General features: G+C 37.6%; 8 protein-coding genes and 1 long non-coding RNA gene across 12 annotated transcripts; 5 read left to right on the top strand and 4 right to left on the bottom strand.

Annotated features, from left to right (window-relative positions):
• The first annotated feature begins 51,844 nt into the window (after window positions 1-51,844).
• slc16a1a (solute carrier family 16 member 1a) lies at window positions 51,845-59,928 on the top strand. The gene is made up of 5 exons (XM_026307346.1): window positions 51,845-52,013; window positions 55,755-56,024; window positions 58,347-58,490; window positions 58,677-59,450; window positions 59,542-59,928. Exons 2-5 carry the CDS (start codon window positions 55,808-55,810, stop codon window positions 59,775-59,777), a joined length of 1,371 nt encoding a protein of 456 aa, XP_026163131.1. The 5' UTR covers window positions 51,845-52,013; window positions 55,755-55,807; the 3' UTR covers window positions 59,778-59,928.
• A 2,891-nt stretch (window positions 59,929-62,819) lies between these two features.
• Window positions 62,820-69,999, top strand: sycp1 (synaptonemal complex protein 1). Its single transcript, XM_026307175.2, has 33 exons — window positions 62,820-62,948; window positions 63,137-63,224; window positions 63,322-63,365; window positions 63,465-63,629; window positions 63,782-63,849; window positions 63,979-64,052; window positions 64,156-64,214; window positions 64,328-64,394; window positions 64,585-64,658; window positions 64,737-64,845; window positions 65,085-65,179; window positions 65,265-65,449; window positions 65,531-65,598; window positions 65,675-65,736; window positions 65,847-65,963; window positions 66,057-66,156; window positions 66,249-66,357; window positions 66,459-66,576; window positions 66,696-66,766; window positions 66,852-66,933; window positions 67,035-67,097; window positions 67,178-67,240; window positions 67,331-67,393; window positions 67,491-67,607; window positions 67,685-67,795; window positions 67,900-67,992; window positions 68,095-68,169; window positions 68,280-68,366; window positions 68,453-68,596; window positions 69,303-69,374; window positions 69,459-69,566; window positions 69,682-69,738; window positions 69,859-69,999. Exons 1-33 carry the CDS (start codon window positions 62,820-62,822, stop codon window positions 69,997-69,999), a joined length of 3,078 nt encoding a protein of 1,025 aa, XP_026162960.1.
• LOC113130488 (cell wall integrity and stress response component 4) lies at window positions 68,760-72,576 on the bottom strand. 3 transcript variants are annotated; one of them, XM_026307176.1, is made up of 5 exons: window positions 72,446-72,576; window positions 71,640-72,096; window positions 70,722-70,874; window positions 70,515-70,641; window positions 68,760-69,255 (listed from the first exon to the last, which is right to left on the bottom strand). In XM_026307176.1, exons 2-5 carry the CDS (start codon window positions 72,073-72,075, stop codon window positions 69,162-69,164), a joined length of 810 nt encoding a protein of 269 aa, XP_026162961.1. In that variant the 5' UTR covers window positions 72,076-72,096; window positions 72,446-72,576; the 3' UTR covers window positions 68,760-69,161. The 3 variants fall into 3 exon arrangements, with proteins under 3 accessions (XP_026162961.1, XP_026162962.1, XP_026162963.1); XM_026307177.1 differs by having other exon boundaries at window positions 71,640-72,081; window positions 72,446-72,562; XM_026307178.2 differs by lacking the exon at window positions 68,760-69,255 and having other exon boundaries at window positions 69,304-70,641.
• A 247-nt stretch (window positions 72,577-72,823) lies between these two features.
• Window positions 72,824-79,906, bottom strand: slc5a8l (solute carrier family 5 member 8, like). Its single transcript, XM_026307935.1, has 15 exons — window positions 79,181-79,906; window positions 78,724-78,789; window positions 78,422-78,473; window positions 78,042-78,109; window positions 77,017-77,171; window positions 76,609-76,749; window positions 76,391-76,520; window positions 76,219-76,307; window positions 75,874-75,986; window positions 74,594-74,661; window positions 74,393-74,479; window positions 74,072-74,262; window positions 73,578-73,687; window positions 73,352-73,437; window positions 72,824-73,221 (listed from the first exon to the last, which is right to left on the bottom strand). Exons 1-15 carry the CDS (start codon window positions 79,532-79,534, stop codon window positions 73,114-73,116), a joined length of 1,818 nt encoding a protein of 605 aa, XP_026163720.1. The 5' UTR covers window positions 79,535-79,906; the 3' UTR covers window positions 72,824-73,113.
• A 1,587-nt stretch (window positions 79,907-81,493) lies between these two features.
• tshba (thyroid stimulating hormone subunit beta a) lies at window positions 81,494-82,934 on the top strand. Its single transcript, XM_026307937.1, has 2 exons — window positions 81,494-81,665; window positions 82,656-82,934. The coding sequence occupies exons 1-2, from the start codon at window positions 81,504-81,506 to the stop codon at window positions 82,932-82,934; spliced, it is 441 nt and encodes a 146-aa protein (XP_026163722.1). The 5' UTR covers window positions 81,494-81,503.
• A 4,151-nt stretch (window positions 82,935-87,085) lies between these two features.
• Window positions 87,086-92,393, top strand: slc25a55a (solute carrier family 25 member 55a). Of its 2 annotated transcripts, none has more exons than XM_026307594.1 (10): window positions 87,086-87,208; window positions 88,095-88,200; window positions 88,636-88,761; window positions 89,140-89,195; window positions 90,372-90,462; window positions 90,545-90,663; window positions 90,771-90,963; window positions 91,064-91,218; window positions 91,321-91,396; window positions 91,488-92,393. In XM_026307594.1, the coding sequence occupies exons 2-10, from the start codon at window positions 88,181-88,183 to the stop codon at window positions 91,645-91,647; spliced, it is 996 nt and encodes a 331-aa protein (XP_026163379.1). In that variant the 5' UTR covers window positions 87,086-87,208; window positions 88,095-88,180; the 3' UTR covers window positions 91,648-92,393. The 2 variants fall into 2 exon arrangements, with proteins under 2 accessions (XP_026163379.1, XP_026163378.1); XM_026307593.1 differs by having other exon boundaries at window positions 90,768-90,963.
• A 1,043-nt stretch (window positions 92,394-93,436) lies between these two features.
• On the bottom strand, window positions 93,437-101,321 carry tspan2a (tetraspanin 2a). The gene is made up of 8 exons (XM_026307941.1): window positions 101,201-101,321; window positions 98,568-98,670; window positions 95,586-95,683; window positions 95,186-95,260; window positions 94,999-95,091; window positions 94,824-94,898; window positions 94,608-94,691; window positions 93,437-94,503 (listed from the first exon to the last, which is right to left on the bottom strand). The coding sequence occupies exons 1-8, from the start codon at window positions 101,267-101,269 to the stop codon at window positions 94,438-94,440; spliced, it is 663 nt and encodes a 220-aa protein (XP_026163726.1). The 5' UTR covers window positions 101,270-101,321; the 3' UTR covers window positions 93,437-94,437.
• A 31-nt stretch (window positions 101,322-101,352) lies between these two features.
• LOC113130942 (uncharacterized) lies at window positions 101,353-105,820 on the top strand. Its single transcript, XR_003295745.2, has 3 exons — window positions 101,353-102,547; window positions 103,443-103,580; window positions 105,697-105,820. It is a non-coding gene; the product is annotated as an uncharacterized LOC113130942 (long non-coding RNA).
• ngfb (nerve growth factor b (beta polypeptide)) lies at window positions 105,374-125,151 on the bottom strand. Its single transcript, XM_026307942.1, has 3 exons — window positions 125,019-125,151; window positions 108,809-108,957; window positions 105,374-105,996 (listed from the first exon to the last, which is right to left on the bottom strand). The coding sequence occupies exon 3, from the start codon at window positions 105,977-105,979 to the stop codon at window positions 105,374-105,376; it is 606 nt and encodes a 201-aa protein (XP_026163727.1). The 5' UTR covers window positions 105,980-105,996; window positions 108,809-108,957; window positions 125,019-125,151.
• Window positions 125,152-125,852: the final 701 nt, after the last annotated feature.

Raw genomic sequence — 125,852 nt, 5'->3', positions numbered from 1 at the left:
GAGCACAGTGAACTTACACATGGAAAGTGATTGACGTCCCAGTCAAGAACATGACAGCGTATGCTGGCACACGACGCCTCCTTTCTCGCTCAGGAAAACTTCAGTTTGTGAGCGACAGGAATCAACTTTAATATTCGTCTCTCTTTGACCATGCACACACTCAGCACACACACTGAAGTAGACTTCCATCAACAGACAGGCCACCAGAGAAGGAAGTGTTCAAAGTTCAAGTATAAAATATGTCGCCCCATAACTGCTGGAACATGTCCAGGTTGTAGTCACAGCCTCATTTTCTCTCCCTCCATATGTCTTTTTGCCTTGGCACTTCCTACTCTTACTCTCTTTCTCTCCCTCTCTCTTTTTTTTTAACACATACACGCACAAACAAAGCACACAAACAATGAATTATGGATGAACCTTGTGACACTGATGGTACATTTTTCACATCTATACAAAGTCATTCTTTCAGGGGTTGTCCCTCTTTATGCCGCCTAGAGTTCACATTTTGTCACTTGACATTTACGGAGAGGTTTATGACGGCCCTAAGCGCTGATGTCTCACCGCTGCTGACACTGAATCCAGATGCCATGGACACAGACAGAGACAATACCTGAGGGCCTGAACGGTGCAGAACACAAGTTCCATTTTTGGGTTGAGCTTTGAGGTCCAACTTGGCAGAACAAATTCTAGGTTTTGTTTTTGTTTTTCGCTCTTTACAAAAACAAGTCAGTACTCCTCTTTTTGAGTGAAACACATAGCCAGACCTACAAGTATGAGAATTCCAGTATAAAAGCATGAGCGTAACAATTACCATTCAAAACCAAAACAATTTGAGGTTGGAGTACCATTGAAACAAGACATTTTGGACCTAATCATCCAGATTCTGTTTTAGAAGACTACTTTTTATTTTAGTACTGTTTATTTAGTAAACAGATTTTGTGCATTTGGCAAAGGGAGTTGGAGAAAAGCATTTATCAAAAATACGTCTACTGCTAAAACCTGATTTCTTTACACTTTCCAATTGATATTCTAAATGGGTTTTTACACATTGATACCAGACAGTGTCACCGGTGGCAGGATGAAAGGAAAGTGAACTGTATTCAAAATAATTAAATCCATATTCCAATCAAAACTGAAAACAGACACCAAAATCAAAGCAGAGGGAGATGCAGATGTTTCCATGATAGAGAGGTTACATTTAAAGTAATCACATTTTCAGACATCTATACTTTGCAGCACAGACCAGCATTCAGTCTGGCACATACATTTTTCTTACTGTACTTATTTATTTATTTATTTGCTTGGCATACAATATTGAGGATTTGGATGCCTTGTTGAGCCAACAGACCTGCGGTTTACCAGCAGTAACTACAAAAGCCAGCACCCATTCAGTAGCTACTTTACCAAAAATACAGCAGATGAGCAGTTGTTTACAGTGCAGCTAAACAAACGTGTTGTTTGCCTGGTAAACATGTTTGTTTGCCAGTCAAAAATGATTGCAACAGCAATCTGCTTTTATGCTGTGCACAGCGTAAGTTATTGTCAATGCATTATTCACCCCTGCTATTATTTTCCTTGCTGAAGAGTTGAAGGTGTTCAGTCACCTTCACCTAACAGCTCACTGTGCCTGCTCCTTCTTGTTTCATTACTTCCTGCCCTTTTTATAACTAATCTGCTGTCAGAAATGGTCCAAAATGACCATGTATTATTTTCTTTATGCCCCAGCCAATGATCCATAGAACCAGGTACATTACTTACATAATATAGCTCTTATATGGCTGTAGGAAAGTAAATCGGCTATTATCAATGAGATAATATTACATTGTGTTGTTTTCTCGTCAAACCCTTGTGCAGATGAAGGTATTCTGAAAAATGCCAGATTCTGTCAAGTAAAACTACTGCAGTGTGTATTGTAGTGGAGAAATTGATTACCATAAATATTAAAATATAGGCTATTGTTGGCATTGGCTTTAGACTTTAGATTTAAAAAATGTCCAAAGTGTATTTCTACACATCCTTTGAATAAATTATTTATTTACTGTGATGAAATATTAGGCTGAATGTTTTTCAACACATTGACCTTTACTGCTCTATACTCTGATCAGCCTTATAACATTATGACCATGTGCTTGACCATCTGAGAGATTTACGTAAAAGAAAAGGAGTGAAAACTGTGGTCATCAGGAGAAGTTTCCTTCCACAGTCCAAAGACATGCAGATTGGGGTTAGGTTAATTGGCGACTTTAAATTGTCTGTATGTTTAAATGTGAGTGTGAGTGTTTGTCTGACAGTGTGTGTCAGCTCTGTGATATACTGGCGATCTGTCCTGGATGTACCCTGTCTCTCGCCCAATGTCAGATGGGATTGGCTCCAGCCCTCTCCAACCCTGGATGTTCCAGGATAAGCTGTAAATAATGGATGGATTGATGGAACAACCTCCCGACTCTAGTTTGTGATATCACAACTATAGTCACTGAATATTTATCTTTATAGAGACCAATGTACAGCATTTCTCATTTTCAACAATTTCAACAAAGACTCAAACAAAGTGTCCTTTGAAAAGGGTAAATGAAATTTAAAAGATGAATTCACAGTAGGCCAACATCTGTGAGCCTGGGGTGCCCATAACCCTGTTCCCTTGTTAAAGTTACTCAGATCCTTACACTTGCCTGTTTTCCTGCTTCTAACACATCAACTCTGAGGACTGAAGATTCATTTGCTGTTTAACACACGCTGACAAGTGCCAATGTAATGAGACAATCAGTGTTATTCACTTTACCTGTCAGTGGTCATAATGTTATGGCTGATCGATGTATACCGTAGCATCTCATTTCTCGTATCTCATCTTTTACTTTGAAGGCTTATTGCTGTCTGAAAAATGAAGTCTGCATTTAAAGTTTGAATTCACATTGTAAACTGTTTAGTGACACAGTGCTGTGTCTGCAGTATATTCTCTAGGGTTCTCCTCCAAACACCTTTGCTAATCTTAAACAAAGAGAGCGATGTAAGATTTGAATGTACAAGTCTCTCAAAAGCTTTCGCTCCCTAGAGGTAATGTAGCTAATATGTCATTCTGTCAACCCACTAATGCCCCGACATAAACTCTGCGTGTGTGAAGGGAAATGAACCTAAATCAGCTGACATTGTTGTGGTGTAAAATAACATTAAAACTGTAACAAATATTTGATTTGGAAAAGGGATTTGAATTGGGTTGAATTGTAGTTTTACTCAAGCTGGTCAGAAATGGGGTGAAGGAGGTCAGTGATAGGCGAGTGGTAACAGCAGGCTTTTTGTAGCGTCGATAGTTTGGGTCTGGCCACCAACCTTCGTTGCAGGTCTCTACCCTGTCTCTGCCTTTGTCTTCCCATTTCTTGTCCACCTCTCTGCAATCTACTGTCAAATAAAGGCAAAAAAAACAAAAAAGAAAAAAAAAAAAGAAATGGTGTGAAGCAAATTGCCCACAAACCTGGAAATGGGCCATGGGACCTGGTTTCTGATCTTCATGCTTGGCAAAGGTTTGCATTAAAACCGGTTTATTTCATTTTGCCAAATGGGACTGGTCTCCATGTCTCCTGGCTCACATATGGCCAGTATGGTTTCTGACTGGCTCTGCGAAGGGGCATTGATTCAAATGAATTTCCATTACAGAAAACTGGCTGGCTCGAATAAATCATAATAAAAATGGAACTAGTGGCCTGTCATCTCTCAAAGATCGGCTACCTTGGGACACTGCTGAAACCTCTCCTATCATATGCCCCAGTGAAGCAGAGACGATGGGAAAGAGCATGGAGAGGATTTCAGTGCCAGAGGGAAAGATTTTCAAAGGAGATTAAAATACAGTTCACTTTTTAAAGATTTCCTCTTCTTCCAAGTATATAGCCTTCCAGCTACAACTGTGAATGTTGCTGTTCCCCCCAAATACAAAAGTGTGTTTGCTACTTTTTTTCTTTATTGCTTTGACCATCCCATCTGAATTGGTCGGATAAATCATCTTCAGTCTTTTTTGCTGGAAAGGCTTGTTTCTTTTATAAAATGGGAAAGCATCAATTTATCGTGTAATAAATTGAGTGCACATGTAATTTACTAACTCAAAGTTCAAAGTAAATTGGATTAAGTATTTTCTCTCTTAATGAATGTTGGGTGAACTGACTACTGCGAATCAGTGAAGCATCAGTAGAGAATTGAGTGAATACTGGCAGTACATGCAAATGAGAAATTATTTAAATACTCACGTTCAGCTGTCCGTCGGGTTGAATCCTCTAGCTGTGTTCAGATAAACTGAGTATTTTGAGCTTCACAGATCTAAGTTCTCTTTGTTATAATTATCATATTTTTATTATACATTCATTAACACATATGTAAATATTGTTGCTGTGAGATCTAAAATTAATTGTGGTTAATTAATTATAGTTATGGGTGCCAAAGTATAAATGTGCCATATCATAGTTTTTATCCTGTGTCTGTGTATATATAGGCTTTTGCTCCAAAATTCTATTTTGGAAAATATTTTATCTTGACCAAACAGCTGCAACATATTTTCACTCAAGTGGTTATATCATAATATCTGGATTCTGTTTTGACGTTATGAGATTTCTTTCTGGCACACACACACAGATACTCATGGGCAAAACAAATTATTTATTTTTCTAAGAAATTTTAAGGTGCCATAAAAAGAAAATGGAGATGAAAACCAAAACAAACAAATGACATAAAGCAAATTGAACTGTATTGAAAACACACCATAACACTTTATAAAGTAAACAAACAGTACTCTTGGGCAGCATTAATCAATGAGCTGTAGCTATAATGCAACTTTTTGGCTTGAGTCAGCAAGGTATACTTTTAGTGTTACTGTCATCCACTTCAGTTAAAGTTTATGCCCCCAAAAGTGTACATTTAAACAACATCTAGCCTGAGGCTTTCAAAAAAAAAAAAAAAAAACTGATCACAGGAGATGAAGAAGCAGATGGCAGACATGGCCTATCTGAAAGTGCAGATGCTGTTAAGTCCCATGGTGCAAACGTAGGTGCACAATATTAACTGCTGTCTTAGTTTAACTTATTAGATTCCTAGGATATTTGAGAAAAGCACATAATTTACTAATGTGCAATATTATCAAGAAAAGTACATCCACTCTTCACGTTGGTAAGGTTTTATTATCTAAAGACAAAGTATTTCCTACTGCTGCTGTTACTGTTATCACCTTTTTCCTGTAGTCTAATCTGTGTAGCCACAACGCATCTTACCTCTGTGGCATTAAATTTATGTCTCTTACTTAGCTTTACTCATTTGTGCACTTTGAAATTCTTAAATACTTGCTTGCAGTGAGTGTCTCTTTTAACATCCTTCATGGATGCTACCATGATCTGTTGTATCTTCTGTCCCTATATACTCAAAACTAAGACAACTATAATGCTATACACTGAATGCCAGATGTATAGTTCATCAAAAGGTCCTGCTAATACTCTAAAATGCTCCAAACGCTAACTGAATAATTAGGGTATCTTAGCATGTACACGCAATGTCACCATATAATGTATCTTATCATTCTTTGTTTGGCACTGTTTAATAAGTAGAGTCACACCAGACCATGAAGGTTAATTTATTTGGTCTCTGTAGTGGTTCATTTAACATGAAAAGTGCACTTTAATAAACATTATTATAATTGTGCCAGGGTTAATGAAAAAGCTAGTTTTCATCTGTGGGTGCAGATGTTAAATAGGCACCCTAAAATACATACAACACAGAGTGAAAATTACCCATGGGTGAATGCAGCTTTGGGACAGCTTCTGGCAGCCTTTGGCAGAAATGATGGAGTGATGGACAGGTGCAGGTGTTACTTACAAGCTGCCACACTACTGTGGCCACTGATGCACAGGAGAGGTGAGAGGAGGACACTTCTCAGTTCCAGATTTATGCATCTTCCCCTCCCTTACTTATACCTCTCTTTCACCTCTTACACCAGACTGAATGTGAAAGATTTAAATTTATCTACATTAAATCCATGACTGATTTCAGGTTACCAACTGGTGTTAGTTTCCACCTCTTCTGGCTCTAACAGTTCATGTGTGGACTTTACCCTTAGAGCTTCCTCCTGGCTCTAATGCCTTCATGCTGTTTACAAGCACTTCTCTGCTACTGATGGAAAATAAATGGGAGGCAGATACTAAAGACTGAATGAATATATGGAAAAGGTCAACAAATAGTTCACATGCTTGCATACAAGCTAAAATGTACCATACCTCCATTGGATCTTTCAGACCTTAACATTTTGCAATATAGAGTGCAAACACCCATTAATATGTAGACCTGTGGACGCAGGTAGTGTTCAGTTTTGCAGATTACACTATGCTTGTATGCAACTTGATTTTCTTTAACTGATTATCTGAATACTGGCAAGTTACCACTGAGAAATTTGTAGAAAATGCTTAAGTGTTGATAATTTTTGTAAGCATTGTTTTTACTTCTATTTAATTTAGCTTTAATGGCAAATCATCAAACCATATGAAGAATATAATTAGGAAAGTACTTCAGGAATCATCTTTTTTAATATAACATTTAGTTGACTTTAGTTTCTGCATTACATCACTGACCCCATCTATATTGTAATTGAAAAAAGAATATAATACCACTGATTTCAGTAAAGCACTTCTGCATTTGATTCATTTTGGTTTCCACATAGAAAAGAGAGATTTTTGAGTTGATGAGTACAAGGCCAAGGCAGATCAGCCTTCTCTTATTAAACTCTACTGAGAAAACAGGAGAAAATCTATCTTTGAGAAAGACAGAGTGGTATTACTTGTAGATGGACTGATTGTGATTGTCTTACAAGTATTTTCAGCACATGTTTGATACAGTGTGGATGAGTATGCTAATCATGTTTAGAGGTGATACATTTGAAAATGAGAAAAAAGACAGTGTTTTTCTGTTACTAGTTGCTGCTGTTGCTGTTAGTGTTGCTTGTTTTGAAATGTGCATGTGTTAGCTGTAATTTTATTTCTGACAACTGCATCAGTGTTTAGCAAGATAATTCATTTTTTCTGTCTATTAACAATCTTCGTTATAAAGCCCTACCTTGAGAGTTGTCTCCTTTTGTTAGTCTAGTCAAACCCAGTACACCACCATCATATAAACAGGCATACTATCAATGCCTGGATTCATCAGTGTATATTTGTTGCCTTTCTCAAAACAGGAAATTATGCACCTTTGTGATAAATAAGGATATATGGAATTTGGAGACTTCAGGATTCATCCGTTCTTTGGGTAGCTTTGTGAAACAAAGAGAGTACTCTCAGCAATTTGAAGTTACATTTCCATAAACTTCAGGGGACTGGTGGGAGACAGATTCCGATTTGTTTGGTTAAGTTTTACTATCATCTACACTTAAATAGTTGCAATTTAGAGTGTATTTACACATGGAATAAAATGTGTTATTCCTTATTCAGCTGAGATATTAGGATACAGCTTGCAAATTAGTAAACAGTGAAAATGGAGTAGTGGTCTTGTGTGGCTTCAAGCTCTACAATAACGGGATTGTAAAGGTTTCCAAAAAATGTAATCAGTTGCATTACATCCTTCCAGGTGTCATTTAAACTCCATATCCTAAGTTCCCTCTGGAGCCACAGAAATCATTATACAATCATGTTTACAGGCTGTGATGTTCTCCCCATAATGACCAAACTGACTGTGTTCTGGGTTGCAGAGATGACTTGCTAAAACTGGGATTCAGGTTGGCGTAAGGCAGACGAATCGATTAGGAAGTGACATGCTGACTAAACACCAATTCAAAGGTGTAGCTGAACCAGTATCACAAGGTTGGTGTTTACATGCACGCTGTGTTAGGTTTGCATCACAGTTCCTCTTGAACAGAGGTGTAGCAATACAGTTGGCTAAGTACAATAACCAGAGAATTGTTATACCTGTAATGAGACATAATGGAGGTGCATTCTTTTTTTTAGAGGGGTTCTGTGTCCTCTGTAGACTATCACTGACCACTGCTATTAAAATCAAACACAGGCATAAAGTTCTCTTGTTGGTATCTGAAAGGTTAGATTTAGATCCTTAAGCACGGCAGTAGATTCTGGATAAAGTGAAGTCTGGCTGTCTACAGATATGTGTTTACCGTGTCCTTAATCTGAACTTGGTGTTCACCCTAGCCAGTTGTGTTATGATACTTAACCTGATGCCAGCCTAATTGCTCCTGCTTACTGCTGCACCATGGGATCTAATGGTTATTGTATGAAGAATCCTGCTAAACATTGATAATCAGGTCATACCCTTTTTGACATACATGGCACACAGTGAAGCAAAATTAATGATCTTATTATCTTAATGGCCATAATTTCATGCACAGCTGGTTGCTAATTCTGTTGTTTGTTGTATTGCTGAGCTGATGATTCACCCTTCATTTGGGTGTGCAGGAAAACTATTTATTGCAAGTGTTATATTACTGAAAATATACTCAGATGTGTGTTATTTACAAAGCACTTAAACTAAATTATACAATCCCCAGTAGCAGAGAAGTGAAGAAGAGGCAGCTCTCACAAGAGGCCTGCTGACCACATGGGCCTGTAGCCAAGATGTATCATTCTGTGGTATCATGGATAATTGACCAACAAAATTGTAATTTCAGGGACCAGTGCTCAATGTCCACTCTGTTCCCTTTTCAAAGAGGTTTGTGGTTTCAGACTACTCTCTGACTCTCAAAGGACTGCAGAAAATGAAAACAGATCGCTGGACAAAAATTAAAAACACTTCAGGTTAATGACGATTCCTACACTGCGTGATTTATTTTGCAGGTGACAACACTTGAAAATAATCACAAGGAGAAAGCAAAAATGAAATAGTCAAACCATCCCAAAAGTAATCCAAAACTGTTTAAAATATTTGAAAATAGTATATAAAAATATTATAGGTAGTGCTTATTTCCTATTTTATTTATATATATATATATATATATATATACACACCATATATATGTGAAATATATATATATATATATATATATATATATATATATATATTTCACATTGTTTAAATCATTATATTTAAATATTGATGACATGATATTTAATGAAACTAATACTCATTAACATATTGTAATCCTTTCATGGTTGAAGATGTGTGGCAAATGCACAAAAGGATGTTTCTAACATTCTGAAGATCAGCCTGTTTTCAATATTTAATGGCTTTTTGTGTTAAATATAATATTGTATATACTTGATTTTTGTCTCCTCAGAACCTTTTGAGAAGTTATAAATGCAACGTTATCCTTGGTTATAGTGGCAAAGATGCACTGTTGAATCGCTTGCACCGGGGCAGCTATTCACATGGCTTGCAGTCTGTTGGTTTAAAAAATATATTAGAAGACTAGGAAAAAGTGATGATTAAAAGAAACACTGTTAAAGAAAAGATTGTTGTACTCTGCGTTAGGGTTTAGGTCATAGTTAACAAGAAGGGTTTGACAGCTGTATTTCTTTGACTTTTCATACATGCAGCATATTGTTGGAGTTTTATAAGTTTGTCGCCCCGCCACTGAGTTTGCAGTGGAGAGCAGTCTTGTCTAAGTGTTACATAATGTTGCTGTTGTACTATTCAGCACCTTTAAAGACCTGTGAGAAGCCGTGCGAGTGTTCTCACTGCTGCAGCAGAAGCGATCTAGCATAAGCCACTTTAATACCAGCGTCTTCAAACACAGTGCCAGTATGAGTCAAAGGTTAATAAGAGGGCACCTGGCTGGGAGGATGAAGACATGGCAGCAGCCAGAACTAGATGGATTAGTCCTGTTCTCATATCAAAGAGATCCCCAGCCAGCAAGGCTCAATCTGGATTTTGTGTGGAAATCTGTCTCCATTGCAGAGATACTGGGCCCAAGAGCGGGCTAGCAAAACTCTTCATCCTCTCACACCCTCAACTTTCATATAGATATCATTTTTGTATAAATATTTAGTGCAATACATTTCACCTACATAGCTGCATGGTTTGATATCACTGCACATCTCTTTTATAAAACCAGTCTAAACTAGTGGCACCAAAAATGTGCTCATTGTTTGTAACCATGTTTTATGTGTGAGCACCAGATTCAGCATAGTAGATACTGCACAAATAATGTACATCAGGTTTCTTTCTTATAAGCACAAGTGTTGTTCACATGGACAAACTATTGTAAAAGTGCCTTCTCTCTGGCTTAATATACAAGTGTGTACATCAGATGAACCATACAGGAGTCATGGCTCTTCTTAATTATGCGTATTATGCCATCTGTGTCAGAAGTCTACAACCCATAAATCTCAGCCGACACCCGTATCAGCCCTGGTGGTGCTCTCTGTCAGGCATGTAGTGCAGGAATCTTGACTTCTGTGGAGTCTGGCAAGTAACATGCATGTTCATGTGGCAATCAGGTGACTGATGGTCAGTCAAGAACATTCCTCTGTCTGCCATCTACTAAAAAAAAAAAAAAAATTCTGTTGCTGGTTTCTTTGCTGCATGTTTAGCATCTAGTCAGCATTGATACGTTTGTTTGAATCTGGGCTTAAAAGATGTTGCTATCTATTTTAACACTGATCCTCCTACTGTCTGCAGTGACATCATCAATAAATACAAGAACTGACTGCCTACACTGTTAAGCCAAAACACCACAGCAAATAGATTTGACAGATAAGCTACTGTACTTGATTTTTGTTTGTGTGTGTGTGTGTTTATAATTTTCATCACTAGGGGACAGGTTGATCTTTGTGATATCCGATTAGAACATTTTTGTTCCCAGTCTCGACTTGGTCTGTCCTCTATTTCTTATTTACAGTTGTTCCAGAGGTCTGCATCTTATAGCTCGCCATCTGTAGATGTGGTCTTCTTATCTATAGTTTGGCATCTATACAACAACAGGGGAGGAGTTTTTCTTCATCACCTACTTTCAAACCCAGTGCTGGTCTTCAGTGACTTAACCAGGTCATTCACAATTGCTGAGCTCACCGGTGCATTTGTGCAATTCAACAGACTTATTGCTTTGGCTGCCTCTTATGTTGGCTTATTGTGTTTTTATAGACTCATCATACTCATCTCGCTTTACGGGCTTTGTTTTATGGTCCTCATTTTGAGAGACTGAATCGGAAGAGTTTTCAAAATACAGTTGACATCACCATCTTTTGCATGAATAGAAACTCAACATGCCTGCCCCAGGAATATCTGAACAGCTGCCCTTCTAATTAGTTTAGATGCAAAAAGCAGCATACGTGTCAGATGATCTGTGTGTGGGTGTGTGTATGTGTAAAGATTCAGTCTTTACACGTACACATACAAAAGGAATTGTTTCGTGGCAGAGGTGGATCTGCTGTTCCGTAGCCATCTTTATAAATTGGATATGGCAGCATAACACGAGGATACTTAAACACTTTGCAGTCGCTCCCTGTGGTCCCACTTTGTGACAGCTTTTCTCCAATATGCTCTTTAGAGATAGGCCTACTGGATTTTCACAAAAGAGAGCCCAGTTGTTATGAAGAGATTTTAAAAGCGAAGCAAGTCATTAACATTAGGCTTCAGTGTTTTTCAGAAATGCTGTTGTCATGGGATTTCAGCAGAATAAATAATGTTGAAAATGTTCTTATCTCTCTGTTCAGTGTCTTGTAAAATACAGAGAAATATATTTTCTTATATTTCAGAGGCATTGGCTCTTTTACAGCTGTTTAAATCAAACATATATTGGCAGGTCACTTGTGGTGCAAGACCATCTTATCAGACTAAACTCTGTTGGTTTGCAGCAACCTATACAGCTCTGATCCTCAGGCAGCAATAAAATGAGTACACAAATGAATGTTATAGTTTGTTATTGGAATAATACAGTTTTTCCAGCACATGTTGGACATGCATATTTTCCTGTTTTCATAAAAGCAAACATGAACTTAAAGTAAACTTTCCTTTTACTCTATGTTTCCATTAAGGCTTAAATGAAGGATCACTTTAGTCAAACAAACAAAAGCTACATTTCAGAATGTGATTTTTGTTACACATTTGATGTTCTTGTTTGCAGTAGCAGGACTGTCTTGGTGAGACTGACTCAAAATAAACTACAGGACCCATGTTCTTCTTAATGTGACATGTACAAAAGTGTGGCTCACTGACATGCTTCTAATGGTCTCTGGGGAAACAGTAAGAATAAGCTGCAGTTTACTGTTTATAAAATACAACAGGCCTTTGGACAGAACCATAAAGTGTTAGGTCCATATATTTAAACAGTATGTTGTCGCTGGCGTTTTGATGGTAGAAAGATTCTTGGGCAGAATTTAGTTTTAAAGCCTGGTTGTCAAAGTTGAGAGGCTGGTAGGAAAAGAACATCACACAAAACCAGGTCAATAAACATGATTGTGAGAATTGCTGAATATTAAGGGGAGGTTTTTTTCCACATCAAACTGCCCACAGATTTCAGAAAGTTATATGGCAGCCGCAACAACAGAACAAGTTGTTATCGTATGAAACTATTATGTAAATGTTTCAGCCAAGTTTTCTTTTGATTTTTAACCAAGGCATTTTGTTTTGTAATTATTGCAGCTGATGTTCAGGCGTGAAGTACTGTAGGTCTGTAGGTGTGAGTAATATCTCTGGAGATGAGACAACAGGGAAGATTGCATGTGTTTCTTTTTGTTTGTTTGTTTTTTGTTTTTAAATAATTTGAGCAGCAATTTTCTGCCTTCCTGTTTAATACTGCAGTATGGCAGTGTTCAATACAGAGGATTGAAGTGATCCCTACATACAAGTATAATGAGTGGGAATGCTAATCACCTCTCACTGTAATAAGCTCTAGAAATCGTGCAGGAGAGAAAATCCCATCAGTTCTTCAAAGTGCTTCTGCTTACTACCCTCTGATGATTTTGGGGGGGGGGGGGGAGGTTATTTAGTCAAGGTGTTTTCAATTTCTATGTTGGCTCCTTTTGCACCAGTACAGCTCTTCTGGTTTACCACTTAATGTTGGTGGACCAGACTCTGGTCCTCTCTGCTGTGTTACATCTGTACTCACCAAGAGTTGGGCCTGAGTTCATAGAACTGCAGTAACATTTGTAATTCCTATTCAAAAAAAAAAACATAATTGGTCCCTGCACCATAGAACGACACATAGAAGCATTTTCTTGTCAGTGCTTTTCAAAATCCATCGCAAATCACTTTGGAAATATTAATCTGTCATGATGTGTCAGAGTGATTTGTTGATTAATCCATTAGTCTGTTCAGAGGAAATGGCTGAAAACAATGTTTTGGCAACTTTGGCGACAGTTGTTTTTTTTGTTTGTTTGCTTGTTTTTTGTGTTTTTTTTTTTAAAAGCAAAAATAATGTTTCAGTTATTTTTTGTAAATGTGAATATTTGTTGGTTTCAGAAATGTATTGTCTGTATTTATAAATACTGGTCAGACAAGAAAAGTCTTGGACCTAAGGGAAAACCTAATTTTTCATTTTTCACTATTTTAAGAGTTATCACTTGATTGTTAAAGAAAATAACATATTCTTGAATATGAGAATAATTATTGGTTCCAACCTTATTAATTACTTGAGACAACTTTAGAACTAATGAGAACAATATAAACTAAACCATTTCAGGCCTTAAAAATACATGTTGGCACAGAGTCCCTCTACAAGAGAGGGGTCAACAGAGAGCCTCTCATAGTTGATGTTTTACTTCAGTGCTGTAAACATCTGAAAAATTGGTGATTAAGCAAATAATGTTGAAATTATATGAAGTAAAACCAGGGCGTTTGTGGTCTCTGGGTAGTTGGTATTGCAGCCTTGAGCATTGTCATGTTAATTTGAGATCTCTGCTGTGTTAAAGCTCCTAATTCAGGGTTCTCCGACCCTGGTCCTCGAGCACTGCTCTCCTGTTTGTTTTCCAGATATCTCTGTCCTACCCACTGCTGATTACCTGGATCAGGTGCATTCAGCCAAGCAGAAACTGAAAGGGCAGGGATAGATGGAAAACCTGCAGGAAAGTGGTGCACGAGGACCAGGGTTGGAGACCCCTGTCCTAATCATATACAGTATGAAATGAAGCAAAAGCCAAAAAATGTAGCCCCATTAAAACCAGCTTGTAGCAATTTTGTGTAACCTTCAGAGTGTTTTATATTTTGTTGTTCAGGTTCATAGTTGCTCTCTATGTTCTCGTGAGACTCTATCATAAGAAAACAGTAAGTTATTTTGAACATGCAGACTTGATTGTACTGTAGTGTTGTTACTGGAGTTATAGGTCTGTGGGGAGAGTAGAAAATAACAGATGAAAAAGAAGGAGCCAGTCATTGGCAGAAAATGCATTTAAATCAAGTTGTATGCCAAAAGTCAATCTGTCAATCATGTCCTACCTGTTTCTCTTCGCTTATCTAATTAGTCTTGTAGAGTGAGAGAAGAGAGAGGGTTTACACTATCTGTTTGCAGTGTCACACACTGTTGAGGGTGTCTCCTTCAAAGGGTGCAACATACAAAAGCATAGCCTGGAGGACTCAAACGGATTAAACATAAAAGAAGTGTTGGAGTCAGGGTAATTGCTTATAGTATCACTGCTAAGATGTAAGTGGGCACAAATAACTGCAAATTTGCCCAAGGTGGCAAAATTTTGATGAAGATTGCAAAAATTCACATTTATCCTGAGGCTACATGACTCCACTTAATTAATTATACAGAGAAAAGCGGAGGGAAGGGGAGAAACATGAGGGAATAGAGCGAAGACTTTCAGGTGAACCCTAAAGTGAGGCAGTTTCTGAGTTACCTCAAAACACAACACTCGACACAAGTGCATACGTTAGTTGCGATAAACAGCTAACACTTCCACAATCGACACACTGGCACGTGGGACTGAGTAGAAACTTTCCACAAGAAGTACATAGTATCATTGCCCCTACTTTTGCAGAAATCAAAAACTGAACTTGTCAAATCATGAAATGAAAAGATTTTAAAGCAAACTACCAGACTATCAGAGAGTTGCTCTAAAAGAACCAAAAAAGTGACATCATGGTGGATTTGGGGATTCTTCTAGTGTCACAAATGATGCATTGGTTGAAGCCATGAAGCCACTTTGGCTTCATTTCACAACTGAATTTGCTGGAGCATTTGAAATGGGACAGCCCTGTCAACTTACTACAGCACACTCTTGTTTAGTATGTGGATTTCCAAGGTGACAGCTCTTAAATTGGAACATAGCTATCTCTCCATCTCACCTATCCTCTCTGGTACTGTATTTCTGACACTGCATACATGGCTACATTGTAGTAGTACACAGAAATGCATGGGGGCAGGTTGAAGAAGCTGCGGACAGGAGACACTTTGGATCTAGGGAGGAGGTACACCTGTTATCTCTCCCTGCAAAGTCATTCTTGAAGGGCATCTGTAAAAAGACTAAAATTCTCTTTCTAGGTTTTTGAGGCGAGTGCCAAGACTGGCTCTAATAATTGCTTGATGGTTTGAAGTATAGGCATTTTCTAACTGTCCCCCCTTACAGAACATAGAGGGGTGGATGGAGAATGGGTATTAGCCCCATAGATCATGTAAAATTAGCAGCAGGAACCACTGTCAGCCCAGACACTGGCACTTAATCTTGGACTTTCGGCAGACTGTTGCCTTAACAGGTCAAATGATATCTATAAATCAAGGATCCCCTGGCAATGAGTGAGAGGGAGCCAGGGGAAGAGGGGAAATGCATAGAGCTGGCACTGACACTCGAAGGGAATAAAATCCCAGTCATAAAGCCTAACCCAAGGAAATAATCTACTCTATTTCATAAAGGATTAAAACCTTTAAAGAAGATTGATTGCCTCTTTTTCCTCTTCTACTCGATGTAATCCTAGATTGTGGAGACCACTTGGGGTTAGATTTGAAAGAAATTTGCTCAGGATTAATGATGAATTGGGCATCCATTCTTATGATTGCCTTGCTGGGTTGTCACAGAAAAAGATGCTGTTTTAGGTTCTCATTCCCTATTCTGTTACAAGTTAATTTGGGGGGGGGGTCGGCCCTTTCTGGACTCTCACTGGCCTAATAAAGCCATTCTGGTTTAGTACGTCATGTTTTCCTTTTCACATCTTTTATTTAACCAGGTATTCTTGTTGAGATTAAGATGTCTTTTCCAGGGTAGACCTGAGAACATTTAGAAATAATCAGAAACAACCACAAAACCTTTGATACAGGAGCTATATGTCTACAGCATGATAACAAACAGTCAGATTAGTCAGTCAGTATTAATAAAAAAAAGTTTATACTAGTAGTTTAAACAACATCAGATAGTAAGACAACAAAAAAAACAGCTTAAGAGCAATTGGCAATTCATTCCATTTTAAGGTCTGTCTGGAACTAGATGAGTGCATACCTCAGCAGTGTTGCTTGACTTATTTGCTTTCTTGCCAAGAGTTAGATGAGGAGATCAAGAGCACTGTTTGTTAAATAGAAGCCTAAAATGTTCAACCTTAGTGTGATCACAAAACTTTTTCACAGTTCCATTGTTAACTATCAAGGTGCCCAGGCTCTAAAGTGCTCTCATTTTGGCATGCAGTGATGTTTTTTTTTTTTTTTTTTTTTTTTTTATTTGGAGATTTGCTGCATCTTCCATGGTTTAATCAGCACCTCTCTAAATCAGTTACTTTTGTTTTAAATGCACTGTGTAAAGCACTTTAAATGGCTTTTGAGTATGTAATGTGCTATAGAAATAAACTTGCCATGCCTTCATGAAGGTAGGATTTTATTGCAGGACTGTTAGAATTCATTTGTTTTAGCGAGGTGTAGCTAATAAACTGGCAATGGAGTGTTTTTTCTGTTCACATTATTACTATATGAATGGAATTTCTTGTAGAGAGGACTGAGAGTTAAATGAGAGTGACGTGCAATAAAATTCAGTTGTCTTTTTGATATTCAGCATAGGTGTGGATGGGAGAACTTCTAGTGTCCACAGTGAGACAGGAGAGGTACTGTGACAGACAGACTGGAACATCAAGTGAAGAGAGCCATTAATGATATGTAATCAGAGTTTGGTTGGCAGTGGCAGTCGGAGCAGATGAACAGGAGGATGGAAATAGAGGATTCTAGTTAGTGTGTGTGTGTGTGTGTGTGTGTGTGTGTGTGTGTGTGTGTGTGTGTGTGTGTGTGTGTGTGTGTGTACGTGCGTACGTGCGTGTGTGCATGCACATCGAGAGCAGACCACAAACGAAATGCTCCACCACCCATGGAACTAATTTAAAGTCCTCGTTTAGAGGCTGTCACAGGAATGGCTCTGACGACCACTGATCTCTGCACGTTTAACGGCACAGGCAGCTGTCAGGGGTTGACAGACAGGCCCCACCACTGACTGATTACATACAGGTCCAGCGTGAACTGTGATCTGGTGAACTTTATTTTCCCTGGCAGGCCCAACGTGCGGTGCATGCTTCACCTCGGTGGCCATTCACAGGCTGGCTGCGGCACAGATAGACTCCCCATCTCCTCCATTAACACCACAGAGCCACATACCGTATGAATAATCCCTGAGAGGTTCTGATTTATTAAATTTGATGATGACTTATCCTAAAGTCTGCATATTTTATTCCATGATACAAACCTCTGAGTATTAAGTAGGATTCGATTTTCACAGAAATCATGTGTCAGGAAATTGCAAATGAAAGAACTGTGCCAATCCCTTCCCCTGTTGCAATGTGGACTGTGCATCTTTCCGTCTGTGTGAGTGAGCGAGGCTGTAAGAAACCTATTTTAAGGATATTCAGGCACAGGTTTATCCACATCCACTTGGGGATAGATTAATCTGAACTAATTTCAAGATTAATCAGTAATTACCTCAAAACTGCACATTTCCCAAGTGAGTGCACATTAGCGAAAAAATGTTGAAGTGATTTCAAAGAGGCAACTGTCTGAGTCAGACATGAAAACAGCAGATGGAAATTTAAGGAATAATTGCAGGGATGCATTTTTTAAAGTTTTTATGTCATGTTTTGCAAAAATGCTCACTACCTCAAGTCATTTTTGCCTACATGTGGAAAATGTATTATTTTCAAATGTATTTGTTTTTCTATGTGGCCTGCTGTATTTTAAATTACATAGTGAAATGTGTTAAAGGTGAACAACTATGACTTAGTCAGCTCAGTAAACAATAGTCTTGTTTACTGTGTTGTAGTCACTGTAACATTGCTTACAGCACCTGAAAACATTTAAAGGTTCATTATTTCTTTATATTTTTATGTTTAAAGTTTGTAAGAAAATAGAATTTATTATGAAACTATTGTTTTCCTGCTCACAGTAAGAAGCCGGGCCTATAATATCCCTTCCCATGAGCTAGCTTTGTCGGACCCATGTTCAATTTGTGCTTCTGAAATATCTGATTAATGACTTAGGAAAGAACTATTACAAGCCTTCTTTCTTAGAGCCATTAAAACCGTCCAGTAACAAAATGCTGTGCGCCTGCCGTGTGCTGTCAAGTCACTGACAAGCTAACGTAAACATTTTTTCTGCACTAATTTGTAGTGACACAACAGCGCAACCAAACAGGAAAACAATTCCCTGCTATCACCTGTCACCTGTATAGTGTGAATGAAAATAGCAAAGGTTCCACAAACCACTGGATAAAAACACTTTTGCTGTTTGAAAATAGTTTAAGGAATAGCAGGGTCTTGATTTCTTGATAAAATGAGGGTAGAGGACTGTTGACTGCTTAGTCTGTGTTACCAGATCAGAAGTGGAGAATGTGGGTTAAATTAGTGAATTAGACATTAACCACATTCTATGGAAATGTAAATAAATACAAAAATAATAACCGAGTTATAAGTTCAATAACAGAACTTATTTGATTGCTACTTATTTTTCAAGTTACAATGTCAAACATTTGCATTTCTAGAAATCACTGCTGGTCTTTATATTATAGTATTAACTAATTATGTTGTAGATCTTGCATGCACACAAAGTGCCATATTTACTGATATTTTCTATGGCTTTTTCAATGCTTTTCTCACACAACAGGGGCTCACTGAAATTTTTGAACATGTTGAAATATAATAGCAGATCCTCTATATATTTTGTACTAACATTTGAGGTCAAAAAAAAAAAAAAAAAGCAGGTTTCTTCATCTGTCACTGTGAAAAGGAGGGTGCTGACATCTCTTTCGGCCTGGAAAAAGAGAGCCATCAAATAAAAATTCTAGCCTGTCTACCTGCAAATCTCTCTCCATCTGTGGATTAGATTTAAGTCCTCCAAAATCTTGGGCTGGTGCTACATCAGAAGCTGTGCAGTGCTAGGGAAGTTACGTAACTCATTAAGACCTCACTGCTCCCTCCTGGGTTGGCTCCTCATCCCTTTAAACTTTCAGCCTTTGAGCAAATAAAGCCATATAAGAAGGTTGAACTATAAGACACCTGCAAACTCTGTAAAACTTTCAGCTTCAATTCAACTTGAGGGCAGTCCATTTGAATTTAGTCAGGAGGCATCATTATGCCCATTGTCCTGCTTTCTAATGAACAGTGTTATTCCCGTCCTGTGCAGTAGAGGTTAGCAATCATAAAGGAAATAGTATAACAAAGGTTGGTAATGTTTTTAATTACAAACAATAAATTGCAATACTGCCCATAGATGTGAGTGTGAGTGTGTGTGGTTGTTTGTCTCTGTGTGTCTATACTATATGTGGCCCTGTGATGGACTGGTGACCTGTCCAGGGTGTACCCCTGCCTTCCACCCAAAAGAGAGCTGGGGATATTAAGGAATAAGCGGGTATAGATAATGGATGGATGGATGGAAATTGCAATACTATTCAAAAATATATTTTTTTTTATATTAGTGAAATACAATCAACTAGACAACTTCTATTCTTCAGATTGTGTTGGGAAAGCGTCATAGGTTTTGATTATTTAATGTTTTGCATATTTGCCACAATCCACCTCTGTCAGTCTTTCTCTCCTAATAACATCTTTGTCCTTCAGGAGGATTTTGGTCTGCAGCTTCTATTACCTGTCTTTCATGCAGCACATTAGAACAACATTGCTATGATTGGCATTCTGCATTAGCAATCTCCTCCCTGGCCCTTTTGCTGTTGTGATTCCAGAGCAGCTCAGGGCTGCCATGTTCTCCCTCACTTTCTCTGAACTGCCATGACAACATGCTGGAAAAGCCTGACGAAGCCCGAAGGCCTCCTCAGTCAAGAGGGCTCTGCTCGCCTCTGCAGATGACTGCACTGTTTCATTTATTTTCATGAAGGAAAACAAAAGGCAAGATTGAACAGGGGATAAGGCAGCCCAGCTAAACATGCCTGAGAGACTGACCCCACATACTGTAGTTGGCAGCACACAATTTGCCACAGAATCCGTGGTGTCTGCAGAGACCAAAAATGATAGAAATATTGTAGTGTAGGTTTAATTACAGCCTCTGCTTTGGCTACTGATATAATATTGGAGCTTTCAGCTTGATGTTTATGGGCTGAACTCGCTTATTGAGCAACTTGATCTCAAAATTGATCCTGCTGTTGGTCCTGGGTTGTATATTGTGTCACTGATATATGATTGATTGCTATAGTTTTGGTTTAGTTCAACATTTCAGGAAAACTGGATTGCTTTGTTAGTTAGTCAGCACTCTCATGCCTGTATGGAAAATATGAAACTGCAGTTGGCAGTTGCTTAGCTTAACTTAGCATAATAACTAAGAAACACCAAGCCAGGCTTTGTCCAGTGGTTTCAAAATTCACGACTGGCATCTAGCTCACTAATCAACAAATTAGATCGTAGTTACTTTAACCCTCACAATTACTGAATGATATAAACATCACATAGTGTTTTTTTACAGAGGGTTATCTATGAGACTGTGTCTTGACTGGCTCTTGTTATCCTTTACTTGTTTTTACATGTCTGTTTGTTGCAATTATTTGAATTTAGAAGTGCTGGTAGGCGGATATTATTTTTACTTTTGGCCAAAGCTGGGCTAGCTGTTTCTCCTCCATTCTAGTCTTTATGCTGCAATAATTACCTGCTGGCATAGTTAGATATAGATTTATATATATCTAATCAACTAACCATTAAGAAGAAAGCAAATGAATGTTAACTATTTCTTTAATACACTGTCTGCAAAAGCAAAGTTGACTATTGGCATCTAGCAAAATGTTCAGCTGCTTGCAAGGGGAGAATGGTTGTTTTTAGTACATCATTGGTTTCTGTGATGAAGACATTGGTAAAACATTTAATCATATATGTGAATGTTATTAACTTTCTTGTACATTACAAAGTCAGAACTTTATAGCCAAGTAGGTTGAATATAATCAGAAGTGAAACAAAGGTGTGCAAGAGCTGTACAACATATATTAAGCTACTTAATTAAGTAAAAAATGCACTATAGTAGCAGGTAATTCTTCCTGTACCAGGTACACGAGCCCATACAGACCCATGCACATCAAATCTGTCTTTCCTGTCACTTTTTGCAGAATAGAATGTATTTATACAGTTAAGAAAACATTTTTTGCAATATCAGTATACAGCTCATTTAAACAGACCACAGCAAACAAATTCATAGTATTTGTCATTGTTTAATTGCAAATCTAATTTTCAGTGAAAAACTATTTGTAAAAAAAGTTCCATTTCTGAAATATTTTCATCTTTCTATTTAATAAAGAGCAAAACAGAAAGTGAAATAGGCATCCAGGTATAAGCCTCCAACCATCATTCCTCTACGCCCACTTCTCTATACTTTAAAAATGCTCCATCTGCCAGACTTTCAGAGGAAGCGTGCCAAAGAGGCCTCACTTCTCTGATATCCCCTGCTGCTTTGATACCTCAATAGACTTGTGGCCAGTAAGACACAAAGAGGTATAGAGATTATGCAGATGATGCAACATATCTGGGTTTGTAGCTGAATTTGTTGGTTTAGGGCACACATACACAAAAAGTACACATACAACCTCAAGTATGTGATGGGGGTGAGATCACAGCTCAGGGTGGGAGGAAGGGGGGGTTGTTGGTAGCATGGTTAAAATATTTGGTTAATTAAAATGTAAAGTAAAATTGCCCTTAATGCATCTATTTATCTATTTTTGAATGCCCATAGAATGTATTGCATTTTGAAAGCACTAATGTATACGTTTTGTCTTTAATGAACAAGGTTATGAACAGCATCATTTAGAATTAGCAGATCTTCACTACATGCAGTATCTCATTCATTATGCACCTTTAATCAGCTGTTCTGCAAAGATTTCTCATATTTCACTCACTTCGGTTTTACTGTACTGAAAATGATCATTTTACTTGAATGTCAAACTAACATGAGTGACATAAAAGAAATGAGTGCAAAAAGAGATGAGAGATGAAAAGAATATCTAGGGGTTATCGTAGATAATATTGTGGGTTTGATTGTGGATGTGCTTTAAGCCAAAGTATCTTCTGCTTCAAACTTGACCGGAGCCAATGTAGAGTTGGGGCAATGTGCCTGAAGCCTGGCAAAGTCTGAGTGATTAGGCAAAGCAGGAGAGGCCAAACAGTGGGAGCTATAGCCAAGTTTATATTGCACTGACCACTCTGTGACCAGCAACACGTCAGCGAGCACAGCAGGAAGTGTCGCACCTTATTGTATATTCAAAAGAAGTAAACCCTACATGCCCCCCATGCTGATTCATGTAAACATTTTCAGTACTGATTGATTTTTGAAAATAATAAATTTTTTTTAATTTGTGTCACTTGTCATGCCTTGATTGTGAGCTATGACAGCACAGCTGGCTAGGAGAGACTGATGTATTTCATGCTGTGTAAGTGCAGCTTTTTCTCTATCCCTGCTTTATGGTAATGAGATTCGCTGAGGTGTCAAATACTGCTCTGGGCGCATTCCCATCTCCAAGTTCAGGTCAGAAGAGACCAATGCTTCCACAGTTGCAGATGGAGCCATATCATGTCAGACATGACAGCAAGATTTGGAAATGCTGGAGGAAAACACTTTGGACCTTTCCTGCACAAACAGGATGTCGTTTTAAAGACCTGGAAATGCAACATAATCTGAAATTGGCTTCTTGTTCTATTAAATCAAACCCCTAGGTGATGAAATGCATTTGGGGAAAAATGTGAAAATCTGTGAAACAACAATATGTGGTTCGGCTTTGTGCTGTTTTATTTTCCTGAGAGCTGAAATTCAAGCAGATGAATGTTTTTAATGGGATTCACACTGCATCAGACCAGCAGATATAGACCTCAAGAGTTGTCCACAGTGGAAACTCAAGGGATTCATGATAGCATGGATGAAACAGCTTCTCTCCTCCCAATCAGATATTTTCAGTTCTAATCTCTGAAGATAGCCACATGACCGATTTCACGGCAGGAATCTATAGCAACAATAAAATGTCACAGCACTGTGCATGTGCAGTGTTATATCCCAAATGCATGCAAAATCCTGCATATCATGTGTTGCAGATACAAGCAAAGAGTCAGGATCTTCGCTGGAGAAAAGCAGCTTATAGAAAGAGTAAGAATGAAGACTGTGCAGCTTTATCTATGATAGCTGTTTCCTCTTGCTTTTCCCCCCCACAAAAAATGGAAAATGACAAATGTATAAGAGAGATATCTATGGATACATATCACAGTATGTGAAAATGTGCAATATGATAGCGATTTTGAAAAATAACATTTGTTACACACATGCACAGCTCTTTCTGAGCTAATTGACAAGTTATAATGATAGAAAGTTATTTCTCTGAATTTCAGCCAAAGTGCTTCCATGCTCTGATGCCCACAGGAGAAGCACCATCTGCGCAGTGTTCCATAAACATTTTGCCATTTTCAATTTTAAACAAATGTGTTCTTGATGAGCAGGTTTTGTTTCATTGTCTGCTTTGATGAGTCAAATGTTTTGTCCCGTAGCTTTATTGACATGGTTCTAGTGGGCTGTTGGTTCTGTTTGTAGTGGTATATATACAGTATATGATTTATAACAACACTGTGAGTATGATTGATGGGTTTGTGATTGTTTTACATCATGTAGTTATAAAGTGGATGTCTCTTCATCAAGTGAAAGAAATTATGGGAATATAATTTATATCTAAACCTCACAAATCCCAGGTCTTTTATTTGGCAAAAGCTTCTTTGTAGATTATGTTTCTTTAAGATGGGTACATTCTTTTTAATCCCATTGCCATGCTCCCTGGCAGATGTTGGCTTAATTTTGGCTTGTACAGTAGTAATTTAATTCTTGTACTAGCACAGAGCAGGTAAACAACAAGTGCTTCTTTAGTGAAATGATAAACATGAGCTGATATGGGGTCTAGAGGCAGATAGGTAGACACACTGACTGGAGCACATGGTCTCAAAACTGTACTGTATGTTTGGCCATGTAGGTTTGTCACTTCATGCTGTTGTGCCCTCTCAGCCCCCCTGGGAACTTTAGCATGGACAGTACTCCCTCTACTTCACAGATGGAGTTTACACTTGGACACCTCCAGTGCATAATCTTCTCATTACTTATCATGATGAACTGTGGCATGCAAATATCAATAAGGGACTGTAGTGAAGCAATACAATTAAGACTTAAAACCATGCGTCTCATTACTGCTGAGTCTCTGATAATGCAAATGACACCTCACCAGTAATCAACCTTGAATATAAATGGCCCCAGCAAGTCCACCACTACAGGTGATCCTGTCTACATGGATGTGATTAAAGACTTGAGTCAACACTGCTCTGTTTGAGAATTTAGAATAGAAATTAACATTTCCCCTCCCTCTGTGTAGATACTGTAGCCAAAAAGCAGTGCTTTAAAGGAAAATCTCAGGTGACTGTTATGTTGCAGTTTAGAGCTTAGTATATGTTCATATATGTTTCATGAACAATTTAGTTGCAGATATTTTGCACACAAGCTAAAGTCACCCAAGTCACATGGTCTGGCAGAGTGCAACTATGTCATTTTTCAACGCTGTCAAAACAAAACATCAATATTGGACTATTCGAAAAATCATTGGCCTTTGTTCAATAACCAACACTTTTCATATTCCATCTTTCTTTATGGGAATTATAGTATAATAATTATTAGGAGTTATATGATGGAAAATTAAGGTATGCTAAAGGTGAGGTAGACATTGTATGTTTTGCAATCTAATGTACAGTTCTGCATGTCATCAGGAAACCAAAGCCGTTAGCAGAAGTGTGGCATAATGGATGCCCGACGAGGCTTTGCAGCATCCTTCGGCCTAAAATTAGTTTTCAGGGTTGTAGTGTTCTCCAAATTAAACTAAAGACTTTTTAATACTTTTTTAATGCCACACAGTATGGTGGTTTGGTAAAGATGACTTGGATAAGTAAGCCATGTGCATTGAATGAAGACAGGTTGTTTTCCAAATGTTACACAGACATTGGCTTGTTCAGGCAAATGAAAGGCTCAAGTTGCAAAGGATAGAGAACAATGCAGGGGGTTCATTGTGGCCTTACAACCCAAATGAGACTAATGTTAAGCAACTAAAACACAAAGACTAGGGTTACAGCTAATGTTAAAGGTCTCCGCACAAACTCTAGTTGCCAATGTAAAAACTGGGCTCAATATATATCCATTTATTTCAATACATACGATATAGGGCACTGTGTTGCTCTGAATTATGACATTGATCATAAATCTTGAAATGTGAAGTCATCCAATGTGGGAGTAATTCCTAGGATACTGAGATTCACCTTCGATTTACACCAAATAGCTTTCTCTCCCATCTAGTCTGACTTGTAAAAGTAAGGAGTGCAAAACTGCAACAGGGTTAGTGACAGCTGCCTTCAAGGGTTATCAGACATCTTAAGCTACCCAGCAAACACCTCAGTACTCACATTTAAGGCAGTTTTACTTTGTGAAAACAAGGGTTTTAACATTTTTTTTTTTGAGTCTTCATTGGCTTTGAAATTGTTAATGGCGTCTTTTTATTGGGTTGTATAGTAGTAGAGAGGATGGGTCAGCACAAATAGCCTAACACCACAGAGGGAAGAGAGACATGATGCAACAAAAATGCAACTTGACAGAGAAATCCCTCAGAGCTATTAAAGTCTGCCTGGTGCTCCCTGTGGCCATTTCACAGCAGATGTAGGTGTCAAGGTTGAACCTTTAGGTGCATAGACAACCATAATGCTTTGCTTCCACGTTGTTAATATTTACACAGTTGACAAGTTATATACAGTCTTTAAAGATGGTTCACAATCCAAATTATTTAAACTCACTTATTAACATGTTACAGTTTATTTCAGTTGTTTAATCCATAACCGCAAATTGTCTTTTTTATACTTATTTATTGTACATCTTAAACAAACTGTGTTAATTAGTAAACTTTAGTATTGATAAGTAGGTAGATTTTGTTTACCTCATTACGACTTCAAATACGCTGCTGGCTGTAGCTTAATATTTAGTGTACAAATTGTATAAAGTTGGTTATTAATATCCTCATTTGACTTTGGAAGAAATTTAATTACATTTTGCAACATTTTCTTTAAACTCTGCCTCTTTCTATAGAGAAGTTGTAAAGCAACCTGAAAACAGGGCATTGAATAGCAGTAAGAACGTTTCTGGTCAGCATTGGTCTCATTATCACAGCTAAGAGAAGTTTTCTTTAATCTCCCTGGATTTCTTTGTTATCCGCTGAATCCTCTTCTTTTACATCACTTCGAGACCAGATTACGTTTTTTGTCACTAGGGACTTCAGATGACTTCACATCACTCCGAGCAGAACTACAACCTTTTTTTGTTTTTTTTTGTTGTTTTTTTTTTTGTTTTTTTTTTTGTCTGGTCCAGTCCAAGATTTGGCAAGAGTGGAATCAAAGAGTCATACAACCAAGAGGCAATGGATGTTCAAGCCAAGTGGGACAAAAGGACAATGAACTCAAGGAAAAGTTGTTTTTAACAACAGACCTTCAGAACTTTCATGTCAGTAGAAACTGCCATTCTACTCCACTCCTGAATGAAACAGTTGTATTTTGAAAGAGAATCAGAAGAAGAAAACATGTTCACCCAGGGCAGAGGTATCTACATTTGGTATGTTTTTTCATTTAAATCAGGCTCCAGATGTCCTGATTTTGATTCAAATGTCTGGTTGTATATTTCTAAGACAACTAAAGTTTGAGTTTGAGAGACCACAACTCTGTGTGCAGCAATTTGCAAAGTACTTTAGATTGGTAGTACTTCAGATTACAGCTAGCTTCTTCCATAACGGCAGCGCTACCATCTGCCTAGACATCATCAACATCTATCATTGCTATAATGCAGCTCATAATCCTCTTCTTCTTTCAAAAGCACATGGACATCCATCATACCTTTAGAAAATTATTAAAGATGCAACTGGCTAACAGTTTGGCTAAAAATTTGCAATTGAATATAGCATAATAGGCTCCAGCAGATCCCCGTGACCCTGGCTTTCAGGAACAACCGGGTACAGAAGATGGATGGATGGATGGATATAGAATAAATTTGTTTAATTTGGTTTTGCAAAACAGATTAACTTGTAAAAATTTAAAAACATAGAATCAATATGATCTCAATAATCAGATAAAATCACTACATTTAGTTAATACACACGTGTTTCTGTTTTCGCAGGTTGGCAATAAGGTTTGATTTAATTTCACCAATTACAAACTTACAACCTCTTGTGCAGAAAATCACCAAAAAATCATTAATCTTAGGTATTGGACAAGTCTTGATTTTCACAGCAAACAGAAAATAATCTTCCATACAGAAATAAGGCACAAAAGCCCATGAATAAAATTTATACTTTAGAGGAAGACATTTATCTTAAAAACTGTGTATCATTCTTGTGTGGCCAATACGTTTTCAAGTCAGTCAGCAGCGTGATTAAAACCGCTGTCAGGGTTAGCATTTAACCAGATTACTAAATTATTTTTAGTAATGTGAAGTGCTCCTGTTGTGAGTCTTTTAAGACAGGTTACAAGTAAAGCGAGCTTTATTAGCAGAATGCATTCTGAAAAAGAGGGATCTGAAGTATCAGCATCCAATAGTAGATTCTATGGGTGTTAACTCTGCAGGATCTTTAAGTTTGGTCATCCAGGTGCTAAACTAAAAATTTCCCCAAATACAACAAAGAACAATACAGTGGCAATCAGAATCACCAAACAGCATAGACATACTGTGCAATCTTATTCAGTGTAATCTGTCATCATGTGCTTCCATAGGGCTAGTTAGATGGTGATACATCAGATTAAGTGATTCCTTACATTTGGAAACTTCCAAACCTTCCAAACTCTTTGAATCATTCCTACTGTGGTTCCTTATGCACCATTCTGGCTACTTATAGTTGTTCATTTAAAGCTGGACTGTTGCTGTCTAGTGGAAAAATTTAGCAATTGGCTTGTTGAGTGATTTACTCTAATTAAGAATAAGCCTGTTTTATCATTGATTTTTTTCACTTGGTAGTAAAATAATTTTTCTCCTCCTTCCTTTGTCTTTATCTTCTTCACATAATACTTAATGTGCACACTGTGAATCAATTTAAACTGTAAAGATTCCTGAGAGGGAGTTCTATGAAAGCGCATTTACTGCAATCTGACTTAAGTTATAGGCGGACACCTGTCGAGGCCGCCATTTTTCACCAAGCTCCCTCTCAAGCTCAGTTGCCTTAAAATTATTAATGTGATAGTAGGCTGAGACTTTGAGCAGCTTTGAAGAAAATCCAATTATGATCTTTGATTCCTCTCCAGAAAAAGATTACCTATCTCACTAATGACATTTTCCTTCCCATTCATGCCCTCTCTAAATGAGGCGACTGAGAGACTGTGTGGGTGTTCCAAATGTGCAGGGGTGATGATGACTATCTATTCCTTACAAGCCTAGCAGATGGACAGCTCGCATTATGTATAAGCACTTTTCTTGAGGTTCCCAGCTGCGATAGATGAACTTTGTACAGATTATTTGAACCTCCAAGTGATAGCAAGAGAGGAAAGATGTTTTTTAAGGCAGATATTAGACATATTTTTTTAATTTACTACTAGGTCATTCATCAGCTATAGCAGATGGATTCAAATATGCCAGTACTTGGAGGGGTCTATGTAGAGACAACTAGTTTAAAGAAAATGTAGCATCATTTATCCACCCACAAAATTTGATTGATTCTATTGTACCATTGCAACAAAGCTTAACTATTTCCCAGTGCCAGCTATTGCCATTGTATTCTTACTACTATTTTATTTTTCCCTAGAATAAAAAATGCTCACTGTCTTTAAACTAATGAATAATTCAGGACCATACAGCTTACTACAGCTATTAACAATCTGAAAACCCTGAGGGCATCACACTGATAATTAGATCTTGGAAAGCTGTCTTTACAGTAGTCATACTGGGATCAAATGCTGCAGAGTTTGCAACTAATTTAATGTGTATTTTGTTTATTAACCATGCTTTGAGTGTGAAATGGTATGTACATCTAAATCAACTTGGGTGCTACCAAGCTAGTTGCTTATCACAGGTAGGACATGACTGCACCCTCCCTCGACTTTGAAATATAGCAAAGTGTAACTACAGCATCTGCGCAGATATTTCTGCCAGTGTACTTCTGATGCTATCTCCAAAGCTCTGGCACCATTATGGGCACAGGTGGAGTCCTTGCTGCCAACCATTAGAGCTCCACACCTGAGGCTAAGTGAGCAGCAGTCACACAAGCCCCAGAAGAATCAGCTCAGTTTTGCTGTGTTGCTGCTTTTTTGCCTTCAGATCACATGGAATGAGGTTTTTGGTTTGTTTGTTTGTTTTTTCTTATTGCAGGACTTTACTTATGGGCACCACAATGTGTAAACAAAGATCTGGAGCATGTGTCTCTGCTGATTTCATACAGTAAATGTCAGTAGTAGAGGCACCTTTGATGCAGCAAACTTTCTAAGAATGAAGAGAATGTGAAGGCATGTAAGTTGAAAATTCAAGGAGAGAAGCAGACTGATGGTCAAATGGAAAGAGAGACAGATCGACAGGCATGCTCGACTCCTCTTTTCTTCCTTGTGTTGAATGATCAGAATCTTCATTGGAATTCGGCAACATACACAGCCGGGTAGTTAGCATGTCTCCAAGGTTAAAATTTTTAATGCAAGACTGAGGGATTCAGAGAAGTGCTCCTTTGAAGTTTCTTGTTGGAGTCAGAAGGGAAGCTACGAGGCTGTTGAAGACTGTCTGCGATATTGACATTAAAACTCAACACATAGAATGATGCCAATTGAAATTTCATAGTGTTCCCTTCGGGAAGCTGGGGAGTTGGGCATGCCAGTGTGAGATGAATAATGAAACTTCCCTCGCTTTGCTCATTTTTTATTTAATGTAGAGCTCTCCTTTGTTGCTCCCTGAAGCTCCACAGGAGCTGGTGGGCACGTAGTACAGGTGTAGAGTCAAAAGGAAAGAGTCAAATTCTTATTTTATGTTATGCAGGAAATTGGATATCAAGGTTAAATGATTATGAATAGTCTTTTGTTGTGAATTTATGGATTGCTTCTGGCTTTCACTATTGTTTGTCCTCACATGGTGAATGTGTAAAGCAGGCTTTTGTAATGAGTTTGGGCTGCATTTTCAACATTTTATTTCATTGGCAAAAATACCTCAGGGTGTAAATGGTTTGTACCATGGAATAGAAATACACACACATACATATACATAAGTTTTCTTCTTGCAAATTCATTATCTGTCCAGACCATGGATAATTTTTGCTTGCACTTAAAATTGATGCATGTTTACCTACTTTGGGTCAGTTTTGCCACATTGTTCACAAAATATAAAAGTGGTTTTAAAATAGGATTTAAATGAGAGATTGCACCATTAAACATCTACTAAGCAAGCATTAATGGTTAAACAGTTCAGGTTTTTAGATTCTTATACAATACAATACAATACGATTGATTCTATTGTTTCACCATGTTTTTATGAACATATGTTGGGATATATTTTGGTACCGGCTTCATTCACTGAAACATGCAACTGACATCTGAAGGTTTATAAGATGCTTGTACTTTTCAATCATAATTACTCTTTTTAAAAGAATTGACTGGTAATACTGATAATGTTAACAATAACTCACTAAAACACTAAAACCAACAATGAATTTGTCGTATTTCCTTCGTTACAATGAACACAGGCACAGCAGTTTATTTTGAAACAGCAATACATAAACCAACCTGCTAGCTTGGTGCTAGTGCACTAAACATGTCTCAGTTGAAAGTATGGACAGTTTGATCCAGTTAGAGTAACATTTGCATAAAGCTACAGTGGCAGCTGTTTTAAGAAATTGCTGAGCATTTAAATGAAATGTTTATATTTATACTTTCATCCATGTCCTCGTCAACCTGAGAGCAGAACCTGTTGCTCTTGGCCCTTGTAAGAGTTTTTGCATTAATCGCAGAGGGTATCACCTGGGACAAAGCACAGCTAAACCTACTGGTTATATTTACATGGTACTTGCCACATTAGGAGCCAGGCAGCAGCTTCAGCTACAAGACTGATCCAACCAGTGATATACAACACTAATATCTATCCAGACAAAACAGCATGTTTGTTGTTTTTCATTCCTCTGTGAGCAATAGTTGTAGGCTTTATGCATTCAGGCAGTGTGACTGGGGCTCAGCACAACAAGACTTTTTAAACATATGTTGTTTTCCATTTGTCAGAAACACCCGCCCTACCAGTTCTCCTCTCATTCTTGTTACATCTCCTCTGTTGTTACTGTCAGAGTCATCTGGTAGTGTTGCGGTGCAGTCTTTAGGGACTCTGTGCCCACCTCTGAAACATAGCTCGTCTCTCAAAAGGTTAACACCCTAATGAAAAGTCAAGGGCACCCTGTTTGAAGGGTGCCACAGCCGAGTGCTGGGGAAGCAAAAATCTGGAGAGAAACTACCAGGGCAGTGTATTGGATTTTGAAAGAGTGACAGTAAGAGCAGTGGAGCTTGCAACTTTTGTTTTTTTTTTTTTTTTTTTTTTTTTTATGAGATCAGGAGGTCAAGGGGCCAGAGGGTTATTTGTGTCTTCCTTTATGATATTTTCTCTTAAGTATTTGATTGTTGGGTGTGCACTGCCAAATATTAATAAAGGTTTCAGGTCTTACTGTGTAAAAAAAAAAAAAAAAAAAAAATCCCCTCACCTTCTGTAGTACAAATTTTACTCTTTTACTATCTTTTACTCTTTTTGGAGCAAAGCTACTCAACTTCTGTGCATAGCACTACATCATATGTTAGACCACTAGTAAATATTAGTTACTCATTTGACTGATGGGTTGAGCAAACTGCTGAGAGTTCATTTAATCAAGTTTTTAAAGAAACAAAATGAGATTATTAAAGACGTTTTTATAGTTTGAAAATAACATTCTTTTGGAAATGTGATCTTCAATAGATATCGGTTTAACGGATGGATTTCTTTTAATAATTTTGAAAACAATGCTAACCACAGTAACGGTTAGTATCAAATTCATGTTCTGATCCCATACACTTAAATTTTAGCAAAGACACCGGGACTGGTAGAAAGTGACTCCAATAGGAGCAGGTTCATCACGTTAAATGAAGAACTATGGCCCATTTGAACAAAGAAAAATGAACCCAGACAGACATTATATATCTGTCCACGTAAGTTACGCTAAAATGAATGTTTACGTTTCAAGAGCTACAATAAAAAAATGTTCAACATATAAATCAATTTAACTAGGCAGACCTTTTTAATTTAGCTTGCATAGATTTGTAAGTTCACACAACTACCGAAGTAGTGCAATAAATTAACAAATTAAAATAAACCAAACTAAAACAAGAGCTTTACCCAAGCTGTGTTGGAAGAATCAGCTTTTATTACAGCTTTTACTTGCTGTAATATTTTCACTTTCACTCATATTTCTAAGTTGACACCAGAAGTTATATTTTACAGTGTATCAATGTAAATTTTTTGTTCCCCTTAAGACCCTCTGAGAGTGAAAATGTTCCACCTATGAGACTGTAGAATCAGTGAGTCATGCTAATTAGCAATTACATCCACAATCACCCATGTTAATTCACTTAGGAGGAGGTCAGTCTAATTCATTCTCATTTTCAGAAACTAGGACTGACATTAAATTAATGCACCTAAAATAAGTGTCATTTAAGAAGCAGAGTCCCCCAGTCACAGGGTCATCCACAGGCACACTCCTTTTATCTTTGTACTATCTTTTTATTCTCTTTATTCTCTCACTCAGTCCCTCCACACACATTCACGCACTAACACACACTGTTTGAATTATTTGCCCTCTCAGGTTTTGTTGTCACTGAAATCTAATTTCCACCCAGAACAAAGTTCCTATCTCTCACCAGCACACATGTCAACACATGGGCAGTGTCTTGTGAGGGAGCTTACTTGATTTTTGATTTGTTTCTTTTCAGACTACATCAACTGACCCCGCACTTACAACCTTTGGCATTTACATCAAATGCAATCGCCAGAAAAAGACAGATTCTGAGTTATCTGAAAAAGTCAAAAGCATTTATGCCCCAACTGATGCTCAATTTTTCAGGACTATACTGTGCTATTGATATTTGAGAGTTTAAAACTTACAGGCAATATCTGCAATGGACTGGTGACCTGTCCAGGGTGTACCCTTGCCTTTCGCTCAAAGAGAGCTGGGATAGGCTCCAGCAGATCCCTGTGACTCTTTAAAAAAAAAAAAAAAAACACATACGATGGACGGATGGATAGAACTGCCAATATTCATTTTTTCACAAGTAACATAGACATTTTTCTTTATAGGGAAGACTAGAATTAGTTTCTTAAGGGAATAATTCATTCTTGTAACTACAGACTGCAGTCCTTTTTGTTTAGCATAAATATTTGGAGGCTAGTTTAAGTCACAAAATCCACCACTGGTCTCTGAAGCAAAGTTAAAGTTGCAGTGTACCAGAGAGGTGATGAGCTGGCTCATTTATAGGCTGATGTGATTTTGATTTGATTTTAAGTATTTTCCAATGGTCTGACAACTTCATTATTAAAACACGATGTTTATGTCTTAATGGTAGCTAGGCTGGCGTTGAAGGCTGTAGCCTTAAATTGAATAGGAAAACATGAAAGTGATATTAATCTTCTCATATATCTCTCAGCAAGAAAGCAAATAGGGCTGTTTCCAAAAATGTTACATTTTTTATTTGAAGAATTTCAACCAGGATTTGTACAAAAATTGACATTTTACAGTTGGTTAATTAAACATGTCCATGTTCTCTAGTAGGCAAACAGTGTTGTCCTTGATTCTTGCTTGACCTGGATATGATTCTGCTTCTCCATTTTAAACGCTTTCCCAAAGCTCTTATTAATGGGGAGCAAGGAGGGACCCAAAGAACCATGAGTGAGGATGCAGGAGGCCAATCAAACATAACTTTTTATTATTCTTTACAAAATGAACACCTATTTAATATTGGGCATGACACTTAACAGAGAAGCACACTTTAAGGACCTACCATATCTACCCATACTCCACATCTGTTATACATAAAGATCAGCACAGCTAGTACTCTTAAAAGAAATTCAAATCAAAAGCTCTTTGGGGAAACAGAACAAGTAATATATCTTTTCTGTGGCAATACCTAATTGCAATGAGCAATTAAGAATGCATTTCAGAAGAAAAACGACAACACACAATCCATCACCCCATTTAGATGCCCTATCAAGAGATTACTTGATAAGTTGTCCTGCCTAATCTAGTTAGTGTGGTAATTTTTCAGATTTTAACGATCCATTTCCTCAAAGTCCTTTCTGTGGACGCTGCTCCTTCTAAATGAGAGCCAGCCGCATCGATCGCATTAAAATCCAAATTGTCTTGTTGTGTTTGCGAGTGCATTGCTCATTAATACAAATTCTAAAACATTTTCTATCTAGTCTTAAAATAATTTTTAAGGTTTAGTGAGCACAATTGTGTCCAAAAGTGCCATGAACCTTACACTGCAGTCATTTAACCATCGCATAAACCCTATGAATTTTCCAATCTGCATTTGCAGATAATAGAAATTCAATCCAGAGGCTTTGCTGTTTAAGCCCAGAGTTGAATTCCAGTTGACAGACTCAGAGGAGATTTTCTTTATAACCTGTACTTTCACCATTAACCACAGAATGTGAACCAGCAACCCTGGACATGGAGTAAATTGCATCAGATGCTATCATCAATCTCCATCTGTTGGCAAGATGTTTTATAAACTTACCTGAGCGGAGAAGCTGTAGTCAGCTGGATTGCGCTGTATCTCGGTCACACAGGTCTGTTCGGAAAGTCTTGTGTGACACACCATGAAAGACTTCTTTGATAAGACCTCCTGTGCCCTGGGACTTTCATTTTATCCTAAATGTAAAAAAAAAAACAAAAAAAAAAAAAACAACTGTTCAAACCCTGCTCTAAAAAATACAAAATTTAGAACAAGTTGGATGTTGAGGGATGCTGACAAGATATCTGAATGATTTCTTTTTTGTGCAGCAGCTTTAGGTGATTTTTTGATTTTTACTTCTTCTCCACAGCCTGTTACAGTGCTAATTGTAGACTGCTTTTATACTTTTAATACACTTCTCTACCAGATCTTATTACTCTAACACTGCAAAAGCATGTATGAGTTCCTTTAAACCTACCATGTGTCCACTTACATTTAGTGGTTTTTGACATGTCCTTTTAACTAATGTTTTAGAAACAGTAACTTCCCTCCAGTATCTACTTTAAAGAATAACAACAGCATTATTTTCTACTTGATCCAAGTTTAATGTCCTTCACAGCACCAAAACAGTTACCCATGAACTCACTAATGATCTGCTGCTGGCTGCCAGAGTTCAGGATTGCTCTATTTTAATCCATCTTAATTTTAATTAATCTGTATCAAATGCCTTTGATACAGATGATGGCTGCATTTTACTTGAAAAAAATTGTTGACGCCAGAGACCCAGTGTTCATACATGCACCACTGGCAGGTCTGTCAGTAGCTTTTTATAAAAGAGTGTGTACAATGTCCATCAAGGTTCTTATTTACAGTCTGTCCTTGGCTGTTTTCAACAAGCAAAACACATTAAAACTGAAACGAATCAGACAAAAATCAATTATTCAATCAAAAGAAAAGGAAGCAGGAACTATTTTGGTAATCGATTGTTTAAGTCTTTCTTCAAGCATCTTGATGATGCTTTTGGTTCAGGCTGCTGATCTGTGCCAGCATGCAGTGATTTGAGTACTGAATACCAGTTTAGGCACTCAAATAGCTGTGAATTTCACCAACACTGCCCTCCTGCTTGCTCGCAATGAAATGCGGCACAGTTCAGCAGTTACTACCTTTTCCACACTTTCCCTGAGAGGATCAATATCCAATTCAGACTACATTGACTTTTGCCAATAACCACCTTACAGACCAAATCACTTGTCTTAAAAATTTGTCGCGCCTCAGCTGCCTTTGTCTGTGTCTGCTTGATGTAATGAGATGTCTTTATCACAACACCCACTCATGGCCACTGAATGATTGCCTTCATTATTGTCACAATCAACGCCCTGATATTCCTGTGGTGTAATGTAATGTAATGTAATCTGATGCAACAGCAGTCATTAATTCATTTGTTTATTTAAATAGGGACAATGTGGCCAATGACAACCCAGAATTAGCTGGCAGAATTCATCTTTTAGATCAAAATGTTCAGTTTTGTCTCACACTAGACAGCAGGCATTGATGTAAACCTGCAATAACTGATTTTTCTGGCCACTCAGGAGCAGCAGAAATTAGTTGTGACCATATTATTGACATATCATAACATTTCAAGTTTATATGACAAAAAAAAATTATCAAAGAATTGGCAAATGACCGTTCCCCTTGTCACATTATTTTAAATTGTCATTTGATTCATTGTTGTGTAATATTGGTAATAACCACTTTAGCCACTAGTTAGCAGTAGTGTTTTCCTCAACTCTGTTGAGTTTTGCCCAACTCATTAACAATGATGATGGGGGCCAGTATTAGAAACACATTGCGATACAGTGGGATTCAGTTCAAGACCACTTTGAACCACATAGGCCAGAGGGGAAGAGTACTGGTATTATTTGTCTACATTAAAATCCCATGTGTGCATTCTAGAGGATATGTCATGATTTGTTGTTCTCTCTAATGAACACTACATACATTTTCAGTATGTTCTGAGGTGGACCCATTTATTTTTCAGTTCATAAACTTTGAAATTGATTCTACTGGCAGTCAATCTTATTACATAAAGCAATAACTGTGGTACACTTGTCAACATTTGCAATTTATAGAGAAAAAAACTTCCTTGCAGCAACAAGCAGTCAAGTAATATTGTCTGCATTACACTCATGAGAATTGCAATTGCAAGACAATATGCAAGATTTGCATCAGCACAGACTTCAGCCAGCAACACATTCATTTTTAATTAAATTAATTTTTACTTCTGAGTTTCAGTTTATCCATTTTTAGAAAGAATATAAGGACTGAAATCTGCACATTCCTTCCATTTTCTTAAAAACAATATTAAGTGTAAAAGGACATTTTTAATAACAGTATCTCATATGTGACAGGGTAATGCAGCTGAGGCAAAAATACTTTATTATAATAATCCTTGTGGAGTTCTTTCTCAGATAAACTAGTGAGTTATTGGCTCATTTTGACATTTACGAGCACAGGCCACCATCACATCAGCTCCTCTTCCTGGTATAAAAAGCATGAGCCTCTTCTTGGCATGCTGTAGAATTACATTACAGAGGGGGGCTGAAAAGATATGCATATGATTCACATTATTGTTGAGATTTTTCTTTGCCCTTTCACGGCAGGTACAAAATACTCAGCCCTTTTATGTTAATTAGATGTTTTTGCATAATGGCTTACAGTGAAACTCCTGGTAGTATCTTTTTTTTCAAATCTTGCAGATTGAGACCTCTCAATATCAGTACCAATCATCAAGAAATCCAAAATGAACATGCTCTGACATACTGTATCATGACATTAGCAGTGTAAAGTAACCAGGGACAATACAAGTACAAGTTGAGTCAAGCGTGTGGTTTTGTAGAATTGTAAATGTTAGATCCTAAGCCTCAGGAGTAGGTAAAGGTATTGGATTAGGTTTAGGGTAACATTAACACTGAGATGTGTAGAACTCAACCGTCTCAGCAGAGTGCACACATCTTGACAGGAAAACTTGACTTAGTCAGTTACCAGATGCACTGATGATAGTGAGTTAAAATTTTCCACACAGTACTGAACACTAGACAGTAGTAGTCCATATATACTTCAGAGGTATATATGGATTTAAGTACAGAGTACAATTTACTTATTGCTGGACATAAAACAATCATCTGATTTATTTTCACAGTGACTTCTTGTGTTGTCCAGGTTCAGTCAAATACAGTGGCCCTGCATCTATTCCCTATACCTCCTGATCTTAGCAAACTGTGAAAAGCAGGAGTCATCACCTAACACCAGCACCAGAAAGCCAGATCCAGGCATTTAAATAAGAGATGATGCAATTCAAAAGAAATGCTAGGCTTCATAGGAAATCTGATAACACAGAATAGCTTTTACTGCAATTTCATAGAAAGGTCCTCACTTAAAGTATTATTTTTATCTTTTGTGCTGCATTGCCAGAAAATTAAATATTCATGGGCTGTTTACATATGGTGTGATTTTTTTTTTTTTTCTCTTTAGGTGAGCCTTTTTTCAAGGACAATGTTTTTATTACTATGATTCACTAACCTCTCATTTAATTGTTTTGAGTGTCTGCTTCACTTTGGCATTTGAATGAAACAAGAGCTGAATGAAACAAGAGGAATTTATGTAAGGTAAGCTCCCTTTTGGATCTGTGCACCTCAGACATTTGAAAGTGAGACTATTGTCATGTAGCTTCATTGTCAAAAGACAGCAACTGATGAATATTTCATCCCTCCCGCCTACAGAACACTTCCTGTCTGCATACAGATGTTCAATGCATTAAAACACTTTTGTGGCATGTGGTGTTCCATGTATAGAGTGGTTTGGATTGTTCACCAGTGCCTGTCACAGTGTGGCTTTTGGTCATTTGTTTGACTCATGGAATATAAATTTCAGTTTGAATTTATAGATTTTAAAAAAACAGCTTTTGATCTGACCTTGAAAAAGCTCAGATGCAGGAAAATTGAAACTATAGTTTCTGGGGAAGAAGCAACATGAAAGTTATTGATGCAGTGCTATTAGTGTTAGTGTAGGCTATTATAGAGGCTATTATATTAAAATTCTATTAAAATGTCTTGTTGGTAATAATTCTGCAGGGTTAATTATTGTGTGAAACTGAAAAAAGTGGTTATGTGCAGCCTCAGTTGAATAGAATTGCATTGAAAAAGCTGTCATAAAATGTAAAAACAGTGTTTCTGTGTTTTTCCCAAATATTTAATTTAAATAATGTGTTTATCAACCACCCAGTTTAAGAGAGAAAGGGTCTAGAGATATGTTCGTAATGTGCTTTGAATATTTCTACTTCTAAGCTAAGCGAGTGGATGTGATTCATTTGTTTGCTTATTTTACCTCAGGACAGCATCTGCATGTGTTTTATACTTGGTTTTATGCAGCAATACGCTTAATCTGAGTTTTCCCCTAAGGGAGAGTAACCTTGACCTTGATTTAAACAATTGTAAAATGAGGAAAATATCAGCTATGGTGTAACTTTGTGAGTAGCCTAAATTAGGCAGCGGGGGAGAAAACCTTTAAAGAGGTCAATATGACTGTTGATTTATTGTGTGTACTGATCTAATCCACATCATACTTGTTAAAGTGCTGGGTCTTTAGCTCAAATGATTAAGCAACTCTATTGTTTATGAATGAGGTTTCTGGTTCGATTCCTGGCTCATCCCGTCCACTATTAAGTGAGCTGGACTCCAAATTGCTCCTACTCTGAGTGAATATGTTTTATGTGTTTAGTTATCTAAAAGTGTTTGATAAAGAAATTTAGTATAATCTGCCAGTGTAATCAACTAAACCTAAGGTTTACAAAAATTCTATTTTTGTATTTTTCTTTGTTTTTTTTTTTTTTTTTTCAAGTTGGTTAGGATGCACAGGCTTTATTCATGTAAACCTGATTGTTGTCTTTGATAGAGAACCTCAAACAAAAGTTAAGTTTTCTCTGTAGCTGAAGGGTGTGTAAAAGAGTAACTGCTTGCTGACATTTGCCATATAAACATAAAAGTTGATATGTCTGTGCATATCTTGTTTTTATTGTCACCACAAGACCCAAAACAGCTGTCATTGCAGCTTTAAACACCTCGAAACTAATGTATGAATGCACGATTGTACCAATGTGGGTGGGTTTAGGTGTTGATTCCAGTGCTGCTAAATCCTGATTGGTGCTCAGAACTGTCTTTCCATCCATCCATCCATTTTCTATACCTGCTTTTTTCCTGAACCAGGGTTACGGGGATCTGCTGGAGCCCATCCCAGCTCTCCTTCGGGTGGAAGGCAGGGGTACACCCTGGACAGGTAACTGTCTTCCCATTTTTATAATTGTTTCTTTCAAACCAGGGACAAGGGATATGCAAATTGTAAATATGTAAAAATGCCCTATGTAACTTTTTGGCTCATAGAGTATGGTGGTGCCCCCCTGCTCTGCACCACTATTCTGCTGCATTATTCCCTAGAGGCCACTGTGGCATTATGAGGTATGAGAATGGCACCTCTAAAGTCATTTGAGTCCTGCAGAAAGGTTGTCACAGATATACCACACACTGACTGGAGAAGCTGTGAAACATGAAGGTGGGATTTGTTAATGTTTTTTTTTTTTTCCCCAAATACATCCCCAGGCTGTGAGCTGTTGTCCCATGCATCTTTTCTCAGATGAATATCCAGCTGGTACCAGTCTTTAATAAAATCACATGAAATAGTAAGGTAAATTATGTCCAAACTGTAGTGGCACTAATTAGTTATTCATTAGACGCTTTTCAGATAGTCCAGACCTACTTACCTTTACTGACAACGCCTCTGAAGGCATAATTAGCATTCATGGAAGGTTCTGTAAAAGATGGTATGTACCTGTCATGAAAACAGATGTGTGAAATGCAAATGAAAATGTATTACAGCTGGCTTCACTTCATCAGAACGTTGTTTACTCTGTATTTGTCTTGAAATTACCATTTTTATTCACTGAAAAATGTTAAATTATTATGGATGTATTTGTTGTATTTGCATATTACCATTTTTTTTTTTTTTTTTGCTAAAGAGGAAAACACATATACATTGGAGGAACTGGCATATTTTGATACCATAGTGTCTTACTGCTTTCAGGTTTTTAATCAAATTACTATGCTACTGAAGTGTTGGGGTAAAATGTTCACATAGTGTGGGAGCAACTTGAAAATTAGTTTTATATATTTAGATTGTTATTAAAAGTATTACATTTAAATGTACAGAAAAGGTCAGTTTTGAACAACTGTGTCATACTTTGAACAATTTGCATTTCAGAAGCAGACCAAGCCAGCAACTTCCAGCTGCATAATCCATTATTTTACTGACGCACACACAGCACATTTTTTATGTCTCTCTAAGGGACAGAAGCTGCACCCTGAATTCCTTTATTCACCTCAATACATTAATGAGAGAACAAGTGCTGATGGTTTTTATTTGCTGCATGGACATTTGGAGCCTATGAGTTGTTGAAAGCCATGTGCATGCCACACTGATGCTGTGTGTCTAACCATTTCTGTAGAAAGTGCAACTGCTTTGCATGGAGCAATTCTCAGTCAATTTTCCCAACTTCCTCAAGCGGAAAATGAGCAGAGCACAGATAAGATGCAAAAGTGCATTGTCAACTGTGTAGTATATCTGCTTTATGATAGCATACAGTGAAAATCCTGTAGCCTATCAGCAGGAAACCAACTGTAACTTGAATCTCCAGGCTCATCCAACCATTTCTGGCACAGATTCTGTTTTGTTGTGCTTCCAGTAGGTATTAGCCAGTCTATATACTTTAGTGCTCAAGCTGACAAAGCTATATAGTTATGAATTCATGGATAAATGGATTAACTAAACCTACGATAAATGCGTGTGAGCAGCCATGGCATTGCAATGACATTAATGGATGCTCTTAAAACCAACACATAACTAGAATGAATGAGTCATTGACCCAAGCAGTCACACAATGACAAGATTTGAATTATAACAAGACAGAAAAGGTTTAAAACTCCCTGGCATTTGGATAGACATTTCACTGCTAAATTAGCTAAAATATGGTGATATGTTTTAAAAAAAAATCAACTACTGTCATAATTATAGCCATGCTAGCAGCAGAGCTGTAAGGATGTCAGTGTTGGTTGATGGATTGCCCTGAAATTTAGCACAGGCTTTCATGGATCCCTGACAATAAATCCTAATGAATTTAGTGATCCCCTGACCTTTCAGTTAATGCCACCCGCAGGTTGCCATTTTTGGTTTTTAGTATCATGTCCTGTCAACTGTTGGATGGATTGCCATGAATTTGATACAAATATTTATGTCCCCCTCAGGATGAATTGTAATAACTCTGATGATTCCTTATAACTTTTCATTTAGCACCTTCATCAGGCCAGTATTAAACATTTCCAATACTTTGGTTTATGACCTCGAAGCGGCAAAACTAATTCTGTCCATCAACACTGGTTGTATTGTGTTGAGAACTACCAAGTTCTCAGTGTTTGTTTCTCAAACATGCATGGTAAAGGTTATACCCGCTTAACAGCTTATTGGCATTGCCATTCCGATCATGTTAACATGCTGAATGATGCTGTATTTGTACTGCTTGTACAAGAGTAGAAAATATATCAGCCAACATATGCATACACACAGTATATGTATAGTACATAATTGCAATTGCAAGTGAAAAAATACATATAATTGCAAAATATAAAAGTGGTTGTTACAAAGAACAGTTCCTTTAAATGGTCAAAAAAGAAATTATTAAACAAAAGTGAAATAATACAATTTGACCATACTTATTGTCAGATGATGCTTGGTACCAGAACCTATTTATATGTTCTGCAATGAATATGCAAAGACTTGAGACTCCTTATTAAGCATTTTGCTTCTGAATTTTAGTAAGGAAATGCAGGTGTAAGCTATGCCCTCAGCCCATCTTTAAACATGTAGTGCAGTGTATAATTGGAGAAGGGATGAGCTAGGAAGATAAAAATTTAAATGTAGACTTTTCTACTAATTTTTGAATCATTTTCAGGCCTCCAGTTTCACATTTGGAACACTGACATGCTGCAAAGTCAACTTTGTCCACAAGGTGTCCCCACCTATTAATATATTATTCATTTTCCGATCAAGATTTTATGTGAGGAACAATAGCCCATTCAGTTTTAGAGAATTTGCATGTGTATGCCTTATATAAACCATCCTCTATGTTATATTGCCTGGCTGCTCTGTAAAAACTGCAGAGCATCTGAACTGGGATCAGTCTGTTGGCTACACAGGAGGTGAGGATAATGAAGGCGAATTCAAATGTTGTGCTGGAGTTATGTCCTCGTTCCAGTCGCGTCTGAAGCTGGGCCCTACAGAGTCTCATGGCATAACAGTGCTCTTGTCTCTCAAATTTTATTACTCAATAGACCTGCCATCTGGCCAGTCTCAGAGGTGCAGTGAGAGACAGTGATCCAAAATAGAAGCAGTAATAGAAAAGGTCAGACACAGAGTAAAGGCATCTGTAAAATAACTCTCTCTTGGCCTTGTACCATATCACAGTGACAGATGTAGTACAGACCTTTGATATCTTTTCTCTACTGAGGAGGAATATGCTTTGGTCACAAATGAGGGTATTGAGTTTTATCGCTGGTAATAATAACATTAATGCCATTCCTTATCCTCTAGATAATAACTTGTTGCATGTCTTTGATATGTAAAATAATTGAAGGGAACATCGTAAAATTGCCTTTTAAACAAGATTTGCATCGGACCAGAGCAACAGTGGCAGGGTCACAAATAGCATCAGATAAATCTGCTGATGCTCGTTTTTCTGCATCACAAATCCACATGATTACCCCGCTCTTCTGTGTTTTGTGTGAAAGATTTGCTGGGGCTTGATCAGCAGTTCAGTCATTCAAAAATGGATCTATTCTAACCTCTTTCCATGAAGGCATGCTCAGGCTTGAAAACTCTGATCTATGGTACTGCAGCAGGAATTGACCCTCATCGGATAAACCGCTCCAAATTGCCTCCCTGATATATAGCTGGCCCTTGTTACCACACTCCCCTCTGTCAATTTTCCCCATTCCCCTCAAGGTCAGCTCTCCGTGCTGTTGGACAAACTAGCAAAACAGCTCTCCTCTTACTGCCTGCCTCAAATCCAGCTCTCCAGCCCTTGTGCTTCCACCCCACTGCCACCTGTGCTTAATCACATCTGAGATACATTAATGATGACAACCACCTTCCTGTAATGCTACAGGGATTAGAGATGAAAGAAAATATTGACAACACAAAATGGCTCAAATAAAGGCAAAGTTTAGAAACAATAAACCCTGAGAGCATCTGTGAAAAATCACAAATTCTCAGAGCTAAAAGTGAGATCTTCAAATGTCTTGTTCCAAAATCCAGGGATCTGATATATTAATTTGTCAGTACCTTCCAATACACAAACTGTATAATGCCTGCAATGCAATTTCTGGTCTGTTAAATGAGCTTGGTTCGGTTCAGACAGCTAAAACTATTTAGTTAAGGTTATGAATGCTTTTGGAAAAAAAAGAAAAAACTATGCTGACTGTCAACTGCAGCTTTGTCCATTCATTCGTCGACCATAACCACTTCCCTCCGAGATAAAATATTGTAATAATCTCAGCATGCTACCATGCTGCTCTTTTGTCTTTGAGAGAAAACAGTATTTTCTCAGGCAAATTCTTCTCAATGAAACAAGTTGTTTTCATTTCATTTTAGGCATATTTTTTTCAAAGACACTTAAACACTTCAAGAACAGGACCTCGCAGAGTTATATCCTTTGTTTTCACTCTGTGAAGTAATCAAACCATATAGGATAAGTTTATATCTAATCCACTCTTATAGGCTTCCGTTCTGGTCTAGTAAGTAAATCCGGGACCCCAATATGAAGAAACAAACACAAAAGGAGCAAGAACAAGATAAGATACAAGAGGCCAAATAAATAAATAAATAAATATTTAACATTGGTGGCATCTCATTGTCACATATTATTCTTGGCTTGAGGCAAATCTGTGATGTTGGACTGTATAAATAAAATTTGACTTGACTCTTGGTGAAAAAGTAAATTGAGATATAAATGTTAAACTTTTCTTTTAACTGTACAATTGAAATATTATTTTAAGTCTTGAACAAAGAAACAACAAGTCACTGTCCAATGCGACATTAGACACTCCGAACTATGGCCACAACTTGAAAAGTTGGAAAGTAAGTTGAACAGAAAACTCTATGCTATCTGCAGTTTATCAAATTATCATTTCATTCTTGGCCAGATACCTCTATGGGTCCAAGTGACAATTACAAGATACTGTTAAAAATTGTGTAAAATCACATGTAATGGCAGTAAAAGGTGTAAAGTCACTTACAAGGAAGTATCTGTCAAAGGCTCACCATCAGCTGCCATAAATAAGGGTGTGCTTTTGGCGTATGGGTTACACTTTTTATTTTTAAATGGGAGAATGTGTTAAATCAAATTACACTATTAAATAAAGCTGTTATCTTTTAAATTATTCATAATAAAGCTTGACTGTATTATTTATGTTCATAGACAAAAGACAATAATTTAGGTGTTGGTAAAAAGCTGCAGGAACCCAAACTCAGAAAGGGCTTTGTTGGCCTTTCCCACTTGTTGAACCTACAAAATGGGTGATCTATTGCAGGGCTCCTCACATCATTTCCTAAAATGGTTCTTCATCAAACAATAGGACCCCTGTGATGACGGAACATGCCCCGCCATACGTCCTTTATCTGTTTACCACAGATACCTACTACTGAGTGTTTGATGTGCGGCAAATCTCCACTAAGCTGTACATTCCCCACAGAAGAAAGGCATATTACTGTAGATACAATGCTTTTAATTCATCTTAACTTTTTTTTTTTTTTTTCACCAGATAAATGTGTGCTCTGTGTGCTTAGATTAGATTTTTTTAGATTAGATAAAGCCATAATGATCCCCGTAGGAAAATTGGGTTGTTGGAGCTGCAGGAAATCAGTCATAGATAAGACTGGAGAAAGAACAGAGAATGTTGAAGATAATACAGTAAATAACCACAACAAAAGAGCACAATGGAGATAAAAAAAAAAAAATGAATTCTTCCACAGGGCACCTTAAAATTTGAAGCAAACACTACAATATCTATAGAAGTCTGTGTCTACAACATGTAAAATTTTACCATCAGATAAAATTTTAAGATAGAGGTAACCTGATATACTTTACAGTCATAAAACAAACCAGCATCTGTGCAGAAAGCTACATTGGAAAACCGTGCAATCACGGCAACTATAGACTGTTCAAGAGCACATGAATAAAGGAGGAGAAAATCAGTTCAGGATTTTACACAGACACACACACACACACACGTTCAACACAAGATATAGTGGGCTAAAGTCGAAGCCTCTATGGCAGGAAGTATTGTGTTTCCAGATATCTGTCAGTACAAAGGAGTGCTTGAAGTGCGTCATACACAGGACAGCATATAACCGTGTATGTGTTCCATGGAAAGGAAGGACATTTGTAAACAAAAAGATGAAAACAAAGCTCATGTTACTGAGGTATTTAGCAGAAAACTCTTTAGAGTTTCTGAGCCTTTTACCAGCCACTTTGTACCATGTGTGTGTCAAAATCTGTGCGATAGCAATGAAGTGTGGTCTGAGATGTAACAATGCTCTGAAATACCCTACAAAAATGCTTTATAATTTAAAAATTCCTTAGTGCATGGTGCAAAGACCCTGGCACAGACCAGTGTTCTGCTTTGTTCACATTAGGATGCACAGTCATCACTGTGTTCAACCACATAACAGTACAAATTAGAATGATTACATTTTGTAATGGCATTATTGCACTCAGGTGTATCTAGAAAATAATAGTGTTGTAGTTGTAATCATTATCCAGGGTGCACCTCACTAAATGTTGTCACAGTTGGCAGGTTTTGGTTTTGACACACAATCAGGCTAATTTAAAAATTGCTACAGACACCAGGTTTTAATTCATAACACTGAATTTAAGGTTTGAAGTTTAAAATAAATAGGAATCAAGTTCTGTATTGTCAGTGTTGGTGGCAGGACCATTAGTTTTACAACATTAACAATGTCAGTGTAGCTGAATCCTTGTCAGTTCAGCTTATTATCTTTATATTTATTGAATTTGTTTTCTCAAAGAATTTATCTCTGCTGGTACATGACTCCTAAGACAAAATTATTCAACTTTCGTTCTGTTAAGTCACAGTTAACTCACGTTTTTGAGTCAAACCATTTTAAAACGATTTACACCTTTGCAGCTTACCTGACCTCTACAAAGCATTTCAGTATCTTTTATCTGACTGTTTTGGTTTTTAAGGCCCATAGTGTTTCTCTTTTTTTTGAATCCCAGCATCATTTGTGGCTACAGCAGGCAACTGAACAATGAACTCTGATATAGCCGCTCTACATGTTTGTTTATACTACATAAATCACTCAAAAATGCAGACTCCGAGCAAATACCAAGGCAGTGACTGTTCAATGAGCTGTTACTTAAAACCTACTGAAGGTTAATACATGCTCATTGTTATTTTAATGACTCTAATTTGGATCCCATGAGATACAACCGGCTCCACTTTGGGGATCCAAAAACAGCATTCTAATTTCATGTGATACACGTTTTGCCTCACGTTTCAAGGATTTAGAGCTTTACATCATTTAGTAAGTAACTGAAGACACTAATTTCCCTGAACCACTTTCCTGAGCAAATAATGCATTCCTGTCAAAGCCAGAGCTGGACAGGCCTTCAGTCACTTTAGGCTCAGTGTCTCAGTAATTCTGTTGTCTGGCCTTGTTCCACTGTAGAAACTATCTGCCAAAAACATTTTCACTGTCCTGAGAGGAACAGACATAAGCACACAAAGAGGTTATGTCTATGTGCTTTTGAGCTAGAGGGTGCAGAAGGGGACCTTTTCATACTTTCTACAAGGTGAAAGCCCTCTTGTTGTTGCAGTCGCTAAATGGAGTAGATGTTTTCCAACTTGTATGTGTGAGCTAATTGGCTTTTGCAACACTAACCTCACCCCAAACCTTATGAAGGCCCTGCTCTCCTTTGGTTCACCAAGTCAGGATTTTATCCACTTTCATCTTTACCACCTTGCCTGGGCAAAAGGTAATTGCCACTGACTTTTGACCTGTGAATGTCAATACTGTGGCCCACAGTGTAATTACATTCACTCCTGCCAAAGCTGGAAGTAGTGCAATGTTTATTTGTTTGCTGGATACACTGCTGTTATTTTTGTAAAATAAAAAAACTATATGATATATCCCATGTTCTTATCATGTGGCTGATCATATTTATTTTCTAGTATTGGAGTAAAAAGAAGAGGCACATGCTGTGCACATGAGGTGGTGTATACATTAGAGCAAAGCATTGCATTGGAAGGCAAGGGAGCTGTTTGGAAAATCAGTCACAGTAATGAACAAAGAATATCGGTGGTGCATGTTGACTGAGAATGTCCTCGTTTGATTGAGTATGTATAGCGCTCACACTGCAGCTTATTATATTGTATAAGAGCAGGGTTTCACATAGCTGAGCTAATCAATTTTAATCCCGCTGACAATGCTGTGAGGTCTTTTTTCAGCAGTGGTTCCTAAACACCAAGCTGCAGGCTACTTGGCCTTGGAACATTTGCTACCAGACAGAGAGAAAATATTATGATTCAGAAGCAAATGATAATTATATAACTTTATAAGCTTCTGTCTTTATTCATCACAACAGACAGTACACTATATCATTACATGTAGTCACTGGTTCATCATCATCCACTTCCATACTGATATTCTATAAGATAAGGATGTATACTGTAATTATGCTCCATATTGAACAACTTCTGAAGGCCCTTGCACCTACATCTTTTGTGTGACAACGGTTACTATCTGAAACCGAGAATTCAACCATCACTTCCTGTTCATGCAGTAAATGGCAAAGTGTGCAGAGGTGAATCAGCAAGTAGAGTTTTAACTTCTCTTGCATACACTGTTTTTTTTACACAACTGTTTCTGTTACTTCTGTTGTGTACAAAAGGGTGAAACACCATAAATGCCATCCAGGAAAGTTTGTCCAAACACAAATGTCACTTGGGAGTTTTTCAAGAGGCTGTGTTTCTCATGTTATCTACTGGCAGTGCCCTTTCTGTAACAACTTAGGTAATACAAAAACAATCCAAAACAGTTGGTAACCCCTGGATTATACAGTATAAACTGGAGGTTTGTGATCATTTAGAAACATAGTGCACTACAGAATATGATCTGAATCTGAATTCAGACTCACAACCTACAGTATATCTTGGCCTAGTATATTAACATGCACAAGGAATTTAACTCTATTTATCAGTAAAATAGCACTTAGTACTAATACACAGAATGATGATTACTCATGTACTGCATACATATAAATTTAAAATAGCAAGCTAAACAAACATACAGGTACATATGTTGAGATTATGGACAAGATAGAAAGATAGAAATATAACAAAAGCTAGACAACATACAGTATCTACTACTGTGTGTATACTGAACAGAATGTTACTAAATGCTGCAGATACCAAGTTGTGGTTGGCATTTTCCAGTGCAGAGGTTCTGTTTCACACTGTTGCCCTGCACTGCAACTTTAAATAATTTTTCTCATGGCTGCTGTAGCAATCTGTAGAGCTTAATTACTAAATGTAAACCCTTGACTGAGCATGCCCCTTTGCATGGTCAAAAACTTCTCTGGTTGTTGACTGCTCATACAATAGGATTACTGCAATTCATTCTCAGGGCAACAACAGGTCCAACACGTAGGCCACAAACACCCAGACATTGTGGCATGGGAAGGGAAGGAGGATAATGTCATTGTCCCTGTGTCTTTGAGTTAGGATTTGGCTCACAGAGAGTAGTTATGCAGATAAAAGCAGGCAGGTTCTGTACCTTCACTGATCAGCTGCATGACAGAAAATGTTATTATTTCTTCAGAGGGGTTGCATAGGGAGACAAAGATAGAAACAGAGTGGCTCAGATTGTACAAATCTCACAGTTCACAGTTCAGAAAAACAGGAGAATGGCATGCTGTGGTGATATGGTTTTATCTGACAGAAGCACTGGAGTCATTTTTAGACTGAAACCAGAAATGGCACCTAACATGCTAGCTGCCCTGTGAGGGAGGCACAGCAGTGCTTTCAGCTAAATGCTAATGACAGCATGGTAACATTCTCACAAAGAAATTGTTAACATGCTGATTTTTGTAGGTTTAATGCTGACCATGACATCATTGTGTTAGCATGTTAACCTCTGCTGATTAGCGCCAAGTGCAGTTGAGGCAGATGGGAATGTCATTAATCTTAGAGATATTAAGATAAAGTATTGAACAAAATGTAAATTTACCTGATAATGGTGCTACATCACAAGTCATTATAACAATTTTATTTAAAGTCATACTATGGGGATCATGAATATCAGTATTTAATTATTTTGCATCCCTAACCCTAACCCATCCATCCAGTTGTTTTTTAGATATTTTAATAAAAACCAAGATTGAGAACGTGGCACAACAGGAGATGTCAGGGAATAAATAAAGTTATATATTGTCTGGAATCCAGGTCTTAATAAATTGTTGCGGTAATCTGTCCTGTAAATGAATAAATAATTCTTTTCTTCTAGGATTTATCCTTTAGGGACCTTGACTATATGTATTAAGTTAAAATTTCCAATTCTTGGTTTCATCAAAGTAAAACATTCAGAACCACAAATGCTGCTAGAACGACAGGAAAAAGTGGAAGATTACCAAGGATTCATCCAATGGGGACCACGAATGTTCATAAAATCCTGTTAATCCAGTTGTTGATTTTTAGTCTAGACCAAAGTGTCAGACTGACATTAGCACTTCCACAGTAGTGCCGCTGGCATAGCTAAAAATTACATAAAATACAGTTAGAAGTTTAAGTATGGGCTTAGAAATTTTAAGCATGTATTCAAAGTTTGTGGGAAATTCTGGATTGCATGGATATCGGTCTACAGGTGTGTGTGTGAGCTGTTATTGATGTTTTTGAAATCAATATCCATTCTTTACACTTTTGAATAGATGTCAAACCAGGGGAGACAGGCAGTGCTCTATTGCATTCTCATAAAACAACGTAACAAAGAAATAGTTTTTCAAGAATTTGAAAGCACTTTGCAAGTACAGGCTGTTTCAATAGACTGCTGTACTCAGGTCTTTCCTTTCTCAAAGCTCTTACACAGTGTTTAATAACTCCTCAGGGAGCTTAGGAGAAAGGCTCAACCAGGGCTGACCCCTAAAGTGTTCAAAAATCTGTCTTTTCACATGGTCGAGGTAAACAATGTCTGTTGTTTAAGTAACTGGATTTCTTATAGCAGCAACCTTTATTATCCAATTCAATAGCACTGATAAATCAGCTAAAGCGGGAAGTAAGCGTCTCAGAGAGCATCTTATCTCTTAGAGTGCAGACATTATTCGATATCCTTTTAGGTCACATATGTTATAAGGCCATGCACTGAATTATTTTAACCTTGTATGTGAGCTCAGCACATGACAGAGGGGTGGAGAAAGAATTGTAGGGGCAAGGCACTAAGCCACACACAGCCAATAAGAACTTAACTGACCTCATCACTTAGCACCGTAGTGTGCAGGTCATCCAGCTGTTATATCTGGGCACTGAATGAAGTCAACTTTTCAACTTGACTTTACTCACTGGAAACAGATCAAGTCCGAGGCTGAGGTGCCACTGGCTACTTCTGGACTGTCAGAGTGGATATAGACACACAGATCACATCTGGAGTATCTGTAAAACATATTCAGTGATTTTTTTTTTTTCTATTTCATACATATTCAGAGACGCTCAGTCCTATTCAGTGATGTCTGCAGTGTGTTGACCTGTCTCAGACAGTGCTGTTTATCTGCAGAGCTCCTCTGGCCTTGTTCAAGAGCTCCTGCCAAGGTAAGAGGCTTGACAGACACTATGCACATTTAACATTTGCCAGACATCATTTCAAAAATACAGTACTTAACTGCATAAGTTATTCATAAAATGTGTATTGCTTTATGTTAGAATAATAATTGAAGTGTGTACGCGATTTCCAAAAGAAAATATTTATTAGACTATTCCCATCTTTAATTAATCTGATAAATTCACTTGATCTATTAAGTGGTAGAAACTTGGCGCAAAAATATATCTGAAGCTGTAAAATTTTATGTTCAGTTAACATGGTCCCAGCCACTTTTGTCTTGAATCTAACCAACCCTAACATTTTGAGAATTCATTTAATTTAGTGTAGCTCATTATTAATTCAAGCAATAAGAATTGGAATGTAATAAGCTAATGAAAAATTGTGTTCTGACAATCTCCAAGAAAGGATCTATGGTATTGGAGCTCTTGAATGCCACGTATGAATTAAGTTTCTGTATGAATAGGTGCATCAGGTGTCTCTGCTGATGTTAGCCATTGCGTCACAAATCAAGCCCAGGGTGATGACTTACATTATTCAAATTCACTTCAAGGAAGATTCAGCCTGGTCCTCTTTATAAAGCGACTTCAAATCCTGTCATCTGCTGAGGACACCCTGCTTTGGGCTGGTATGTTTGTTATCAAATGGCACTTTCAGACAGCCCACTTTGACAGCTTTATTTGGGCCATTACACTGTGAAGGGGGTTAGTATTGATGCCTGTGCACATTTGGCTACTTATTCATTCTCCTAGGCGACTTAAATGAATGAATTCTGCACTTCTTACTGAATTGTTTTGAGATCCAAGAAATCAATCCTTAGTATGTCCATTTTATTTATTATTTCTGCAGTTCTGCCATTTTATCTTGAGACCTGTCTGTCTTAACTCTTACCTCCATTTATCATATAATGTCAGACTCTGAATTTTTCATTCTTTCTTTTGAGGATGGGTTATTCATTTCTTTAAAAATACAGTCAATGCTATCTCTGCTGCCAGCACAGAGCATTTCTGCAGAGTACTATCCTGTTTAAGAGGCTGCTTTGTGGCTGTGAGGTGACTATTTTCAAACAGTGAAAATCTTTCCTGTTACTGTGCCGACCTTTTGTCAGAGTGGGAAAGGTGACAGGTGTGAAAGCGAAATCCAAAACATTCACTGTTCTATTTATCAAAGGTGACTACAACGTTTCCTAGCTGTTACACGGAAGCACCACAAATTCACACATGAATGTAGCCAGCGGAACATTAAACGATGATGTCAAGTAAAAGTAGGAACTGCAAAAAAAAATTCCTCCAATATTAAAGAGTGATATACTACAGTCAATAGCAGAAGAATATTTGTTGTTGCAAGAAGCCATCAGAAAGTAGAGGAACAATGCATCCTTGGTGTATGAGCCGACTGCTAAATGGGTATCAGTTAGAGTCAGTTGGAAAGAAGCTTAATAAAGCTACAGACTAAAAACAGAGGTTATTTATGAACAAAGGTATTATTGGGAATAGTTCAGCAGCTTCGGAAATATGCCTATTTGCTTTCATTGTTTTTATATATATATATATATATATATATATATATATATATATATATATATATATTATAATCAACATTTATCATTAGAGATAATATTACAAAATGACTGTTCGAATTTGGTTCAACTCCATCTGTCAACATTGCTAGACGACAGGCATGGAGGGGTGGGAACCATTAGTGACTCAGACTATAGGCTGTCTCATTTCAGTTCAGCCCATAGTTTGGCCTATGCAGTCTATAGCACCTATGAAGACTGAGCCTCTGTAGACACCATTCTTCGAAGGATATGGCCCCTGGATTGGAACACAGCTAGGATGTTTAGCCTCACTTAGCATTAGCAATGACTGTGGAGGAAAATAACTGCCAAGAAATAGTGGCAGCACTATAATCTCCACAAAGCACCCAATGTAATGTTTAGATTGGTCTGTTAATAGGATAAATAAATGATCCACCATGACTTGTTTTTTTACTTTAGACAGAGCAGTGATAGCTGTTTTCCCTCCTTCTCTCCTGTCTTTGTTTTGCTAGGCTAACCACCATCTATGCACTTAACACTCTTCAAGTTATTACGCCTTTCTTCTCTATATTGGAAAAAAAGCACAGTTAAACAGTAATTTACAAAAGCATGCAGTATGTAACATTCTCTCCTCAAATAAGTTAGTAAGTTATTTATTTGTAAATATAGCTGGTTACACCCAAGTTGTTTTTATCTAATCACTCCAAACATCCCATATTGTTTGTATGAATAAATAGGAGAGATATGTTTGTCTTTGTCTTCCATTAACTATTGTATCTGTACAATAATGCAGGAGGCACATTTACAGCTGCATAGTAGCAGATAAAATCCCAGCTCAATAACAAAAGTTCTTTAACACATTAAATATTCACTACTCGCTGAACACAACTGACTTATCCAATAAGCTTTCACAGCACTAAACTAATTCATCAACCAAATCAAGTCCTCCTTGGCTGAAAAACACTATATCATCACATATTCGGGAGCATAGCCCTGAGCTATCGAGCAGTGTAAATTCAACCTGTGTTCATGGTCTGATCGATGCTCTCTCTGGATAGTCCCCTGTGTAAACAATACTGTAAGTTGTTTGACTCTGCAGATGGACTGTTATTCATCACCTCTAAAGTGAGACTGTTGGGAGATCAGCAAGAGGGAGCTTAGTGAATACATGCAGAGAGCAATTCAAAGCCCAGCAAGGTCAGAAATGGCATTCTTAATCTTAAACTGTTATTAAGTTAATAAAATATTTTTTGACAACTTTGTTCTCTTTTCAAATACACAAGAGGTATCATCAAAGCAAAGGTATTTATAGGTCAGTAGACAGGGTTCTGTATTATATGCTGAACATCTTGGTGATGAATTTATACAATGAAACAAGCAACACAACCTTGACCATCAGAGAGAATAAAAAAGTCAATACTAAAGAAAAGAAAACAGAGGTCAGGGACATAAAAAATACAAAGATCAATACTGTTACCCGGAAATTAATATGAATATTTTCTGCATGGGATGTAAAAAAAATAATGTTGATAAGTTGTGGTAAACATTTCCTGGTTAACAGGATAAAACAACATGGATATAAATGTGCAATTGAATGGAGGAAAGGGTTATACTACTGCTGTAACTTCTTTTTTTTTTTTTTTTTTTCCATTGTTTCATATGAACACAACGTTTTGTCCTCACAGCTTTGAAACATTGGTCATCCAAACCTCAAGAGTTTTCAATCATAGTTTTTTTTAAACCTGCGGAAAATGTAAACGTAGATTCAGCTATATATTTTTTACATGTGAAAGCTCTCAGATAGATTTATGTTTCCTATGCATTTAGTCTCTATAATACCTCTTTACTGAAATGCTTTATGAGCATCTGCAAAGCTGCTAGTTTGTGAACAAGTCGGCTTGAACACCAAGCTAAGCTGTTGGTGCACACTATCCTTTCACAGAACTGATACAAAAATGTTCACAGCTGCTGTTTCAAAGCTGAAGACAAAACATCAAGTCAAAATGACCATGATAATGAACAAAGTATCACCAAGTATACCTTGTACAACATGCAACAGAAAGCTGCACAATTTTCTGTATTATTTATTTTTACTATATTTACAATTTGCCATTTACTAAGAAATTAACTTTCAATCAGTGAACTTCTTCAACAATAACAGCATGTTCAAATTGCTTTGTTCTCTCCTGTACAGGTCTTCATATCTGTTAAGCGTGTCCAGTTTGTAAAAGAGTTTTGTGATCAAATATGCCGCCCGCCATTGGTGGTCCTCAAGGCTACACACCGCCTGAAGGTGGCTGGGGATGGATGGTGGTGATTGGGGCCTTCATCTCTATTGGCTTCTCTTATGCATTCCCCAAGTCCATCACTGTCTTCTTTAAAGAGATTGAGGTCATTTTCAATGTGACAAGCAGTCAAGTGTCCTGGATCTCATCTATCATGTTAGCTGTCATGTATGGTGGAGGTGAGTTTCCTGTTACACAACACACTTTATTAACACTCAACATTTAACATATCAAGAACTTATATAGATTGAATCCATTTCTGGCTCTTATTGCAACTGTAAAAGATATATTCCTGGAGTGTTCAGTTATTAGCCAAACCCTTGCTTTGTCAACAGAGGCCCAAGAGTTTGAGCCAAAATCAAACATTTCACAAGGAGATAAAACAATACTCTATCTTCTCTATTGAAGTGCTATTTATAAAAGTGTGACATTATCTGTCTCTGGGAAACATGAATAGGTTTTATCCTTGTATAGTCCCTTATTGTTTTCCTTTGTACTTCGAGAGGGGAAGACCACCAGGGGCTCAGGTGTATTTCTGCAAACATGAGACGAATGAGACGCTGGGTGATGTCACGTAGGTCAGGTGATGATACACCGCTATTCAACTCTGTGATATTCAGCACAGAGAATGCAGAGTTCAAAGGAGCTCTCCTTGTCCCAATAGATGGTCCATCCTGAAATCAAAACACTGCTATTCTCTCTGTGTTACAAACTTGGAAAAATTATGGCACGTGCATCTTTTTCTAATCTCAGGATGTTTCTGGAATGTTGGTATAACATAGTCAAAACTATAAGAAACACTTTATATTCAATCTTCTATTCCGACTTGAGCATAAAGGTTATTTGCAATATCTGCAAGCCATCAGATAAAGTGGACATGATATTTTCTTGCTAGACTAGCGTTGTATCCATCGCATCTAACATTAAAACTTATGTTTTTAATTGCATGTTTGCATATATTCTGTAACAGCAAGTTTCTAAATGTCTGCTGTTTACTTACAGAATTACATCTTAGCATTGAGCAAAACGTCACATCCAAGTTAAACCATTGTTATTGTACAACAGAAGTATCACATTCCCCCTTAGGAGATTGCTGCTTATTGTTTAATAACACATTCCCTTAACAAGTAGCTGCAGAGTGACGTGTACACAGTAGAAGCAGTTGTTAAATCATACCAGGTTCCAGTGTGAGGGTACTGTATATTATGGTTTTTAATATGTCTTTCACTGTGTTAATATTTTATATTACAAGCAGCACATAATGGATCTCAGATTGAATGGGTTTACTATCTTTGTTGGCAATGGCTGTAAAAATGAGATCTGCCACAGGTTAGGTGCCACAGTCAACTCAATGTGCTTGTTCAGGTTTAATATTAATTAATGCAAATGTCTAGATGTAAATATGCACAGAAGAAAGCAAGCTATGCATGGTAATTGGGAGTAAGTGAAGTAATGTTTGTCATTGTTGTGAGTAGGTGAGGGCTGAGTCTGTATTCTAAGCACATGTGCAGGAGAAGTTCATTAACAACTTACTGTTGCGTACCTCTGTACTCCTTCAATTTTTGATTCATTACATTCATAATATTCTACATTGGTTTGTCTCCAACCTTTTTATCCGAAGCAACTCTCCCTGCAAGGCGGAAGGAAAGAACTCATTGTTAGTGTGGAGCCTGCCTGCATTACAATTTAAAAACCCTTTGTCTTGCACCGTGCTGGCAAATGAGTCTGGACAACCTCTAAACAAAAACTGTCAGTTTTTATTTAGGTTCATTGGGTAGTGCAGGGATTTGGCAGCCAGGCAGAAGTGTCTTCCATGTGGATCCTCATATTCATTTAGGCCAGTTGTTATAAGCTGCAAATGGAGATGGTGTTTTGTGAGCTGAGCCTTTCTTGCATTTTAGTCATTTGTTTACAAGTCATAGTGAATTTCTTGAACTGATGTTGAATCCAAGGTGCATGCATATTAATAAGTTGATCTGCTGTTGTCTCATTTAGTCACTACTGCTTTGGAACTAGTGTACCTGGTGCCCAAACAGCATAAAATGTGTGTGTTATTTAAAACATCATACACAAACCACTGTTTAAACCCCCATCACTCTTACCCCCATCCCACGTTATAGAACTGAGGTACTTTCTATACTCATTTCAAATGTGTTTGAAGTGTCAATTTGAAAAGAATTTCAATTATTCAACTGTCAATTTTTATCAACATCTGAACAAAAAAAAATTATTACAGCTTTCTTGGCTTTTCTGACAGATCATGTTTTAATGGCATGAGAACACATCTACTGCAGTGCAGCACTGACAAAAATGATTGCAGAAGTTGTTTGACTTTGCTAAACCACATCTGTGGCACCACAGCCCTCTGGTGGCAAAGTGTAGAACTACTGTGCATTAACGATTAGATAGAAATCACCTTATTTCAGCTTCTGATCTGTGTGTGGATGTGTGTGCGTGTGTGTGTGTGTGTTTTTTCTTTTGCCTTGTTTTTTGCTCTTCAGGTCCTATAAGCAGTATCCTGGTTAATAAATATGGAAGTCGTCCTGTTATGATAGTGGGAGGATGCCTATCTGGATTGGGCCTTGTTGCCGCCTCTTTCTGCAAAACTGTTGAAGCACTATACTTCTGTATTGGTGTAGTGGGAGGTAGCTAAATTTAACTTTCTATATTTTTACGTTTGGTCTTGTTTCACCTGTTTTATTGTGCACTGCTGCCACCTAGTGGTGTTAAAAAATAAAAACACCAACACATAAAAACCTCCAAACATTGCTTAATCCTTTTTTCAAGCTCATATATTTAATATGAGTGCAATTCTGCATTGATTCTTTTAGGTTTGGGATTGGCTTTCAACCTCAACCCCGCCCTCACTATGATTGGAAAGTACTTCTACAAGAAGCGGCCTATTGCTAATGGAATTGCCATGGCTGGCAGCCCAGTCTTTCTCTCCACCCTTGCACCTATAAACACCTGGCTCTTTGACCAGTTTGGCTGGAGAGGAAGTTTCATGATTCTTGGTGGCCTTCTCTTCAATTGCTGTGTTGCTGGTTCCCTCATGCGGCCTATAGGACCAAAACCCAAACCTGCAGAGAAGTCCACAGAGAGGAGGACCGTATTGCAGACCATTAACAGCTTCATTGACCTCTCATTGTTCAAGCACCGTGGCTTTTTACTTTATATTGTGGGCAATATTATCATGTTTTTTGGTCTCTTTGCACCACTTGTGTTCCTCAGTAATTATGCAAAGAGTAAAGAAATCCCTAAAGAAAAGGCAGCTTTCTTACTGTCTGTGCTGGCATTTGTTGACATGTTTGCCCGGCCCTCAATGGGCATTGTGGCTAACACCAAATGGATTCGACCCAGAATACAGTACTTCTTTGCTGTCTCTGTGCTGTACAATGGTGTGTGTCATGTTCTAGCTCCAATTTCAGTGGACTACAAAGGCTTTGTTATTTATTCTATCTTCTTTGGGTTTGCCTTTGGCTGGCTGAGCTCAGTACTGTTTGAGACCTTGATGGACCTGGTGGGAGCTCAGCGCTTTTCCAGTGCTGTTGGGCTGGTCACTATTGTGGAGTGTGGTCCTGTATTGTTAGGACCCCCTTTGCTTGGTGAGTATATTGCCCAGTATATGAATAATTATCTTCACCTAATGTTAACCACACCAGAATAACCGAAATATGACTCTTTCTGTCCTCACAGGGAAGTTCAAAGACATCTATCATGATTACAAGTATACCTACCAGGGCTGTGGGATCCTCCTCATTGTCTCCAGCTTCTTCCTGTTTGGAGGAATGGGGCTCAACTATCATCTACTGGACAAAGAGAAAAAAGAGGAGGAGAGGAGGGCCAGGGTGGGAAGTAGAGAACAGAGATCCACCAGAGATAATGCTGCCAAGGAGGTAGCAGAGGCTAAGAACACAGAAGACACTGTTTAATAATCATGTTGAATTACATCTTTCTTCAATTTAATGGTGTCGTTGATGTGAAACAGCAATGATAAACATTCTTCTCTCATTTACAATTTCTTTCACAATCATAGCCTCACTTGCAATTTTAATGTAAAATATTTACACAGCTATTAAAGCCCTTCAAACTCTAATAAGCAATCCACATAAAATACCTCTAATTTTCCTATAGGGACTGATATATGTGTTTGGTAGACTATTCTAACTCGTTTTACCTTTTATATTAATGTATATTATCAGAATATTATATTATTATAATTATATTATATTTATATTATTATTATATCACTATAATTTTTTTCTGAAACCTTACCACACCACATGAGATATAGTATTTGAACCCTCTAAAATATAATTATAATTATAATTCTACAATATAAACAATAATGCCCACACACACACACACACCACATACACCAGCATGCACGCACACACATACACACACACACAAACCCCCCAAAATAAATAATTACTTTTCTTTTCTACATACAAGTTAATTACTTTATTACTTCATTAATTACTATTAATTAATATAATAATATAAAATAATATTAAATTTAATAACTTTAAATTAGAATAACTGCTGTAATGAATTTCCCCTTGGGCATCAGATACCAGGGAGCATGTGCAGTGCAAAACTTTATTTTTAAAAGTGATAGCAAACATTCTCTGTTGAAGGGCATAATTATTCACCTCACTTTGCATGCTACACCATCTTCAGTCACACATATAGACTTTTTTCCTGTTTACAAAGATCTCATAGCACTTCGTATTCTTCGAATAGTTTTTCACTTTTACGTCCCACAAATATATTCATACAAATCCTCACTTTCTTTTTTTAAACATCTTGTCCATTTTTGTAATGGGTGATTGAAATCAGTAATTCTGAATGTATTGAACCTTTTTGCATAGGTTTGTGTATTTACATAATAGGAAATATGCAACTGACTACCAGCCGCTCTACATGAAACATATGTCAGAAAATCAAATAAACTGTCATTTGACATATTATGAAAGTCTTTGGTATGCTGTGTTTCTAATAAATCTAAGATTCAGAGTTTGGCAAATAGCATTTTTCTCAAAAACCCACCATTATTAAGAAGTTTATTCTTTATTAAGCAGGTTGGTGCATTATTAGATTTATTGTATAGTCATTTGTGAAACTCCTTGCAGACAAATGCCTTCAGTAAAATGTTACAGTAAAAAAACAAAAATAACCATACAAGTAAACTTAATAGATCTAGCCTATTAACCTTGTTGCCCTGGTTGGACATTCAGTCACAAAACTGTTATATTGTTGCTCATTTCATAGTTCTTCGTAAACAGAATGAATGAGATGGCATCTTTTCAGCACAAGTTTATCAAAATGTATTTTTCCTTTATCCTATGAGAACACATTTGAGTAATTATATTGGTAATTAATAATATTGGTAATTACAGTGGTAGTAATACACAACTGCGTACAGTGTTTCATTAAATTATTTTGAACAAAACGTGCCAGTTTTGGTTATTACTGTAAAGAGTACTCTATTAGAGGAGGGTGGTCCTCTGTATCAAAACCTTACACCTACAAAACAAGGCATGAAAATTTAGTGTTCAACATGTAGCTAGTGAATTTTTCGGGACTCAAGAGGATTGCAGGTTTTCTTTAATGAAAATAATCGACCCACGTTAACGAGCAGTCAGTCTTACCGACGGCTGTTACACGAAGTTTAAAAAAACCGTTAAACACCAGTCTTGCTCGTGCCTGACTGCTCGTCAGTTTATCGTTTAACGGTAGCGTTAACATTTTAGCCTTACCCGGCTCTTACTAACGTTGCCGACAACAGGTAGGTAACACTCGGCTATTGTTTGGTAAAATATCATTAATTCCGTGACAATTTAACGTTTATGTTTTTGCACTGATGCCAAAGTGTATTTATTGTTCCGAAGGAAATACTAACAGTCGCTAAGTAACTGCACCTAAGCTAGCTACTTTGCTAACGTCGGATAAATTGCTAGGCTAACGTTAACGTTAGGTGGCTACATGGAATTAGTTAGCAAGCAGCTAAATTAACAGCTAAAGCTAGTAACTAGCTAGTTAAACTACTTTGGTGGAAATTAACCTCGAACGTTAAGTATTAGCGTCATTTTGCTATTCTTCTTGTGTAGCTAATTTGAATACTTGAATATTTCCATTTTATGCCATATTATAGCTAGCTAACGTTACTAACGCTAATACTCCAGTATAGCTAACGTTCCCAAACTAGCTAGCCTTAACTTAAACAAATGTTAAACTTGACTAGCGACTTCAGGTGGAAATGTAAAGTAACGTTAACGTTACTTTTTACTGCATTAACGCTATGTTAACTGCTAAAGCGTTATCGTTACATTTATTAGACAACCCCTTTTTTCTAGCTAATGCTTGTTAAGTTAACTACTTTATGGACGAAGATTTTACATGAAGGTTAAAATCATGATAGGCTTTTAACTTTAGTTAACCTAACGTTGCAACACCATGCACTACAAAATATTAATAGTACAGCGGTGGCTTTTTGGTGCCCCTTCTCATTTACCAGATGTTATGAGTTCATCAAAAAGACCACCCGAGATAAAGTACTAAAAATACAAATAAAATTTGTGTAGCAGAACAGAAGTTTGTTTTTAAGTTTTTCTTCTCTGACTAATGTCACAGCCCCTCAGATTAAGCTGGTGAGCTTTTCCCGGAGCCAAACCTAGGATGATAATCACTGAATTTAACTAACCACCTCCAACAAATACAACAGTAAAATGCTGCTAACATATAAAATAAAGTCATATAACATCCATGGAAACATATTTACTAAGAAATAGTACTTTTAATACTTTAAATACAATACTCATGTATGTTTTTTTTTGTTGTTTTTGAATGAAGGACTAGTAGTCCTAGTAATTGTAAACAAGTATATTTATATTCTTGTACTAGAACTTTTACTTAAGTGAAAGTTTTTTGCACACGTTTCACCACTGCTTTACTTTCTGTTGTATTTCAGGATGGAGAGAGACCGAGCTTTTAACTTCAAACTGTTGGTACCTCCCAGGGTGAATAATGGACAGGTATCTGCTGTTAGACCTCAGGAAACTGTTGAGAACAGTGGTGATTTCATAAATACATTGCAGCAGGTAAGCACTTTGTTGCTATCTCTGAACTGATAGGTTATTTCAGTACTGTGTTTAGCCAACTTTTTATAAGCATTAAAAGTTTTAAACATAAGGTATGTATATAGTCATTATTTTCTTGTAAGCTGAAATCACTAATGAATGGAAGCAGCTGCAGTCTATGATAATGTATAGTTGCTGTTTTCTCCTAGGGTTACAGTAAATGTTTTGACAAAGAGAAAAACATGCCTTTCCCCAACACAAATGCGTTTACATCGAGTAAACCACCCAGTCAAGGTAGTTTGTATTAAACAACACTGGCTACATCACTACAACACAAAGAACTGGCAGGTATCATACACATTATAATAAATGCATTATTGTCTTTCCCCTAAAGACATTCCTAAGATGAAAGTTGTGCCACCAATGGAAAAAGAGGAGGTAATACTTTCATTGTACAAAAATGTGAAGGATGAATATAATAGACTTGGGCTTTGGAACATGTGTATTCTACTTCCTGTCATTGTGAATGTTTCCCAGAATAATTGCAATCCTGGACAGCTTTATTCCAAGTTGCTTGATGAAGTTGAGAAAATTAAGTTTTGGAAGGTCAAAGTTGACTCTGACACAATGCAAAAGGAAAGGAGACTCCAAGAAAACAAAAGAACGATTGAAACCCAGCGCAAAGCCATTCAAGAATTGCAGGTGTGTGCTTTAGTGAGAAGTTTTCTTTCTGGCTTTCTTCCCCCTAACCACATGTATACAGTTTCATTAAAGGATTGTTGATAGTAGAATAAAAGCATACTCTAATCTTGATCTCTGTGGTTGCATCTATTGTATGTATTCTGTCTTTACAGTTTGGAAATGAAAGTCTCAGCATAAAGCTAGAGGAACAGATCAGTGAAAATGCAGATTTGAGGAATAAGTATGGGTTGTGCATAAAAAATGAGACACTAGATATGCTCTTGAAAATCATGACATCAGATTTTAAAAAATAAATGCTCTGTTTATAGTATTGTTTATATATTTTTTCATATTCCAAATAAAAATACAGAAACAGTGCAACCAGGAACTTGTGTAATATACTCAAAGATACTTTCCAGAGATCAGCTGAGAAAATGCATTTATGTAAGTAAAAAGTTCTTTAAATCTTTCTGCCCATATATGTGTCAGTAGTATTATGGCGCAAAATATGTTGCTGCATAGTCTATAACAGTTTTTCATTTTGTAGTTGAATCCGAAAGAGAGGAAACACATCACCTTTATATGGAGAACAGTGAGAGTATTCAGGTAAACACTTCTAATGCTATACCAAAATAATGTAGTTTTTTTTATTAATTTGATGGACAGCTAAACAGCAGGACAGGTTTGATGGCCAGTTTACAAGAAGTTGTTTTCTGTAGAAACTGATTGCTGCATTTGAAAGCCTTCGTGTTCAGGCAGAAGCTGATCAACAAGAGATGCAGAAAGGTAATGTTTTTTCTGTCTGACTGTTAAGCTTTTCACTACAGTAACTAAATCTTAAAAGAAGTTTTAATCTGTCAGAAATAGTGAGGGATAAAGTCTCCCTTTAATTCACTTACTTTAGGATGAATTATTGACAGATTACCAAATTACAATGTACACCAAAAAGATGAATAATAATAATATCTTATTCCAGTCAAGGAGGGCTTGCTACATGTTGAAGAACTGAACAAGAAATATCATCAAGAATATACTGTGAAAGAGAAAGAGGTTAGTGTAAAACCTTATTTGGGAACTTATAACCACGTCTTTTCTAACAAAGCTAAAGGACTGATGCAACATTCACAGGTTGTAGTGCTTCAATCAAAACTTAAGGATAAGGAAAACGAGCTACAAAAATTTCTGCTTGACCTGCATGAAAGCCAAAAGCTCTGCAAACAACTTCAAGAAACAACAGGTAAGATCATGATTAGATTTCAACATAAGCTGCTCCTACCTCCATATGTTTAGATTACAAATTTTACAGAAGACATTTTGTTCTCAGGAACAACTGCTCATGATAATGACATAAATAGGTGTTACTTAAAAATCCCAACACATTTTTAGTTTGTAACTTCAGTGTTTAGGTTTAGTCAGCGGCATTATCACACTTGTAATTTGGAGAACATTAAAGATAACATATTTATTACTTTACAGATGAACAGTATGAACTTCTCAAAAGCTCAAAAACTGAACATGAAATCCTTCTACAGAAATTGCACACTGCTCAACAGTGCTGTAATGAAACTGAGGTGAGCCTTTTGAGATTCTATTAACATTCAGTCATATTGAGCTTTGTTTGTGTCTGTTGTGACAAAAATGATCTTTTCCACAAAGAAATCTCGGGAAGCTATTATTGCAGCACTGGAGCAAAGTAGGGAAGAATATGCAAAGATCATCCAAAGCAAAGACCTAAGCTTGCAGGAGCTCAACAGAATTAAAAATCAGCAAGCAGAGAAGCTGGAGCAGATTCAGACAACCATTCAGGAGCTGCAGAATTCATTAGCTTTAGAGAGGGAAAGGTATAATTTAAAAAAAAAAAATCACAGAAATTTTTATAAATAGTTTTTCATCATATCATTTTGTTCCTGTTTTGATTCAAGGATCGTGGAACTTGAGGATAAACTCAAGGCAAACAATAGTGAACTTGAAAGCAGAAAAACACTTCTAGGTAAGCCTTACTCAATCTTTATCAATAGCTTTATTTGATGCTATATCATGCTGAAAGAAAGTGTTTTAATCAACAGGAGAGGCCATGGAGCAGAGTACTAAGAAAGATGAGCAGATCAAAATCCTTGAAGATGAATTGGTTAAGTATTTTTTAAATATGTGTAGCAGTCTATTCGTTTTTTAAGCATTAATTGAAGACCAAATACCCCAGAAAATCACTTACCATCCGCTGTATGTTCTTGTTCTTAGGACAAAAATTCAAAATTCATCAAGTCCATGGAGAGTAATATTGATCTAACTAAAGTCACAATTGGGGAACTAACAGCTGAGCTTTCAAGTAAAACCGATGAAGCCCAGGCATTTAAGGTAATACAAATAGATACTTCATCTCAGAAGTAAGAAGTATATTTATGCTATATTCTAATACAGAAAACTAAAAAAAAACATTTATTCATGCAGAAGGAAGCAGAGATGGCATTTACTAAAAATGAGTTTTTGAAAAAGGCTTGTGAAGCTGCTGAAAAGGGACAAAAAGATTTTGAGGTTTCTGCTTATATTTTATTTTCTTGCTCCAGCTTATAAATATTATGATATAATGATATGGTATATTATATACATGCACACACACACATACAGTGTGTTTGTTATATCCTCAGATCAAAGTGCAGGTGCTAGAAGGACAGTTGTTTACTGAAACTAAAAAAAATCAGGAATGCGTCTTCCAGATGGAGCAACTGAGGAAAGAAATCGCACAACATAAGTGAGCTTTTAAAACCTGGTCATTCTGTAGTATTTGTACAAAAAAATATATATTAAACTGTTATAAGCCTAATGTCTAATGTGTAATTTGTCATTTTTAAGGTTAAAATATGAAGATCTGTTATCCAACTGTAACAAGCTTGAGTCTGAAAAGATGGTCATTCAGCAGCATTTTGAGAGTGGGTCCTCTTATGTGAAAACTGTTGAGGCAAACATGAAGGTCTGAATATCCAATCAAATGTGATACATATGTCCACTTTAACTCTTTATATTAAGTGTTTTAGTTTTCATTTCATCTTTACTGTGTCATATGAATGAAAATTATTTTTCATCCATTAGGTGAGTGCGGAGAAGACACTGAAACTCACAAAAGAAATTCAAAGATTGGAAGAAGAAAACCAATGTTTACAGTGAGTAGAGAGCAGTTGAGAGAAATTAAGTTTTGACATTGTGTAATTTCAAAAAATATTGTTAAAAATTATTTTCATTAAATAGAGAGGAAGTAAACTCCGTTAAGAAAAATTTCCAAGGGAAATGTCAAGAAACAGAGACTCTGCAGAAAACAATTGAGGAAAATGTAAGTATGCCAAATGAACCAATTACCACTAGAAACACAAGGCATAAGCATGTCTGTACTCTAAAGTAGTAAACTATTTTCTTTTTGTGTTTTATATGTAGTATGGACATCTGCAGGAGGAGATTACAGTAAAAGAAAAACAGATAAAAACTGTGGAAACAAAGGTGATACAAAAACTGAAAGCTGCGAATGCTGATATTTTTGATTATTTTCTGCTACTAACAAGATATGTTTTGATTTTTAGCTTTGCAAACTGAGGAAAAAAATTGAAACTAAACTCAAAGCTCAGGAGGAGTACCAGAAAGAGGTTTGTAATTGTTTTAAAACAATATATTGCACACAGTACTACAGATGCCCTTGTTATTATGTGGCTAACAATTTGGTTATGTGTTTTCAGAATAAAATGCTTAAAAAACAAATAGCAAAAGAGACTTTGAAATCCAGTCAACTTGAGAGAGTGGTATGGTGATGTTTTTCTGTCTTCTGGCTAATATTAATTGAAAATATAAAAACTAAATATTGCTCTGTTAAATATAGGCAGTTATTTCTGTCTTTAGATCAACAGTCTTCACGAGGACTCCAAGAACCTTAAAAGACTGAATGAGGAAGACTGTCAAAAATTGCTTAAAGATCTTGAGTCCACATCAACCTTTGCAGTGGAGCTTGAAAATCAGGTCACTTATAAACTATAGGATTATTTGCTACATTTTAAACTTAAAAAATAAAAAAAATAAACCATTATATTCTGCAGGTACAAAAACTTAGAGTAACAGAAGCAGAGGCCATAAAGAAGAAAGAGGATGCGGAACTCAAGTGTCAACAAAAGATAGCCGATATGGTTGCACTGATGGAAAAACATAAGGTAAGGTCGTCGTAAATTAGTTTGTGCTCTGGAAAAACTATTGCACAGTATGTCTGTCCATCCAAACACGTTGCATTGGAAAGAACTCCACTTGTTATTACTAGAGCCAGTATGATCGGATGGTCGAAGAAAAGGACGCAGAGCTTGAAGAGAACAAAAAGAAAGAGATGGAGGCTGTTGCTCACAGGAAATCACTGGTATTTGGCAAAGATATAAATGAACACTTGGCACGCTTTAACAACAATTACATAGCTAATCTGTTATATCCTAATATTTTCCCCCAAAAAATATAAAATCAGGAGTTGGAGCTCTCGAAACATAAGAAAGAAAATGATCAACTGAAGAAACAGTTGACGACAGAAATGACAGAGAAAGTATGTCCTAGTTTGTTTAATAGTTTGTTTGGCTTTTTACTGAAACATGATGTGCTTTACTTTTTGAGAGACAGTTTATTATTTGAGAAATACCTTTTTATTGCTATTAGGAAAATCTACAGAAGAAGCTAACTGATGTAAAGAATGAAATTTCATCAGTGAATGTCTGTCAGCTGTCAGACACAAAGAACAAGCAGGTACAAAAGCTGCACATGAGCAAATAGGCTACCACTGAAGATATGGTTTGCATCATTTAACCAAGAATTCTTCTTTAAATTTCTAGTCACCTGCCTTAGAATACAGACAGGGAAGATGTTCAGAGACTCCAAAGAGTTCTTCAAAGAGACATGAGTTTGACTTCTCCACAGTCAGGAAAACTCCATCCTACAGCAAAGATGATGGGAGTGCTACAGTAATGAAAAAAACCGTGAGTTTAATTTATTACAGTTTTTTTTTTGTTTTTTTTTGTTTTGTTTTTTTTAGATAGACTAAGACTCTTTTGTTACATGTTGCAGGTTCATTCTTAGTTGTGATGATTTGAAAATCAAATCATTATGTTTTGCATTGATTTGATTTTCTTACAGGCTGATATTTGAATGATTTTCACATTTTCTGTGGTTCACTGAATCCATCAGAAAATAAATTGGAACAACACCAAATACCTAGATTGTCAACAGTTTCCACAGAAAAAACAATGCAACTTAATTTATTTGTAGTGTTTTAGGTCTTGAGCCATCATGTGCTGCCAGACCATCTTAATTGTGCATTGGTATTGATTCTACAATTCGCTTAACACTACTGGTAGAGTGGTACCTGGTCTTTCTTCCAAAAGATATTCCTTCATTTGGTGGTTTAATGATGACGGTGGAGAGCGAAGTCTGTCACATAGGTCCTGAAGATATATATTTCTTTAGCTGACCTGAGGTCTGCTGTGAAGGCCATTACTTATGATTCAGATTATTTTCATACTCACCAAATCATTCTGTGGCCCTTCATGCCGGGTATGGAAGTATTCTCAGTTGTGGTTTCTCTCCTTGTTTATTCAGGTTTTCCCTTTGATATGTCACCTGTCTGTGTCTCTGTTTACTGTAGGATTCATAATAACTCAGACTGATATTGTTTTTGCATCAAAGGACAGTCACACTGAAGACCTGAAAACTCCAAGACGTACTACAGACAGGGTTGGCGGGATATATAAGATCAAAGTAATATGCAGAATCCTTCTTCTGCTTTTCCAAAATGAATAAAAATGTGAGTGTTTTGCTGACATCTGCTTTTTTCCCGTATAGTCCTATAGAATAATGACACCCCCTCCTGCTGAAAATGCAGAATGTTTGGGGAAGAGCACCATCGAGCTTGACCCCAAGTCTGACAGCTCTGATCTAAATGATCTTTGGGTGAGTAGTGTTTTTAATGGCGGAAGGTTTATTTGTCAGATGTTTTTGTGTATTTTTTTGCTCATTAGTGCAAATTTGCCAAAAGTGGTGATTTGACTTCTCCTTTTCTTGATAGTCCTTTGCAAATGCACCTACACCCAGTTTTTCTGCACCTCACTACAAAGTCAAAAAGGTAACATAGTGGTTTACTGCTATTTACAATTATGCATATGTAGGGCTGTGTGTTTTATACATGGACACAGATAAACTACTTCCTGATAGTTCATTAACAACCTGCATCAATATTTTTCAGATCCAGAGCCCTGTCACTCATAAATCACCAGGAAACTCACTGAAGCTAGCTGCAGTGAAAAGGATGAGAGATGCAGGTTGGACTGCTGTTACTGGCTGTGACAAGAAAAAGAAGAAGACTAATGAGAAGATCTTTGCATAAATTATACTGTCACAGGTCAGCAAAACAGTCTAGTGACACTAGACAGATTTTAGTGTTTATATTAATATGCTCAGGCATTTGTGTTAGGGATTAAATAGAATAATATTAACAGCCAAATTATTTATTTTTTGTATTATTATTTCTTGACATACATAGTAAATGTTGCTGTAGATTGTTAACAGAAAGGTCTTTATTTGTTTGAAGTTTGGTGTTCAATTTGAAGTGACTGCAGAGTCATCCTCTATGCTTTTATGTACTTCACATGAAGTCACATTTGTTCTGCAAGTTTATATTGTTGGCTAGCATATGGATTTAATACTAGTGTACTGTTGACAGTGGACTGAGTAAAAGTTCTCTTCAAATCTGTCAGCATTGTTCTACATTGAATGTTCTGTCCATCATCTTCTCTTCTCTGCCATTAGCCTCATGAAGAATTAAAATTTCAGAAGGAGAACTGGTTGTGTCCATGTCTGTTCTGTGTCAAATGTGACATCTCTCATTCTAGAAACACTCACTAATGAAGAAACTCAAGGCGAAATTGAGATTGCTCTGCTGGGGCTGTTGGCACATCGTCGTAGATTGGATGTCCATCATAAAGTCCTCCAGAAATTACAAGTGTGTCGTCATCTGCCACAAACATTTCTGTTGGAAATTTAATAGATATTTTAACTGCTAATAATAAACAGTTTGTCTAATTTTCTGATGAATGGAAAAGTGCTCACCTGTGTCACTAGAGTTGTTAAGAGGTTGATGCATATATTGCAGTTTCTGTTTGCATTTGTGAAGCACCAGCACAATAATTGCCACAGCAAACAGTCCCAGTATAACACTGAAGACAATAGTCAGATTCTTTTCTGAAGTGTTTAGTCCCAACCCTAGAAGCACAGGAACAAAGAGAGACATAAAAGTAACTAATACTAATTAAAAACATGCAGTGAGTAATTAAACTGTATTTGTGGTGGGATTGCCACCTGCTGAAAAAGCTTGTGCTAAACTGTTGCAGGTTGACAAACAGCTAATGCTGAGCTGTTGCAGATGAAGTTCAAAATGTTACGATGTTGCTAAATCATCTGGAGTCGTTAGAAATGTGGAAACAAGTTTAAGGATGCTAAATGTAGTTGAAAAAGGTCATCTGTGAAAGTAATTCTACTGTTGTGTCTTGCTGGAGGATTTTATTTTAAAGGCAAGACAAGTTTATTTATATAGCACAATTCATACACAGAGTAATTCAAAGTGCTTTACAGAAATAAAAATACATAAGAAAGAATAAAAATGAGAACTGAGTGCAGATAAATCCCTTTGGATAAAACACTATCAGTTGTCATATGTTATATGCCACACTAAAAAGAAAGGTTTTTAGCTTGGACTTAAACATTGTCAGAGATGAGGCTTGTCTAACATCATCAGGAAGACTATTCCAGGTTTTAGCTGAAACGCTGCTTCTCCCTGTTTAGTCCTGACTCTGGGCACGAGCAGAAGGCTTGTCCCTGATGTTCTCAGAGACTTTGTCTCCTGAACACTAAACGGCAGGTCTCTGAGCCAGATGATATCACATGCTAGTTATCAAATCATGATCAAAAAACTAAAATATATTAACACACAGCGCAGCTGCCTCAGGGGACACGGGGTCTGATGCTTACCTTGTGATTTGTTATCTGTATCAGAGGTTGTGTTGACAGTGTGAGGTGGATTTGCAGTCGTTGTTGCTGTAACATCAGGTGTGCCTGTGTAACCTGCTGCGGTTTGGGCTGTAGTAGCTGTAGGAGTGTGCGGTGCTGCCGTCATCAGGGAGGTACTTTTTGTGAGAGGAGTTGTGATGGTCGCTGACGGCTCACTTGTGCTTTCATTGAACGTTTGATTGCCCCATGTTGTGCTGCTGGGGAATGGACTTGTATCCTCGGTCGTGTTTGAGCCAGCTGTTGCATTTCTAGTGGGGCTGGATGAACTTACAGAAGTAGTCGCGTGTGTGAGGTTTGTTGTTGTTGTAGTCGTGGTCAAATTCCTCATTTGTGTGTTCAGAGCAGAAGAAATGGCCAGGAGGCAACAAGCCATAGCAAAGCTGCTTTCCATGGCCATGATGCACTGAAAAACAAACCACTGTGAAGAACATTAGTGTAAAATAAACACTGTTAATGCTGCTCTGTTACAACATGTCCTTTCCTTCACTTCCTTAACTAACATGTAGTTTAAACTGAGTCTGTGCTACATTATGACAGTGAAAACGACACTTTAAACATAGTTTTAAAGATTATTTGATCATATTTCCAACATGAAACTACTTAACCCAGCAGGAACACAGACAACAGACTGCTGACTGAGCCTTTCTTGTTACGTCAATGGAAACTTCTCTAATCTCAAAAGCTTGGCAACGTCCAAACTTTGATCAACAGGTAAATGACTTTCAGAGAATTTATTGATTAGATAAATGAAAAAAGATCCAGCTCACCTTGCTGACTGAAAACTTAGTTCACTTCCCTGCCAGTGAGTCTGTCTTCATGTCACGGCTGACTTTCCACTTCCTACCAGCTAAAGGTTTGTTTGCTGGCACAGTGGCAGGTAAAAGTGGGCAGGTCGGTGCTTTGTAAACTTCCTCTATTGTATGTTGCCAGGGAGACAAAAGGCCAAAGCTCAGTCTCCGTCTCTCTCTGTCTGTCTCTCCCTCTCTCAGTTTAAACAAAGCCAAGTTGTCAAAACATTAACTACACAGTAAATTTAGTGTATTGGCCTCTGTTCTCTCACACATACATACCAGGGTCATGCGATCACTTAAGTCCTGTGTGCTGCAATTGTTTGCTTGTGTATGTGTGTTTTTATTCAACACGGATTAACTTTGTAAAATATTTATTACACCTCACATGTGTGATTATTTCGTACAGGTACAGGTACATAAAGAGTGCTTGATTTTCATAAAACAATACAAAGGCAATACACACAAATGGTAACAACAATATTCCAGTGTTAATAGTTACATAATATAGTTACAATTAGTCAAATCAAATCTACCACATGCACATAGGACCAAGCACCTTGCGGTTTGTCATATATATGTGTTTATTTATAGGCTATATAATTTAAAAAGTAGTAAAATGTCAGATTTGCATTGATATAACAGAGTTACATTTTGGTGGTAACAGCTTTGGTTGTTGCCTCCAAGTCGATATATCCTGAGTTGTCAAGTCCCATGGGAAGATCTGTCTCAGTCTTTTCATAGATGTCTGATACCTGCAGGGGGTTAAGAACATGCAGTAGCATTTAGGTTAATAACATGACAAAATCTTGTGTAGTTTGGTGAGTGACATTGTTATATTCTTACTTAGTTAGCAATCACCTGCCTAAAGGTTCAACATATTACCTTGGATTTATTACAGCAGCTAAAGCAGATCAGGTCATTCTTCTTCACAAACAGATCAGAGCTCAGCTTCTCTTGCTTACATCCACCTAAAGAGAAATTTATACATATTCCCATTACAGCTTTATATATTGGTAGAATTCTGTAGATTATTAAACATAATTACAACATTAGCAGTGATGCGTCTCTGCAGTGGAAGAAGGGGCCAGGAAAGGCAAACATATCTCACCTGTGATCATGCTCACCAACAGTCCAAACACCATTGTGGTCAGCATGCCCAACACAGCAAAGTAGAGATAGGACAGAGAGTACCAGGAGTCTGCCAGGGCTGGTCTGCCACTGATACACAAAAGAAAAGCTATTTCTAATCAATCACCTGAACTTGTTATACCAATGTGATTCCCGTATCTTTTTGTTATAAATGCAATATGTTTACATTTTCTCTATGGGTTTGGATTTTCACTGGCTTTGTTTTGAAATACATAACATTGATGAAAATCTGTTTCTAAATTGCAGTCCAGAAATTGCTTGGTCTGGGAGCATTCCCGCTGTCGGTTGTCTCATGTCACTGACAGCTGATAGGCCAAAATGTATTTACAGACGTTTTTTGTTTTTGTGATCATTTGGCAAATGGGGAATATTTAGCCACTCTGTTCCTATTTTCTACAACCACAGTGCTTGAGTATTAGCCAATGGACCATTGTTTGATGTAATATGACTCACTCAGGCTGCACGGTCACATTCCCAGGACTGGTCCAGTGAAGTCTGGTGTAGTTTTGACCCACTGTGTTGTTGCAGCCTACAGTGCTGACTTGGAGAGGATTTGTCTTTTTAGCTGTCGCAGGGTAAATCTGGCCTCCAATCCCCACCCACAGAGTCAAAATCAGACCAATGATCATTCCTGTCAGTCCTCCCTACAAAGTAAATATCACTACAGTCAAATACTTCATGGCTGTGTCACCTGTGTTTTTGCTAACATTTCTTTATGTTGTTAGAACTGGTGCAATTGTTCTAGTGAACGTTACAGTAATAGGAAATACTCACTATTGAATTTGATGTGCGGAAAAACATTCCCAGTAAATAAAGACCAAGAAGGGGTCCGCTGATCATGCCAAATACAGACAGAGCTGCCTGAAAATATAAAACTGTCAGGAGGATTGTAGTTCTTAATAATCAGCTCATGGTGGTGCTGTGGTGCAGTAAATGGCTGCTGTGGTGTTAGTGCATGGTAGTGCAGAGGTTTACCTGCAGAACACTTCCCATCACTGATGCAACTCCAGCCATTCCAATACACAGGGCGCCAAAGAAAACACCTGGTCAAAATGATTCAGAATCTTATCACAAAACCGCAGAGTCAAATGTTCTGTGGTGTAAATGTTAAAGCTCAGCTTAGACATGAGTACAACCGGGTCATAAATAAAATGTTTCATTAAATAGAGTGAACTTTTTTACTGGGAGAATTGTTATTATTTTTGGGAGCTCAATATATTTTGAAAATATTTTCTAGATAGAATTTTAAGGGTATATGAAAGTCTTAAGCATTAAAACACAATGAATTTGTAGCTTTCAGAAAAAGCCTTAGAGGAAAACTCTTTAATTGAATTGATAAAATGCAGGATTTTCTTTTGCCTGCCTAAGCTTCTTTTTGTGTCAGAATATATCATCAATGGACAAAAATTTGATTGTTGCCACAGTGGATTTTCTCTACCGGTTTTCTGTCACATTTTAACACTTTCTACAATATTCTCAAGAAAATGGTATTAAATTACATTGTGTACTTTAAAAAGTAAAAAACAAAAAACTTTAGGAACCCTGACTACTTTTTCCCTTCCAGATATAACAGCTGTAATTAACCACCTGTCTATGTGCTCTGTAATGACTTGGAACATTGTGACAGATACAGGTCCATAACAAACAGTGTTTATGCTGAATTAGGGAAACTTTTGAATAATGACTTTTTGTCATGGGACTTTCACAGCAATGCAGAGCCACTCCCTTGATTCTGCCTTTCTCAGAGAAATTCATAGAACCTGCATGTTCTTGTTTGTACAGGTTTTTCTCAGTAAATCTACCTGGTGAAATACTGCACATTCTTGTAATGTTAACCACTGTTTGTACAATGCATTCTGCATCTGCTTTGAGAAACTCTTCACTAATAGAATTTCTAATGCTGTAATTTGGTGTTTGAGTTTGTTTACAGCTGAATAGTGGAAACTGGTAACATGATCGATTTCCTGCTAGATTAACAAGATAAGTTACTTTGATATGTACTGATGTTTAATGAGGTTCAAAGAGTATGGGTATTGGAGAGCTCACACTCTATCGTGATTACTGTGGGTTTCATGATAAGAATGCACTTTTAAAGTTATACTAGATTATAGAGTTTGAGAATTTTTACTTAGGTTTTCAGAAATATCTTTAATTATTAAAAATTGGTTTTGAAGAAAAGCACGTTTGTAAACCATTTTTCCTGTAAATCATAAAAAAACTTTTCTTTTTACTACAGTGAAAGTATTTTTACATACTCAGGCCCATGTTCATCCAGTTAATTTGTTTCTCTGTAAGGTTTTTGCACACAGGGAGAATGAAGTCTTCCATAGTGACAGCTGTCAGGGCATTAATACTGGAAGACACCGTGCTGGAAAAAACAGAAAGCTTTTAGTGAATGAACAAAGACTGATGCATTTAAATAGCAGATTGCCTTGAAGATAAGATTAGTTTCCCACATCATGCATATACTGATTTTACATTACATGCACTAATAACAGTGAGGTGGACAGCTCAGTCTTTCCTTATTGCTGTATGTTAGGAGAAAGCATTCCTGACACTGGTGTGAAATAACATTTTTTCTTGTTTTTCTCAGGCCTTACCTGAGGGTACCACTGTATGCAGCAGCTACAAACAGGCCAGGGATTCCAGGGTAGGCTGCCAGAATATCCATTACAAGGTAGGGCAGAAGCTAAACATGCAACAGTTTTACTGTTAACAGTACTCTGTTAAAACAGCATGACATAAACGAGAGACAATTGCAGCTGCAGTTACCTGGTCTGAGGTGGCTATATCACCGTTTGAAAGTGGGTCACAATACTTGTAAATGGAGTACATGGTAAGGCCAGAAAACACAGCCAGACTCACAGTTACCCACAGGCCAACCATGTTCACATACAAAGACCTGAGAGATGAAAGAAGACATGTCAGTGCATGAACCCTCACTCACAGGCAGTAAACTAGTCTTTGCTTTGCACTACAGGAATGCTTACATCTTGGCATGTGTCAAGGTTTTGCAGGAGATGTAGCGCTGCACCTGGGACTGGTTGATTGAGTAAATAGACGTCCACATTATGCTTCCACCAATTACAATGGTCCAGAAAGTATGCCGCTTCAGTGGATCTGGGTCAAAGCTGGAGAGACCAACAGTGTTTTCATGAATACTTTGTTTTCCTTGATGAACTTGCACAGAATATTTTTTTTTCTCTTCTTACAGATACATTTATAGGAAAGTTGACCTGATTTGTTTTTCTGTGGCTGAAAACTTAAAAGACACTAATCTAGTTGCTTTCTATAGAAGCCACACCCTTCTGCCATCATGATAAGTTTAAAACCAAGTCCAACAACAAAGACTGTTTTACTGTAAACACTGTATTACTGTAGTCTGCTTGAGTACGTACTCAAACGCGTTTAGTCGACCTCCTTCACGAGCATCTTCCCAGATCTTCGTCAGGCCTCCCTGCAGTATGGCTCCTCGAGCTATAACAGCTACAAAACCTGCGAGCATGACCACCATCTGCAGCACGTCTGTCCAGATTACTGCTTTCAAACCACCCTGAAACAACATCCACCCTAGGGTCACCTTAACATTTCTTAACATAACATTAGTAATGATAGTTTGTCCAACTTAGTATTTTTTGGTGATGTTAAAATATTTACTATGCAAAACAAAAACTATGCAAACCTTGCTGAGAATAGTTTCACAACCAGATCAGCCAATATTTTTTTTTCCTAAATCTTTTATAAATGACACATCTAAAATCTGAAAGTGTGATTGCTGCTACAGTGGATTTACTGGTTTCCTATCATATTTTAATACTTTGTACAGTTTGCCCAAAAATGGTACTAAATTGGAGTCTAAATTTTATGCTTTAAAAAAATGATTGAACCCTGCAAGAACACGTCCTTTTTTTTCCCCCTCTGACAATTAACGTGCTGTGAATCTGTGTCCAAATTCCGTACAAGCAGTGCCTGCACTAAATGACGACAAAGCTGAAGGCTGTTTTCTCACTGCAGCGCTCACATTGAAAAGGAGATAGCAGAGCCACTCCCTTGCTCCTGCCCTCCTCAAGGGAATTCACAGGACCTACATATTCCTGACTGTGCAGGTTCACAAGCAGGTCACTTTCATACAGCTGGTTTTTCACAAACATACTGTACCTTAACTAAATGATTTTCTACCTAAACCTTTCTATACATGATGCACATTATCATACACTTTTCAGCACTGCTGCTATACTGTTTAGTACTGAATCAGTTAAATTCAATATAAAATATTTTTTAATGCATTTTTTTTTTGTTTAACCTTCATTTAACCAGGTAGTGTACTATTCCTGTTTTTCAAGGGAGTATTACAACAATATTACAGGTTTCAAACAGGACAATACAATCAAACTAAAGCTAACAATGTATTAAAAGTACAAACCAAAGTGCAGTAGAAGATGCACACCACTCCTGTAGCCACCAGCACTCCCCATAGATCCAGTCCAGTGACTGGGAAGTCAGAAACAAATTTCATTATGACTGACATATTAGAATATGTATTTTTCCCTCTTGTCACAAAATAGTGTTTTCCCCTGTATTTAAATCAAAAACTCACGTGATACACACTGTTTTAGTTTAAACAAGAAATGCACAAACAACACTTAAAATATTTTTTGACTAGTATATAGCCTATATAACCTCTTATCTAGACAACACACACAACTGTAAAGTGACTGTATCACCAGGTTGCAGGTGACACTACTAAAATCTAGAAGTCATTGTCTACCCTAGTTTTGTGAGCTTGTTTCTGCTTTGACATACTTTGATTTAGTGCAAGAGCTGGAGCATAGATGACCAAACCAGTGTACAGCACCTGAGAAAAGATGCCACCATTAGTTGATTAGATAAAGGCACACATGCATGTGATTAATATTTAATGTATTCTTGGAAATGGTATCATGAATCAAAAACATCCAGGTGCTGTTTACCAAGATAGATTTACCATTATATTCATGTGCATTTGTTCCATTCTTCATGGTTTTCTTCTGTTTTTAATTATTTAAATACAAAAAAGCAATTCATCATTCCCCCTTTTTAAAAAAATAAAAGCATGCTGTAGTTACCGTCTGTGCGATGTACATTGATGTCCCGATTACCCGAATGGGTCGGCTAAAACGCATCTCCAGGTACTAGACATAAAAGGTAAATCTTATTCAGTCAAACATCATTAAACGGATGATTTAGTTAATATATACAGGTGTGATTTTCTAACCATATGTACAAAATGTTAAAGCAGTTTCTTTCACCCACCCTCTGCAGGAAATATTTTTATAGCATTTGGATAAAGTACAGACTCATGAATGACTGATTGTTTTAGATCCAACATGTTTTCTAACTGTAGTGGATGAATCATTGGACATGCTCACTTAGGCAACGGACACAGAATACTGGCTTTACTGATCTTTAAATTTTAAAGCTAATTTCTACCACACCTGTCCACCATCCTTTGTACCGTAAAATAATTTATAATAATAAAATAATCTAAATAATAATTTTGATATCAGCAACTCCCCTCCTTACCTCATAAGTGCTGGTAATCCCTAGTCGGTAGAAAAGTGGGACAAAGATCTCAGCAGTAATAGCAGACATGATGGCATATGAGAAGCCAAAAAGCCAGAAGGCAGCTCCAAACCGGTAGGCCTCAGCAGGTGTGCCAATGACCGTGATGCCAGACATGAAGCTGGCAGTGAGTGACATGGCAACAGGCACAGCTGTCATTTGCCGTCCACCCAACAAGAACTCATTGCTGCTGGTGTCCTTACGGCTTCGAATGGCCTGGAAAAGACCAATACCAGCTGCCCCTAAAATTGTTCCAGCGAACACCACATAATCCCACACAGAGAACGTGGCCACTGGACCACCTGTAGCAACCATCGTTAGTTCGGGAGATTCCTTTTATAACACTTCTCTTTGAGTTGCAGCTGAAATTGTTTAAAGTCAGCAGGATTTTTCTCATATGCGACTTATACTGAAGTTGTAATCAATTCTTGTTGTACATATACATATATAAAAAAAAAAGTCAAACTCCTCCAGAAAAACAGCAGCAGTGAAAAAGTTTTTCAAAATCTTCCACGTTTTCAGACAGCTTTAAATCATATTAGGTTTCCATTCGAATCTTCAACAATCCCAAGATTTCAGTCTAGAGTCTCTCCTACTGACAGTGGAACAGTGAGCTACTTCATCTATTTCTCCTGTAATGGCAGGAATCTGGTCCACTTTGATCAACACACTACAAAGATTAGTTCACTTTAGTTAATAATCCATCAAGGACACATTGTACCAAAGTCAGCCATAATTAAAATAATTGTAAAAGGTTATGAGTCAGTGGTAATTCTGAGGAGGGATTGTTCTGATAACATACAAAAATGTCAAGATATTTTTATTCCTTAGAAAAATCAAAAGGCAGTGACGAATCCAGGAAAGAGTTTTGTACAGCTCCAGGTTACTCAGTTACAAGTTGTGATAGAAAGTTTACAAGGCAGGGCAGATGAAACCTCTTCTCCTGCTATCATATCATTTTTCTTATCTATCATACAGTCACATGTTATTACAATTGCATTTCTAAACACATCTGTATACTTAGGGATTCACTCCAGTGATGCATCCAGTGAGAAGTATGTCATTTTAAACTCATCAACAGGTGTTACGAAAACTGACAATTGCACTAAAAAAAAAAACAAGACTGCACATGGAAAAGAAAAGTAGGTGTAAAACTGCTACCATGGGCCTTTGTACCAGCAGACTGGTGTGAATAGGTGTAATTGTAATGATCTAATGGACAGAGATTTAATGGTTGATTTAATTCAAGTCATTCTTGATGAGAGTGTCATCTTAGTGAATTCTGAGAAAGTTAATGTAAAATGGTCCATACTGTTAATGTTTGTGAATGTTTGTAGGAGAGACACCTAAGATGGACACTGAACTGTTTGTCTTCACGCTTTTATTGTAGTAATGTTGTGAACATTAATGGGTCTGATAGACATTGACTAGTCTCACCAATGATTGAACAAATATATAGATAAGGAAATCCCTGCAGCGTGAAAGTGTTCTACTGTGTTGTCACCTAAGTCACCTACACCGTTGCCAGATGTGTGGTCTGTATCTGAAGATTTTAGTGTGACTGTGTAGTAATTTTTAATTGATTTATGGAAAGAGCAGATTCAATTTTATTTGATTTACTGACAGACCTGATTAGACGAACCCTCCCTTTTTTACTCGTGTTCAGCACAAGCCATTTTATTGTTTGACTCGTGCACAATTCTGATTTTAGTGTTTTTTTCCTTAATGCACAAGTATCTTTTGTAAACGTGAAGAAATTCACTGAAAATCTTCACATGTAAAATAAGCTTTTGTTAATATTTATTTAAGTGAGAGGCAAATAGGTTTGTTTTAGAAAACAGAGTAAAACCAGTTAAAAATTAAATGGTACTTCAAGGAATATGCATTCTTTCAAGCCAACATGTTGTGGTGGGGTTTTGTGACAACTAGAACCAAAGCTGCAGGTTTTCTGCTGGTAATATTTATTGTATAAATTTTGAAGGAAATCATTAATTCAAGTCATTCACATAATGGCTGTCTTGTTTTGTCACAGATAGAAGATAACGGCTAGCTTGGATAAAGATGGATTATATAAAATCCTTACATAAATACTGTTCAGCAGGGATATCGAGACGCACAGCATCTTTAGGACTGCAGGTACCCATATCATTCAAGAGGAACAAACGACACTGTATTTCAGATAAGAAACACCTCATCTTCCCTCTTGTCTGGTAGCCAATTTATCTCACTATCTATCCTTTCCCTGCAGGTTCCACATCGATTGGACAAGAATACATAGATTAACATGGAGACTGCAGTGTTCACCTGTTGGCTCCTGGTTCTGCTCTCCAGCCCAGCTGTTCCCACGTGTTTACCTGCCGACTTCACCCTGTATGTGGAGAAGCCAGAGTGTGACTTCTGTGTGGCGATCAACACCACAATCTGCATGGGATTTTGCTACTCAAGGGTATGTACTGAAAGCCTTCAGTGATGATAGAATAGACTGAATGCATATCAAAAGTAATGCCATTGCAGTAATATATTACTTTTATGCTGTAACGCTGTAATATAGCTCATTACCAAGATAAACCACCAGAGGAAAAAATCACCAGAGGTAAAATAGTATGTCTGTTTCCTGCAGAGATGGATTCAACATTTGCAAAATGGCCATACTTCCATTATTTTCAGTTCATCAGAGCAAAGGACAAAAATGTGAAAGCACATATCATAGCCATACAAGAAAGAAAATATAAAAACCTTTACACCATGAGCAACTACAAATCCTGATTCCAGCTTACTTAAAGGAAACTTTAATTTTAGCATTACCTTTTGCCTGTTTTTTCAAATAACATTTTTGTGAAAATTATAACCAAGTAAGTGTGTAGTCAAGTGTTACAACAATGTGAATGAAAAATCCAGTCCAATCGTATGAAAGGAAATATATAACCGAATAAGGACAATAAAGGCAGGTTAAAGGTGCAATGTGTAAAATGTGAAAGCTTTAGTGGCATCTAGTGGTGAGATTGCAGAATGCAACCTTTTGAGCATCCCTGACATACTACCCTGCCTGTTTCTAAGCGAGAGGGAGGGTACGGAAACATGGCAGTGCAAAATGACTGTTTCTGTAAAAGGAGACCTGCTCCCTATGTAGGTTTAAAAGGTTCATTCTAATATTCAGAAAATGCAACAGTTGATATTTTCCAGTGATTACACACTAATGACAACAGGTTTATGAATACTGCGTTCATTTTCTCTTTATAGATTGTTACTTTGGACAGATTCTCTACATGTAAAATCATAAAGGAAACAAGTATATTAAATGTAATCTAGAAAAATGGAAGTTTCTAGTACAAAGAAGATTACCTCTAAAATTAAGCTGCTATGTAATGAGCCCAGTGGAAATGTACCACAATATTATTCATTGACTGTTACTCCTGTGTTTGTGTGTGGTGACCAGGACAGTAACATGAGGGATATTCTAGGCCCACGATTTCTTATCCAGAGAGGCTGTACCTATGACAAGGTGGAGTACCGTACAGCCATGCTGCCTGGCTGTCCAATCGACGCTAACCCTGTCTTCACCTATCCTGTGGCTCTCAGCTGCCACTGTGGTGCCTGCAGGACCGACAGCGATGAGTGTGCACATAGAGCCAGTGTGGACAGAGCTAAGTGTACCAAACCCGTGAGACGTGTTTACCCATACCCTGGCCAGACCAACTACATGATCCCTTTCTGATCCTTTTGTTGTGATAATCCTCAGTTTGTCTCTGACATGGCAGGATCCATAAATGTTTTCAGTAAATGTAAACACCGGCATTTAGCGCTGTTTGTTTTAGTACCAGTAGACGCCATGCAGATATCACTGTCTGTACTGGTACCTATTGTACCAGCCTGTTTTAGTGAGCCTTTGCTGGCCAAAGTATCTGTGATGCAGTTCAGCTTCTCATTTTACAATGCGTGTTGATCCTTGTGCGTATTTCTGTCAGCATCATTGTTTATCCTATAAACTTTTGTATGGCTCCCAGAATTATTGTATTTACTCTACAAGCAGTAGTGAATGCAACTCAATAAAGCTGAAGTCTCTGAATAGCTCTCTGACTAAGCTGTGCCTGACCTAATGTGTCAGATAGTAGCTGTTTACTACATAACAAGCATAAGACCATGACATTCCACAGTGTCACCTCATAGTATTTATATTTGCCTCAACAGTCATTCTGGAAGGGACATGATTGTTGGCTCACCTCTTTTATTAAATTGATTATAAATAGAGTCAGACTGTAAAGATTTGCACACTGACGAGTCACCAAAAACCAAAATTACAGTGTGAGTTTATTAACTGAAGAGCACTTGTGTCTCATCTCAAGTAGAGTTCATGTGCGTAGTTTCCCACTCATTAAGGGAGTTTGGGAGGACAGCTGGAGCTTATTTATAGCTCAGCAGTTCAGACGGGGAGAATCCATCATGTGGATCTCTGACATCTCTCTCTCATTTCTTACATGTTATATGATGTTATGATGTTATGTTCTGAGTAAGGTTGTTAGACGGTTGTAGTATATAACTGGACCTTATTTATTTTATTTGTTGGTTGCACAGCTCTGAGAGCTTCACATAAGGGAACAAATTTAAAGGGATAACATAATTGACAATCATCCTCTTTCGGGAAGAGATGGCCTCATTTTCATTTAAACAGGTCATGTCATCATGTTAGCTGTTGCTAAGTTAACATTGGTGAAAAACCAGTTTGTAAATTGTTGACTTTAGCAGACTCTTTCTCTGAGCCACTATAGCCTTGGGGAATACTGTACAAGTTCTAACACCCCTAATACTTTGTTTAACCTTGCAGTCAGCTGACAAAATAGCTGTGCTGCTTCTTTTCCTTTGACTTACTATAAAATTGCCCTAATTTTGTTGGAGACAACCTCATCCATGCCATGCCTTGGTATGAAGTTGCATCATGGTGCGTGTGGATGCAGCAGCTTTTGGCTCTCTGATATAACTGGGGCAGATGAAGCTGTGCACAAGAATGAGGTCCGAGAGCTCTCTGAGTGGTACAGTAGGAATAACCTAGTACTCCCAGGACCTTACCTGGAATGCAAACACCACAGGAGTGGTCAAGAAGTCCCAAAAGACATTGCACTTCCTTAGACTGCTCTGGAAAAACGGACTTAAGAGCAACCTGATTGAGATTTTCTATCTCTCGACCCTCAAGAGTATGCTGACGTACTGTTTGGTATGCTGGCTGCTTGGCTGTGGACAGAAAGGCCCCCTGCCCCCCTTAGAGAACATCTTTTCATCATCATCATCGTTTCAACCTGCAATAAACCTGTTTGAGTTTCTGCCCTCTGGCAGGTGGTATGGAAGTATGAAGATCAGAACAGATAGACTGAAAAACAGCTTCTTCCCTTGGGCCATTACAACAGTGAATGCTGCAAATGCTTAAAATCACCCCACCTAGTGCAATAAGTTCATAAATTAAGTATGCTCCTTCCAAGGCGTTAGAGTTTCTTTTATAGTCTCCGTAGTTTTAATAAGGTTATTTATATTATTTAAACGTGAAATCCTTATTTAACTCTGCAAAAGACTTCCACATTTACCACATTTAAAACACACACATACATCCAACCAACCATTATGCCTTCAGATCATGACTATTCAAAAATGTTTTCTGAGTACAGTATGATGCCATAATGAATAACTGAATAGAATTAATAGAATTACCTGGCTGAAATCCAGCTCATAGAGGTATTTTGAAAACCCTAATAAATGACACTGGATGAACTTGCTTGCATCAGCACAGCAAAGATCTGACTGTGTGGCGCGATCACTCTTTGTTTTAAACATCCTTTTTGTTTGTTTTGCATTTATTTGACTAGAAAGAATTTTTTTTTTAGCTATGCAACTCTCTAGGTACTGAGATTCCAATGTCAGTCTGTCAGTTGGTCTGTCCTCCACTTACCTCATGTCTACTCAGTGGATTTGCACAAAAATCTGAACAGACATTCATGGTCCAGGGACAATGGACCAAATCGTCTTTCTTTTATAATACCCTGACATTTCCTTGCCACCATGTGGAGGTCAAACTTTAAATTGGACCAATGCTTTGGCCTATGACTTATGACCTATGTGGGTGATGTGTGTATATTTGCAGTTGCAGCATTGCTGAGTGGTGATTGAGTGGTAAATGGGAGCACCTGCCCAGTGTCCTGTCGCCTCACCATGTGTAATTTTTTTTTTCTTTATTACTTAGTTGTGGATTGTACCCAACACGTGCACCTCTCAGATATTCATGCATCCATCTATTTCCTTACACTATTGACAAAGACATTCAAATTCCAACTCTGTTTTTTTATTTTTTAATTCATATTTGCATATTATTGTAAATCTGTGAAGTGTGTCTTCTCTCCTTTGTTGTAGCCTCTGAGCTGGTCAGAACACACTGCACAAGAGAAAACAGAGCTACAGCTGAAGACATACAGTATTGTAAGTACAATGTTTGCAACATCATCAACAAAATTGTTCAAAACCATTTACAAAACAATCTGCAAAAAAAAAAAAAAACTGAAAAAACTGAAAAAATGATCTGGGTTATTGTTACTCTGTTGACAGCAGCGTTTATGATTAATGCTAACATAATCCCTCATTATCTGGTTCCTGATATGGCTGCACCTTTTCTAAGAAAATCGAATGACTAGGGGACATGTTCGGCGTTTAAATAAAAGGTGCACTGAGCAAAAGAATTTGACAAGTTGTGTAAGTATAAAGTGTATCACCTACTGTTACACAACTTGTCAAGACTGGTTCTTAACACTTTGAAATGTGTCCATGCATTTAAAATCAACCAGCCATTTCTAAGCTAAGCAGAGCCACTGCATCTTGGGCAGCTGCAACTGAAGGTTATTCAGTAGGACTTACACAAGGACATGACTAAAGTCAGGAAAAATCTGTCTGAGTCATTCAAAAGACATAACCTTTGTCCCAGATGTATACTAGGTTGACAACAGGTTGACACTAGGGCATGTTTGTCTAACTCTGCCACATAAATAGAAATTGTACTCTTTGTGTATCTAAGGTGGATTCACTGAAGATGAATTCTTCTTTTCAGCAAACATCTGTTTCATATTCATACAGACATAATCACACTGATTACTTGCCCAGCATATCCTTGGTTGTAGTTCAGTAGTGGTGGATGAATTAAGTTATTTGTAGAAATACAACAATTTAAAAATAAAAAACCTGCATTTGAAAAATGACTTAGCAAAAGTATATAATTATTAGTATAAAATGTACATTTATCTGCTGGATTTTGTATTTATTTAAAAAAACTCACTATATTTTTATAATTTATATTTCTAAAGTGTTCATTAGGCTATAGATTTTATTTTGTATGCATTAACATGTAGATAATGTTTCACAGTGGAGGGGGAGCACAAAATAGCATAATGTAGGTACCCATGTGTGGTACATATAAAATGATCTATTCAGTTTCCATTGCTGGGACCAGCCCCGAGAACAGAATAGAAAAATCTAGAAAACAATAGAATGACGTCAGTCTAAAACAGTGATCTTAATGTCTTTCGCACTTGGGTCTTATTTTCTTAACCTTCAGTTCCACTGGACGCTTCATGACGCCAAATTAAAGACGCAGTTTTAAATATAATTTTCGATATTTTTGTGTACACATATATTTTTATAAACAATAACAGACAAATGCTCGTCGGACAATGATTTCTTTCACCTCATACAACAGCGATATTATTGGCCGGAAGATATGATTGATCGGTTTAACCTCCAATGAAACAAGCAGAAGATAAGACGCAGCCAATGAACTGCGATGGTATTAGCTCAGCTATGATTGGTTGTAATTCAGTGTGGAGCCAATGCGCCCCTCCCACCTCTGCTGGTTAAAAGCACAGTGGAAAATTCCAGTTTCTTCTAACTGTATTATAAGAGCGGCGGGACGCACTAAGGCAGAAATAACTGGAATTATTGAAACTACAAGATAATCTTTTGGTAAGTGACATTTTCATTCATGTTTAACGTATATGTGTTTCAAAATCATGAAGGTATTTTTTTAATCTTAGCTTGTTCCCCTTTATTACCGGTGTTGTTCTGAATGTATGAGTTAGCTAGCCGCGTGCTAACCTAAGCTAACAACCGTTATGTATGAAAGTGAAAGGCAGGGCAATGCAGCGGTGATGAAGCAACACTGCATAGACATAACTAGATCTTAGTCTTTATTTGCACTTATTTGGCTTGATATAAATTTTAAATAATAATGCACATTTCTAAGTTTCAAATTGTCGATTAGTAAACGTTAGATCCCAAAGCTCGGGAGTTTGCATGTGCATGAGGTTGATGATGAGGCATGTGGTAAATTCATCATATGACACGACTGATTGAGATTAAAGTAATTTTTGGGTTAGTTTAAGTTAAGGGGGCCTCATGTCTCACGGTATTAACCAGGAAACCGACTCCTTCTCCGTGAATGCACCCCGAGTCTTGGGATCTAATATTAGCCTTTAAACCAGCATCTGAAGCGCGCATTGCTTTAGCATTGGCGTTTTCGCGTTTAAGAAGAAGTTAATCTGTTTTAGCCGCAGCTACCTGCTATCGATAGTTCGTTGGAAGTTCAGCAGCGCCCTAGATTAGTATGAAGAAGGCGGTAGGTTAATGGCCACGTATGGGGTTCCGGTATGTGTAGCGGCTCACGCCCACGGGTTGTATTACTCCGTGCGGGTAACAGAGCTGCTGACATCACAGTCCCGTGACCGGGGAACTGGGTTAGGGCTCAGCCTGTGCAGGGGTGGGATCATCTCTGTGTGTTATATATATATATAGTCTGACAGTGCACTGAAACCTGCTCACTGAACTGACTCCTGCTGTTATCTCTGTGTAGGACGCTACTCATTGACTTGACTGAAGAACACTTGAATCTACAACACTTGACTTTTTGTGGCACAATCCCTCTTCACTTATTGAATCATGTCTCAGCAGCAGATCAGGTAAGCCTCTCTATTATTATTATTATTATTATTATTATATGCTTTAACTATTAACGCTTGATAGAATTAATAATTTATTTTTAAGTCCGAGATGACCTTGTAATTTTTTTTTTTTGTGTGTGTGTGTCTTAAAGATGTTTTGAAATTTTACTTTGGGTTTCATTAAATTGTGCTGGGCATTACTGTTTACTGTTCTTGAATAAATGTCTATATATGTCAGTAAATGGTGAAAATGCTACTGCAGTTTACCACAATTTGATGCATAATTTAAAAAAAATACGGCTAAAACGACTGTTAGAATAGTTCCCTGTGAATCTTCTGATGCGCCACTGTTCTCCCCTTATTTATATTTTATCATTTATTTTTTTATATATATACTGTTAGGTTAACTTTTTTTAATGACGTGTTGGAATTTCTTTTGTCATCTCTTTTCAGCCTCCCAGCCAAGCTGATTAATGGCGGTATTGCTGGTATTGTTGGGGTTACTTGTGTCTTCCCCATTGACTTGGCAAAGACCAGGTTGCAGAATCAGAGACAAGGTCAACAGATCTACAAGAGCATGTGAGTATTTTTAGTTGCTGTTGTCTTACACCATACACGGCTGCCCTCCAATCACACCGAATCTCTTGGCAATATACACAATACATCCATGTGTAACCCATTATTGTTCTTCTAAAGCCCCCCAGTGACATATCCAGGGCATCATGATCAATGTGTAGAATTAGTGAAATTCCTGACTTGATAGGTCATGATGTCTAATTTATCCTCATCATTCCTTTCCAGTTTAGCGGACCGATTTGCCTTAGCATTTACTTATATGGAAATGTAGTGACTCGTTCTTCTAGCATTATGATGGATAACTGTGAAGTTATTAAAAATAATGCTTTTCCTTTTAATTTGGTAATAATGGTGTCTCTTTCCTGCTCTCTTGTTCTACAGGATGGACTGCCTTGTCAAGACAGTTCGTTCAGAAGGCTACTTTGGCATGTATAGAGGTAAGATTTATTCACGTCTGAATATTAAGAACCAGTAGGCTAGAACACACGTAGAAGAGGATTAAATGTAGGAGAGGGTAAGCTCATTCTGTGGTGAGGTTGAACATTGAATTGATTATTGCTGGGTACAGTCAACCTTTGCTGAGGGTTCAGACACAGTGTACTGTCAGTGCATGTAGCTGAAATTGGAATATGTTTTAAAAGAGAAGTAGCCAAAGCTGTTCTCGTGAAAAGTTGTTTTATAGCTTTAAGTTCTGGTGTTTTTACTAGCATACATGCAAGCAGTAGGAAAATGCATGTTGTGTTTCATTATGAGCTAATTGGTTTAATGCAAAAGAGAGTAAAACTGTGGATGTAGTTTAGTGAGGAAACTAGAGACCTTTAGTCTGGGTCTCTGCTTGTGTGAGGAATGCTGTTTGTTTGCATCTGTGTTTTTCATATTACAGACTTGGGTCCCCCTGGGATATTGAAGGCTAGCCGATAAGGCGCAGCCACGCTGGAGGCAAATCATTAAATGGTTCTTACAATATTGCTCTATTTGAAACTATAGGCACAAGTTTTTGTTTTGCCATCTGTTTGTTCCATAATTCTTGTCTGTCTCGTCAATCTGTCCTTGTCCTATGAATTGTGTCCTTTCAGACTTTGGTTGCAACTGTGAAGAATAAATGAGGCATTTGAGACAATCCCACAGATCAGTTTTTAAGTTTGCCCAAAGTTGATGCACACAGTACATAGTCAAGGATTCAGTGTCTCTTTTCATTAGTATCTATCAATGTCTCTTGTCTGTCTTTTGTCATTAACATATTCACTCGTGACCTTTCTGAAGACACAAATTTCCTTTCTTAATGTGTTCTCCACACAAAGTGGGCCCTGTTATAGTAAACTGACTGTACTTAACACCCGATCTTTCCATCTTCCTGATGTTCAGTGTCTTCCTCATTTCTTGTCTTTTGTTTTTCTTTCTGGAACTAGGTTTTATGTGATTTCTCTTGGCATATTCCCTCTCCATCATTACTTACACTACTGTAAATTGCGAACTTGTCTGTGTTGCTTTGCTAAACAAATGGTTTAATTACATTCTGGTACTGTAATGATAGTTGCAGGGACTCTTGTTGTACATGTACTAAATAAAAGGTTGTGAAATCAGTCCTAATTGTATTCATTTTTTTTCCTTAGGTGCTGCTGTGAATCTGACCTTGGTTACCCCTGAGAAGGCAATCAAGCTGGCTGCTAATGACTTCTTCCGCCATCACCTTGCCAAGGATGGGTAAGTAAAACCCATCTTGCAAACTCATCTAATGGAAATAGAGTATCCTTTCACTTGTTGCTTTGTTTTTCTTATCCAACAGAAAGAGGTTGACAGTTTTCAAAGAGATGCTGGCAGGTTGTGGTGCTGGTACATGCCAGGTCGTTATTACTACCCCTATGGAAATGCTCAAGATACAACTACAGGATGCAGGCAGACTTTGTAAGAATGCAAGTTTTATTTTTAATATCATCTGTTGACTCAATTTACTGCCAGCCTTGACCCTGGTCTCACTGTGTTTCAATCTGTATTTTGTTTGCCTTCAGCAGCCCAGCAGCAAAAACCAGTCATGATGTCCCCCACAAAGCTAGTGGCCACAAACACTGTACTCAGCCGCGCTTACAACTCGGGTACAGTGGTGTCAGTGCCACGAGCGGTGTCAGCCACACAAATTGCAAAGGAACTGCTTCGAACCCAGGGCGTCCAGGGGCTCTACAAGGGTCTTGGGGCAACACTTATGAGGTAAAATCCTTCTTCACTCTTGAAAGGAAGCGGTTTTGGACTTTAGACCAGTTATTTTGTAAGAGATTTGCAATCTAAAATTTTGTTTGATTTCTTTTAGGGATGTTCCCTTTTCTGTGGTCTACTTCCCATTATTTGCAAACCTGAACCGCTTGGGCAAACCCTGTCCAGGGGAGTCATCGCCTTTCTACTGGGCTTTCCTCTCAGGCTGTGTGGCAGGATCTACTGCTGCAGTTGCTGTTAACCCCTGTGATGGTGAGTTTTCATATCCATATCATTCACATCCATGATGTGTCCTGTTTGGCTGCAGCTCTATAGTGTTTCTATGTTTTCTAATTTTTATTTATTTATTTTTAGTGGTGAAGACTAGATTGCAGTCACTGAACAAAGGCTCCAATGAGGAGACCTATAATGGTGTTGTGGATTGTGTGAGGTAAGACAGTTGACTCACTTGAATAATTACCTGTCTTTTTCTCTTTTTGTGCACATGTGTAAAACGAACCCATCTCTTTGTACCTCAACAGTAAAATAATGCGGAAGGAGGGACCCTCTGCCTTCCTGAAAGGTGCAGGCTGCCGGGCTCTTGTCATAGCTCCTCTGTTCGGTATTGCACAGGTTATGTACTTTGTTGGTGTTGGAGAATACATCCTGGACAACTCACCTCTAAGCCTCGTTTTGGCATGAGACCACATCACTTTTGCTGGCTAGCTATGCACAGGACCTTCTGAGTGCAGATGATTGAACAAGTGGCATCAGTTCAGTATCATCGGTTTACAGTAAAAACCTTTACTCAAGTCTTGTCTGCTTAGGTCAGAAAGGCTTCGTGGTGTAAAGATCTGTGGTTTCATAGTTTTTTATGGTCTGACAGCTGCATTGCACTGAATCACTTTTGTGACTTATTCAGTAGGTTGAGACCAATGTTTTCACTTGAAGCTGGTAGCCTTACTGGGTAGTGGGACTCACAGCCCTGTTCCGTTTCCCTCTGTGAGGGAGGGGAGTTCATGTCATCAAAGAGAGAGAAGTATTTTTTTCTTCCATGCTACTGCTTCCCATACTATTTTGTGTGTGGTAGTTTTTTTTTTTTTTGTTTTTGTTTTTTTTTTTCTCCAGTTGTTATATGCAATAGCTTGCTGTACTTCTGTATGTTCTGTATTTTCTTCCTTTTCTATCGTGTCTCATGTTTAAAAAATAATCTTCGAAGTGGGACAAAGGCTTCCAGTGGAAAATAGTGGGACCCAACATAGTGCAAAAGGGACCTTTTTTAAACATGCGTTTACATGTGACAGGTCACAGGCCTTCCTACTGAAATGGGACCATAAGGTTTTCAAAACCTTAAGCAGTGTTGTTACACTTTATACTAGCCCTACCAGTCTTTGTCTTGACCTCAAAAAAAAAAAAACTTGATCCATTTATGCACATATCTGTTTGGCCACACATCCCTTATTTTAAGTGCATACCTACAAGTTGACTTGAGCATTAGTTTTAGGTTTATGCCTCAACAGACCCATGCATTTCCCACTTTTTTTTTTTCTTTTTTTTTTTTTTTTTTTTTTTGTAGAAAAAAAAAAAGCATTACATTTACTGTGATAAATTTAAAAATGACTGTTACTTTTTGTTTGTGATGGCTTTTGTATGTGTGTGTGTGTGTATGTATATATATATTAAAATTTACATTGCACTTACTCTCTTCATGGGTTAAATGTGTTATCACCTTACAAGAAGAGCAGAGTAAAAATAACTAACTGTAAAGATTCAGATGGTAATGGAAGGGTGAGAGAAGGTTGCATTCTGCAATATCACCACTAGATGCTGCCAAAATCTTGCACATTTTACACATGGTACTTTTTAGGTTGTCTTTATTAAGCAACTACAATGGGCAACCATAATTTGACCTACATTATACAAGTATTCTATATAACACGTTTATGCTACTTTGTCACGGACATTTTGTTTGAATTTGTGTTCAAACAAGCCAAACCAGGTTTGTGACGGTGCCATCTCTGAAACAAACGTGAGGAAAAAATGTGCTTAGTGTGTTGTAAAGAAAAGGGCGGAATCAGTCTGAAGTGCAGTAGCACAATTGCATACTGATACTGAGACGGCAGATCTTTCAACCATATCCTGTGGCATTTCTCCTCAGATGCAGTAGCAAGTAGGTAAGCTAGCCTTGTGTAGACATGTTTCGTTTTGAGGCCAGTGTATTGAGTTACTAGACCCTTTGTCAGAATGTGTCACATAGCATTTTGCTTTGTAAACTGACAGTATTACTGAACCCTGGTTTAGCCTTATGCTGCGTTTTTATATGGCTGCCATTTCTTCTCCGCATGCCTACACGTAGTGCTGATGTGTTCAGGAACCTGAACAACCACAAAATTTACACAGATGAGACAGCAAAACTCTGCTGCCTGCTACCTCTGACACCTTGCAAGAAGCAAGTGTCTAAGGTACCAGACCTTACAGCCAAACATATTAATAAAAGCACCCAATATTTTATTTTATTATGGTTAACAATACAACATAAACTATATTATTCTATGATTCACATCTTATTGGCACACCAACAAAATTTACATCCACAATAAGTCACACAAAAATGCAAACTAGCACTGTTACACTTCACACGTGCTCCAAAAGAGCTCAGGACGTGGTGTTACTCATTACCTTTTAGAAGAATTTGGAGATTTACAGAGTGGCAGTTTATCATCAGACCTTCCTAACCCTTTGGGTTGATATCATGTCTACACTTTTTCTATTGTGCTTTAAAGTAGAAATACTTGAGAGTGGTGGCAGGGAGCAAGCACACTAGTTATATGCAAATCACAAGAAATAGGTAAATAGAACAGTAGCTGAAGGCTTGTCTGTGGGACTAAGCAGGCACATAAAGAAAATTCACTCTTCAAAGGTAGACTAGTCCTCAAAACATTTAAGCACACTAAGCTTGATTGGCATTAGGCCAAAAAATGGCAAGAAAGGTTTAGAAAGGGCACTGAATAAAGTTAACAGTAGATGCACAAAATAGGTGTTCGTATTTATGGCAAATACTCCTCAGTCATGACATTCCTGTGTCCAAAAAAAGACTACTGTAACCTACTGAGATGTAGCTACAGTGCAGCGCTGTTGCCTCTGTGTGGTGACAGTGTCAGAGAAAGATGTTAAAAGCAGGGAATGTCACAGAGTCGTGCAAAAGCAGAGCATGTGTTATGGAAAAGGACGGAGAAATAAATCAATGTTTCAGGTGGAGTTGAGGAGAAGGTGTAAAGATCCAGCGTATCGTGTTGAATGTGGCGTGTGGATAACTGGAACAACTGGGACTTACTGTACTCTATTTGTGATACTCAGTAAAACTCCCCACCACATCAGTCTGGATTATGACGAATGACATTGAATGCAACTTTGGTGTTTCCCTTCTTTAGCGGATGAGTTGATTATGAAGGGTCTGGCTGGTGGGAGTGGTGGTGGGGATCAACTCACCATCTATATAACCTCCCTGCTGTTCCTGATGGCACAACACAGAACCATACTGAAGATCATTCCTAAGATCTGAAATCAGACACAGTTTTGGAGCATGTTACAGCAATTTGAAGATAGTCAAAAACCTACCTCTCTTTAATGAAATTATAGTTGAGGATTCTGTAAAATCTCACCATTATTCCTGCAATACCAATCCCAGTAAATCCAATGATATGCAACTTTTCCTTGAAGAAGAAGGTTATAGCAGACAGACAGTCCTAGAAAACAAAAACAGCATTATAGCAGTCGCTGACATATATTACACCTCATTGCAGCATCCTGTCATTTTAAAACAATGCTATGCTGCCACCATGTGGGTATAAGGTATCATAGCAGGCACATGGGTTTACCTGGGTGTCCTGTGGATCTTCTTCCGCACACAGTGCACTAGGTGTGTCTCCAGTGAACCCTCCACAACAGTTCAGCTGTAAATGTAAAACGAAAAAAATGGTAACGCATTAAAAAAAAAAAAACACACACACACGCATAAAGGAGGTTACTGCAAACAAGCCAAGTTGTACTCACAGTTTTATGGAAAATGGTAGCTATTGCAGTACCATTGGAATTGGTGACATCAGAGGCAGCGCTACTGTAAAACTTTTGGACTTCCTCAATAATCTGTTATTAAGAGATAACAAAAGGTCAGTTACTTTTGTGATTTCTTGTAAATTATAGAAAAACATATTAAAGTCAGATTTATTAAGTGCTGGACCTGTTCCTTGTGTAAGAATCCAAATACACCCGCAGAAATCACTGCTCCAAAGATGATCAGAAGACACGCAAAGAACTGCAGAACAGAAAAGAGGCGCATAGTCGACATTTAGTGAGGGCTGTGCTTAATACAAAAAAAAAAAAAAAAAAATACGCTGGTAATTTGGCGCTACAGGAATGTCCTTAAATACACGTTTTCTCAAACGACACTTTTTTTTTTCCAGAATACATCATGGACATTCTAGGAAAGTTTTTAAAAATTTCAGATCTGCAAAAATACTGCTACAATCAAAAATTCAAGGGGGCTGTGGTGCATTTATCCTCGAAACGCCAACAGGGAAACAGTTAAACATTTCCATGAGAGGCGTCTCTATTTAATATTTTTGAAAACTTTGACTCACCGCTGCAAGAAGACACTGAGACTCACGTACGGCCCCAAAACAACCGAAGAACCCCACAATCATCATCAACCCTCCTGCACCGAGAAGGATGTACACAGCTGAGGAGAGAAAATAGATAAATTGTGTTACTTTTGGAAATAAATCAGTAAATAAACAATCCACCAATCATTTAAAGTTCCAGATATAGGGATTTATAAACTTAATAGGCTCCTGGATTGTGACCTGATCATGGTATATCCTGTCACATGACTGCAGTTCACAGCTTCACCTGAGGATGGCAGCATGATGCACTTGCTCTCATGTCTACTGAAGCTGGGTTTATAATATGCCTGTTGTGTTGGACAACAAGCAGGAACATGTAGGTGAAAACTTCTTTTGTAGCTTAAAATCTCTAGATCGTTTCCCACAATTCACTTCAGTTATCAACCTACCCCTCCAGTGCTTGTGAGTTTAAAAGCTTTAGTCTGAGATGTAAAAGGACCACACACACTGATATCTACCACAAACACTGGTTGGTCTGACCTTGTGCATTCATGGTCCTGCAGGGTAAATCACTATGCTATCTGTCTGGTAAACGCACATCAAATTTTCAGGGGTTTGATTGCTGCAGCATTAGGCTATAGGCAACACCACCATAGCCCTCTGTGAGCCTGGATGTCATCACCTCCCTGGTATAGTCCCCTGCTCCCATCCCACACTACTGAGCCCTTTACACTGTAACTATACACCCATCCAGTCCCTGAGGTCCATGTTAAGGGCCTAATCAGTGACATGGAGAGCAACCACTGCAGCAATTTAATTAATCCACATGGGGAGAATGCAAGCTGTTGTTTTGCTGCTCTTGAACAAAAGGGGAAGTAAAAACGAGGTGACTAGACAGCTGTACTGAAGGGAGCTGGATGCGAGTGATACACTGCTTCAAAGCAGAGTGTCAGTGTTAGCAATGGAAAATATAATGGGCCAAGACAGCTTTGACTGTATGCACAGTGTCTACACAGACCTGATCTTGGCTGCTGCTATTTTCCATCACTTCCATTTCAGACTCCCTCTTAGTGAATCCACAGATATCTGTCAACTGTGCTTCCTCCTTGTTAAAGCTGGTGACAGGTAGTGAATGTAAACATCTCTGTCTCTGTCTTGTATATGCACATAATGGCTGTTTACATGCTGGAAAACAGAGCAACAAAGGTGACAGAATGGAAAGTGAGTCACCCATAGGGAATGTAGCCACTTTGCCTTGTTTGTGTCTGGTTTGTATCTTCAGATGCATGTAAGTAATAGCAAACCACTCTTTTGCTCAGGAGGTTCATGATGATGAGTTATTGTGTTGTTATAGCTCTTCTGCAAAATCCTTCAAATATGTCGATATGTTGATAACTTTATAAAGTCTGCAATGTGCTGCACTACAATATAATCCATACCCGCCCATTTCTAACTAGGGTCACGTGGATCTGCTGGAGCCTCATACATAACATCTATTTAAAATGTTAATTTCCGCTATAGGATAGTGTTTTATTTTAGCGTTTTATTGGATTATTATTACTGACTACGCAGATTAATGTTGGTTAAGACTGACGTTATTTTAACAAATTTAGATAATGTTGGTGTGTTCATAACAATGCATCATCTGTTTTGTATGTGAAAAGGTTTGGAAAATATTATTTGGTTTCTTGCCAAAAAAATTGATAAGATAATACAACTCATATGTCTATATTCGAAATATAGAAAACATCACCATATTAGCCCCCACACCCCTTTACATTTGCACAGTATAGTAGTATTGTATGATATAATAGCTGCTAGTAAAGGAGCCTTTGGGAGAGACTCCTGTCACCTGCCTCACCCTACCTCCTCTCATGTCCTGAGGGAGGCAGCCAGTTCTATGAAAGCACAGCAGAGAGCTGATGAAGTGAAGTCACCATTTTAGGTCATGGTCTAAACTGGAGTAACAATAATGGGCTTCATTCTAACCATCTGCTCCTACGCACAGCGAGAGAGAGAAGGCCTATTGTATGCATTCCTGCAGCACTACTGCACACTGAAGGCCGTTTGTCTTCTCTACTGTATATTTTAATCATCTACTGTATGTTTTATTGGGAGCTTTGTAAAGGAACTCTTCATTCAGTATCAGTCAAACGGCACCTGAGTGCAAAGTGATTCAAATTTAGACGATACTTCAGTAGAGATACAGTTGTTCATTAATCAAATAGAGGCTTTGGTCATGTCTTGTTCATGTCTGATCGATCAGATCTCTATAGTCTATAAACCAGAGTGCTAACATTAATGGTGCATTTCAGGAGTCATATAACATCTCTGCTTTCACTGCCACTGTGTGGTCTGAGGATTTAGAATCGGAAAAGTTAATAACCGAGGATAGAAATGATGATCAGTCAGTAACCATTGTGCTGAGAAAGTGATGAAACATCACAGAGGAGTGAGGGTAAAATGTGCCTGTTAAGTGTTCATCACTGTTCAGTAACACCTGCAGCCTCTGAATGGTTCTTCAGTTAAAATGGCTGTGGGGAATCCCCCGGGACGTTAACAAGAGCTTGTTAAATGATTACCACGCACCATAAAACTGTCTGGTGCCGCCCTGTAGTGGGAAGCTGCTTTGTACAATTGCTTTTTACATCCAAATGTGCTATTTTTACACCTTAAAATGTGTATTCATCTTTCTTCCTGATTTAATATCATTTGTTGTTTAACACTTTATGCTTGTTAGATCAAGATCTCAAACTGATCCATCTTTCATGGCTGATGTAACTTTCCCCTTCACGAAATTGCAGATCATTTGTATGAAAAACAGGCCAATTACAGCCCATGTCCCCATCACTGAAGAGAGGTGGATTCCCATGTTAATTTATTCCAGTGGTTTCACTATATAGATACTGTTCAAATGATGAAATTAATTTTACTGTTTACATAACATTGTGTTATTTATAATGTAAGGTGTAATATGAAACTGCAGAATACACAATGTACCTATGAAGTAGGTGTCAGGAGCACCATCTCCTGTCAGTAGCTCCACTGTGTTTGGGTCAAACCTGAGCCAAAGTCCCACAGCCAGCACCAACAAGCCCGACAGCTGAGGAGTGAAAAACACTGAATCAATATTCACGTCATATTTACACCCTTTTGCAGATAAACTGTCTCAAAATATGCTCCCTGGCTAATTCAATTGACTTATTAGTGATAAGCTGTCAATACTGTGCCATGCTTGCCCAGAAATCACCTCAGATAAAAACTGAGGCCCACCACACTTCTGTTTATTAAGATTCGATAGGCGGAGCTCTTTGTCTCAGCAAAGTGGCTGTTGATGCTCTCTGACAAATTTTTCTGCTGTTTATTCTCAAGAAACTGCTGCCAGAAATGTTAACACTTCCCATCTAAAGTAACTAAAGGTTTTTTTTTTTTTTAAAATCCAAGCGTTTCACACTTGTTTATACACTCAAACAGATAACACACTGGACTGTGTAAAATTTAAGTATTTTACTTCACTTTATAAAACAATATCCTATGTAATAATCAAATTTTCTGTCATCCTATTTTAAGCTTCAAATGGGGCTGGATAACAGAACTTCAGGTGTGATGTTTCAGTTGAATTTTCCACAACACTGACAGAAGATCATGCTCCTTGGGCAATCTTGGCCAAAAATAAACCAAGGTGTCATTGTGAGAAATCTAATCCTCGTGACGTCAAGACAGACTTGAAGCTATTTCAATTATATTTAACTAAAAGACAGATGTATCATATTTGATTAATTAAGCCTTTTTAATTAGGTCTTTTTCTATATTATGCAAAACTGTTTTTAAAAGTCTTACACAACACATCCAAACAAGAGCAAATAATAGACAGGTTGAACACACTGGACCAATCCCCTACATCTTTAAACTTTGACCTGTGAGTTGAAAAGTATAATATGACACCACTCAGTGAAAAAAATAAACACTTCTCTTTAGCTTGTTTAAAAATGGTTTAAAATGAAAACTAGAGCAATTCGCAAAAGCAGATAATGTTTCAATATGGCCAATCAAAGTATCATGTCTTAACACCAGCATCACCATCAGAATCAGTGGTCCAACTCCCATGGTGCATTTCAGCCACAGGCCGTGCCAGCCTCACGGTGCCTGGGTGATGTAACTCAAACTGGCATTTGCTGCTCGTTTGGCTCTGCACCCCAAAATGACAGTGTACTGTACGCCCCTTTTGGCTCCGACCACAACAGCTCTGCTTTCAGTCCCCAAACTGTTAAACAAAGAGGCTGCTGTTCTGCCTGTTTGGGTGACACAAGTGATCGTCTTACAAAGCACAGATGAGTTAATGCAGCCGCTTAAACCCATATGTGCTGTATTATTTAGCACTAAAACATCAACATCTATAGAAGACAGTGAAAGGTTGAGAGCCAAAGCAATTAGTCAATCAACAGAAAAATATATCAATCAATTTTGAGGCAATAAACTGTCTCTGTCTTATGTGGCTGTAAACTAAAGACATCACGTTTGGATTTAGGAAATTGTGATGTGTATTTTTCACTATTTTCTGACTAACAGTAGGTGGGAACTCCTGAGATTAGGTTGTTTATGCTCCCCTGACCTACACGTTGTTGCTGTAGAGCTCCAACTAATACTGATTCATTTTCTCAGTCATTATTTCTTATTTTATCTTTAAGAAAATGTTGTGCATCCACAATACGAAGACAACCTGTGTTCCTGACACACCTCATAAATACACACACAGTAGTTTTTACCAAATGTGTCTATCCATCAGAATAATCTGACATAATGACCTATGATGATGATGATGATAAGTCACTGCAAAGCAAATCCAAAGTGAAGCAGCCTCTGCAGCCAGCTGGGGCCACATATAACCAACCCTATGTGAGCATATTTTGTGTGTATGGCAGACCCAAGCAAAACAAAACCTTCCATGATGTACTCAAAACAGATTAACCTTGTAGGTAAAAAAAAAAAAAAAAACGCACCCTACACACCCTCAGGAGAGTCACAACACACTGCCAAAAGCAGGAGACAGTGGGTGTGTTGGGAAGGTGGCAACGCACTGCACTGATATATATGTGCTGCAGTGTTATGGTACATTACATACCAGATATATATTTGGTTTTATTTACCTACTTATTATGTTTAAATATTTCATAGATATGGACTGTTTTGAAAGCTGTTATGAGGTAATAGTGCTTAATAATCAATTTAAATAAAAGGTATAATAATACTACTAATAATTTTAATAAAAAGAAAAATTGTAAATATTATTATATGTAAACAGAGTAGAGCCAGAGAGCGAAGCGGCATCACAGCAGGAGGCAGCACAACAGAGGCAGTTTGCACGATTACATCGCTCCCTAGTTCTCCAGTGAATAACCAAAGCATCTTATTAAAAACCATCAATAACAATATCAGCACAGACTGACTGTTCGCCTGCACCAGCCTGTGTTTAACATGTACCTGCTACACTAACAGCTTTCCCACAGGACAACAGAACTGGATAATCAGACTCAAAATGAATAAATCAAACCAGCATCAGCTTTTCTGAGGAGAAACGCATAACATTAGGGTTATTTTAAAACAGCCATGCCGTGGTCTCCACGCGGACTTACCCAAAAGATGAAGTTGAAAACGAACAGCAGATATTTCACGCATTTCATCCCGCCCTGCACTTTGCTCATGATGTCACCTGATTTGTCGGTATCTCCGATCTAAAGCGCGTTGCCCTCTGAACGCTATTGTTTCGCAAATCCTCGATTCTTCCAGCTGAACATCAACACATGCAATGATGATGACCTGCACCGCTACACCATCCAAACATGAAAACATGCGCACAAGCTGCACAGGTTGGCTGCACGCTGCTTTGCACCGCCCCTCTGCGTGTGCGTGTGAGCGCCGAGGTGCCTGAGGAAGGGTTCTGTGATGAGCTGGGACCCCGGAGGGAGGCTCCAGGAGGTCCCCCAACAGCACAATGATGAGGATAACTTCGGTATGTAATCTGTTTGGGGTTTAGCGAGGTGACAGTAGACTATGATTTGTTCCAGCAAAGATACAGCAACAGTCCGGTTTACAGTAGGCTAATCACTGCTGTTCAGTAAGTTTGTTTGTAGATACGACTAAATTCCCAATTATATAACTATCTGTGTGGGGGAGGGAGATGTGAGGCAAGTGTAGAAAGCTGCCATCTGTTTGCAGTCCCTAGGTTCTGTGTTACTGTTGAGTAAATATCATGAGAATTGTTGAGAACACTAAAAACTCTCTCTGAGAGCCTGTGAAATATATGATTAGTAACCGTATGAGAATCATCACAGCAGCCGGTAATAATCCAATGACATGTTCACCTCCCCTCTGACCTCCATGAGTTCAGCATTAGAGCTCAGACAAGTTTATCAACTCGATCATTTGTTTCTCACAGACACTTTAAACCTCTGTCTGTGACGCTGGTGTCTGGGTTTTTATTATGGAAACATGGGATTTTGTGTGTAACCTGAGGAAAGTCACTGACTCTACCTGTACTAGGAATTTAGTGCAGATTTCAGTGGCTCTGTTGAATCTTTAATTTGTTTTCTGGCAGCCTAAAAGTAAATATATTAAATTGTATGAGAATGTGAATTAAAATTAAATAATCATTCAAGTCTAAAAAAGAAAATGATAAGGTTTTACCTCAAAATAGAGATTATCACCTGTTTTAAATTGTGGCTAAAACACAAAGTTGTAGTCTATTCTTTTAATGCTACATGTCACACTGAGCATATGTGTTAATATAGAACCTGTACTTGGTATCCTGTATGAAGGTATATTTGTTTGTTCATTTCTAAAGTAACTTTTTGCCCATTTTGTTTGCAGGCATGCATGGATGTTGCCTTTGCACACTGAATTCAAACCAGATCCTGTGAATGAAGACTGAATATTGGAACGTCACCAAAGCTCTTCTGTCTCTTCTCTGCAGGCCCGAGGGGGTCAGCTCTGGTTCACTCGCTCTGACACTCGAGCTTTTCATGTTTGTGCTGCCTTTGTTTGCTGCATTAGTGTGGGAGGGAAACAGCGACCCCCTGTTTGTCTGCCAACCTATCAATCTGGGTGGATCATGAGACACACCACATCACTGCCTACTGCTTCTATTTTCTATCAGATAACTCTACCAAGAAACAGATAAAATAGGATAGATAGATCGCTAGATAGATAGATAGATAGATAGATAGATAGATAGATAGATAGATTGATAGATAGATGCATGTAGCCTTGAAAATCATCACCAAACTGCATCAGTGTTCATCAGTGTTAACCTAATATCCGTTTGGTCAGCCAATCCTGTCATGAATTCAGAGCTGTAATTATTACAGTGGAAGAACACCCAAACTGAAACCATTTCCTCAGGGTATAATGAAATTAAAATCCCATTATCCTTTCAGAGTCATGCTCTCCTCACCCACCTCTTCTGTGCTTGATATGGAACTAGTGTAGTAATGTAACCTAATCTCTACATGGTGCAACTGTGACAGCAAAATCTGAAAACTACAGCCATATAATGTGCCTGCTGCATGCATTAACCAGAGGGGGAAAAGCTTTCCAAATAACTAGGTTGGACAGATAGACACAAGTATAATGGCACTTAGCATATTTTGTCTCTATCCAGTGGACAGACTGATAAATGCAAACAAAATTATATTCTTTGTCAAAAAAAATAAATTATTGTAATGCAGCTCTAATTGACCCTGTATAATTATTTACTAAACTCTCCCTTTGTTTGTTAGAAATTGTATTTAAAAAATATTTTCACTGCTTTAGAAAAATATTTTTCTTTTTGCTTTTTATTATTTGCCATGTTTTTATTATGTTTTTTGTCCATGTCAGGATCCTATAGGAATGACATCTTTTTCCAGTGATCTGATTGGCTGACCAGTTCCTCCAGTATAAAACACCAGACTTTTGTTGGGATGTTCCAGTCAGAGATATATCAAAGCAAACAATGCGAACAAGCAGATTTCTCAGGTAAGACATCTTGAGTTTGATTTACAATAACTAGCTGTGTTCCAATAATGTCACTGTGTTCATGTGTTAAGTGGCCATAAATTGTTTAGTTTTAAACCCTTTAATGGTATCAGGCCCTGCCGTATGTGCCTGAATTAAAAGGGTAGCTAACAGGTAATGTTATAAATGTTATGTAACTGTTTACATTAAGTACTTTTTTACACTAACCTGTAATTCAATCAAAAAATAAGTCAGTTCTTTTAATTGTTGATTAAGTAAGTGGTTTTTCATATATAGTACCCTGTTACTTAAGTAGAATTTAAATGTAGAAATCAGTAGAGTACAGTGTGGTATTTGTACTTTAGGCAAAGCATCAGAATGTGGGCTATCACAAATTACAAAGTTGGTATTGTTGGTAAGTCATATCTGAACAGATACTAGACATATTCCAAGCATTAACCTCTAGAGGGCAGCATTGAATTTTGTTTTGGGGTTGTGCAATGCTAAGCCTGACTGGTAAATACAGGCCAGCAGTAAACAAGTTGTCTCCAAAAATTCATATTTAGAGTTGATAGGTACTACAACTACTTCTTTTGCAGAATTATGATCTAAACAGCTGCTCTTTGTCACTGTTTAGACTTTGTCTCCAAGCTCACACAGCTCACTTCAGCTATGATAAACAATTGGGTTAGGATCCTAAAAAATCACTGATACTGATGGTATGCATTGAGTGCAATTTGCAGTTCTGAAATGTCGTTGCCAAAACAAAGAAAATGACAAGCCATGATATTATAAGCTATGGTTAGATTGATAAATCTATAATGCTATTCATGTTTTTCTTTTGCTTAATATCTACTGTAAAAAAAAATCATAAAGCAGAGCCAAAAACTCAAAATTACTGGCATTAAAATGAAACCATATGGGATTTCTTTTAATTTTTCCTTCTAGGCTAAAAAAAGAAATTTCTATTCATGTCAAGTGTTTATTCTTTATGGGAAAACGTCAGGATTGCCATTCATACAATAAAACATCATTCATTTAATAACTTTAATAACCTTCATAAAAGACACAATGCATGTATGTAAGTGTTTAATAAATAACAATATTGACAACAACATTTTAACAAAACTTTTTCTTATGTCAGTCCTGGGTCAAATTGTATTTCCTAAATTTGAAGGTTGCACTAGTCTACTTAAAGTGTACCAGAACAATTGATGGCAGAAAAATACAAAATACAATTATCACTGCCACAGTTTGAATAATTTTTCTTAAAATATTTAAACTTGTATGAGGTTATGAAGGTTACGCAGAAGGTGTAACATCTGTCTCTGTTCATTTTTGCCTCCATAAAGAGCATGACAGACCAAAAAAATAAAAAATTATAAACTACTAAACTTGCAGTGGCGCAAGGCCAGTAAATATTATTTGTCAGCAATTTAGGCAGGGGAGATATATGAATTGTTTAATCATCTGAGACCATTGCTTTCTATCCAGCTTCAGTTTATGAACTGTAGTAACTGAGGTTAGTGTGGCAGACTAAAACATTTACAAGCTGAGTCCTTTATAAACCACAGCTAAAGTAGTCAGATGTTAAGTGATAGGGAAGCAGCTTCTTAATGCTTGGAAATTCTAACAAAAAAAAAAACAGAGCAAACCAAGTGGAGATACTATTTGACCCAGGGCTGGTATATACATGCAGTCCTGATACTTTGACATATACCAATAATTTACTTTGTGCAGAGGGTGAGAACTCTTTGGTGATAAGTTATAAGTCACAACTGTCTGCCTGGTAGAATGATTATTTCTGGGTATTTTCATGACTTCCACGACTTCCGGCTGAGCACGCACACACAGGCCACGTTGATGCGTATGAGCCTCCATGCCACCAGGTTCTTAAATGAAGTCAGTGCTCGTACGAATGTGTGTGAGTTGGTGCAGTAGGAGTTCCAGTGTCTGCCGTCAATTCCCAGACAGCCTGCGCTGCCAGCGTGAGCGCTGTGACACGTTGTCTCAAAGAAGTACTGCTTCTTGTTGACATTGTTGATATTCACATCCGGCAGCACTGTCACCTCATTGCCTGAGATGTCCGTGGCCTTGGTCTTGTTACCCACCCAGACACTGATGCTCTCACACACAGAGTACACCCCACGGTGCTGAGGCTGCCCTGCTCGCCTGCGGGTTCTTCTGCCAGGACCCTGTGACGCTGCTGGATCTGCATCGGGGGGATGAGAGCTGAAGAGCACCCTGGGTGAGAGGTAGCGGCGCTTGGTGAAGAGTTTGGGGTCCACTGTTGGGATGGAGTTAGGATTGTTACTTGGATCCTGCTGCTGTGTGGTTGTGGCAGCGCACGAGTCCCCTCCGATGGCGGCCGCAGCCTGGGCACTGAAGAAGAGGAACAGGACCAGCATGGACGACCTCATGGGCACACAACCTGAAGCTGTCAGCAAGCACAGAAACACCTCTTTTAGCAGATATATAATCACAAAAGTATTTCTCAGACAGTTTTAATCCTGTTTTTGGGCACTTGGGGGCAGCAGAAACAAGCTTTGAATAGAACACTGACTTATTCTTATTTTTTAATTTATATGGCAAACTTGGTTCCCAGTAAACAGTTGCCTGTTTATAACGCTACATCAAAACTGATCATGTTATAGGTGACTAGGTAAATGCCAATATTTTTTTCATTTAGTTCTGTTTGTGGTCTCCACTAATTCCTCCAGGAAGTACAGTACCAGTCAAAAGTTTGGACACACTTTTTTCTCATTCAATTCAATGGTACAGTGTGTCCAAACGTTTGACTGGTAGTGTACCTGGATGATGCCTGCTTTGTACAAAACAACTATAATAGCATTGAAATTGAACATCAGCTATTCGAAAAAGCTGAAAGTTTCTGAGAATCTCCGTAAAGCTGTGAGTCATTTGATATAAAAAAATATTTATTGGAGCTAGTTTGAAAACATTTAATTTTTCCACCACAAAGCAGACACACAAATGAAAACAGTGCTTTTTTTATACTTCTGGTACTAGCTGTGTGCACATCGCATCCAATTATAGGCCAGATGCAGGATAACAGAAGGAATATGGAGAATATGTGAACACTAGATTACAGTTCCAGATACCTCTGAGGCAAAAAAATCATTCAGTCTCATTCCACTGACATTTCAGAAGCTTTAATCTAGTGTGTGGATACTCCCTATTTTTCCTCTGATGTTTCATGGTACAACATGTTGAACAGTGAGAGTGACCTAGGTGCATGTAGTAGCACCTCTTTAAAGTGGGAAAACACACCTTGCCTAACACAATGGGTTTAATGCCTAATGCTCATTGGCTTAGCACAGTTTTTCAGTAGTACAATTGTGTGTCCAATTGAGCTGTGTTTGTAATCTTTTAGAACTTTTACAGTTTTTCACCCAAGGCTCTCTCATGTCTGCACAGTTTCCACAAATCAGTCTCTTACATTTAAAGTAAAATCCATCACATTTTCACAGTTTGAGCTCACAGTTCAGTACAATCTTATAACTACATCACAGACACAAAAAAGAGATATGAGTTTATTTCTGGTTAAGCAAGGCAAAAATACAGAAACAGAGAAGAGTTTTGTTTGTAGAATAGAGAAGGATATTATGTCCATGAATAAATGTTGTTCATGGATACATGTCACATTACTCACAAGAATATAACTGACATTGTGACATCTCATTTCTTGGTACTCACAAGCTGAGCTGATCATTGTTTTTATTCATTTCATTATATCTTTGCTCTTGTTAAGTAAATTTGTTTTATTGTGTGTTTAATGTTTTATTTATCTTTTATGTCATTTTACTTCTCTTTGTTTTATTTTATTCAAGCCTGTAGAGCACTTTGGGCAGCTGCCGTTGTTTTAAATGTGCTACAGAAATAATCTTGAACTTGATACAAATTTTTTTTAACATGGACAACACAACACAACAAAACATTTGTCCTTACTGGCTTGCATAAATTTACAGGCTCTGTACTGTATTTAACTCAGAACAACAGGAATCACAGGCGTGTTAACACCTGTGATAGGAACTGCTAGCAGGCTCTGTCAAGTAGGTTTATTATATGCTTTGTTTGCCTCAGGTGTCAGGGTGAGTGCTCCTTGATCAAAATCGTTGGCACAACAAATCAAAAGAACAATCATAGCCTTGTTCAAAAGTACACAATGTGAACGGTGATTACACTAATAAATGCTTGTGAGGTCTGTTCAATTCAGCTGAGTGCCCCACCCCACCCCCACCCCACCTGCACACCATGTCCCTCTGCGCTGTCTTCCTGTGTGTGGTGCAACATTTGAAAATCATTACTGCATCAATTTTATGATGATTAGTATAAATGCTATAAACAGACCAGATCACTACAGGGGGCACTGGCCCCTCTTCTTTTGTTTTTACATTATGTGCCAATTTGGATTGCAGCTTTAAGACACACAGGAAAGTTACAGCAGGAAACTTTCATCTAGTGGAAACATGTGGAGTCAAGCTTAAGGCCGATGAAAAAGACAAGTCTCTCAAGTAAAAGGATCATAATTGTGATAATTGGATAGTGATCTGGTCTTATTTTCTTAGTAAAGTTATAATTAATGTGATTATTGTAAATAAATCAGTGTTTACAATGGTGCCTAAAGCACTTTGCTAATAGTCTACAGGACATAAGAAAGGCATTACATCTTGCTCCTAGGCCTTACTGAGACAACAATATAAAGCAGATTCAGTGTGTTTCCTGTGTTACATCATCTACAGACAAAGACGAATATCTGTGACTCTGTTTTGTGGCATAGGTCAAAGCCTATTTTCATCAAACTGCTTAAAGGAGAATTTTTGTTTAATTTTAGTAGTTGATAAAAACAAAACGTCTTCACTTTTACATGCTTAAGAATAAAAGTTATTCAATTTTATACAACTTAAACTTAAACTTAACTTATTTTTTATTTCTATGCTATTCTTATGTTACCAGATATTACTTTTAGTGAAATCTGGCATTTTGAATAATACAAGTTGCTACTAAACTATAAGTCCTCACATTTCAGGATGTAATCACAGTGTACGAGCATAGTCCAATTATGTTTTAAACATGACAGGCAAAATGAGATGTATTCACAATTTGTTTGATGTGTTTGTGACCCAACGCAAGGTTTGATTGATTGGCTTAAACACTGATCCATCAATGAATAGGAAATACAATTTTTTTCCATTTTGTACAAAGTGCCTATCACCCATCCATCTGTATACCTTTTCAGTGTCTCCACGTGAACTGTAGCACCTCAGTGGCTCCTAGAGGACGTGATTACAGATCACTGTGTTGTGGGCTCCTGCCATCAGGCCCAAGTGTGGCCCCCATCCAGTGCACGCCTCCACTGTTCTGCCTGCGTTCTTCAGTCCTGTTCAGAGACAAGTAGAGAAAGCATCTCAGCCGCCTCGTAAACCCACTGTAAACACATTCTTTGCAAGACTGATACGGGAAGAGAAAGTTAATATGTTATTCCTGCTCACCAGATCCTCACATACTGAACATACCAAAATAACAACAAAGAGCTGCATCATTTATACTATTTAGAGTGGACCAAGGTAGGACATTTTAACATTATAACACTTGTGTGTTTATATATGGGCCTGCAATAGCTTTATCTTTAAAGATGATTTCGAAACATGTTGACAGCACCTCATTTATGATTTTGCTATTGTGCATATGAAGCTGTACGTAAACACCAAAGGAGTTCAGAAGTCAGCAACTGGTGCTGATGTTTAGTCATTTAGAAATAACTTAAAGGATAATATTGCTGTTCATTTATTGTTTGCCGTCTTCTTGTTATATGATTTCATCAGGCTTGATTTCCTACACTGATTAGTTTTTGTGTATAATAAAAACACTGCAACCATTCAAACTAGATAATTAATTCATAAAATTGATAAATAAATCATGTCTTTCCATTTATATTTTACTATTTCCTCTCAACTAAGGGTGTTCGTTTCTTTAAATCATGAATATGGATGTTAGAAACACAGAGTAAGACATAACATATTCCTGTAACAATTACAGGAATAAACAGACAGTAAATAGGTTGTAAATCAGAATGACTGTGGTGTACTCTGTTAAGTAATCTCACCCGGCACAGGAAATGTTCTTATTTGACTGCACCTCAACAACCGTGCTGTCCATCTGTCGTGGGATTTGAATCTCTGATGTTTCCACTGCAGGACAAACTGGTTAAGACACCCCCTGCTTCTGTGGCTTGTACCATGTGAACAGCATTCTCACAAAAAGTCTCCTAAACCACTACATGTGTCTAAGTGAATATTCTTCTTTTTTTTACAACATAATACCATCTCAAAGACGCCTTTTCTGCTGGTTTCAACTGTATCATGCAGTCTTCATTACCAGCTGGAGAAATGGATTTGTTGACCTGAGATCAGAGGCGCTTTTGTCTCTTCTAGCCAAGTCATAAAGGCCAATAGATGAAATCATAACAGCTACTGAGCTCACAAGTCTAGAGATCAATGAAAACTGAACACATTTCTTGGAAAAAAGACTTTGGACAAAACAGAAAAGAAATAATGGAAATACCTGAGAGTCAACGAAGAATGTAGTAATTATAATGCCATGGTTCATTCAAGGAAATACGATTTAACAACCAAAGACAAGACCAATCTAGATATTTATTTGAGCTTGCAGCAGAAAAATATATCTCCAAGTACTGTATATAGTCATATGAAATGTGTTTTTAAAACACTAACTTTAGTACAAATGACAATATGTTTTTATGTTCCTTAAAAACTTGAAGATATTTTCTTTTGTGTGTTATTTTGTTGTTGTTCAAAATCAACATTATTGAGTATATCATGAAAAACAGTGGTCATGTTAATAGAAAACAAATGTCTCGGTTATTGTGAGGATCTGATTTTGGCCCATGACAGCTGTAACAGCTACTCAGTGGTTAAGAAACATGCAGTCAGCAGTCTCGTCCTGTGGTGAGAGGAGAATGGCAACATTCATTCGAGTTACTAGGTGGGCTGGAAATATGCACATAACACCGCTGTACAACATTAGTGTGCACTGGGGTATCTCATGTTGCACCGGTCATTGAGCCTTGAAACTGATGAACTACAACAGCACACAACCACCTGATGACTGGAAGTACTGGATGTCACTTTGCTAGGTAGTGGTGGTGGTGCAGTAGTGATGGAGATGGTATTTCTTGGCCCACCTTAGGTCACCCTGTGTGTCATTATTAAATGTTTTCAGCTGGATAATGTGCCCTTTAATGGAGCACTTACTGTGTCATGTTAGTTTTGATTTGCGCCCTGAAAAGGCTTTAACACTTCCCAGACCTAACCCAGTAAAACACCACTGGAATGATGTTGAACAGGATGTTTGCAGCACAGCATGCCAATGATAACGCTGCAGAAAATGTTGTTGAATCAGCGCGAACAAGATCCCTGTGGAGCATTTCCAAAATATTGTTAAAACCCTTTCTAGGATAATTGAGGTTGTTCTAGAGCTGTGATCTCCCCTTTTTATTTGGAACTGAGATTAGAAAAGAAAGATTATGCTACCAGATGACTTCATGTCTTCAAGTGCAATCTGTCTATTTTTATTATATCATCCTCATTTTATATGTGATCATGTTTCAAAACACTTCTGATTAATAGTTCAGTATGGTGAATGCTGTATTAACTATAGTGTAGTGTAGGCTCATAATTTATACAGCAGGCCTATTCATGTTATTAAGGTTCAATTTAAGCTGTGTGTTGTCATAGTTTTTTTTGTTTCAGTGACAGTTAGTTGACATGAAATCAATAATATGGTGTAATATAATCCATTTTATAACTCAGAGACATCGTCAAATCTTTAATCGCTGTGAAAACTGAATATATGATATGGTTGAAACAGAGCTTGAGTGAGATTCTTTTGCCAAATGCTGTGAAATCTTATCGTGTGGTAGATGAAACACTGAAGTTCTTTACTGAAGTAAAAGCATCGATTCAACAGCTGAAACGCATTTCTGATTAACTACATCTCCATGGCAACAGTGACTGAGGCTCATGGGTATCGTAGTATTTAAAGACATTGGCCATGGCACACCTGACAAAAGGACAGAGTAATTTCTGGGGGGGAAAAAAGTACTTGAAGTCACTGAAAACGGATAGCCAAAATGTAACCACGGGATTAAAATGCCCGACAACCAGTGGAAGAACGTTCAGGACATTATTAAAAGAAAACGGTCAAAACCGTATTTAGCTAACCGGCTCCACGTATGTCATAGACCCCACCTTTCTCCCGTCAGGCGGTTTATTTAAACTGTCATCACTTTGCTGTCATTTTCAAACCAGTATCCAAACTTCTTTAGTCACTGTGGTTAGTGTAACATTTTATAAATTAACAAGCCACCACGTCGCTTTACGAACTACTCTTAGCGATGACACCATTTTCAGCCTCAAACGACACTTCAGTTTCCTTTTCAGAGCTACGTTACTTCTGGGCACAAACAACACGAGAGTGGCCGCTTCACTTCTCCAAACTGGGTAGGTGCTTATTTTACTAGTTTGTTTATCTGTGAGTGTATGGCAAGCCGTTTGAGCATAAATTAGATATCCTTGATAGCAGATGTTTATTTCACATACTAGTTCAGTCTTTGTCAGAACTAGTTCGACGTTTGATTGCACTAGTTGGACATGTGATTGCACTAGTTGAACAAGAACCCTTACTAGTCACGCTTTCTCAGCAACTAGTGGCATTTCTGTCCAGCTAGTTCCATGAAAAGCCCTACTATCAATGCTAGTCACTGCACTAGTAGGACCAAAGTCCCAACTAGTCAGCTTTTTCATGTACTAGTGGCCCTCTGGACGACACTAGTAAGGCTAAAAGTCCTACTAGTTAACTAGTGTGCTGAAAGAAATGTGACAAGTTTACTAGTCAAGCATGAGTTTGGCTCCCTAGTGAACTAGTGAGATTCAAATGTTTACTAGTTTACTAGTAAATACCAAAATGTCCACTAGTTCCACAGGTGCTGATCATTTTGGCCTTACTTGTTAACTAGTTAAACACACAATCTGTTACTAGTGAGCTAGTAAGGTCCAAATGGAGTAAGTAGTTGACTAGTGGCAATGATGTTCTCCTCACTAGTTAACTAGTGGAAGACATTTTGCCTCACTAGTGAAAGTCTGTATCAGACATGTTCAGACTATGACTGAACATGTCAGACATTTTTCCTACATGTTAGGCCTTTTCTTTAGCTAGTTTAGCATTTATTGGCACTAGTGAGCGACTATGTGCAACTAGTGAGACATTTGTTTAACATGTTGGTCTTTTTGTTGCACTAGTTAAAGTTTTTGGTATACTAGTAAGTTTTCATTTGACTTGTCTGCAAAACCTGCTCACTAGTTGACATTTCTGTGCAACTAGTGAACAGTTGCAAACATCATACATGTTAACTAGTGACACTTTACAACATTACTAGTTGCACTAGTTGAGCACACAAATCGACTAGTGAGCATTTATATTGGACTGGTAAGATCAAAACGTCAACTAGTGTATTGAAAATATCAACTAGTGCAACAAAAAGACCAACATGTTAAACAAATGTCTCACTAGTTGCACATAGTCGCTCACTAGTGCCAATAAATGCTAAACTAGCTAAAGAAAAGGCCTAACATGTAGGAAAAATGTCTGACATGTTCAGTCATAGTCTGAACATGTCTGATACAGACTTTCACTAGTGAGGCAAAATGTCTTCCACTAGTTAACTAGTGAGGAGAACATCATTGCCACTAGTCAACTACTTACTCCATTTGGACCTTACTAGCTCACTAGTAACAGATTGTGTGTTTAACTAGTTAACAAGTAAGGCCAAAATGATCAGCACCTGTGGAACTAGTGGACATTTTGGTATTTACTAGTAAACTAGTAAACATTTGAATCTCACTAGTTCACTAGGGAGCCAAACTCATGCTTGACTAGTAAACTTGTCACATTTCTTTCAGCACACTAGTTAACTAGTAGGACTTTTAGCCTTACTAGTGTCGTCCAGAGGGCCACTAGTACATGAAAAAGCTGACTAGTTGGGACTTTGGTCCCTACTAGTGCAGTGACTGGCATTGATAGTAGGGCTTTTCATGGAACTAGCTGGACAGAAATGCCACTAGTTGCTGAGAAAGCGTGACTAGTAAGGGTTCTTGTTCAACTAGTGCAATCACATGTCCAACTAGTGCAATCAAGCGTCGAACTAGTTCTGACAAAGACTGAACTAGTATGTGAAATAAACATCTGCTATCAAGGATATATAATTTATGCTCAAACGGCTTGCCATAGCCCTCGCTGTTTGCCTGTTTTTCTATTGCTATTTAACTGCTATTGCGAGTTAGTTTCTTAGTGTGCCTCAGCTCATTGTTTGGTCGTGATGTTTGTATTTTAATGCTACCATACTGTTAATTTGAGATGGATGTTGCATATTGAGTATTAAGAACATAGAGCTTTTTGGTTCGTTGTTGTGTCCTGGTGTTTTTGTTTTTATGTCCCTAAAGGAAACCATTAACGTTTCACATTTAGAAACTGTCTTTGCACACCATGTTTTTGTGATTTGAATATGCATAACTTAGTTGTTTACTGCATAGTTTTGTGTTCCATATTTGACCTTTTTCAAGGCAGACGCTTTACCTGAAAGGACACACAGGTGCAAATAATAGGCCTACCAGTTGTCTAATGAAGGTTCATTCCCATTTTAAGCTCCCCAGTCAGCCACAGCACTGAGACAGCCTGCAAAATACCATAAATGAAATACACGATTATTAGTTACAGTACATGTGCATTTCCTGCTATATCAAAATGAGCTGCCCTAAAAATGATGTTTTTCTGTTTTTAGTTTTATTTATCTCAGTTTATTAGGTGCTGTATTTCCTTAGAGCAGCTGGATGTGCCTTAATGGGGAATGTGTACATAGCGGCTGGTACCAGGCCCTCACATAAAAGCTGCTCATTATGGTTTATCTGTTAAATGTCTAGTAGGAGAATGTGCTCTGTAGCATATTGCATTTATATTCCATATTATTATTTCTCCAGAGTAGAATTCACATAATAGTTGATATCTAATGAGGTTTTAGGGCTGCTGTTTACCATTAGTGCTGCCTAATCAGTCTTGCTGTACCAAGCTTGTCGGAAGTGATCATAACCCACGCACCAAATACATCATACATATTTACACATTACATCCATACATCCAAACTACATATATGCACCAATCACATGCATACTTTGCATCAGACTTGTAGGTTTGATCGGCCAGTAGACTAATAAAGTCACAGGAAAAATAATCAGCAATATTTTTAATTGATGATTTTTTTGTCATTTTCTAAACAAAAAAATCTAATATTTCATGGGTATAACATCTCAAATGTGAAGATTTCCTGCTTTGTGTTTCTTGCTGCTTTGTTTTAACTGATCAAGATAGCTGCAGATGATTTTTCTGTTGTTCATCAATTCAACTAGTTGTAAAATCTAAGTCCAAGTTCCCCCACCGCAGGGGATTGTGTTGGAGTGTTATTGCCACTCTCCAATCTCTGCTGTGCAGAAGTTGGTGTTTGCTTGTGGACATTCATGAAGGGATTGGTAGTGGACAAGTACCAACTTTAATTCCACTTTATGTCAAAATTTCTTACTTCTATTAGTTTGATGATGCCCTGTACACAGGTATGCAATAGAAGCAGACATGAATAAACTGAATCAGCAAGCCAGTCAGTTATGTGGTCTGCTGGCCCTGAATGTTGAGGCCACCCACGGACACTGACCTACAACTCATTAGCTCTAATGGAGTCAATTTAATGAACCTCGTCTGGGTTGACTGACAATCAGTCCGTTGTGGCACACAGTCCTGTCTGCAGACCAGGAACAATTTACCTCCCTCTGGAAGAAATGGCAGTTGCTTCATTCATATGGTAAAAGTCACACAGTCCATTTGGTAACCTGATCCACTCTCATTCAAAGAGGAAGGGAGGTGCAGGTGACTTTATCTGAAAGCCCCCAATGCACTTTGAATGACGAGCTGCTGATTATGTTGCTGTGGTCATTCGTGCAACACAAGGTTGAAGTGTAGTTTTGCGCTAAATTTAAGCCCAGACAGTCAGAAGTTCCCTGATAACATTATTGCCTGGTGTATATAGTAAGCAAACATTTTCCATCACACCGAACTTTATCTAATCTAAAAATTGTATTTGTTAGGCTGAACTTATATAGCAATTAACTTGTGGTAAATTCTGTGTAGCTGAAAATGTTTGTATTGATTGGGAAGTGGAAGTTTTGAATAGTATTAATCAACATTATTACTTACATACAAATCACGTTTGACAAAAACGTACCTTTTTGAATGAATGAAAATGTACCGTGCTTAACTGCTTTGTAGAAACTCATCCACACTCATGATGTTCTAAGCAATAATTAGGTTTTATTATAAATTAATAGTGTAAGAATTAAATTGACCTACCTTATACTTGTTTGTTTTCACCACAGTGCTATATTGTTGCCTGCCACTGTAATTAGACTTTATCAAAACCTGTGCAATTACAGTGTGTCCTGTTTCTTGTGCCACTAAAATGGAAATCCCTCTTAACCTGGCACCCCCCCCCCCGACAGACACAAAGAGAGGCATGCATGAAGTTGCAGCAATGATAGTGTCTAAACATCTCCTGGCTTGAATAGTGGTTTCAGTCAAAGGTAATTGGGGCATAATTTTGTGTCCATGGCAACACTACAGTATATTCATACCTGGGGCTATTTTTTTTTTTTTTAATTTTACAGCTGTATACAGTAGGTTCATAGTAAGAGGTGCTGTTAAAATGGGGAGGGGGAAAAGCAGCAAATAGGTAGAGATATAGGAGCAAGACATGGGCAGTGGCACTAGAAAGTTACATAAAGTTTATGTGCAGGTATTTTCTGCCTTAGTGAAAAATAAAGGAAGGGTTTAAAACACACAACAAGACCTGTTTCAGATTAATGATTTCACTTCCTGACTGTGGTCCAGCACAAGAAAGGTGAATGATAGTTCAGTTCTTGTTCTCACACTAATATTACCCTTGGAGAAATGGTTTTCTTTGAGAATACAGATCTTGCATCAGGCTATCTTCAGTGTATTCAAATTGAAGTTTGACAAAGACCCAAATACACCCACACAAACACACAGCACAGCAGCAACAGCAGCAGGTGATAGCTGGCAATGTGCTAAAGACAGTAAGCTAATGTAATTGTGTGAAAGCAACTGCAGAAAGGTCTGTCCATCAATTGGACACAGATGTTAGTGTTCATTTAAATCTTCAAGTTTGAAGAACCTGAGTCGGGGGGGGGGGGACTCTTAGACTGCTGCTTTGGGTCAAGATGAGGTCAATAATTGTCATTTTGGAAATATTAAGATGAATCATCAGCAGTTTTGAACAGTTTTCAGAACTTTTACATAAGAGCTTCAGATTAACTTGGAGTTAATGGAGATTTTGCCCGATATTACTTTCTTCATTCAAAATGAATAAAGAACTGATTAAAGGATGAGAAGAGTATTATAGAGAAATTCTTCTGTATTTGAGATTTAGAAGCTCTCTGAAGAATCAAAAAACTCCAGTGTGACGAATCATCTGACAGGTTTAATTCATGCTGGCATAAATGGGAGAGACAGAACCGTGATAAGTATCTTTATGCTGTTTTGCCAAAATGGATCCACTCCCCGCTGGCTTAGTTAAAGCAAAACAGATACAGTATACACCCCAAATGTTACCCACTCATCCTTAACTTCCCTGCTTGTGTTTGTGGACAGTAAAGCAATAAACTCCACATGTTTAAACAGTCTCCTGAAACAATAAAACGCACATGTGCTTTTCATCTTAACCGTTTTTTGAATATGATACCTTCTGTATGACCCCTTAAGTAGGATTCCACTCGTATTTCTATCACTGATAGCCCAGCGACGGATACCTTCCCCCTTCGCTGAACATTTAACGCATCAGGCACATTGTAAGTCCAGTTTAACGCTATATGGACAGAATCAAAACCTATACATTATGTTTCAGGGTAGATACAGTTTGTCAACTTTTAGTAGAAGCTAAAATTTATTTTTCTGTTGGTTAATCAGACATCCATCAATTTCCTAATTTAGATCTGGGTCTTATTATATTTATTGGAATTATTGCAATATGCCCTGTAGCTGGAATTTATTATGGACAGAAACTTTACATAAATGCCTTATTGTACTTATTCATTTTCCAGTTGAAAATGGAACAATTATCATTCTTGTATGAATGTCTTTACTGTCTGTCTTCATATAGGGAACACTACACAATCCCTGGATGTAACACAATAAATCTAAAATCTTCTTACTGACATTATCTCAAATGAGCTAAAGGGCATGCTTACACATGCTATTATATGTGAACATTGAGGATTGCCATGTCCAAGGACACACATGCAGCACATTTAAGGTTTGTGCCCTAGCATACCTGCCTCAGCTTGTCTGTAAGTTGTAGGGAAGTGAAATGTCTCTTTTGGTCTTTTGGCAACTAGTCAAAGGAAACCTGTTAAAAAGGATAATGAGATGCAATTGAAGCTCATAATTTCCATTTTTCCCATCCTGTTGGGTCTAGTTGAGGCAATTTTCTGTTTTACCGTTATCAGACAACTATGTGGCAAATAGTTTTAAACATAGTATGACCTTTTGTCAAGAAACGGGGCCTCTGCTGACAGTCAGTTGTGATTTAAGGCAGATGTGTGAAAGACTGCTCGGTGCTAAGACCCAAGGACCACTTCAGGTTCAAAATGAGACTGAGCGAAGTCAAGCCAAAGAGCAAATCAGGGAGGACCAGTCAGTCAACAAATGTGCAAAGACTGGATTCTGACTTTTCATCTACAACGTTTAGTGATGCAACAGACAGTCACTCTGATTGCAACATCTGAATGACAATAGCAACTTAATGCTTGGGTTTTGTATGACAGGATACATATAGTGTGCAGCAATTATAACGCACATTTGTGATTTACAAGCTAACCAATAAGCAGTTCTCACAAGGCTTCAAACATAGATCCTGTTGACCAGTACAGCAGATACATCAGATCACACATCTGTACTGTATAAACATAAGTGAAAGCAGCTACAGAAAGAATGTGTCATAAACTGTACCTCATCCTTCCTTATACTGCACTAAACCCAACAACATGAAATATAATCACTATGGCAGAAACAGCCACATGAGAATGGTAAATGGCAGATTTAACAAGGACAGTTTCATTACCCACTGATGGCTGTGTTTGGTCTCACTGTACTGAGAAAACACAGCTGACCCCCGTCTCTATATACAGTATAACTAAAAACAACAGACTCAGTGGAGAAACAGGGCTTGTTCAAGTACCCCAAATTAGTTAAATAAACTTTTACAACAGTGACTCAAGGAGCTCAGCGTGTGTGTTGTACTGTGTTTTCTTCTTCCAGTGGCATATATTCAACAATGTGGCGGAAGTTTAGTTTGCGCCGTTGGCTCAAACCTTGGCAAATCTGTGTTGTTGAGATTAACTGTATATCATCAAGTCTACTTATGAATCAACTTTGGCCCAGTCAATAGTTGAACTTAAAAAAACAGCTTCAGAGACCTGGAGCCGTGTCAAGTTTATGATGATAACTATTGTAAACCCACAGATTTTTTTTTTTTTTTTTTCCTTCCTTTTTTTAGGATTAAGTGCAATTCAGCTATTGGAGAACACTACATTAGCAGATGCCAGATCAGATAAAATAGCTGCTTTGATTTTTCTGTTCACTTAAGGAAATTGTTTGGCCAGACCTGTATATCCTTCTGTGTCCACACTTAGTTCATGTTGAGTCTGTTGCTGTCAAAATAAAAATCACACAGACGCCATAAAAATAGAGTGGCAGACACATCTTCTACAATTCAGAAATTCAGCTGAAAACCTGTAACATACAGTCCCACAAGTTTGCCACAGAAATTAGAGGAGCCATATGTTCACACCTCTATTTATTGCTGTTTGTGTCTCTCAGCAGTGTCACTAAGTGGGGCTAGTTCAGACACACTGATTACATGTCGGTTTCAGCAACTATGTTGGTCTGTAAACATTGTCCACAATATATTCATTGCATTAGCCAACAATTCAGCAGTCCATGTGTTGTTTTGTAAGATACTGAGTTGTGGTCTGTTGTGTTTGCGGTAACTTTTCTTTTGTGTGTCACTTAGGCGTCTTAAATACTGTTTTCATTTTCAACAAATGAAAAACAGGATGCAGAGGGGCCCAAATGGATCAGAGTGAGTTACTATAGAAGAAAGTACACATTTTCTGTATACCACATATTGGCTTTGAATGTCAAATACAGTCTCTCCCTAGCAAAATATTTCAAATCTATCAATGAATCAAGTCTGAAGGGTCAAGAGGGTGCAAAGTTGGTTTTAACTATCACTATAGTTTGCCACCTTGCAGACAAAGGACTTAAATTTGTTTTTTTTTTATTTATTTTGTGGAAAAGTCTGTCCAAATGAATGGTTTAAAGTTTCAGTTCACTGGATGTGTGATATATCTGCACCTTTTATAGCCAATCAAACAGCTTCTCAGTTATCATCTGACACCTTTGTGGCTCTTTTACTGCAGACATTGTTTTTGTCACTGCAATTTTCCGTACCCTTGTTATGGTTACGCCCTCTCCAAATAAATTCACCCGTACTGTTATGGAAGGTAAATAAAGTGATGCCACAGAAACAGCGGTGTGTATGTAAAAATGTCTGAGTGGTGCTGTGTTTGACATTCTGTTTTAAGAAAATTTGATTTTGCATCCTGCCACTTTCAGTGGTCTTTTCAAACAGATGATTCCTTTACACAGTCTACAGTCCATATACCCATGAGGACTCAAATGACAAGTTTGGAAATTACAATCTGTCAAACAAAATAAATGTGATTAATAGATAAACCCATTGTTGTGCGCTTACATTTGACCTTCAACAGCATTTAGAAAAAACTTAATTCATCATATCAGCTGAAACCATATACTTCAAAAAACAAACTTAAAATTTTTAGTTTTTCTTCACAGCGTAGCTTTAAAATCTATTGTGTCTGGAAAAAGCGGAAGCTATAGCTATGTAGTTAGGTTACAGGGTTGAGTTGTATTTGGCATGCTGAATGAGGAGTGTGACTCACAGTTCACACAGTGTGTGTGTGTGTGTGTGTGTGTGTGGCCTTATTGTAACACTCAGCGATGATGAGGTTCTCCTGCTTGCACGGGCACTACACTGGAAAGAGGCAGTGTAGCTCAGGCACAGGCTTGTTGTATCTCTGCTGTTCATCCTCACACATATTCACTTTTACTGTTTTTAATATATATATATATACATTTTAAGGTGTTTCAGTTATAAGTGTTGGGCTTGAACCAATCAGCTACATTAATGTCAGATGGGATATCAAGGGCAGGTGTTTGTCCTGAGTTATTAAGAGTGGTAACAGTGCCTGCCGTAGCAATAGGTTTAATCTGTAGCCTATGTTTTTTCTTTCTATGTTGTGTATGTGTGTATCATCTTCATTGAACTGTGCCTGGGGCTGTAAGAGAAGATGGGACATGTCTGCATGGATGGATAGATGCTGATGCAATTACATATGAAGGATGGCTAATCAGCTTTGATGCCAGTGAGTGGAAGAATAAACCAAGCCTCTGTAATTGTAGGCAATTACAGTCCTGCTCTTTTGGGGGACAGGAGAAGAAGGGAATTATGAAAATATTCACCTTGTGTATTACAGCCTCTAAACATAACAAGTAACAGTACTCTATAAATGATTAACCACTACGTCTGCACTCCTGGTTTTAAACTGAAGACTTGCAGTTTTCCACTTTCTTCAGTGGTTGGCCAGGTGCTGGTTCTGAAAGCCAGAACGTTTCATAGGCTGTAAATTGTTTTACTCATTCTTCACATAACTGCTCATGCCACTGTAATCCTCAGCTGCTCACCATAAAACTCTGTCAGGAAAATCATTTTCCCTTTTCAATATTTATTAGTGCCTGTGCAACAGAGAAATTACTATCATTGAGATTTGTTATGTAAGTCAATAGTGAGCCTTACTGTTTGCTTCCATGTTTTGATGGCAAGCTAACATCTCTTTTCAGTTGCTTTAAGTGTGTAGATCTGATGCATGTTTTCTGTTACACACTACTAGGTAATTTATAAAAAAAGAACAAGGGAGAGTGGGGGGGATTAAACAAGAAACAACAGACAAAAACAACCCACTACAGGCCTTCAACATCAGCAGCCTGTAGCATGACAATGCAGAGAGCAGAACGCCATAGCGGCCAACACTATCCTGAAATTCCACCATATTTTTCTGCCAAAAATTCTGTTAAAATTGAAATTGAAAATTAGAATTTAACTTTGACCCCAAATATGCTGTCCTTCAGTGTGCATTTAATGGGATTCTGGCAGTGGCAGGGGTAGGAAAAGTTGATTTGCTTTGTTTATGACTTAGTTTTGTTAGCTTTCGTTTCATAATTTTTTGGGGGGCATTTTTCAGTGAGGGTAGGAGGGGAAGACCAATGTCCATGGCCGGACTGCAACCAGGGAAGTCACGCACGCATTGGGCGTACATTCATGGTGCCTGCTGGAAGAACTCAGCTATTGGGGTGAGTGGTTCCTAACCTAATATGATTTTCTAATATCTTAATGTTAGACACTGAGTGCCTGTCGCCATCTTGGTGTAAACACCAGGGGCCATGATGGAAATTTGTCCTGGACTTTGTTGTTCTGTCACTGACAGTCTAGTATGTTGCAGATGTTGAAATGTTGTCAATAAACGTAAACCTAAAAGTATTTGGTGCTTTATACGCTCGACTTTGAACACATTTTTTTAGTCTTGTTGAACATTAAAAAGGCATAAGAAAATGAAAGATGCTAGAAACTGCATGTGCATACAAAGAAAAATCTTGATGTAAAGACACTGTTAATACTTAAAGACCCCTATTAGGATTTGTTGTTGATACTCTTATTAAAACAATAAAAGGTTAAAAAAAAAAAAACACAAATTTATTGCTTGATGAAACATTGAAACAGACTCGATTTCATAACATCTCCAACAGAGCTAAAGAGAAACAGTTGCATTTCTGTTAAGTGAAGAAAAAAGTATTGCAACAAGTCAGAATGCATGTGCATGTTTATCACAACACCTCACTACAATGGACTGCTTCTCTTTATTTAGATTTTTAGCCAGTTTGGGGGGGGGGATCAATGACTGCCTAATGTAAACATGTTTACTACTATGAGCAAGTTTGTTTTTGAGCATGCAGAAGCCTTTCCACCCTGATTCAACAACCACACAGCATCTGTAACCTGTCTGAGGAACCTTGACTCACAAACCCTGTCCATCCACCTGTGGAACAGATTGCTCACAATGAATTACAGCTGGTGTGCAGAAAAGCTTTCTGATGTACATTTTTGCTCTGCATTCCAGAAGAGATGGAAAAAGACTCAGAGAAAAGTGAGTTTTGAGTTAGGTGAGAACTGGCAGTTATGTAGTATTTTTACTGGACTCTGTCCTGCATTGCTATTTAAATATATCTCTCAGATCCAAAAAATACGAATTTCACAAGCAACATAGTAGAAACTACATTAGACGGCCAAAAATGTTCTAGTACACATATAATGTACGTTCTGAAGAATGGTGAGGTAGTTGTGTAGATGTTTTTTTTTTTTTTTTAGCTATATAATGACAGACAAAATAATAGATCTGTTAACCAGCAAAACAACCACGTGATAAACAGATGATGAAAATTATACATTGCAGGCCAAATTAGAAGAAAGTTATCAGCAACTTTATATCATACCCAAGATATGGAAGCATTCCAGTAGACTGTTTTTAGGCCAAAATAATAAATAACTTAGTACATTTTATAATAAAAAGTAGTTTTGAGATGTCACGTTCCAGTTGCTGCTATAATGTCAGTCTGACGTCTCATGAATTTAACTTTCATGATATCAAGCTTTATTTGAACTACTTTATGGTGGTTTATGGTGCCTATACATGTGAATGTTTAATCTGCTCAGAAGTAGAGTCCAGATTGACCTGCTGTATATGTGCGTTATGGAAATAGAGGTTTGCCATACTTTTTTTTTGTTTGCCAAACTTTTTTTTTTTTTTTTTTTTACTTCTTGTGTGGCATGTTGTCTACATTTTTCTGGGTTAAGTGCAGGACAAGTTTGTTTAATTTTTGTAAGTTGTCAATCAAATGCATATTTAACCACAGCTATTTCCGTCAATAACCGTCATCACACAATAAAACTGACCTTAAAATGAAGATGCCATTCATAAAGATGAAGATTTGGCAGATGCAAAAAATCTTTGGCCCAGCCACAAATACCACTGGAGAGTCCTTTAGAAAAAGTATGTCAGGATCTGATTTTAAAGTACCTTAATTAACCACTGAGACCTACCTATAGCCCAACCCCTTTGATTTGATCACACAGACTTCATCACTCTTTGTCAGTGTAAACTGACTACTGCCTCTATTGTTTGGGTAGAGAGAAGCCTCCCTATTCATAGTGTAGTTTAGTTTCAATGCCAGATAACCATATGCTTTAGTGTATAAATGAGTTGCTCTGCATCCATATTTACAGGATAGCCCAAATATTGATCCCTGAAACTACTGAACCCTCTTTTTCAGCAAACATCTATAACAAGTTTTAGAGATTTTTACAGTGGTGAAACAATGTGGTGAAACAACATTGGTGGAAAATAAATTCATAAAATTTGCTGTGTCAAAATTGAACAAAAATGTTAATCCTATTTCAAAGTCTATTTGAATGTGTAAACTCATAATAGCAAAGCAACTCTTGAGATTAATCACCTGCTATTATGTCAAGAATGCAATCATTTGTTTTAACTTTAATAATTTGAGAAAACTACCCTGCAGCTAGCTCCTTGTTTCGAAACCAGCATGTCATACAGATACAAATATTCTGCAGGAATGCTTTAAGAATTGTACCAATCCCAAGGAGATGAGTGCAGTTCCAATAGGATCCTCTTGTAACCTGATGAGCCCAAGGCTAAGCTTGAACAGTTTCTGAAGGGATGGGGGAGATGATCAGCTCCCTGTTAGATCTGTTCTTAAACCCTTACCCACAGTCAAATACGTAATCATTTTATTAAAATCCCCAGCAGGTAACTATGAGAACATACAGGAACAAGATATGAAAAAATGTGCCAGGTGCTACATAGGAAAGTTTACATTGTAGCGTCTTCCTAACCTTGTTAAAGAGGTTTAACCATAACTTGAAAGCTGTACATTGAGAATTATTCAAAATTCTGAAAATACTAAATTCCTTTGACTGTGAATTGATGTAATGTAACACAGAACAGGTTCATCTACTTTGTTGCTTTGGATTTTATGTGTTAAGTAAGTTTGTGTAGATCTGCTGAAGCTGAAGGTAAAATAGTTTTCTACCTCTGCTAACGTCCTCTTGTTTCCTTTTGATGCAAGATTCCAGGGGATTACTGAAATATATTCCAGATTGTGTCCCCAAGATGCCAGGGAAGAAAAGAAGAAATTCATCAGATATTCCAAACAGTCCTTTCTGAGTCTTGCACTTGTTTGAAAATTGTTCTGTAAGTGAGAATAGTCCTAGAGGCTGCAGGCGCTGACTATGAGGTGCTACAGGTCCTAGTGCCTGCCTATCTCTAAGCTATCAGAAAGGGTTGATCATTTGAATGAGTATATGTTTAAAAATGGGAGTTAACATTTAGAGACACTTATGTGACACAAAGCAATTCTACTGCTACTGCTGTTTTACTACACACTAAAATAACTACTGCTATCTCAAAGATGAATAAAGCTCCTTAGATTCTGGTTTGTGTTTTACCTTGTTTATTTAGTTTTATTTTTCAGTTCATTGCATGCTTTGCTTGGCTGGTTGATCACTGGTTCAGACAAAGCTATTGAATATACACACTAATGATCCCACAGATGAATGTCACTGACTTTCACTGTTTTTTGTGAAATATCTGGATTAATTGCTATGAAATCTGGAGCCTATCGAGCCTAAGTGAAATATTTATAAATCTATGAGACTGATTGGCACAGAAGTTTGGACACAAATTCATTGTTCTCAGAAGATGCATGAAAGATAAATATAACTTATCCTAAGGGGCTCCATCAGTATGTCAAAATTTAAATTTGTCCAGTACTTTGGTTTGTGACCAAGTACATCCAAAACTGACATTCCCATCAGCCTTAGTTGTACTAGTTTAGTGCTAATTAATGTTAAATTATGATAGTGAC

This window comes from Mastacembelus armatus, chromosome 5 (genome assembly GCF_900324485.2).
Source record: "Mastacembelus armatus chromosome 5, fMasArm1.2, whole genome shotgun sequence".
Taxonomy (NCBI): domain Eukaryota; kingdom Metazoa; phylum Chordata; class Actinopteri; order Synbranchiformes; family Mastacembelidae; genus Mastacembelus; species Mastacembelus armatus.
The sequence above is the reverse complement of the archived record's forward strand: the minus strand, read 5'-3'. Positions and strand labels throughout refer to the sequence as shown.

Bases quoted from the DNA above. Each gene is read 5' to 3' on its own strand.
- slc16a1a (XM_026307346.1), top strand. From the start codon at position 55,808: ATGCCGCCCGCCATTGGTGGTCCTCAAGGCTACACACCGCCTGAAGGT. The intron at 58,491-58,676 runs GTAGCTAAATTT...TGATTCTTTTAG, and splicing joins CTGTATTGGTGTAGTGGGAG to GTTTGGGATTGGCTTTCAAC. The intron at 59,451-59,541 runs GTGAGTATATTG...CTGTCCTCACAG, and splicing joins GTTAGGACCCCCTTTGCTTG to GGAAGTTCAAAGACATCTAT.
- sycp1 (XM_026307175.2), top strand. From the start codon at position 62,820: ATGGAGAGAGACCGAGCTTTTAACTTCAAACTGTTGGTACCTCCCAGG. The intron at 66,767-66,851 runs GTGAGTAGAGAG...TTCATTAAATAG, and splicing joins GAAGAAAACCAATGTTTACA to AGAGGAAGTAAACTCCGTTA. The intron at 67,993-68,094 runs GTATTTGGCAAA...ATATAAAATCAG, and splicing joins TTGCTCACAGGAAATCACTG to GAGTTGGAGCTCTCGAAACA.
- LOC113130488 (XM_026307176.1), bottom strand. From the start codon at position 72,075: ATGGCCATGGAAAGCAGCTTTGCTATGGCTTGTTGCCTCCTGGCCATT. The intron at 70,642-70,721 runs GTGAGCACTTTT...AATTTCCAACAG, and splicing joins TAACAACTCTAGTGACACAG to AAATGTTTGTGGCAGATGAC. The intron at 69,256-70,514 runs GTGAGTGTTTCT...TGAATCCTACAG, and splicing joins CGCCTTGAGTTTCTTCATTA to TAAACAGAGACACAGACAGG.
- slc5a8l (XM_026307935.1), bottom strand. From the start codon at position 79,534: ATGGTTGCTACAGGTGGTCCAGTGGCCACGTTCTCTGTGTGGGATTAT. The intron at 78,790-79,180 runs GTAAGGAGGGGA...TTTTATGTCTAG, and splicing joins GGATTACCAGCACTTATGAG to TACCTGGAGATGCGTTTTAG. The intron at 78,474-78,723 runs GTAACTACAGCA...ATCTTTTCTCAG, and splicing joins CAATGTACATCGCACAGACG to GTGCTGTACACTGGTTTGGT.
- tshba (XM_026307937.1), top strand. From the start codon at position 81,504: ATGGAGACTGCAGTGTTCACCTGTTGGCTCCTGGTTCTGCTCTCCAGC. The intron at 81,666-82,655 runs GTATGTACTGAA...TGTGGTGACCAG, and splicing joins TGGGATTTTGCTACTCAAGG to GACAGTAACATGAGGGATAT.
- slc25a55a (XM_026307593.1), top strand. From the start codon at position 88,181: ATGTCTCAGCAGCAGATCAG. The intron at 89,196-90,371 runs GTAAGATTTATT...TTTTTTCCTTAG, and splicing joins CTACTTTGGCATGTATAGAG to GTGCTGCTGTGAATCTGACC. The intron at 91,397-91,487 runs GTAAGACAGTTG...GTACCTCAACAG, and splicing joins GGTGTTGTGGATTGTGTGAG to TAAAATAATGCGGAAGGAGG.
- tspan2a (XM_026307941.1), bottom strand. From the start codon at position 101,269: ATGAGCAAAGTGCAGGGCGGGATGAAATGCGTGAAATATCTGCTGTTC. The intron at 95,684-98,567 runs GTACATTGTGTA...TTCTCTCCTCAG, and splicing joins TCCTGACACCTACTTCATAG to CTGTGTACATCCTTCTCGGT. The intron at 94,692-94,823 runs GTAAACCCATGT...TTTGTTTTCTAG, and splicing joins AAGATCCACAGGACACCCAG to GACTGTCTGTCTGCTATAAC.
- ngfb (XM_026307942.1), bottom strand. From the start codon at position 105,979: ATGAGGTCGTCCATGCTGGTCCTGTTCCTCTTCTTCAGTGCCCAGGCT.